Source organism: Tiliqua scincoides, chromosome 2 (assembly GCF_035046505.1).
Source record: "Tiliqua scincoides isolate rTilSci1 chromosome 2, rTilSci1.hap2, whole genome shotgun sequence".
Lineage (NCBI taxonomy): Eukaryota > Metazoa > Chordata > Lepidosauria > Squamata > Scincidae > Tiliqua > Tiliqua scincoides.
Genome location: NC_089822.1, coordinates 72,894,893 through 73,039,071, shown reverse-complemented (window position 1 = coordinate 73,039,071; position 144,179 = coordinate 72,894,893). Strand labels below are relative to the sequence as shown.

Below are 144,179 nucleotides of genomic sequence, written 5' to 3'. Positions count from 1 at the left end.
TTTTAGTTCATGTGGTGTGTGATGAGGGTGCTGGGTTCTGCATCCATGATGGTTCTGATTTGAATGAGTCTTGATTGAGTAAAATCAGCCATTTCTGTGATCAAAAACACTTGCACGCACACACACTTGAAGAAAGGAGAATGCCAACATGTTTGATATAGTATTTGGAAACCAATGCAGACAATTTTATGAACTCTTCCTGGTTTTTTGTTTATGAAACATTCAGCAATGCATGAAAGGATAGGTAGAACTAGTGCCTTCCCTCCATAGCAACAGAACTGATTAGTAACTAGGGGTGGAGCAACAGAAACCATGGAATAGTTCCGAGTCAGCCATGGTCCTCTGTATTGCTGTACTTCATATATTTAAGAAAAAAGCAAACTTCTCCATGGTTCCTACGTGGTAAGTTGGTTGTCTGTATTCATCTTATAACTATTGTCAACCAGATATAATTCTGTCTCATTTGAGAACTGAGTTAAAGAAGAGTCAAAGTGTGTGTATTCGTGTACACACCTGGGTTGGTGAAGGCCACTTGTAATACTTGAATAAGGAGGGGTATTTGTGAATGAGATGGAAGGGGGCAGCTGTGTATGATCCTGTAACTCAATCACGGGCAGCCCAATCCTGAGCTGTCTCGGGCGCCCAGGCTTGGCAGCACCAAGAATGGCTGCTGCTGGATCCTGCGCGACCTGGGCTACCGCGGAGCCATGCCGCCGAGCACAGGATTGGGCTGTAAGTGTTGTTAAAGATATGCAGTGTTTACTATGAACTGATCTTTAATTATCCTATTTGTCAGCAGAGTTAAATACCTTAATTTAATACCTTAAGAGTTAATGCCTTTAAAATTTTGTTATTTTTATATATTTATTATATATTTATAACAAAATATATCAAGAGAAAGAGGGGAGGGCAAAATCAACCTCCTCATACTAAACAAGTACAATATTTTGACAGTAAGTTCTAGTAAAATCTTGGTTATTTTCAAGTAGCTAGGATCAAAATGTTAACTGTGCAATTATTTGCAAATGACCCTTTGAGTGCCATAAAAATGAGAAATCTAACCTTTCAACAGTATCATAAGTGAGTTTGCTTTTCATGATGGTCATACTTTAATGATTTCACCTTATCTAGTGACATCTGATTATAATACACCTGTAAGTTCTTTTTTTTATACAGAGACTGCCATATTTTTAGTTGGATAACAAGGACTTATAAATGATGAAGTTTTGATGGCATCACAGTCTGAACTGGGGAAGCTTAGATCAATTTGATTTTAGTGTTGATTTTTTGGGGGGGATTGACAAGAGTAATAGGATGAAGGAATTTGTACTCTATAAGACTAGAGCGAATTCATTTTATGCACTAAAAATAATCTCAGTGCACTCTGGATTGCAGTGTCACTTAACAGTGTGTATTGGGGCAGGAGGAGGATATGATTGCATCTTCTTGAACATTTAGTAGTGCCTGCTTAAAGTAATGTTTGCATATTCATAACAAGTGTTGAAGTCTGTGGTTTATTGGTTCCATTAAACCACTTTCAAAGACAAAACATCTAGAGATGGACTAGTGAAAAATTATATCTGAGAAGACTGTGTGTGATCTGAAAACATGACATCATAGTTTAAGGCTATAACAATTTATTTTGACTTCTTATTTTGATTGGAATCCAGTAGGCAGAAACTTGTCTTCAAACATCTGATGTCCACAATGAAATAACTGAACTTAGAATGAATAGATTTTCAGTTGTGCATAACATCAGTTGTAATAAATTGTGTTTTAATAATTGAGATGGCATTAAGAGTTAATCTCTTTATTCAAAAGCAGATGTTTCTTTGTTGGTTAAATCTAATTAAATGATCAAGGTCTGAATTGGTAAATACATTATACAGAGTCATCATTTCAGCTACATTCAAAACTGTCAAAATTGCTTCTGAGAAATTCAAAGGGTTCAGTAGAAGGACCCATGTGACTTCTAAGGTACTTTGTAATATTGCCTTTTGCGTAGTAGTGTAAGCTACCATGCTGCATAGCTTAAATGTACAGTGAAATGCCTCAGCTGATCCACTTCTCATACTGCACTTTACTGGAAATGCTTTTCTCTCTTCCTAGCTTTGAAATATCTAAATCAAGTCATTGTTAACATATAAGAAATAAAAATATTATGCAATTCCCCCCTCCCCAAATGGAGCATAACTTAAAATTGAACTCTTTATCCCCAGAAATGTGTATGGAAACTGAATTCAATGTAAGGAAATAATATGCTGTTTAACATGGCCATATTGAACTAATTCAAAATACTAACCATTTGTAACAGTCATAAGAAACACTGAAGCACTTCAAATGATGTCAATTAACATGGCTTCCTTGTTGAAAGAAAGTATGAAAAATATTCTAGGCTACCTTTTTAGTAGGAAAGGCATGATATAAATGTTTTATAGTAAAATAAAAGAAGGCTCTCTGACATGGAAATAAGTTGTATTAAAGTCAGGGAGTACTAGTTTTGTGGTTTCTTTTAAAAAATATATATATAAATACGGTTTCTGGAAAGAGCCTATAGGTCTCAATGTGTACTTGCTTTTCTAGGGAGGAGGGGAAATATAATCACATAGAAAGCTTCTGGCTGAAGGTACATATAACGGAAAGAAATGGAAATAATTGTTCTGAGAGGTTGTACTTTTTTCATCCACAATAAAGCTTTGGCACCTTGCAGTGAACAGGACAAGCTGAGGCTTGCATATGTCGATTACCTTTTAAGGTGTTACAGACGATTAAATGCACCCTTTATAGTGCAGTCAGGAAAGACAAATCAGTGATGATTTTTTTTTAAATTGGATTAAAAAACCTTAAAGCCATTTTTTGCATTAAAATGTGACTTAGCATACTTGTATGAGTCATCTGGAGCTCTTACTCTGTCAGTATTCCTTCTAGAGCATCTGTTTTCTGCTTATGACATAATTATCTTGGTTTGATTGCTCTGGGAGAGCTGGTGGGTCTTGATTTAGCTTGGATGTTGGCTTTTTGATCCCTTTTACTTCTGTGAAAAAAGGATACCGTTTACAATTGTTAACTATTTTCACAGTCATTTTGTTTAAATAAATTCAAGCTAGTTTTGAAATCATGTTGATTCTATTTTGGTTCAATTTGAATAAAGACAGTTTCTGTTCAAAAGACTTGATTAGAAGATACATTATCTTCTAACATGAGGATATGAATAATATTAAAAGTACACCCTTATATAAATGCTACAGAGGGGCCATATGGTGTATGTTGATGGACATGAAAAGTTCCTTACTCTGAAGTGCTAACCATACTTTTGAGTATACATAGCTAACTTGCTCATAGCAAGGTTATTTCCTTAGGGATTTGCCTGCATTGTTAAACTGATCCCTTTGGATCTGTCTTTACTTTGAAATTTAAAAAAAACAGTATGATAAACAATGGCATGATGAAATGTTAGTTAGGTATTGCATCTTAGTAAAGAGCACATTCTCTTAGGTTAAGTATCTGTCTTTTCAACACTGATAATTTTTAAAATATTGCTGCGTATTTTGTTTAGTTTATCTTGAGTGAATTTGGGCTAACTGTAACTGCCTTAGAAAACATAAACATTTACTTTCAGATACTATTCACTGCTCTGTAATGAGCTATATAAAGTTCATTATATTGAAAGTACAATCTTAATTCATGGTTAAAGTTGGAATGTGTTAAGTCAGACATGTCACTAGTGGTAAGTAGCATGCTTGAATGGATTCATCTGGATTATCAAATTCTAAATTGGAAACCAGCATGGAAACTCTTGACAGTTACTTGGAGCAATATTCTTGTGGACCACTGTAACTTATAGTGAGAGACATTGTTCTCAATTATTGATATTATTTGGCCAGTTAATGCTTTTTATCTCTGGGGACTCTAGTGGGCAATAAGAATACTACGTATATATGTATTTATACAGGGTAATAGTCTCACTTTTACTTCCTCTGTCAGGAGCTCCCTCTGTGAATGGAGGAAGCTCCTGGTGGCAGAAGCACTAGCCCAAATTCCATTCATAATACTGGTGCCCCCCCATATCCAGTGGTGATCTGTTTGAGGGCTCCCTATGTATATGGGGAACCCTATACCTGCACCCTCCCCATGCCTATTAACATTGTTTAGATGTTTACCACGGTGAAAATGTTTCTTCTTTTTGCAGGGCTATAAAAGCATGCAAGCTTATAGTGATGTGCTTGCAGCCTGTCTGCAGGTTGCACTATAAGCTTACACACTTATAGCATCCTGAACTGTGCATATGGAGGATGCCTGTACTCACAACAAAGTACTGTCAAAGCAGTTGAAAAAGGTAGAGTCTGTTGGCTGCCTCACAATGTAAGACAGGTAAAACAAGAAAGGAGAAGATGCAAGAAGGGACAGACTGGAGGAGAGAGAAACTAAAATGGAAAATGTGGGAAAAAAATACATTCTAAAGTATTATTTAAATACCAGAAGTAAAGAGGCAACCCAGATGTTGAAAGACAGGGAGCTCAAAATTAAAGGAACTGAAAGAGAAAGCTGCAAATGTAGGAAATAGATGAAGAAGCAGTAGCAAAGAATGGGGAATGAAGGAGGGAAGGATTCTAAAGAAGTGGAAATGAAAGATAAGATGGAGCAATATACTATAATTACATGCAGGACGAAAAGAATTTTAAAGTGAAGCCAATGGAAAATGAAGAAGTGATCAAAACTGGGAAGAATAAGCAAATAGAGGTGTAAACTATGGAAGAAAGTGGTTGGAGATGGAGAAGAGGAAGAAGGCATTACAATAGAAAGATGTGAAATAAATAAAACATTAATCCATTTTCATGGAAGAGTGTGAAAGAAAAATGTACAGTTTAGAGAGGAAAAGAAATTGAAAATCCCTAAAGTTAGCAGTTAACTGAATGAAAGAGTAAAAAGGATGATATAATCTCTAATAACACCTTATTTAGGCACTTGACAATAATAGGGTAAGTAAGAACCAAATAACATGGAAAAAAAGAGAGGTCATAAAGAGAAGCTCAGTTTTAGAAACATTTAAGAAAATAGGTAAAGAATGAATTTACGTACCTGCCATTGTTGTTAGCGTCGATGTTAATGCACGCATTCTTCCTTCCTCCAGACTGCCTTTCTGCTTCTGGAGGAGAATGGCAGCATTACATTCTTTCACACTGGTAACTTAAACCAGTTTTTGGTTCTTTAACAGCCCAAGTTCAAGCCTCATGAATAACTGCTCTAAAAACATGGAAGTTTCAAAATCGGTTTGTTACTTTTATATGAGAGCCTACAATTCTGAATTTTAAAAAAAGGGGAAAAAAATATTCCACCCTGAGTGTGCAGAAACTTTTTGAATAAGCCTATGTTTGCTTTTTGGATCTTGGCTATCATTTATTATCCCTAGAAAGGCAAATGTAGAGGTCAGGAACATACAGGATGCATGAAAAGAGCGTTCTCATTACTTTTTTCTGTTTTCAAGTTTGGAAGATTTTGTTATAAATTGGGGGAAGCTGTAAATTAATGATGAATTGCTATGGTGTGTCTTCAGTTAATATATGCAAAGATTTTAGAAGATACAAATGAGTACTGCCTTCTTTGTGACATCACAATCTAAATCAGGAGTGTCAGTATAAGGCCAGTGGGTTTGACCAGACCCATGGAAGTTCCTTATCCAGCCTGCTCTGTCAGGTCATTATCTGCTCTCAGATAATTGGGTTCTATCTGGTCATTATCTGCTCTCAGCTGATGAGCTACAAAGTTGTAATAGGAATGCTGAAAGAAGTTGGAGGCTCTTATTCTATTTTCTCTCTCTCTATTTTCTTATTCTATTATATAAGAAATATAAGAAATTATATATATAATTATAAATATAATTTATATATAATATATATAATTATAAATTATATATATAATATTTCTTATTTTCTTATTCTATTTAGGCTCTCTTTCTATTTTCTAACACAGCAGAGAATCCAGGCAATGTGTGCAGATTTTCAGTAGAAGTGAGGCAGGCATGTATTCTATGCAGATAGAAGTGCCCCTCTGTTTGCCCCATCTCCAAAAGAATATGCTGGGAAAGGTACAAAGAACCCTGTACCTTGTACAGTAGTGCAGAGAAGGGCTAACAAAATGATCAGGGGCTTTTTAGCGTGGGCAAAAAAGGGGCAGGGAAAAGGTGTATGTTTATGAAATTAGACATGATTCAAAAAGCAGAGAAGAGAGAACCTGAAAAAGTTACAATATAGCAATATCTTAGTACCAACCCGAAAGATACAACATCTTAAGGAAGATCTTAAGGAAGTTTAATAAGGTCCCTCTCCCAGACGCAATCTTTGGCATGCCCAAATAAGGCTGGAATTTCTGGTAACAGACCCTGATTTAGAGTCTAAGCCTAAGGTCACAATTCTATGGACCAGGGGTGCCCAAACCCCGGCCCTGGGGCCACTTGCGGTCCTCAAGGACTCCCAATCTGGCCCTCAGGGAGCCCCCAGTCTCCAATGAGCCTCTGGCCCTCTGGAGACTTGCTGGAGCCCACACTGGCCCAACACAACTGCTCTCAGTGTGATGGCCAACTGTTTGACATCTTGTGTGAGCTGTGGGACCAGGGCCTTCCTCCACTGCTTACTGTTTCACGTCTGTGATGCAGCAGCGGCAGCGAGGGAAAGGCCGGCCTTGCTTTGTGCAAGGCCTTTTATAGGCCCTGAGCTATTGCAAGACCTTCATTCATTCATATGAGTTCCATCTCTAGTACATTCGTTTATGTAAATTTATTCAAATTTGAAATGTAAATTAATTCTTTTTTTTTCCTGGCCCCTGACACAGTGTCAGAGAGATGATGTGGCCCCCCTGCCAAAAAGTTTGGACACCCCTGCTATGGACACTGGAGTACTGTATGTCGCACTGAACACAGTAGAACTTACTTTTGAGTAGACATGCATAGGCTTGTGTTATAAATCTGTGTTTTGGAGATGTTACCATTTTAGCAGAATATCTATCATTCAGTAGATGGAAGATATTTTTTATCAGTTTGAAACAGTAGAACCAAATGGTCATAAAATTTTATATCTTGTGTGATAATTCTATGTAAACGTATTGCCTGATTGCTGTAGTTGTGATGCATGAACAATAGTTCACATTGCCTAGAAATCAGACTGGCCATTGCCCATTTTAAGATGATATTGGTTAAGTATTGCCATTAACTGCTCTGCATGGTAGGAAAAAAATTAGAGGGAGCACTGCTTGAGAGAATCAGTATTGCTGAAATGATGGCCCATGTGATAAGTGGACTTGAAAATGTGATCAAGATTTGAATATTTTCTCTTCTGTCATTTTGCAGCTAATAAGTTCCAAGGTGAGAACAAAGCTTATTTCTGGTCATTGTCTGCTTAATGACATCACTTCCTGTGTAATGATATAACTTCCAGCCCTCAGCAGGCTCCATGAATGCTAATTTCAGCTATCTGTATAAAATGAATTTAACACCCCTGGTCTAATGCTTCCACACCAGGCATGACAGACCCCAGAGATTGGTACTGTGACAGCTTGTAACATTGAAATTGTTTAAATGTATCCTTGAAACATGTTGCAAAGTCTTTAATATTCCTTTCCTATCAGATAGTTGGGAGTGAACATTCACTTAAACAGAATTGTTTACCTGTGTAAATTTATATATGCAAAAAAACATGTTTTTCCACTTACACTCAGTAGTGCTACTTTTCAGAGTCCTTATATTACATCCCAGTGCATTTCATATCTTAGTCTGATGGTGTCCAATATAATTAAAGGTAAATTATGGTTTTATTTTTAATTTTGTTCTTAAATAGTTATGTTTTTTAACTGTTTCTGTTATTTCCATATTATATTAGAAATGTAATTTCTAATATTTTTGCCATCTCATTGTTATATAAGATCAGTATTAATATCTATGCAATCTGAAAATTTAAATCTATAATAGTTAAAATCTTCTCATATCTGGTAAACTTTTTGTCACTGATATCACTGATCAAAGTATAGAGAAATGATGGATTTTTGACTTTCTAATTTTTCATCTCTTAAAAAGCTTGTCCTATAATTTTACGCATTCCTTTATTAACAATGATATATATTCTGTTTTGGTATGATAGCAAAATAGTCTTTTGTGAACTTTGTGTTTGAAAAGGCTCACTGATCATTCTGGGTATTTGATTGTGTGAATGAATAAGAACAGCTTCTGATTTGGCAGAAGGTTGTTCGATAAAAGATTTGATCCAGTGCTCAAAACACTTTGATCTAGTGTTACAATTTTGTTGTTGTTTTTGTTACAATACAATACAAAATACCATCATCAAACAACATTAAATAAAAAAGACTAAAAATGATACTGATGCAGTTAAAAGATATAAAAACATTTTTTCTGTTTTCAGATAGAGTGCGCTGTGTTGTGCAATGTGCTCTGAGCTTCCAGTTGACTGGGAAGAAGAGACAGGGCAGCGTGATTCCATGATGCCCCTGTCTGATTCTGCAGCTCCCCATGGAGCCTTATTGCAGTTTGGAAACTGTTGCACCTAGGGCATTGACCACCGTAGCCAGATCAGACTGACACAAATACAATCTCGGCTGCTGCACTAGCCAAAGCAGGGCAAAAGCACCCCCTGGCCACAGATACTACCGGGCCATTCGGGAACAGCTGTGGATCCAGGAGGACTCCTAGGCTGCGATCCTGCTTTTTCTGAGGGAGTGCTACCTCATCTAGAGTAAGTCATAGATCTACTGCCTGCATCGTCTTCCAGACCTGGAAGATTTCTGTCTTGTTCAGAATTAATTTCAGTTTATTAGCCCTCATTCAGCTCCCAACCACCTTTGTGCAGCACCCCAGGATTTTGATAGCCCCCTTGAAGGATGCTGGAAGAGACTGAGAGAGAGCTGGATATCATCTGCATATTGGTGAGACCTAACCACACATAGATGTTAAATTGCATGAGAGACGGAATAGATCCCTATGGCACCCCACAAGTCAGCGACCAGGGTGCAGAACAACCTCACCATGTGGGTCCAATCTGCCAGGAAGGAGTGGAACCACTGCAAAACAGTGGACAGAAGGACACCATGGTCAATGTTGTTGAAGGCTGCTGAAAGGTCCAGCAGTAACAGCAGGGATGCACTCCCCTTGTCTAATCATTGGTGCAAGTCATCAGTCAAGGCTACCAAAGCCATCTCTGTCCCATAGCCTGGCCTGAAACAGGATTGAAGGGTATTCAGGTAATTCGCTTCTTCCAGAATTCCCTGAAGCTGAGATGCCACCACTCATTTGATCACCTTGCCAAGAAATGGGAGGTTGGACACTGGTCAGAAGTTATTTAAGACCACTAGGTCTAGGGAGGGTTTCTTCAGGAGAGGGTGAATCACCACCACCTTTAAGGCTTTTGGCAGTACCCTCTCTGTAAGGTATGAATTTACTATCCCCTCCCCCCATTACACCAATATCTGGCAGATCAAAATAATCATGTTGGACAAGGATCAAGGCCCTTATTGCTTGTTTGCCTTGTTTAAAATATTTATATCCTGCCTTTTCTTTCTAAAAAGAGGTGTTCAAGGTGTCTTGCAATTAGCCTGTATGTTAAGCATTTCAAATACCTTGATTATTCACTTGCTTTCCTCTCTGTGGTATCCAGTTTGCCTCTTGATTTAAAGCCATAATCTGTCTGTTTCCATGCAGAACATGTAGTCTGTGTTTGGGTATGCACGCTTGTGTGATGGCACTGTAGGTGGAAATACTCCTTCTCATTGTAGTGCTTTAAGGAATCTTTACTTGTACATTGTACTTTAAGGAATACTTTAAGGAATCTTAAAGTACAAAATGGGGCTAAATTAGATTCATTGCCCCACATTTAGATGCATATTTGCATCTGATTGGTATATATGGTTCTCTGTCTAGTAAGGAGTTGGCATTCAGAAACTGATTCTTTTTGTGGACTTCTTTTAGATCTGGGTGGATGACTAAAATCAGACAGTTCTTCAACCAATACCTAACTACCAGTGGATAGAGCAGTGATATTACTTGTGAAATGATGTGTGCATATCAGACTCCTGTTAATGCATCCTAAACAAACAGTTTTGCAGCTGCATCACAGTACTGACTCTTTTAGATTGCTATCCACTATTGCCCCCAAACCTTTTCAGCAGTAGTAGAACACTATCAGTTTTTTCTTCATTTTGTATGTATGCACTTGCATTTCATTTCCAGTGTGAAATATTTAGCATGTGTTACTAATTTTTGTTTTGTGGCTTATAGCCCAGTGCTCCAATGTATCAAAACTGTGTTTGAATTATAATAATATCCTTACAATGTTTACAATTCTTCCCATTTCGAAGTCTTCTGAAAATTTAATGAGTGTTCTCCAAACCTTTATCTGAGTAATTAATGAAGATGTTGAACAGTACTGGACCTAGGACAGATCCCTGTGAACTGAAGCATTACTTTTTACTTCCTCCCAGCTTGACACTGATCCATTAATTACTCCTCTTGGGCACTGCAGCCTTTCAGCCAGCTGTGCCCGTCTTATGATAGCACTTTATAATTACTTTTTCTCCAGTTTACTTTTGCAGCTATCGTGTAAAACTGTCAGAAGCACTGTTGAAATCAACTAGTTTTAGATCATCTATCAAGTCAGCTATTTTGTCAGAGAAGGGAAATTGGATTGATTAAGTGTGCTCCTTTACAAATCCATGTAGAATGTTGAATAATCACCGGGATGCTTTTTTTGGTTTCTATATGCATACAAATGTAATAGTTTGTTGTAATGAAGCTGCAATTACCTGAATTCTTATTTCTCTTTGCATTAAAAATAGGCACCATCTGTGAAACCTCCTCTCTAAAAAATGTTTAAAGGTGACTGCTAGAGTTTGGAGGTAGCCACAGTTCCTCTTTTCAGCACTCAGATATGTAGTTTATTGGCATCTGCTGATTTGCTTTTATTTGGACTTGTCAAAAGTCAGTTGGCTATCCTGACTTTTCTCTTACTCTTTGTGTATGCTATTTTGATCATTATCTGACCAGAGCTTACTCTTTGCTACTCCTTTCTCAAAAAAGAAGTATTGAATAATTCAACTTTTAAAATTCTGTATTAAAGGCTCAACTTTTTTAAAGAGTAGCACACCTGCATTCTAGATCATTTCAGACACCTTGTTAGATTATGGTTAAGGAAGAATAACATTGGTTTAGCATGCTGTCTGAATTGACAGACCAGAATTATAAACCATTGTTGGAAGTTGTTTTGTAAAGTTTGGTTTGTGGAACATGGTTTTGCATGATGTCTGATTAGAAACCACTTTACAATATCATGCCATTTCTTTTTGAGTTTGTGCTGACTTGTTTTCTGATTCATATATGGTTGTTTTTTGGTGTTCTGGACCTATAAAACTTCTAGCTTATCCAACTCAGTCTCATTTGATTATGGAAGTCCTTGTTAAGATTTGATTATTGCTGGATGATTGATTTGAATTGATCCTTAATAATTATTTAGGATAATGAAAGTGTTGCTGCTTATTATTTATACTGCACCATCAGCATACAACAAGATTTATAGAATTTTCTAAGCAATAAGTAGACAAATCTCTGGCCCCAAGGAACTTGTGATCTAAAATTGACAATGGCAAAGACAACAGGGAGGAGAGGGGGAAATACAAGTATTTCAAGGGATGAATGTTAGCAAATGCACTTATTTTATCTAAACTTGGTTGCTAGTGGAAACTGAACACTCTGCTTTCACCTTATGTACAAATATATATAGTAGCAATTGTTACATAGAAATACCTAGCTGTTAGAAACTTATCAGTATAGGCTTCCTTAATGGTTGAGGAAAAGATTGAATAACAATTGAGGCCTGATTGTGGGCTTTTTGCCTTGTGTGTATTCTTAGTATCTAAATACAATTGAATTGTAGTAAAAAAAAAATGACTAACAGCCCAATTCTATTCAGTGGTGGACCCACACTCTATCCAGTGGTGAAACTGAGTAGGCCTGAGGTCTCCTTGGGATAAGAGAACCCTGCTCAATGGGACTACTTTGATCTTCTCCAGCTAAATTGCTGGTGTGGGTCGCCTCATGTAGGACTTCCAGGCCCAGGATGGGTTAGGATAGAATGGAGGCCTCATTTGCTGTCTTATTTGCCTCCTGGACCTGAACCACCCTCTTCCTGCCCAAAACCCCATCCCTGCCTCTGTTCTGCCCTTCCTCTGCCATCCTGTGCAGTATTTACCTGCCCCAGCAGCAATTCGGCAGGATGGGGCAGGCCTTCCCATTGGCACTGCTTAATCTTGAGGTGTCAAAAAGTGCTTTCCAGCACTTTTATGACAACCAGCGGTGGCATAGTGGTGCTTGTTGTCAATAGGATTTGACTGTAAATCCCATTGAACTTAATTGGATTTACGTTGGTCATGATTAACTTGTGTGATTGATTTCAGTGAGACTTGCACATACATGTTTTCTCAGAACTTACATGTTTTTTCAGAAGTCCTTTTTTGTTCAGTGGGGCTTAGTCCCAGGGGGACTTACCTCTGAGTACCCATGTATATGATTGTGCTGTTTGAATATAACCACTTAATGCAATTGGAGCATTCTAACTTTTGTCATAACTTTTATATAATAAAGCAACCCACATTTCCAAATAACTAATTGTTTGCTGTTGATACCAACTCAAAAAAAATTATTTTTCCAAGCTCTATTTTCCAATTCTTTCATCTCATTGTTTTGAAAAACATTCCAGTGGCCTTACATCTTTTCCCCCTTCAGTAATTCGTATTTGCATTTTAATTCGTATTGATCAGTAACGAAAGAGCTAATTCTCCAGTAGGATCTCCGTGTCAGGGTCAGTTGTACATTCTGGGTAGCTCCTCCTTTCTCAGGTAGGCAGGTCAGGTGAAAGAGGAAGGGGGCTTGCCTGAATTTCCCAGAACTGACCTCGCCTTTGGCGAAGCAGCTTAGGTGCTGATCAGCTCCTGCTGATCCTCTCCAGAGCGACAAGGGGGGGCCTTCTGCCTTCCCTCCTTTGCCTCTCTTCCTGCAACACCTAGGCTGCCTTGCCTACCCTCCATCCTTTCTGGTCTGTGCTGCCCCCACTTGCCCCGTTAGTGGCAGCCACTGAATTTTTCATTTCCATGCAACCAGTGAAGGGACTAACAAATTTTCATGACCACCTTCTGATCCTTCACACCTGACTCAGAGGAGTAGGGCGGGATGTATATTGCCAGCCTGATATGAAATGAAAGGCTAAAAGTCTTGGAAGCAACAAGAGATAGTGCTGCTCAGGAAGAGTGAATGAGCTTGTTCCTTCCTTCAGAGGAGTTTCTCCTTCTGCTGTAGATTGGCACAGACTTGGAAATGATGAGAATTCACAGTTCGGTATGAGGTAATAAATAATTTCATCCTTCCAGAGGATGGGGAGGGAAAAATCAGGTTTTCCCCTTGTGACATGCGGAGAGAAAGTCCAAAAGCATGCTGTGAAATGAGATGTAAATTCTTTCCCTGAAAGGAAGAACTAGGTGGTTCACTTACATGACATCTGGGCTGGGAGGCTTTCGGAAGTGGTGAGAACTTCTCTCGGCTATTCCAGGTATTCTGGTTGTACACATTCTTCAAGTGCTTATGGTAGAGGATTTGAGGGAGGGGCTGGGTTTGTCTTTTAAAGTGGTGATAGTAGCTGTTAAAACTTAAAAGGCAATAGTATTACCTTTTCTTTTCTTCCCTTTCATATAATCTAGATCTTACATCTATGAAATAACTTATAAAACCCTCTACTGATTAAATTTGTGTAGAATTTGGAAGAGTAAAATTGGTTACTTTATCATCATCCATTTCGAGTTGCTGGAGCAGTGAGTATCCCAGAATCATCTGGTTGGTCATTTAGGGAACAGAATGCTGGACTAGAAGGGCCTTTTGTCTAATCTAGCAGGGCTATCCTTAATGTTCTTATGAATTATCTCCTATTTCATAACTGAAATGAATTCTTATGAATAATAATAATAGACCTTGAAGAATATATAAATGATAGCCAAGAGGATGCACTTAAAATGGTTAACCACACAAAATTATTAAATACCTACGAAACAAAGCAGGTTTATAAAAAAGAACAAAGAACCAAGCAGAAAAGAAAATAAGCCACTGCATGGACAATATTTGCGAGTCATTACTGGAAAACAGACATCACCAAGACCTGTCAGTGGCTCAAAAAAGGCAACCTGAAGAAAGGAACAGAGGGTCTAATAGTGGCTGCACAAGAACAGGCATTAAGAACAAATGCAATAAAAGCAAAAGTAGAAAAAAACAACAACCAGCAAGTGCTGTCTCTGTAAAGAAACAGATGAAACAGTGGACCACCTGATTAGTTGCTGTAAAAAGATTGTACAGACTACAAACAAAGGCATAAGGTAGCAACAATGATACACTGGAACATGTGTAGCAAATACAAGCTACCTGTAGCCAAAAACCACTGGGACCACAAAATTGAAAAATTCGTTGAAAATGAGGATGCCAAAATATTATGGAGTTTCTGACTACAGACAGACAAACACCTATTGCACAATACATCAGACATAACTGTAGTCAAGAAGGGAGAAAAACAAGTCAAAATCATTGCAACACCAGGGGATAGCAGAGTGGAAAAAAAGAACTGGAAAAAACAACAAAATACAAAGATTTACAAATAGAAATTGAAAGTTGTGGCAGAAGAAGACCAAAGTGCTCCCAGTGGTGATTGGTCCCCTTAATGCTAAGGGGTCCCCTTAATGCTAATGCTAGACATGCCTAGGATTGGTTATCGTCCTTTGTTGCCTGCCCTGCGTGCTGATTGGGCAGCGAGTCTGGGCGACTGCATGAGGGCCAGGGTCTGGCAAGCAGATAGGAAGCCAGTGAGTTTGCTGAGGCCACCAGCCTAAGAATGGCCTGGCTCAGGGTCCACAGAAAGCCCCTTTTCCTTGCCACAGGTGCCTGCAGTTCCCCAAAGCGACCCTCCCTACCTTGCCTTTTGCCTTTCAAAGGAGGGGTGTTAGGCCACAATCCTATCCACACTTTCCTGGGAGTAAGCCCCATTGACTATAATGGGACTTACTTCTGAGTAGACATGCCTGGGCTGGGCTGGGCTCTTAGGATCCTCTCCTAGCCCCACTTTCCTGGGAGTAAGCTCCACTGACTATAATGGGACTTCTGAGTAGACATGCCTAGGAGTGGGCTTTTGGTCACACTTTTTTCCTGAAAAACAGGAGCAGGCAATTGGCAGTGGGGGGGGGGGGGAGAATGTGAGGCAAGTGATTCTGGACCTTTGGAAGGTGCAGACAAGTGGGAGGGACAGTAAGAGAGGTGCTAACTGCAGTTATGATATGGGGGGGAATGTGCCTGTGGGAGGGTGTGGGATGGGGTAGAGGAGGAGAGAGAAGTGCCAATTGCCTGCTCGTGTATTTGAGAAAAAAGAGTGCAACCAAAAGCCCAATCCTAGGCATGTCTACTCAGAAGTAAGTCCCACAGGCACATTCCCCTCCAATGTCTCGCCCCCCCCTTTGGCTGCAATCCCAATCACACTTTCCTGAGAGTAAGCCCATTGAACAAAATAGAACTTACTTTTGAGTAGACCTGATTAGGTTTGTGCCCTTTGTCATGTAATGATTTAATTGTATTATATTAAAAATTAATTGTAATGTAGAAATTAAATGTAAGTAAAAAACTGGGAGTGTGCCTTGACAATTTTAGTGCCTTGCCAGTGTACCGTGAGCTGGAAAAGGTTGAAAATGGCTGGGCTAGGCAGCCCCCAGAGATGCTAGGCGCTCCCCCCCCCCCCAAAGAGAGATGTTATTGTGCTGGCCTGCAAGGCAAGTCAGCAAGTAAGGGAAGCCGGATCTGCTTCTCTGGAGGCTAAGGTCAGTCTGGGGAGCAAGGGGGAGCCCCTTCACTCAGGAAGCTTTTGCCTGACCTGCTTATCCTGAGAGGAGGAGCTACCCACCTTAGGAAGACTGATCCCACCAAGGAGTCCACCGAGAAGGGGAATTCACAGGTAAGCTCAAATCTCCCCTTTTCTGACCACACTGTTTTCAAAATCATTCTGAACCCTTGTGAAGATTTAAGACTGCAGGCCTGCATGCTTACCTGGGAGTAAGTCCCACTAAATTCAATAGTCCTTCCATATGAGTAGACAAGTATAGGGTTAATAAGTCTGCATGGAGTTAGATACTATCTTACTATCTTAAGATACTGCTTACTTTCAATGGCAAGTCTCTCAGCTTTATACAAATAGGTATAAGTAGAAAGCAGTTCCACTGATGTTAGTGTCCTTTAAAAAAACACACACACACCTTTTTCACCAGTTACAGTCAGGATTTATGGATGGCTGAGACCAGGCCTTTTCAAGGATGACTGTAGGGATCCTGATCTGGAGAGAGTGCACATTCCAGGTCTGCATTTGGATACAGTTTCATATGGCTCTGACTTGACCTGAATGCTTTGAACTCTGACCAAGGCTGTACTGCACCTTTAAGGAGATAGTGTTGTGCATGTCAAATATTTGTGGTGTTTTGGGTTATTTTTGTGTTTAGGCTGGGAAAAAGAGAGACCAGTATAATAGCCACTTCACTTGTGTAAGCCTTCATTTAGAGACAAAAAGTTTTCCGAACAGTGATCACTCTGAATTGACTGCTGCTTGTGCACTTCAAGCCTTAGAAATAGATCTGTATATGGGTATCTGCTCCCCACCTAATGCACAGTAAGGAGCTTTGTATTTAGTTAGCTTAAAAGAGGTTCCTGTGCATTTATGATCATTGTTAGCAGTGAGGACATCATGCACCTATGTTCTGTTCCTCTCAAATGACTTCCAGTTGTTTTTTATATAAATGAAATATAATGTAAAAAAAGTTGCCTTCTCTTGGTTATTTTGAAAGCATAGTTTCTTCTGAATAACTTCTCTCTGAGAATCCATAAGAAAAGAAGGCAACTTGATATCCTGCTTCCAAACCAACTTTACAGGAAAGCGCATGAGAACATCTAAAATGGCAGAAATTGGAAGAAAATACATTGCACTTTTTAAAGTTGCTCTTTAGAGCATGGCATGCCTTAACAGTTAGCGATGCTGTAAGAGTGATGTTAATTTTCATTTATGTATGTGTAGTTCTCTGGTTTTCCCCTGTTTGTTTCTATCTTAACATAGTTCCTTTTAAAAAAATTCAGTGAATGTACAGGTGTAGATTCTACAACTTGATAACTATTAAATTCTTATCAAGTAATAATTGACAAGAGCAGTTCCTTTTTATTTTTATTTAAGATTGTAACTTTATTAAGATAAATTTAGAAGGTTTACTTAGAAATTATGGAACTTTGAATATATTTCCTCTGGTTTTAATTTTGTTAAGTCTTCCTTTTTCAGACTGACTATGCAAAAAACAGTTTAAGGTCTGAACATACTGTTTAGAGCTGTAGACAGAGGCCTACAGGTTTATTAATGCTCCTTAGCCTGAACGCACAACATACCCTTTTAGGTTGCACAGCAACTGATGCCTAGCAACGATAATAGATTGAATTTCCAAGAGTGACCATGCCAGATGTAATAATAAAGCAAGAGTGCAAATAGTTGTCATGGTTTTCTTTTCACAGTAAACTTGACTGAATTTGGAGATCTTTTGTCATTTCCCCAAAACTTGATATCCTGGTAAATGTACTTAAAATAATTTGGATACCAAAATGTTAAAAGACTTAGTTAAAAAGAAAGGTACTCATTTTTGTTTTAAAGTACAGGAGTAGCTATTGCGGCAGAAAATGAAGGTTAAATGGATTATTAGGTTAAAAAATGCAATATTTGTGAGGAATCTTGTTCACTGTTTGTGTCACACTTGAATTTTACAAAAATCAGAGCGAGATTGAGCAAAAATTAATCTAAACCATTAAGCTATAGAATAGAAACCAACTGTTAACAGATTTGGAGAAAAGCTTCCTTCAGTCAGGTGCTATGAGGGACCTGATACTGATGCATTCATGCATGGTGAGGTGTTCTTGTTTTTGTTTTAATCCGTGCACTGTTTTTATCTTATTCGCTGTTTTTGTTCAGTTCTTTTTTTGTTTAGTGACATTTGCAGCGGTTCATTTTTATTTTATTTTGGGGGGGAAGTGATTGGAAACTCAGAGTCTTAAAAAAAATCAATATTAAGAAGCACAAAAAGAGAATAATTGAAATTCCCAGCATCACATAATGAGGAGAGAGTTTGATAGCTATTAATTGCACATTCATCTGGAGACAGTGGCTATGAATAAGTTGCCAGCGGCGGCTAGACAAATTTAGTTCAGTGTCATAAGTCTGTCATACTGTTCTCCTGTCAAGTCTGCTGTGTGAAAAGTGCATGTGTGTGGGTAGGCTGCTGGTGAGGAAGGCGACTGGGAATGGCAAGAAGTATTGAAACATGGATATACCTGTCCATAGTTACAGTTTCTGACATGGCTAGTTACACTGGGGATTGAATCATAGCTTTTGACAACCATCGGCTGTAACTACATACATACACACAATTTGCTCATTTTCTGTGCCATCATTTTGGGAAAAACTGTAAAGTAGTAGCTGTAAAGACTAACTGTTAGAATAAAGAGCAAGTGTTTGTGTCCAATCGCCTTGCATTTAAAGAACTTTACTAAAATGGCACTTTTCTTAGTTGACAACTCCTCTTGCCTTATAAACATAGAAAGTTATAATAATAGTATAAATTGCAAATACTGTCATATCAGATGAGAATGAAGCCATGCAAACTATTTGTCAGCAGTTTTATTGGTGGAGGGTTTTGACGGACTTCCCATATTACATTTTCCCATAACATTTTTGGACATGAAGCATAGAAGGTTCAAGAACAAAAATATTATAGAAACTTAGCAAAATGGGTATTTATTATGAGGACTTGAATTTTATAATCCGTTTGCTGAGGTTATCGAAATCTGGTGAGATGAATTTCTGCTACATCCACTTTTTCTTCTCAGACTGATAACAATGGTTGAGAAGGGGAACTTCTGAAAAAGGCTGCTCTTTCAACTGTTGTGGGAAGTTCATGCTGTACAAACTTTGTAGTGGGCAAGTTTCCATTTAACTGGAAAAGTTACATATTTCTGCTTTGTTCCTTGATTATGTGTATTAAAAATGCGTGAAAATACAACAGTACTGTATATTTTTTTAAAAATATGGATAGATGAGCCTAATGACTTTATCATGAACTTTTGGGGGTGAACCTGACTTGGATTCACAGATATTGTCCAATTATTTTCTGATATGCTTTTGGTGTCCTGACACTTGCCACCTTCCCTTTCCATCAATGCTCCTTATCTCATTATTTTCTTTGCATTGTCTACTGGCATTGTTTTTCCAGAACTGAGCACTGAATGCAATGTCTCCTTTGTTTCCTACTTTCCATACCTATAGGGTATGTGTATGGTGAATATACATATGCATGTTCCTGACATGTTTGTCAGTTGTAGAAGTTGTGTTTCTTTGATTTCCTGATTTGGCCTACAGTAAATCAACAAATGGCTTAATGCTGATGCTAAATACATTGGTAGTAAAACCAGTGTACTTACATTTTGTTTATCTGTTCAACCTTCCACTTCCTTTAAAACATTGTTTCAGTTTCCAGAAGACTTTACTGCAGTGGTACCTGACTGTTTCTGAAATTGTCTGCATCATTATTTTAAGGAGAAATAACCTGTAAACTCCTAATGGTTTCCCCTGTCTCTTTTTCTGCCCCACTTCTTGTTTGTGATACATTAATGCTAATGCTGGCTTACCTTAGGGCTTTTATGAGGGTTACTGAGATAATAAATTCTGTTCTGAGCTTTTATCTGTTTTTATCTTTTATTTAGATTTTAAATTGTTGTGTAGTGCCTTAAAGCTCAATCTTGAGCTCTTTAGCACTGGCTGTACATGCGTACGGCTGGTGCTGGGTGTTGTAAATGTGCATGTTCATGGCACCCTCAGTGAACTCCGGATGGCAGTAAGATTTGTCAGTTTGGGGAAGGGAGATGTTCTGGAATGGAGAGGGGGTGGGATGGGGAAGGAGCCAGGACAGGAGGGGTTAAATTAAATGCTCCATGTTGGACTGAAAAGCCCAGCACAGAGCTCCTCCAGTCTGTGCCAGCAAAATAGCTGGTGCAGACTGGAGGAGACCTCTTGTAGAGTTTGTGCCCTTTCCCAAGAAGACTCCGACTGCTGCCACAGTGCCCATAGGAAGCAGCAGTAGCCATTTTGGCACCGCTGCTCCTCTGGGCACCGAGCAATTTAGGATTGGGCTGTTAGGCACCTTAGTGGAAGGGCACGTCATAATGTTTAAATAAATAAAGTATCTAAAGTGAAAGGAATGTAAAACACTGGCAGTAGTAGTTGTGGCTGACCTCACCACTATAACATAGAACAGTTGATGGATACTTTTGCTTCCTGTGATTATTGGAATACTTCCCCTTTCAAGACTGTTGGTGCATTTCCTCAATGTGCATTTCCTCAATCACCTTTTGGATTTCAAGTGATCAGCAGAGTTGCTCCTTTCAGTTAAGATGGCTACTATCAGAACTCCCACTTTTGCCAGCCTTCTTTTCTCTATGAGTTTCAGTGTTTTCACTCTTTGCTTACTATCTCCCAGCCTCCTCCTGACATCCTTGTCCTGATGACTTGCTATTTACATCACTGTTGCTGAGAGTTCTAGTCACTTTGGTTTTGATTTGAACTTCAGCCATTGTGCCCTCCAACACCCCTTATTATCTGTTTCAGAGCTACTGACCTTGACTCTTTTGGAGTTCCAGCAGTAAGTTGTAGCTGTAGGTCTTACAGTCCTATAATTTGTTTGAGATGTTCTTTGAATACTGTTTTGGTTCCTCAAGTTTGTCATTAAAATTCTCCTTTGTCACAATCTTTGGACTCTTTTTTCTCTGTTCTCTCTGCTTCTTAGTCTTGGGCCTTGAGAGTCAACAGCTGAAACCCACAGTCACCAACTTGGTGTGTGTAGGGTTGTACAGTTGGATGCAACTGCACCCATCATCTTGCCCGTGTTCCAGTGCAGTGGTTCCCAAAGTCCTACTTGGACTTTGGGAATCTAGTCAGTATTTGCAGGAGAGTGAGCAGGAAAGGGGAGGGGGCAGTAGCATGATCAGGATGATCATGCTACTGCTGGGAGGGAAGGGTTTTTTGCACTTACTTGGGGTTTGCTATAACTCTTCAGAGGGTCTGGGAGCCTGCAGAGCCTACGACCCCCTCTGCCGTCCTCCCAGCAGCTCCAAACTGCTGGGAAAAGGGGAAAAAGCCACTTCCTGTTTTGTGGCATGTATGTATATTCTGTGCGTGCACGCGATAGATATATACCGCAGACACCTGCCTATAAGTCGATCTCACAGATAAGTCGAGGGCACGTTTTAAGGCAAGAATCATAAAATTTTCTATGACCCTCGGAAAAGTCAGGGTCATAAACTTGGGGGGGGGGGTCGGGTCTGATTATAGTTTTGTCTGATTTTACCCTAGGACAGATCCTGAAAAATAACCTACCAGTAATTGTTACCTAAGAACTGACAGTCTCTAATTTATTAAAAATACAGTAAAAGATCATAAGATTCATTTTTATTCATAAACTTTTAAATTCTGGTCTTCACCATCTTTTTGTAAACACAATCAAAGAGTAACTGCACTGTAAACATACTAATATGGGCAGGAGGTCTGGTCTAGAGAGTAGAGCCTCCATTTGCCTGAAGATAACATCCACAAGGTTACCAGTTCGAGGCCACCGGCACCGTGCAACCTTGAAGCAGCTGACTAGCTGAGCTGAGTTATTCCATCTGCTCTGAGCATGGGAGGATGGAGGCCAGAATGTGAAACCAGATCAGAAAGAAACATCTGAATGTTGTGGTTCTTGAAAGATAGAACCTTCTTTCAATTGTGAAAATCCCTACAGGGATTTAAAAAGCCTGCTTCTGTAAACCGCCTTGAATAAAGTCTTGAATAAAGACCAAGAAAGGCAGTATATAAATACCTTTACTACTACTACTACTACTACTACTACTACTACTACTACTACTACTACTACTACTACTAGAACAGTGGTTCCCAACCTGGGGTTCATGTATCCCCAGGGGCACTCAACAGGACCTTTAGGGGTACTTGAAAGAGAATGGAATAATGGCAGTGCTCCAGAATGCCTTGCAGGGCCAGCAAGGCAGGAAGGGAGGTAGCTAGTTGATTGTGAAAGCCCCACCAATAGCTAATTTTTGGTGATCAATTCATGTATGAACCAGTGATTGAAGACCAGCACAGGAAAAAAACAAAAACATAAAAAGTGATCTATCACTCAGAATTTGTCAGGACACTTCTGATGCAAAACAGTACAAAGGCAGAGTCTTCTGCTCTTAAGCCAGAAGCTCTACATATAACATACAACTTAGAACACAACTGGGAGTGTGCAGTTCAATTCACAGCAGAGACAAGCAACAGCAAATGGCTGTGACCAGGTGCAGCTGCACATAGCTGAAACCCTGTTTACTCAGAAGCAGACCCATTGCTTTCCCTGGGAGTTATTCCTAAGTAATGGTGCTCTGAATTGTACTTTGAGACATTTGATGGGAGTGTTTCCACTTCCAGGGAAGGTGCATCCTGCAGCTGGAACAAGCCCACCCTCACCTGATCTGAGCACTGTTTCCTCCTCTTGATTTACAGCAGGATCAAGGCTGTCAGGGGGTTTCCTGGTCAGTTTCCCTGATTGCATGGCTTGTAAATAGGGGGGCAGAGAAAGAGGGGCAGTGGGGAAGGGAGAAGAGAAGGGGGAGAAAACAGAGTGAAGGCTGGTGGAGGGAAGAGAGGGGCTGGGGCTGAAGGGCAGAGAGAAGCAGGCAGTGCAGGAGTGGGGGCGGGAGGGAGGGAGGCTGTGTGGGGGGCTCCCCTCCTCACTCTTGCTCAGAAGAAGCAGATGTAGAGCTGTAGACTCTGCATGAAGAAGCGGCCCTCCCGTTTCTCTCCCCATCTTTAAGCTACAATCTTTTCCTGGGAGTAAGCCCCATTGACAATAATGGAATTTACTTCTGAGTAGTTATGCACTGGCTTGGGCTCAAAGGCTGCAATCCTATGCGCACCTTCCTGGGAGCAAGCCCCACTGACGAAATGCATGGTACGCGCTCCAGACTCCTGCTCCTCTTTCCTGTCCTTGCGAAGATGAGCAGGGGCGGAGGAGGAGGAAGTCAGAGCCAAGGAGACCAGGCTCAGGGAGCCTGAGCAGGTGGGACTGCAATGCCCAGCAGCAGCAAAGAGGAGGGAGGCAGGTGAGGAGGCAGGGAGGCAGGCAAACCGAGCAGCTCTGTCAGGCTCCCCCCGTGCGGTGGGGGAGCAGGTGGCGCGTCACCCTCCCCAGCAGCATGACAGCTGCTCCGCAGTGTGCCTGAAACAGCCCTGACCCCGAGTGGCCCCGCAGATAAGGCAAAGGGTAGATTCAGGAGCTATCAGTTGGGACAAATTTATCGCCCTATAGGCAAGTATCTATGGTGTATCCATCCCATTGGTACTAAATACCAAGAAAAAAGTAAACATTAAATAAAATATCTTGTTAGAAATGAGAAAAATGCTAGAGGAAATTTTAAATAAAATTTGGTAAAAGTTACTGAAATAAGAACTGATGTTGGAAAGAATCACTATTCCCCTGGGTTTCTGCTGAAATACTGAGATTTCGTTAGTCCCTTAAATAAGGAAGATTTATTGAGAGAAATAAGTATAAACTAATTTGACAAATGCTGAAGGATGAGGTCATTTTCAAGTATTTTGTAAGACACAGTGCTCAAAATCATGTTAGACAGCCGTACAAGTGTATCAGATGTTGGATAACAGAAAAAGTAGATAACTGTAGATAATTACTCTTTATATTAATAACATGGGAATTGAAGAGCATGACAGTGCTTCTTGCCTTCTGTTCAGTTCAAGCCCACTGAAGCTCACCTTGGCCAGAATGCTCATCAACCACTGCCTAACCCATTTCTTCTTGAGTTGAGAAAGAAATATGGAAGAGTAAGAGAGCAGGAAGGTTTTCCTTTCTCTGCTGCTTCTGTCCCAATCTCGCATGTTTGTTTGGTAGACCACCCAATCCTCCAGATTCTAATCCATAACCCAGTTTCTTCTGCCTCTAAACTGCAGGCACCCCTCCAACCTATTGTGATCTCAAACCTGCTCTTTAATAATAATAAACTTTATTTATATCCCGCCCTTCTCCCTAAAAGGGACCCGCTCTTTCTCCCTCTCAACCCAAGTTTCTGTTCTTCCTCCTGCTCTTTCCTTAAACCAGAGGTTCCCAGACTGGGACATTGAGATGCTTCAGCCAGGGAAACCCTGTCTCTGCCCCTTTAAGGGCTGGGCAGTGGTAAAGGCTACGATGCAATTGCTATGCTGCTGGGGCAAAAGGCTTTTTTTACTTACCTGAAGCAGCGTCAGCCTCCTGGTGGGTGCGGGGAACCTGCAGAACCCTCTGCAGGACTTCCCAAGCCTCCAAACTGCCAAAAATAGAAAAAAATAAAATAAAAATGCCACTTCTGGTTTGTGAAATACTGCATAGAAATGAAAAAGCAAATGCAATGAACCACAAAGTGATTCTTTGATTCTACTTTTTCTGTTTTGTTAAAAAGTATGTATGGGTCAAATTAAAAAAACAAAAAACCATAGATGAAGATATGAGGCAAGGAGCATAGCAGTATGTTGTTCACCATTTCAGTACAGTTTAACAACTTGGCATGTACCAAGATGCCTGAGATCTATTAATGTTGATCACCTATGTGCGTTTCAGCTGTGGTAGCTGTGTTATAAGGATCATTTCATGCTACATTTTACTCATGAAGTAAAACTTCAGTTTACTTATGATTCTTCATGTAGGCTGTATTTAATTGTTTCTACTGGTAACACTGATGCCAGTTGTGTATGTGTTTTTTTTTAAAAAAAAACTACAACTTTCATCCCCTCCAACTTTTCATAATTTATCACATTTTTATGCTGCCCTTCCACCAAGAGCTCAGAGTGGTGCATAGTTCCTTCCCTGCTTTTGCCTTTACAACATACTCTTGAGATAGACTGAGAGATAGTGCTGGCCCATTGTCACCCAGGAAGCTTCATGGCTGAGTGGGGGTTTGGAGCTGAATCTTCCAGCTCTAGCACCAGAACCACTGCACCATCCTGTCTCTCAATAAATAGTGCACTCTTTGAAAGAAACACCATGATTTTGAAAAATTATATTCATATTATTTTGTTTCCTGAAGGACATGTTGTTGTATCCGTCCTTGTCTGGTTTATATTGTACAAATAGAACTATCTTAATTTAATGTGATAACCTTGCTATTTTTTTTCTGCTGTCTCTTCTCTGCCACCTGGTGGACAGATCTGTGTTTGTACTTCTGTCACCTCTGTCAGAATCTCACTACTGTTGTAGGGTTTGCACTTCCTTTGCTTTTCTGGTGTGTATAGTATTATGGGTAAAGTTCTGCTCTTCTAACCAACTTCGTTTTTCTGCATAAAATTTGAAGAGATAACATTTTGTTATAGAACTGATTGAATCTGGGAGATTTATGTCATCACAAGGTGACTGTAAGCCATCTGTAAATACTTGCAAATTGCCCTGCAGTAGTTCTGGGAAGTTCTTTTTATTTCACTCAAGCTGTTAACAATGGTCATGTTGACTAACTGCCAGCCAAATCCTAACCTGTACTGGAACAGGGAGGCTGGCTGGTCTGCCCCATATCCAGTGTGGGATTGGGGCCAAATGCGGCTCAGCCTGGGGCAAGGGGAATTCCTTCCCCTTACCTCTGGTAACACTGCAGCAGCCCCAGTGGGGTTCAGAGGTGGCGCACAGAGCTGCTCTGGGCTGCCTGGGATCGGGGTTAGGATCCAGCACAAGTGGATCCACAAGTGCTGGATCCTAGCCCCACCCTCCCCTATTCCAAAACGCCTCCTTACCACTCTTCCAACAGCCCCCAGATCGCCAAGCCAGCCTAACAGCCAGTGTGGGCTTACCATTTCCACCGGACCCATGGGGCTTGGGCTGACTGGCCTCCCTCCTCAGATGGTGGTACAAAAGTGCTTTATGGAACTTTTGTGACACCATTGGGCCTGTGCAAGGGACTTGTGCTGGCTCACCTGAGGGCCAGGACTGTGCCTTGCTTCTGTTGTGTACTGTTTTACAGATCTGAATTTGCCTATTAGAAACTGTATATGTTGTTGAAATTATTTCTGTGTAGAACCAAAGAAGCAGTCTTTGAACAAGATAATAAACAAAATTTAAAATATATGCACAAGGTAGAAAACAAAGCAGCAGTGAAAACTATAAAAGCAGCCATAGCAGAACACAATAAAAGGAGTAGCATTCATAATAATCTTAAAGTGCATCTGTTGCAGGAAGGAAATATCTCAGCAATCCTAAGTTTCATTCAAAGTATACTCAGAAACCACATTTTCAACTGTAACCATAAAAGAACATGCTGTATAGACAGGGGAGGATATTCTACCCAGCAAAGCACCACAACCAAAAAGCCTCTACCTTTTGTTTCAGTGCAGCTCATTTTCAAAAGTGGTGGGGCACTCTGAACAGGGTTTCCAATAAAGAGCTTAATAATTGGACAGGTTTGTATGGCAGTGAAATTGCCATATAATTTTGTTCTAATTTCTTGAAGAACCATTGTAAGGAAAACTTCTTCATGCTAAGCCTAGCCTTTGGTAACTGCCTTATTATAAGCAGGGTATCTATGAAGTAGATATCTGGAAGTATTGGTAAAATCTTTTGAATACTTCAAGAAATAATCAGGAGGCTAAGCTTATATTTGTTGTTTTTGACAACACTGATTATGTGAAAATAGGAATGTACTGGCAAACCTTGCTGATGTTCTAACTTTGAGTTATCAACAATGGTGTAGATTGGAATGTTGTATAAGAGCTGTTTGAGATCACCGTAGGATGAAGTACACACACTGTGACTTTGTCTATGTAGTACTGATACTATACAGGTTGACCATTGGTGTCCACAGGGAATCTGTTCCTGGACCACCACCCCATGTGGATACCAAACCCATGGATATTGAGATCTATGGGGGACCCACAGGTGACCTCCAGACACTATTGGAAGTGCATTCCGGTCATGTCTAGAGGTGTTCTGAGGCACAGGGAGGCAATGCACAGCCTCTGTACCCCTCATAAGGCACTTTGAGGCACTTTGGAGTTTTCATCAAACTTGGAAGTGCCTCTCAGAAACCTGGGAGTGCCTCTCTGGGAGGCCTTCTGAGGTGCAGGGTGGTCGCCCAGTTTCATTCCCTCTCTGCTCTTTAAATGAAAATAAACAGATTTTACAACTTTTTATTTTATTAGGAAGACCACTAAAATAAAATTAGCACAGTAAAGAAAGCTATATATTTAGAATCACAGGACAATAATATGGTATAATTTAATTAAAGGACACTGATATAAATGAAACTAAATTGAACTATATTAATTATTGCATTCCTGGACAGGGTAATGTCTACTGCCTTTATTTTCTTAGAAGTTAGGGTGATAGTAGAAATGACGTTTCTTTAAAATATTTTAAAATGATTTATCTAAACTGTAAAAACAGTGTTATTCCTCTTTAATTTACATAGCAAAAAATAAATTTACATTTCAGATATATTAAGTCTATAACATGGGCTGTAAATCTTATTATTAATTATAAACTTGAAGAAAATGTGGTAATAGAAAATTTAAAAACAATAGGTTATAGTTTACTGTCCTTTCCTCCTGTAGAAGAAGCTTTTTTCCTACAGAAGGGAAGACACCTGCTATAGAAAAAGGAAACCTTAGGATGCAACCCAGTATTTTTTATACTGTTTCAATAACATGCAGTTGCCATGGTATTTACTGGGGGAATTGCAAGGCTGAAAATTGGGGTTGTGTTCTTTCTGGAAAATTGGGGTTGTGTTCCTCCTGAAGACTCAAGTACGTAGCTTGGAGTTGCTTCTTGTCTCGGAACTTCTACTGGATGTTCTGGTGATGCCCGGGGCTAGATGCTTTTTACAAGCCTTGATTGGTTTGTCACCTATGATTTATCTTCTAGAGTGGGGTGTCAGGCATAAGGCTTGTGGGCCAGGTAGGCCCCCCAGAAGTTCACATGATAATTGAACTCTCTCTGTGCTGCTCTTTCAGCAGTGCCACTTCTGCCAAGGCTGTGGGAGGGAGCAACGGAAGGAGGTCTCAGATGGCAAGGAACACTATGGGGAAAGGGGCAGACCAAGAGGGGTGAGAGAGGGAGACTCTCCCAAGGAGATGCTGGGAGAGCCCAATTATCACATGGGCCACCTTTTCAGTGGTGTCACTTCTTAGAACACCTCTCACCTGCTGAGCTGCAAACTGACACCTCTGCAGAAGCAACGCTGCTGAAAGGGTGGTTCATGTGATAACTGGGATCTCCCAGCATGATACTTGGAGTCTCCCATATCTTGAAAATATGAACAAAATTTGTATATTTTCTCTTTTGTCATTTACAAAGCTGAGCTCCTACATGTCACTTCTGGCCCTCAGAGGTGCCACAAATGTTGTCTGGTCCACTGTATGAAATGAGTTTGACACCCCTGTTTTAGAGAATGATTCTGCATTTATTCATGCATTAGTTAAATATCGATTGGATTACTTCAATGTTTTTATATGGGACTACTTCTTAGGACTATCTGGAAGCTCCAGTTGGTCCAGAACAGGGCTGCCCAGACCCCAGCCCAGGGGCCACTTGCGGCCCTCGGGGACTCCCAATCCGGCCTGCAGGGAGACCCCAGTCTCCAATGAGCCTCTGGCCCTCCGGAGGCTTGCTGGAGTCCGTGCTGGTCCTACACAACTGCTTTCAGCATGAGGGCGACTGTTCAACCTCTTGCATGAGCTGAGGGATGAGGGCTCCCTCCACTGCTTGCTGTTTCACATCTCTGATGTGGCTGTGGCAGTGGTGGAAAGGCCAACCTTGCTTTGTGCAAGGCCTTTTATAGGCCTTGAACTATTGCAAGACCTTCATGCATTCATATAAATTCCATCTCTAATATATTTATTTATGTAAATTTATTCAAATTTGAAATGTAAATTAACTCTTTTTTCCCGCCAACACAGTGTCAGAGAGATGATGTGGCCCTCCTTCCAAAAAGTTTGGACACCCCTGGTCCAGAATGTGGCAACCAGGTTACTCTCTTGGTTTAATCTCATGGTGCATATCTCACCCACTCTGTACCAGCATCATTTGTGTTCAGTATGCTTCCAAGCCTAATTTGCAGTGCTGTTCTTGGCCTTTAAAGTCCTTAACAATTAAGACAGAGTTGCCTTAGGGAGCACCTACTCCTGTTTGAGCCTGGCAGTTCCTTGGGGGGGAGGGGCATGGAAATGGCCCTTCTCTCTGGGCCACGTCTCACAGAAATATGATGAGGCTTATCCAAAGAGAGGACTTTCTCAATGGCAGTCTCCACCTGTGAAATGTCCCCCAAGGAATATTGGACTGACTTTGTCTCCAACAACCTTCAGGCACAGAATAAACACTCTCCTGTTTAAAATAGCTTTTTAAACTTGCGTCTATCTTGATTTACTTTTTATAATTGTTTTGTATAACATTGCTTATTTCTAATTTCTTGATTCATAAGAAAGTATGTAAACAAGTGTTTGAGACTTTTTAGTTTACAAAAAACAAAATTCTTTGGGAAGAGAATAATGTTGATGTTTATAAAAATTATAAATGATGTGATGGGAATGGATTGAGATTTTTTCTTTTCTCATAATACTCAGACTTGAAGTTGCCCAATCAAATTGATTGGTAATTTATTCAAGATAGATAAAAGAAAGTGCTACTTCACACAATGCATAACTGAGCAAGCATGATGTATGTTGTATGATGTAGCATGATGTATGTTGTTGAACTAGACGTGGCAAGTTCCAGCTTCAAATCCCACTGAACCATAAAGCTCTGGATGACATCGGGCAAGTCACTCTCAGCCTAACCTCCATCACAGGGTTGCTAGTTAGATAAATGAGTTTGGGAGAACCATGGACACCATCCTGAGCACTTTAGAAGAAGGGCAGGGTAAAAAAATGTAATAAGTACATAATGTGAAACTTGCCTTTACAACACATGGAGTTAGTTGGATATTAAGTTGTTTTTTAGAAGGATTAAGTACAGTTATGGAGGATAGATCTATCAGTGACTGTTGTACACAATAGCTAAATGGAACTTCTATGTACAGAGGCAATACACTTCTGAGTGCCTAATGCTGAGAACAGGAGCGAGAGAGGGCTGTTACCTTTTAACATAACCATACTCATCTCTGCTGACAGATCTGTCCACCATGTGTAACATCAAGTTGACCTAGAGGTGTGCAGTATTAATCACCCAGGGTGGGTGGGTCCTATTTTGCAGTTTACCTGAATCACTCTTCTGTTCCAGTCTCCATTGCTGTGTATGAAGATATTTTGATTGAGGTTCTTACCTGTCTGCATTGAATAAGTTCTGATTAAAGAAGAATTGCAATTTCTGTTTTAAAAACCAACTTGTTTATAATGTCTCACCTTTTTTGTCTCAAAATAACAGGTTTGTTTGCCAAGTATGTTTCATTACTGCACCTTATGTCAAGCTTTTCACAATAGAATTCTGTTTTGGAGCAAGAAATGAATAAAAACTATCTCCAAAGAAAACAGTTGGGGCAAAATAGTAACATGTTTTACTTTGAGCAAAGTTAATATTGACTTAAGTACATGTAGGTCTCCATAATTGATGTATGTAGGTAATTAACCCCCTTGCTGTTTTCAGAGAAGCAAATTGAATCCTAAGACATTCATTGAATTTTCTGTAAAAGTGTTTTACTTTTGCGGGTACTGAAACTGATGTTACCAGCTGCTTATAGTGCAGGTAATGGGAGTGACAAGTGAATGCCGCAAAAGCATTTTTGTGCTGCAAGAGAGAGTATGATTGATAACCAAGCTCATTTTTATAAGAAACAGAAGTATTGGTGAACTTAAAAATTATGGCCTAGATGTATAAATCTTAAAACTACCGTTTCCAAGTAATATCTAAATAATGGTTGCCACCTGAACTTTTCTTAAGGGTAAGAACAAATGTCATTTTTCCTGTCAGAAAATTCCTCAGGGTGCAGTACCCATGTAAATACACTTGTCAGACAGAACATTAGTCAGATACCTTTAGGTGAGTGGCTCTGACTTTTAAATAACTGATGCCATGCCTTCCCTCTTGCTGTCTTTCACTAATCATACATCCGTGTATATTGTCACATTCCTGCAAACAAGTGAGCAAAAATGTTGAAGAATGTAACAACCTTGGCCGCATTAAACTGAAGCATAAAATTGCAAAAAAGTGCTATGGCACTTCAAAAATGAATGAGATTTCTTGTATTTAAATCAATAGTTTCACATTTAGATCACCAGTCAATTCTGCGAATGAGATACTTTGTGGCAATACCTTACTAAATCAATTGCTAAGCTTTGGAAAATAGTTGCTTTGTAGAATGTGTTAATGAGTGGCTACATGGAGAAAACTGAGATTTGGTTAGCACAGTGCAGGAGTGATATGGCCACTTCATTTATGTGACCAGAGTAGGAAAAATTCAAACTAAACTCAAGCTGTATCTCATTCCCTAAAAGTGGCTTTGTGACTCAGCTGAAATAAGTTTTGCCTCACAGGTGACCCTCTGTCAAAAAGGTGCCATACTTGGAAAACTTCCAAAGATTTGCATTGCCTCTTTAGAGTCTGTTGTTATCTAGCATATGCCTCTAAACTAGACATGCAGTTGAATTCTTTTTATTAAGAATAAGTACATGCAGTATTTTCAAATGCTTGTCCAACAATAGGAATGGAGGTTCTATAACCTCTTTGCATAAATGTAGAGGAACTCTGGCAGTGCAAAATTAATTCCTGCTTCTGACTTTTATTAGAGAATCACCTTATGTTGGTAGCTTCTACTATCAATGTACAGTAAGTAGAAATGTACTGAGTCCTTATTGTACAGCCAGCCACCTTGTTTCCCAGTATTTCTCTTCCAGGGCTTTAGCTCTTGCTCTTGAAAACAGGTTTCTCAGTGCAAATGCCCATATTACACAGAAGCAGAGAAGAAAGATGTACAAATTAGTTTCACTTCCTAGTTTTTATACGACTTGTGTAATGCCAGCAATTGGGATAGAATGAGCATAAGAAGAGCCCTACTGGATCAGACCAAAGGCCCATCTAATCCAGCTTCCTGTAGCTCACAGTGGACCACCAGATGCTCAGAGAGCACACAAGACAAAGATTTCCGTATCCTGTACCAGTGTGCGCCAGTATCCACGGGGGTTCCATTCTGGAACCTCCCCCCTGTGGTTAAGTGAAACCATAGATACCAGAGAATGCTCCCTACCCTCCAGAGAAGAGCTCTGCTTTTCTCACCTCCGGAGGGTTTTCTGAGCCCAGCAGAGGCCTCTGCCAGGCTCAGACGCAGTTTTACAGCAAAAAACCACCCCACAACTTCTGGTTTTTTGTAAAGGAAGAAGTGACTTTTTAATGCCTTGTAAGGCATTAGGAGGCCCGGAAAAGCCCTCAGTGACACCTTTAAACCCTTCAAAGGGTTTAAACCCTCTGAAACAGTGTTTCTCAAACTGTGGGTTGGGACCCACCAGGTGGGTCGCGAGCCAATCACAGGTGGGTCCCCATTCATTTCAATATTTTATTTTTAATGTATTAGACTTGATGTCATGGTATGTGACTGCATTTGGATAAATGTTAGAGTTGTACTTTGAACAGGCTACTGTGTTTATGCTTTTAACAATGATAGTGAATGGGACTTACTCCTGGGAAAGTGTGGGTAGGATTACAACCTAGGATTGTTAAAAATTTCTCTGCTTGATGATGTCACTTCCCATCATGAAATCACTTCTGGTGGGTCCCGACAGATTCTCATTCTAAAAAATGGGTCCTGGTTCTAAAAGTGTGAGAACCACTGCTCTGAAGGGTTTCAGCACCTTTAAACCCTCTGAAGGCAATCTGATCCTCTGAACCCTCTGCAGGCTTCAGAATGGCCTCAGTGTGCAAAAAAGTGACCTCTGGTTTCCCTCGGGAAACCAGAGGTTACTTTTTTGCTCTTATAAGGCATTCTGAAACCTGGAGAAGCTCCTGGAACATGATTTTTTGCACTCCAGGTTCATTCTGAAGCCTGCAGAGGCCACAACTGTTACCCTGCACATGCCCGATCTTGTCTAATCTCGGAAGCTAAGCAGGGTCAGGCCTGGTTAGTACTTGGATGGGAGACCGCCTGGGAATACCGGATGCTGTAGGCTTATACCATAGTCTTTCAAGACTGAAGGTTGCCAACCATATAGAGGCCACAGGCAGACACATGCGGCCTCTGTGGACTTCAAAAAATGCTCTGGAGGTGACCAGAGCATAGCTTTGGTTGCCTTCAGAGAGTTTAAAGGTGCCAAAATCATGGGTTTAATTATCTGTGGTTTTCGGTGTCCGCAGGGGGTTTGAGAATGGATCCCTCATGGATACAGAGATACCACCTGTAGGTTACCAACCCTTTTTTTATTTATCCTTTTCAGTATTTAACAACTGCTTAATACAAAGAAAGTAAGTAGGCAAAGCTTACCTGCAGGTAGTGATCGCAAAACTTTCACCTGTAACTTTGTGTCAGGATGCTGTTTAAAGGCACAGGAGCAGGGACAGGATATGTGGCAAACCTACAGGCAAAGAAGCAATTCTTTGGGAAGACAGAGGACAAGAGACAAGAGGACATAGGTTTTTAGGGTTCAAAGCTACCTTTTAAAAGAAGAATAGAAGCAAGCAAACAAAAAAGACCTATGCCACTACAATATTATGGAAAAAGAAATAGCTCCTGAAATTTTCAGTCCTGTGCAACTCTTACAAAATGCTGTACAAAATCTTTTATTGTCTGGATGTGGTAACTCTAAGGAGTCAATTAAGGAACTCATAGTCATTGCAAGAGAAGAATAATCTCACAAACTATTTTGCATGAACCAACCAACTCTGTTAGAGGAACAAAGAAAAACCTGGGCCAGGCTGGAGTAGGGTGCGCTAGGACAAGGCATAAGAGAGCAGCATTGGGTGGGGGGAGGCAGTCAGCATGCTTTGGTTTGCCTTCCTCCCTCAGTGGCTCTTCCTTCTGAATGGATGTCCTGCTGAGGAACTTTGGCAAGAAGGTTAACAGACCAGAACCACTGCAGACAGTGCTGTACCTCACTTCATGTCCTGCTCTGGACTAAATCCAATTTACAGGTCACTAGTATGTTTTTACTGTTACTCTGTGCACCATCATTTAACTGAAACTGTATATAGTTATACATAAACTATAGACCAATGCTAGAAAAATATGTCAAAGAATTGTAAATAGTCCTTTTATTTTTATAACAAATCAATTTTATTAATACTTCTAAAACTGTTTAAAGAAGGGGGTGTGAAATTGGAAATCTGTATTGTTGCAATACGCACATTTATTTTTATGACTTATGTAACAGTCCTTAGCTATTTTGGAATCCACATCTGCTGATCTTGTTATTTCCTGACAAAGTCAATACTGGAGGAACCTGTACTTCCTTCTCATAGATGTGCAGCAGTAAACTAGACAGTCTATTGGCAGCATGACTTGTGGGGAGAGCCCTTATTCTAGGACTACTTTTAACATTACAGAACCTCTCCAATTACTAGAGGATTAGAACAGGCAGGATTATAGATTGATTTAAAATGGTCAATCATGGTCAATGACTATTTTATGGCTGACAGAATAATTTTTAAAATTTATTTTTATGGGGTAACACTCAACAATTTTTTGCTACAGTCTTTATTATGGTAAAGAATCAAATTCAAGCAATCCAGTTAACACTGTCTTGTGCAATCTAACACTTCCTCAGCAGATACCAAACTGGTGTTTTGATGCCCAACCAACTTGCAGTAAGTGGGCTTGGCTCGGTTTGTGTGTGTGGGGGGGCTTACTGTTGACAGTGTTTGCTCCATTACTGTAACAATAAACACCATAACTAACAGCTTGGGTCTTGGGCTTGTGCTCTCTTACACATGTTCGGTTTGCCGTGGCTGTGGCACATTTGGTACTGTACACATACCTGCCCTGCAAGCGGGAAACAGCTTAGGATTGGGCTGCCCATCTCAGCACCTAAACATGAATTAAGATACTGCAGAGTAAGTCTCTGCCGATCCCCTCCCCTCCCAGGCCTGTTCCGTCCTCCCCTGCCCCCAAACACCCCCATCCCACTTCCAACATGCCTTCTCCCAACCTCCATGGCACTCAGCGCAACCTTACTTTTCCAGCCGGCAGCTGGAATGTGGTGCTGTCGGGCCAGTTGCAGGCTTTCATGCCAGCCCAGGTGGCTCACTAGTAATCGCGGATGTGCCTTACAGCACATTTGCAACACTCTGAGATGGCACTGTAGCTCTGTCATAGTTCTTGGATTTTTCATTCATGGTAAAGTTCAGGTTGTTAAACCAACCAGAGAGTTGCTGTGCTAGCCCATGTGTTCCTTGAGTTGGGCATGATCTCTCCTCCATGGGGGAGTTGTTTCTGTTACCATGTGAGGATGCCCTGTTTTGGAGGGGCATGTACCTAGAGCTATGCTATCATGATGTCACAAATAATGACATTATTTCCAGAATGTATAGTACTGTGTTAAAATGCCTTCGTTCCTATTCTGAAGGCAGTTAGAATACCATTACTTGAAAATACTCGAGCTTCTCTTACTAGGTACTCTAGTTATATTTCTATCACTTCTTTATTGGGATAGTGAGATATTATCATATCTTTCATTCTCAGGAAGTTTGAAATAAGCTTGTTTGGGTGTAGCTATTTTTTCTTTGTAGTTCTTGTACAGTTGCATAGAATGGAGTTCTGCACCTGTGCTGAGCCAACCTTGGAAGCTTGCAGAGTTTTGTCAAGCATTGAGGTGAGGGAAATCTTGTGCACAGCCATATGCCTCAATTGCAGGAGGAACACCCAATCTCTTGGTTTCTTCTTGATTACTGCTAAAATAGTGCAATGAATACTTGATACCAAATGCTGTTTGAGACCCATCTTATGAGGTCTTGGGAAGGGATATCTTACATGTGTCACCATTATCCGAAGTTCAGTTGGTAGCAACAAGGGGAAATGTGCTCTCTGTAGTGGGAACACATTTATGGAATTATCTACCTGTTGAATTAAGAACCAAACCTTACCTATTGGCTTTCCAGCAGGGGCTCAAGATGTTTCTCTTTAGTCTTGTTCTTTTTGCTTATATGGTTTTTGTGCTGGTGCTGCTGTTTGTTTCTGTTTTCCTTTTTTATTTGGTTGAGTTGTATCTTTAATATTTACAGTGTAAGCCACTTTGGGCCTTTTGTTACAAAAGGGAAAAGCAGGATCTAAATGTTTTAGAATAAATACGTGCCACAGGTTTTGCAGTTGAATCAGACGTGATCTCCTCCAAGGGGGACATGTTTCTAATACCATGTGAGGATGCACTGTTGTTTTTTTTCTCTCTCTCCATTGTAATCTCCAAGATCTTCAACAGAATACACAACAGTTCAACACTGACTGCATTCTGATAGCACTGTGGTGGGCAAGGTAGATCTGACTTGCACCTGTGGTTAGAATAGTGAAGGACAAGTATATTCCTTTCCTCCAATGCCAACCTCCTATCCCAGAGTCTAGGTTAAATTGGTCTTGAAATGCTGAAGCTGATGGTGTGAAGGATTCAACCTTAGCTGGCATAAGGGAAAAGTGAAATAACATTTTAACCCACTTGAGAAAACCCTTGATCTGCAAGAACTATTCTGTGAAGTGTAAATGCTTCAGTAGCTACATGGGATCTAATTGTTTTCAACTAGCAGTTCTTGAAAGGTCTATCTAACGTGTATCCACCAATCAGGCCTCCGGTTCTTTCATGGACTTCATCCTTGGTCCCATCCCAATTTATGAGCAAACCATTTAACTGGTGGCTACAAGGGATTTTCCAGTGGACTCATTCACAATGGTTTTTCTGGTAGCTGTTACTTTGACCACAGAGGGCCAGTGAACTTTGTGTTCTATGCTGTGACCCTCCATTCATCAGCTTTCAGTGAGACAAAATGGTGGTGGTGAAACCAGATGTTCCCTTTTTACCTAAGGTTGTCTCAGCATTCCACATTAATCAGTATTTGATGTTACCTGTTTTCTTTCAGAATCTGGCTTCAGAGGAGGAAAACATTCAACACACATTCAGTGTTAAGCAAACCCTTCTTGGTTAACAGAATGATGTCGTTCTCGGCAGAAAGCAGGCTATTAATCTTTTACCAGATGGATAAAAAGGTTTCTACCTGATATCTAACTTGTGGGGTGACTATCTAGCATACTAGCTTACAAGTTAGCTAAAAAAGAATCACCAGCCTTCCTGAGAGCACAGTCTTCCAAAGCAGTGTTATCCTCTGCTGTAAACCTCAGAGGTATACAGCTTCCTGAGTTCTGCAGAGCAGCAACCACCATCTGTAGTCATCAAGCACTAAGACCTGGAATGAGGTTGAGAGCCAATAACTCATCTGGGCATGTTGATCTGCAGAATGTCCTTTCCTGACCAATCTGCACCCACCTCCTGATAAGGGGAAATCAAGCTAGTTTCTCTATGTGTGCTTGCACAGAGACCACAAAGGAGGTGGAAGGTTGCTGACCTGTAGCTCTTCAATTGGTCATCTTTTTGGATATGGAGTTCTTCTCAAATGCACCAATTTTAAACCCACGGAATGGTCCTCAAAGGAATTGAGGGATTTGGCTTTCTTCCCATGATTTGACGCACATGACTGTATAGAGTTTCCTCACTCGGGCATAGAGGCAGAATACTCGACAAAGGTTGACAGTCCGGAATTCTTGATGTCTTTGGTAGCAGCATTAAAGAAGGAGATAAGCCCTGCACATCTTTGCTCTCTTCTTATGCACCATCCAAGAAGACAGTGCAAGAAGATGATGGGGCAGCAGCTGGGCAGGCAACAAGCCAGGAAATGTGGCTGGTGGCAGCTTGCCACATCCCCCAGCATAGTGCTTGAAGTAGCTGTTTCAGCTGGTTGCATTGCTGGCCATTGTTGCCCCCAGTGTGTCTCTTATAGTATAGTATAGGGCAGGAGGCCTGGTCTAGAGGGTAGAGCCTCCGTTTGCCTGAAGATAACATCAGAAGGTCGCCAGTTGAAGGACACTGGCAGCTCCCTGGACGGCTGAGAATGGCAAGACCTTGAAGCAGCTGATAAAGCCGAGCTGAATGATTCCACCTGCTCTTGGTGTGAGCAAGAAGCGTCTTGGCTGCCCTCCATGTGAGAGATGGAGCTGCTTGTCAGCCTGTGTGGGAGAACTGGAGGCCAGAAGTGAGACCAAACCAGGAAGATCCATTCTGAAATGTTGGTTCTTGAAAGAGAGAACCTTTATGATTGTAAAAATCCCCTTGAGGGATTTAGAAATGCCTGCCTATATAAACGGCCTTGAATAAAGTCAAAAGAGTAATCCGATGACCAGAAAGAAAGAACTATTTTGATCGCTTCTCTTGGGAAATTTAAACTGGACCTAGATAGATAAAATTATATATATATATATATATATATATATATATATATATATATATATATATATATATATATATATATATATATATATATATATATATATATATAATTACATTTAGAAATACTTGCAGGAAAAAATAAGGAAAACCCAAAGCTGTTCTGTGTTGAAATTTTAGTATATGTTTTTATACTAAATTATGTAATTTGTGTGTTAGCAGTTGCACCATAAATGATCATTTCTGACAGTTAACATCCAATTTAAACTTCAATTTTAAAGAAATGCAGCTTTTTGAACTAACAATAAGACAAGTGACTTCAAAATACCCTTTTTGTTATAAAGAGTAATCTAGGCAGCCTCTCTTTACCCGTACATATCCAAATTAGTAATTGCCAGTATTAATTAGTGCTTTCTCTTTTGGAGAAGGATTACTATGGGAAGTCTACACAATTACTGTTCTTTCCTTCCCCCCTCTACAGTTAACTTCATCCCAAAAGCATATTGTAAATCTTGTTGCTGTTTAAAAGTATCAATTTTTCGTGCAATATTTTTTTAAGCATGTTCATGGATTTAACTTTATTTCTTCAGTGGTTTTTGTTTTGTTTCCTTGTTCTTTCAAAAAGAAATCATTTGGGCCGTTTCATTTTTTGTTTTAAAGGAGGTAGTAATGCCATGTTTGTGCATCAGAATTCTACTCTACTGCTGCAAACCATTTTCCTTCTGTTTTTTTTAATGAATTGCACTAGAAGCATGCTAGAGGCATGCTAGTGACTTCATTTCTTGCTATTTTCTAGTCGAAAAATGAATGCAGCCACTATGAAAAATCTCCTTTGTGATTCTTTTTTTTTAAAACAGGGAAGTGCAGAAATAACTGTAGTGGCTGGATTGGAAGCAAACATGAAACAATGATTGGAAACATACATGGAAAGTGTGTGAACGCGTAGAAGGTTGGGTTTTGACAGAACCTTTGGGAACGCCTTTAAATGACAACTTTTGCACTGAAAATGAGACTCAGCAAATGTTTGATGCAGCAGTAGACATATCACCAGTAGTGGTGTGCCAGTTTTTGTGCCTTCAGTTGGTTTTCTAAATGTAAGCATTAGTTGCAAAGTCAAAAAGTCATGTAGCGTGTTCTGCTCATTTCATATTTATAATACAGTTTCTTGATGCTCATAAAGACTTTTTATTGTCAGTTTTCAGTATTCATTAGTTCTCATTTGTTTTATAAAATAGAAACTTAATACTATGTACTGAATCATTTATAGATAAAAATCAGGAATTCAACTTTTCTGGAATTTTTTTTAATTGCAGTGTGCAATTTTGGACATTCAGTACTTATATAGATAATATAGTTAAGATACTTTGTAGTATGATTAATCATGTTTGTTCACTTTTTATGCATAAATGTTTAATCTTTCTAGAGAAACAAAAAATGTTGATATACTTGAAAGTAAATCACAGGCTTTTATTTTCTGTACTGAATTAAGAACCTGTAGCATTGTTTAGTGTAGACATTAAAGTGGATGTAGTATAACAAGACTTTGCAAACTCCTAGTGTTTAGAATAGCAAATTAGTTGCTGATGAAAGGGCTTGCTAAAAATAGTTACTACTAAGATGACATATTTGCACTGCGTGATTTGCTAGGTAGTTGATGGATCAAATTGTTAAACCATTCATTCTGACACAGAAGCCAGAAGGATCCTTACTGTGCATCTTGAGTATATTAAATAATCCTGAACAAGTTTTGGAAAGAACATTGAGGAAGATAAATTTTGTAATAAAACATGTTCAACATGTTGCTTAAATTGAAGAAATGCTAGGCTTGTCACAATCAGCAGCTGCAATATCCTTTTCTTCTCCTCGGGGTTAATTAGTCTTCTTTCAAATGTGTCCTATTTATCTGTAGATTCACATGATTCAGCTAGTACTGGTTGTTCAGAGCAGACCCCTTAACAGGCGGGTGTGTCCAACTGCTTAATTAGCCAGAATAAAAAGGTCCTTTGTCAAATATGCATCTGTTGCTAGTGACACACCTGACAGTCACATTAGGAAAAGATGGCTAGACTGAAGTTGGGCAAGTCTGTCCTACAGTCATGTACAGTTAGTTTACATATGGGCAGCATTGTTATAAAACCGAAGGAGTTTGTTAAGCTTTTCAGAATAGATTAAGGTGGCTGCCATCATTTTGTGATAAGCAAATATTACTTGAAAAAACCCTGTAAAAAGCTATACTAACAATTACTTTAAAGCATAGCATCGACGACAGTTGTTGCATGAAACAAGCACATGACAAAAGCTGAATGTCCCCCAATGTTTTGATTGCCACAATCCTTCTCGTGTGCAAAGTGTCTTACAATCATTCTCAAACCATCTGTGAGGTAGGTCTTAAATATTGCCATTTCACAGATTGGAAACTCGGAACAGTGGTGACAGAAAATGAACAGAGGTAGCTGTTCTTCTACCTAGAGGTTCTAGAGGTTCTTCTAGAGGTACAGTCATTCTAGCTGACTGTAAGTCTCATTATTGTTGAGGGTTCCATTCCCAGGACTCACATGAATCGCAAAAAACGCACTATAGCAAATAAATTTAAAAAACAAAGTTCCTTTGCTCTGGTGATTTAAAAACAGCATTGCTGACCTTTGTGATGTAAGAAAAGTCATTAAGTAGACAATCCTTCAATCAGTCTCTCTGTGTTCTTAGAAAGGCTTCGCTCCAACCCCTCCCTTCACCAATGCAAAGTACAGGTAGAGCCTATTTATCTGTTTAGTTTATTATCCATTTAGCCTATTTATCCTATTTAGTTCCGTGACTCTGCGAAATTAACAAAAAATGCGTTGTGCTGAGTCCATAGAGTTAGAGTCCATAGAGCAATCAGGCTGCAGCCTGACACTTCCAGATGGAAGGAAACTAAGGCAGCTGTTCTCAGTTCCCTCCCCTTGATGCTCAGCCCTCCTGTTGCCAGCTGTCCTGCTTCTTTCGAAGTTGGAATGGTGAGCTTGCTTGGGAAGTCTCTGTGTCCCAGGTGGTCTCCCAACAGCGCTGCAGGTTCTTCTCCTCGCTGCTGCCGCTCCTTCAACCCTCCCAACCACCATCATGGAAACTCCTCTGCCCCAGATCATTCTGGGACTTGTAGTCTGACTCTCTGCTCACCATCACCTGTCTCTCCAAGGCTCCCCAAGAGCCTGCATCATCTGAGGGGAGGGGGAATTTGGCAAACACTCCCTGGGTTTTTTAAAGCAATTCCCTCTCCTCCCCCTCCTGAGCCCTCCCCGTTGCCAGCTGTCCCACTTCTTTCACTGGTGGGATGCTGATCTTTTAAGAGTCCAGCCCTATGCGATTCTACTCGGAAGTAAGCCCCATTCCAGTCAATGGGGCTTACTCCCAGGAAAGTGTGGAAAGGATTGGGCTGTAAATAGCATGCTTTGCTTGGTGGGAAGGCTTTGTGATAGCCTGGACCATCTTGGGGGGGAGGGGAATTGAGCAAACACTTCCTGGGTTTTTTAAAGCAATCCCCTCTTCTCTTTTAAAGCAATTCCCACTGTTGCTACGGCACCTGTGTGTGTGTGTGTGTGTGTGTGTGTGTGAGAGAGAGAGAGAGAGAGAGAGAGAGAGAGAGAGTGAGCGAGCGAGCGAGCGAGCGCAAGTGCTCCACCTCCACCTGCCTGCACGTGTTCTGGCTACAGAGGTTCTTGCCCCCCCATTCCCCTCTTCAGCATCAGCTAGCTCAGGGGCTCCAGGAATGTTATGGTTCCTTTGCAAGGGGAACCTCTTCCAGGGCTCCAGGGCTATTCCCTGCCTGGGCAAGGCAGAGCCTTTTTGCAGTGTTTTGGGCTGCCTGGAAATGGATCGAGATGCCAGCGCAGGGCAAAGATGTGTGTGACATTCAGTACTCCCATTCACGTTGAGACAAATCATTGTTTATGCAGATAAAAAATCCATGGATAAATAGGCTGCATCTGTATCTTTCTTTCACTTGCTCAGGGAGAAAGGAGGGGTCTTGGGCTGAAGCTGCCTGAAGAGAGAATGATAGATGGAGCTCACGCTCGCCCCCCCCCCCAGTTAAATGTTTTCCTTTAATTTAAAGGGCATTTCTCATTGCATTGAGAGAGAAAAATCTATGGATGATTAGGTTATAGCTGTAATGGCTTGCATGACTGTCTGTATCTACAACAGTAAGAAAAGCGGTTTTTTAAAACTAATTTTAAAGGGATGCATTTTTCCCCTTCTTCAGGGATCAGCACATTCTTTGTCATTTGCAGTGGCCATTTGTGTTGAGTCAAATCTGTGTATAAAAAATCCTTGTATAACAAGGCTGGACCTGTAGTTGTTCCCTAAGTAGCCAAGTTAAAACAATCTTCATATGTGATTTAGGCTGCAATCCTAACCACACTTTCCTGAGAGTAAGCCCCACTGAACAAAACAGGACTTACTTCTGAGTAGACCTGGTTAGGATTGTGCCCTTAGGCTGCAATCCTATTCCACGCTTACCTGGGATAAGCCCAATTGACTAAATGGGACTTACTTTGGAGTAGACATGCATAGGATTCCACTGTTAGCTTTTTAGACCAATTTGTCATCCAGTCTTTTCTGTCCTGGTTCCCTTTTCCAAATAGCAACAGCTCTTCCTTGGCCCAGTCTTTCCAAAATGGCATGCAATAGCTTAACCCAGTGATTTTCAACCTTTTTCATCCCGTGTCACACTGGCAAGGCACTAAAATGGTCAAGGCATACCAAGGCTTTTTGAAAATTGACAAAGCACACTGTGCTGTCAATGGGGGCTCACATCCCCAATGGTCCTATTGATAAATGACCTTCTCCCAAATTCCCATGGCACACCTGTGGACCATTCATGGCACACCAGTGTGCCACGGCACAGTGGTTGAAAATGGCTGGCTTAACCCCACATATATAAGGAAACGCTGACCCTTCTTCCCAGATTTTATCCAGTCACGTGGTCTATTCTAATCACAGTTACTCATTCTGCAAAACATTCCCCCCTCCCTCACTTTTCCAACCAATACTTTTGGTTTTTGTTTCCTGTGCTGACCTGTTAACATTTCTGCTTCAATATGAATTTCAGCTTATAAATTAAGGTAGCCATTTTGCAACAATGGTTATGTACATAATGGTTATGTACAAATGTAAATGGAGGAAACAGATATATTCCTTCATCACAAGCACCCAGGCAGCATAATTCATCCTAGCAATAGGAAAACAAATTATGACTACAGAGAGAGAGAGAGAAGTTAGCAGAGAAAATAATAAACAAATCTTTATCCATTTTATATGAACAAGCGTAATGTATCAGTGGAACATTCAAGCAGAAAGTGCAAGACACAAAGCTGATGGAAAACACGAAGGGGCAGAAAAATGGTGTTGAAGTTTGTTTGTTTAGATGCAGTGTTTGAAGCAGGTGTTAAAGTAAATGGGATAAATTGTATGCTGGGTATGGAATCTGTTGTTTAGTAGCAGATGTAAAGAGATCACACATACTCTTATGATGGAAGAACTTCATAATTTGACACACTACTTGCCCAGCAACTTAACTTGCATACTTTTAAATTTTATGTAGAAACGACAATGCAGACGTCGGAGACTGGGTCGGACACAGGTTCCACAGTGACTTTACAGACTTCTGTAGCTGGCCAGGCAGCTGTGCCCACTCAGGTGGTACAGCAGTTACCAGTGCAACAACAGGTAAGACATTAGTTTTGGCCTAAAACATGACAAGTCATTTTTGTGCAATTCTTTCTACACAGGGGTGACAAAAATAGTTCTGTCTTTTAAATTTTGCTCATGTGCTTACCTTCTTGCTGAAACACACACAGAAATTCTTTGGGAGTGGGGGGAGGAGGCAGCGGCAGCTACCTGGGGCATGTTTTATGCAGCAGCAGCCATTTTCAGTGCCACTGCAGCCCCTCATGCCAGGCAACTCAGGATCGGGCTGTAAGACCTTAAAGAACTACATAGAATCATAGAATGTTAGTGCTGGAAGAGACCTTGGAGGTCATATTGTACAGAATTTGGATCACTGCAGGCAAAAGTAGCCTTTTAAATTACTTATGGAATTTTTGCCCACCTCTCCTCTATTCAGTCATGCTGCTCATTGCTTGTGCACTCAACCATCCAATCTCACTGTTGTGCTTCTGTCACCTACTTGTGAGATGCCAGTAAATTTCGTAGCTCTGAAAGGCACTATTCCCATTAAGCTGCATGGCCACATAGCTTAAAGCAGAGCTTGTCAAAGCTCAGCAACCCAGAAGTTCAGTGATGATGTGTGACACCATTGACGGTGTCCAGAGATGGCATCATGCCACACAGCAACACAAGTCTGTGCAGTGGTGCAGACCCATTACAGGGAACATTGCTAACTGGTCTAATATCTGGGTTAGAACAACTTACATAGCCTCTATAACACTGGACTACATTGCTCTATTGGCCAAATCAGACATGGCATGAGAGATGTGTGATAAGCGTGCTGTTCCTTTTCCCCGCTCTAAAGCTATTAGCAACTTCAGGAGTATGATAGTTTACACTGGGGAAAGGTCATGGGAGTTGAACACACTTGAGCACCACATCTCTGATCATCAGAGCAGCCCTATGAGGCTGCTAAGTAGCAAAACAAAACCCACAAAGATTTGTGTCCAAACATATGAAACAGCCTTATATTGAGAATGTCCAGTTTATTTGTATAAGTATAACCTGGCAATAGCTCTCCAGTATTTCAGACAGAACTATTTCCTGCTACCTGAAATTCTGAAGATGCCAGGAATAGATGCTGGGGCTCTGTGTGTGCAAATATGTTCTCTCGACACTGAGCTATGCCTCTCCATCTTGTCCTAAGTCTAGAAAGAGAAATGTGCTTTTGCACATTGTTTCCCCTAAGTTATGCAGCTCAAAGCTGAACCCCATGCAGTTCAGAGCTCGACTATCCAGAAGTCAGCAATGGCATGTGCCATCATCACCAAGAGTCTGGGGGCCCACCTTGTTGCACAGCCATGGAAGGGCTCTGCACAGCGGCAGGAATTACTACAGGGAACACACATGCATAGCTTAGGACTGTATGAAGTGTTAAGCAAGACAGTTCTAAATGGGCTGTGTGTGGAGCTGTGAGTTGACCACCTAATTTAATAGCACGAATACTAGTTAAGGATAGTAGAGAAAATGAGAGACATGTGAAATGAAAGTAAAACAAGACTCTGTGTCTCCTTCTAGTCAGCTTTCAGTCAGTTTAATGTATATTGTTTAATGTGAGGGTTATTCAAACTAAAATAATTGTGTACTGTTTTGAGAGATGTAGTTGCTAAAATTTGAATATAATAAACTTAGATCAAAGTCCTAGCAGTTATTTTGAAGAAGTGACGGGAGAGTTTAAAGTCATTGTTTGACCAAAAGCTAGTTTGGGCATATATAAATTTAACATTCTTACCTCAGCATGTGCTAAGAGTAGCAATATGTACACTGTTTATTGTGGTACTTAGTGGAAACATTTCAGATGGATATGTTCTCTGCATATTTTTGTTCTTTGGCGTCTTTATTCAGAAGTGCTGTAATTAAAATAAGTTTTCAAACTGGGCTTATGAACCTGAATGAGGGCACAATCCAGACTGGCCCTTGGGTCAACACAAGTCCCTTGCGCTGGCCCAGGAGGGTCGCAAACATACCATAAAGCACGTTTGCGCTTCCTCAAGAGTTGGCTAGGCCGGCGCACAGAGGTGTGCCAGTCTGCAAAGGCTGAATTCAGCCTCCACACTGATGGAGGAAGCGAACCTTGTGTCGGCTGATGCAAAGCTCTGTGGAGGGCGGAGGGGGGGAAGAGGCAGGAGGGAGACTTCCAGGGCAGGGTAGAGGTGGGAGGGAGACGTTCCAGGGCGGGGGAAGGGTGAACAGAGGGTGGTCCTGGGGTGCGCAGAGAACAGGAGGCAGAGCTGGGATATGGCTGTTATGCTGGATCCTAGCACCCATACCCAAGCAGCGTGGTCCTTGGACTTGTGTCACCTCAGGAGGTGGTGCAAGTCCAAGGAGACCCATGGGGCTGTGGTGGCTGTGGTGGCTTTGGCTGAGCCACTTTGCAACCCTCTCTCGTGCTGGATACAGCACAAGCCTCCTGGCTTGCCTGTTCCAGCGCAAGATAGGATTATGCTGTGAATTTTACAGCACAACTATACACTCCTACTCAGAAGTAACTTCCATTGAATTCAGTAGCTTGCTGTGAGGTAAGTGTGTACAGGATTGCAGATTTAAACTAGCTTGGCTTTTGCCTTGTTTTCATAGTACATTTTGTCTGAAGTTGTGTTTCATCTTGTAAAAGGCTTCATTTTTATTCAATATGACTTCTATTTTCGTACTGAATGTTTTTATTCACTTTTGTTTTTGTTGACAAACATTTTATATCAGCATCTGTATAAATTAGTGCTCCATTTGTTCCTTTGAGGAAGCAGATTTTACAGAAGCACGTAATTTGTTTTGGTTTTTTCTTCTGCAAATAACAGTGAAAATAATGACTAATAAAAAAGAGTGCTTAGAAGGCCCTACATCAGATTTTGCTTTACAGTACATTTGGCATCTTTCTCTTCCCTTGAAAACATGTTCAGGAAGAGGAGTAGTTTTCATACTTCAGACGGTGAATTATGTCAAGAACGTAGGAACCAAATGTCAGTTTATCTTAATATTCAAAGGAGAATATCAGTGCATGTGACATCTTTTGTGTCTCCCTTGGAAATGGGCAGTGAAGTCTTGAGCTTAGAATCACAGCTGAAATGTAGATTGGTGTGCTGATTTTGCACGCACGGCATAATGTGCTATCTCAGTCTTCAAGGCTGATACTGTACTTAGATTTGTTTTACATTATTTCTAACCCTTTTGGCAGTTGAGCTGGTGTTAAATTGTGGGAATGTTTTCAGAATGTGCTCACTAACTTTCATTCTTATATTTCCATTTTCAAGAGAATGTGTTGTTGGGGAGAGGGATCTTTTTCTGGCCTTCCTGAAAATGCATTCAACATTTCAGCTAGAGTCTGAACTTGAAACAGGAATGATGTCATGAAATTTTATTTTAATTTTAAAAACGTTTTTTAGGCATTGGCAGACAAACAAAACAGTCAGACCAACAAAGCAAAATACAAACAGACTCTCTGCCTAAGAAACAGAATTTCTGATCAGTCTGAGACAGATCAGGAGAGAGATCTTGGGGGGGGGGGTGGACAGGTCGATGAAAGTGTCGACCCAATGTGTGGCGGCAGTGAAGAAGGCCAATTCTATGCTTGGGATCATTAGGAAGGGTATTGAGAACAAAACGGCTAGTATTATAATGCCGTTGTACAAATCGATGGTAAGGCCACACCTGGAGTATTGTGTCCAGTTCTGGTCGCCGCATCTCAAAAAAGACATAGTGGAAATGGAAAAGGTGCAAAAGAGAGCGACTAAGATGATTACGGGGCTGGGGCACCTTCCTTATGAGGAAAGGCTACGGCGTTTTGGCCTCTTCAGCCTAGAAAAGAGACGCCTGAGGGGGGACGTGATTGAGACATACAAAATTATGCAGGGGATGGACAGAGTGGATAGGGAGATGCTCTTTACACTCTTACATAATACCAGAACCAGGGGACACCCACTAAAATTGAGTGTTGGGCGGGTTAGGACAGACAAAAGAAAATATTTCTTTACTCAGCGTGTGGTCGGTCTGTGGAACTCCTTGCCACAGGATGTGGTGCTGGCGTCTAGCCTAGACGCCTTTAAAAGGGGATTGGACAAGTTTCTGGAGGAAAAATCCATTATGGGGTACAAGCCATGATGTGTATGCGCAACCTCCTGATTTTAGAAATGGGTTATGTCAGAATGCCAGATGCAAGGGAGGGCACCAGGATGAGGTCTCTTGTTATCTGGTGTGCTCCCTGGGGCATTTGGTGGGCCGCTGTGAGATACAGGAAGTTGGACTAGATGGGCCTATGGCCTGATCCAGTGGGGCTGTTCTTATGTTCTTAATTGTTAGGGTGGGTGGGGAATATGGTTCTATGTCTAGTTAGAATATCATGCAAAAATTTAGCCAGTAGGTTTATGACCAGCGTGTCAATAGAAGCTAGAAGCAAATGTAGGATTTCATCATCCCGTGCCCATAAAGGGCCATCTGAAAATAAATTTGGAAATATACTTCTAATATCCCTATAATAAGGGCAGTGCAGTACTATATGAGCTAAGGGTTCAGTAACCCCCAGATTATAATTTGGTTGAAATCTGAGAATGCCAAAAAATCTAACTTCTAACTCATGAGGTAGAAACACATTACATTGAGCAAGTGTAAATGCTTTGCCTGACTTGACCAGCAACCAAGGCATGTTTGCTTACTTGAGAGTAAACGCGACCGTGTGGCTTACCTTCACTTTCCATAGGGTTCAATACATTCATCTGCTTGGAGGGAGGGACTTCCTTCTTGGCTGTTTTTTGGGGACTGCTTTCATAGGAACCATTCTGGTGTCCTTGGATTCCTCTCAGCCTGCCCTTTCCGATGGACTATGGCACGTTCGCCTGCTTGTTGGTAAACATGTGATATGGCTCGGTTTCACTTTCTATAGGGCTCCATGCTTTTTTTTGTTTCTGGTTATTTTGGCCATAACTTTTGAAGGAAAGGAGATATTTTACCCTGGTTTCTTGCATTGCATTCTGCAGGGAATTCCGCATCCAATGGTACATAGCATGATGGGGTTAGTCATAACCTCTGCGATGTTAGCAATGTTGGCTCTTTTGGGGTGTCATCCCCCCAAGGCTAGTACCTGGGGTGGACCACCCCTTGCTAGCTATGCCACTGCTCCAGACATAAGGCTGCATATGGAATGCAGTGGGCTGAGCCAAAGATATAAAAAGGTTGAGACAACTCTCTCGACTTCCTGATTGAAGGCCGGCAGCCAAATTTGAATCTCATAAAGGAGTTGGGCCAAAGTTTTGGCATAAAGTATATGCAGAGCAGCTGGAACGAATGAATTGCCTTGAGTAAAAGAAGTGTAACAGCCTATGATGAAAGTTTAGCAGAAATAATTGCTGAAATGCGTTGAGGGACCCATGACAATTTGTAATGGAAATTCAAACCCAAATACCTAAATGTCTTAACTTGTTGCATTGCCTAGCTCTTGAAAACCCAGGAACGATACTTCCAAGATTTCTCAAACACAAGATTTTTAGATTTAGTGTAATTAAGTTGAAGATCATTGGCAGAAAGATATTGAATCCCTCCTGCTATCAGGCGTTTCAGCCCAACATGTTTCCGAGAAATCAGGACCATGTCATCTGCATACAATAATAAGGGTACAGGCGATTAGTATTATTGGGGCAGTGCAAATCAGTGGAGGCCAAGTGTGATAAATTGTTAAAATATAGATTGAATAAAATAGGAACAAGGACACAACCTTGCTTCACTCCTTTATTAGTACAAAAAGTATCGGAGAGATTGCCTTGTCTGTCCACAAACTGATCTCTGACTCATTTCTCTCATCTTGAGACTGCTTTGTACTGTTATTACTTTCTCAACGTGGAGACACACAAAGGTGCATGTTATATGGTTGGTGCCGCCTCTGGGGAAGTATAGAGTGATGCCTCCTCTTCATATTATTTACATTGAATTATGTTTTAAATGTAACACAAATGAACCAGTTCCAGCAACAATTTATGAATCAGATCTAAAAAGCAAATAGCATGTGTTGATAAGCTTATCCCTTCTTAGTCATTCCTAACACTCAGTTTGTTATAGTGTTAAAGTTGTAACACTTAACACTTATTTACTGCTGTTGGTGTTGTGAAAGAGCTATCCAACATTATCTAATAGTTGTAGCAAATGACACTTTTCAGAGTTAAGTAGACACTTGTGGGGCACACAATATTCAGTAGGAACCAGCACAAAGGGATAAATATCCCATACCTCTACTCCACGGTCCCAGTCTAAACTGTGGCTCCATGTGGCTGTTACACAAAGATAAGCCTCTAACCACACTATTTTAACATGTGGTTTGACTCTTAAGCTATACCCCTGGGACTGGATACTGTTAATGTTATGTTGTCGTTATGACAGGTTCTCATTCCAATAACTAGGGACTAACATTGAATTTTAAGTCAGTTGACACCCACCACCTGTGTTCTAAAATATACTTTGCCCACATTCTAGGTTAGATGAAATGTTTTCTGCTGTGTGGTTATACTTCAGTATGTTAGAATTGATGAAGGGTAGACTTTGAACAATATATTCATGGCAGTCATGGCAGTTTTTGGTGTTTCCTCCTCAAATATGTAGAATTGGCTCTTTCAAATTTCATATTTAATTTGTTTTCTCACAAAATATAATTAGTAGTTATGAATAACTTTATTTACAGTGTTTTCTACCACATTAAAGAACATTCTGTGTTCATGTGAATGCTCAAAAATATAATAAAATAGTAGCAGAACAGCTGAATATAATTTCTGTGTTTGAAGAGAATTCTAACATGGCCAGTTCTCTTAAATTGGGTTTCGTAGCAATATATGTTTAGGGGGGACATTTTGGATTGTGTTTTTTAAAATCTCTTAATATTATCACTGTCATTCCAGTTTACATCTTTTGCACAATCTGTTAAAGACTCGTTCTTAATCCCATTTACTCATTACAGGTTGAAAACCTGTTTACTTCATTCACGCAATGTGGCAAATGCTTTCACAGATTTTTATACTGAAAGTGCCCATACTGTCTGCCATTTATGGTGACATAAACAGAACACACACCTGTTCATCTACTTCTGTTGCATATCTATAGCAAGGTATTGGCAAGATGAAAATTAAAAACATGTATATCTTAAAATCTGAGCTACTTAACTGAAAGTTCTGAAAGGAATCATTGTGTAATGTGTTCTTAATTGAAACCAACAGTGATCAATGCTTTAGTTATGATGTGTGAGTAAAAAAGGTAGGAAATACAGCTATATGGAGAAAGATGTTAACTTTAGGAGCTTTATGTGGACTTCATGTGATTCCCTTGAGCTGTTATGGTCAAGCTTGCACCACTATATCTCAAGTGGCAAACTACTAGGCAAATGATAGATTCACATAGTTCTGTCTACTTGCATATACCACTTGGGCTGCAATCCTAACCACACTTTCCTGAGAGTAAGCCCCAGTGCTTTTTTTGTGTAAAAAAAAGAAAAAAAGTGCAGGAACTCACAACTTGCTAATCTTTTATTTATTTATTTATTTTTAAACCATTTTTTATTGGAGAAATAAAATATTTTTTATGTGCTTCCCCCCTAAAGATGAACTTACTTCTGAGTAGACATGCATAGGATTGGGCTGACAATCTCCACATCCCCTTCTTCTAGCTACTTTTTCTACACATGGGGAAAAATACTGTACAGGTGCACTAGTAGTGTGTAGTATGTAGTGTGGCACTACTTCAAGGAGAGGAAGCAGTGAATGGATTCCAAAAAATGGCTTACAAGTTCCATGCAGTAAAATTACTCTAAGCAACTGTGGGAGTAAGAACAAAAAAGGAATTCTTACACGAGAGGGGTCCTTGGGTGCACATAGAAACAGCTACGTTTGCAGACAAGCGATTAATTATGGTTTCATTCAGGTATCAGAATACTCTGTGTCTTTGGGAAGGTGCTTGACATGCAACTGTATGTTCTCTGCTGCCCTGAGCAGCTGCTTTGCATTGCTGGAGAGGAGCTGCAAACGCTGGAGGGCATGCTTGTGGGGGAAGGATGAGGAGGATCTCTGGCAAGGCTGGACAGCATGTTGTACACACGTAAAATCCCTTTTCACCTGCCCTTAGCATGTGAAAATCGGTGCAGATATATATCTCTGCCAGGATTAAGAGCCCAATCCTAGGTATGTCTACTCTGAAGTAAGTCTCGTTCTAGTCAATGGAGCTTACTCCCAGGAAAGTGCCTAGGATTGCAGCCTAAGAGCCCAATCCTATGCATGTCTGCTCAGAAGTCCACTTTAGTGAATGGGGCTTACTGTGGATAGGATGGCAGCCTTAGAGTCCAATCCTGTGCCTGTCTACTCAGAAGTAAGTTCCATTATAGTGAATGGGGCTTACTGTGGATAGGGTGGCACCTTTCCTGCAAAAAGGTGCCGGAACTCCGTTCCCCCGCGTTGCATTAGAAAAAAAGCCCTGGTAAGCCCCATTGAACAAAATAGGACTTACTTCTGAGTAGACCTGGTTAGGATTGTGCCTTTATATTGTTCCAAAATCTTTCTAGATCCCAGCTGCTATAAATGATCATTGCTGAAAAGGCAGCCATGGACTTAGTTGATGGTCCAAGGTCTATTGTTTATTTTCACATGTTTATACTGTCTTTCTTCCAAAGAGATCAAGGTGGTGGACATGATTCCTTCCCTTCTTCTGTCCTCACAACAACTCTGAGGTAGCGATAGTGACTGGCCCAAGCTCACCTACAAAGCTTCATGGCTGAATGGGATTTTAATCTGGGTCTTCCAGATCTAAGTCCAACTCCTGAACCATTACACCCTGGGTCTATGTATTTAACATACATGTGCTCTGAGGAAAAGGTAGAAGAAGAGGTGCCTAGGCCACAATAAAATAATAAAATCAGATACTATAGAGACCTGAGAGGAATGTTGGGACAACTTGAGGAGCAAGGAAGAGAGACCATACTAGAGGAACTCATACTGTCAACACCTGAAGGGATCAGGACTAACTTGGGACACCTCTGTTTACTCTCATGTAAATTTGTTTTTGTTTAATATTTTTAAACTGAATGCCAAGGCATAGACAGGAAGGGGACTCCCAAGATAAGGCCAACAGACCCAGAGGAGTATCATCTAGTGGTTACCACACAGACACACACCCCTTCCTGCCTCTCACTTTCCCTTTACTGAACAAGCAGCTGAATGGCTGAACACTTTGGTAGATTGTATCCACTGCCACCATCCCAGGCTATGAAGACTAAGCAGAGGAAAGCTGTCTGGGGGGAAATGCCCTTCCCAGAAGAATGCTGAACCCCAGGGATTCCTATTAAAAATCAATCCCACAGTAGCATGTGCAGAGCAAAGAGACATGACAATTCACTGACATGGACCAGGAGTTTATCCAAAATATAGAAAAACAGGCAAAAATGCAGGGGATTCATCCCAGGCAGTATATAAATGTAATGAATAGAAGAAACCATAAGTTTGGCTTTTATATCAAGTAAATTTGGAATATTTGTAAGAGTTAACGTTTAGTTTACTCATAAGTAATTATTTTGGCTTTTGTGAAAATAGAATTGGACTAAGATGGCAGATTTTTCAAATGTAAGTAAGTGCAAATTTTCTTATTCTTAATTTCCTTAATGAATAATATTTTGGACTTCTAATGTTGTGTGTCCTTTTTTATTAGTAGGTGATTAGTGGACTATAAGTGAAGACAAAAAAGATGCACCACCCAAATAGCAGCAGAAGAAATAGGGGAGGCAGCCTCCAACAAGATAGGCTAGTTAATTCTACATAATAGAATACAGGTGTGTTTCGCTTAACAACCTTCCGCTTATATGGACAGCTTATATGACAGTGGTCAAAACACAACAAAGAGGCTCTTAGAGAAGCAGTCAAGTCTCCCATAGCATGCAGCAGGGTGTCTGTTCACACAACAAAGAGGCTCTTAATGCAAATAAAATGCAATCTAGCTTTATTAGCCTGTGTAGTCAGCTAGGGTTTGTCAGGGAGTGTCTGTTTACACAACAAAGGCACTAGAGTGGGCTGAATGTTCGCTGAATGACCTAATCTCATGAATGTATCCGCGTTGTTAAGTGATGTACACCTGTACAAGCAAATTTGTTATAGTTGTCAAAAAAACCAAAAATACAAGAAAAGCTGGTGTATTAAAAAGTACACTGTGGCAATTTCAGTTCAAATGAAACAGGAATAAGCAGATTTACAATAGAAATATTTTCAAAATTCTTGGCAATAATGAAAACAGATTGTTCAGATTCTGCAGAAGTTGTATCACATAACATTTGGGCTTAACTGGATGACCAGACCTCTTATTTTTTTCTCATAGTATGAGATTTGCTTTAAAAATCAAGTTATTTGGGTGGAAACACAAGCTTGTATTAATCTGCTGTTGTAGGCTTTTAAAAGATAGAAGTCAGTTGTTAAAAAAGAGGAATTGAAATACGCTCATGACAGTTTTACACAGTCCAATTAGAGTGGCAAAAACATGTAATTGAAAAGCACTTAAGGAGCACTAGAATATCCTCCCTGCCTGTCTCCAAAGTGGTATGAGTAATAGACTGTTGGCAGTCCTGCTACATATTTACTAGTTCTGTTATCTTTAACTCTAACATCTGAACAGTAATAATCTTTGAAGATAATATTCAATTTATAAATCTCCTGTATGTAGTAAATGTAGCTATGAATTCCAGAGAAACTTTGTTTGCTGTGACATTGGAAACAAGTACCATGCAGCAGAATGGCTAGGACAAATGATAGTATTCTGAAGTTAGCACAAAAGAACTTGCATTTTTCAAGAAAGCCATTCCTTTTCAGAAGAGAGCTGACTATTGCATGACAATAATAGTCTGAATTGACCAGCCATAATTACAGCCGTTGCTTGCCTCTAGAGACCACTGCATCTAGAGACCAGATGTTTTCCAGAGACAAGCAGGTATATACCATCATTTGCCTGATTGTTAGGAAGCTCAAACTGTGGTTTGCATTTTAACTAATATTTTAGCCTAAAAGACAATTTGGCGAAATACGTGTTCTGAGTCTTTGTTTACCGCAATAGTCTTTTTTTCTCTTTATCTGTAGAATCCCTTTACTGCATTGTAATATGCTGCAGTGAAACCAAAATGTGTTGTTTTCACCTCTTGTTAAAGTGCATTTGTCTGACAAGACTGAATCTGTATTAGTATTCATTTTAGGAACTGGAAGACTGAACTAATGATGATGTATGCACCATTGGGCTTGGTATAAGTATTTTTGCAGCTCATTATGTAGTACAGTTTTCATTAAAATTTGTATCAATGAAAATTATAGATGGTCAAATTATTGAATTATTATTAAATTCAGTTTTTGTTGCTGTAAGGCTAGATGTTTGACTTTTGTCATTACATTTTACAACATTATAACTTTTAATTCAGAAGTGTGTCCCACTGAGACTGTGTATTGAGGAATATTTCCATAATACTGATTAATACGTGCATGTGCGTATTTGCATTTTTGTACTCTTGAAAACTACCTGCAAAATGTGTGAACTTACTCCCACCAGAAGTAGCTGACTTGTTGCCATTACAGGACCACTTAAAAGCTTTCCATCTGTTAGCAAATATCATTATCTTAGATTTAGCATAATTGATCTGCAATTTGTTGGACAAAAAATACTCTGTGGCATGGCTGAGCAGACTTCAGGCCAATCCAGTTCAGGCCAAAATGGAACAGGTTCAGGCCAATCCAAAATTGTTTTGGATTTTTGTTCTTTCTCTGTATTTTATGCCAATAAAGGTATAAAAAAAAAATAGCTGACTTGTGGACCTTGGGGCAAAGCTCTATATTAGGTCCTCCTCATGGAACCCCTCCCTCCAATGGCACATCACTGCCACTGGAACTGAGGATGCAGAATCAGCCTGGCCAAGTGAGCCCATTTATGGGTATCAGCTCTTGGACAGTAGCCCACCTGGTAGGCTTCTGATAACTCCCCTGAATGGAAGACATTCTTAGGTTACAATTCATTGTGTCCAAGGTGATACAAGTTCTCTTTGTGATACTGTTGTGCCATTGTGGGATCCCGTCTCCCCCCAGGGGGTCTACAGGTGGTCCGGGGTCAACTCGCAACACTTTCCACTTACCCCACTTCAGAAGTAACCACAGAGACCGATGTCCGTCTTGATCAAGCCTGTTTATTCAGTTCAAGCACTTCAACATTCATTAGGTCTCTGTTCCCTCACAGAGACCTGTGTCTTGCTGACAGGCAAGGTACAAACCCCACAGGCAGGGAATACAAAAGTCCAATAACTATAGGTAAGTCCACAGAATCAAGGCTAGCCCCCAGAGGCCTGACCTCCGACATAAGCAGGGCCAGGTAAGATGTAGGGGCTTTAGTAAGACAGTCGGCGTTGCCACCCAGAGGTTACGGGGCGACCCTGAGGCTGCGTGGGGTTCAGCCCCTCAGCTGGCTGCCAAACTGTAGCGATGGTGTCCCAGCCCAGCTTGCCTGTCTGCTGCTGAGGTTCCTCTGGCTGTTCCCACTGCATAAGCGTCGCGAGGCCTCCCTGAGCTCCCAGGTGGTTCCACACCCCTTCAGCCCTCCCAGCAGCTCCTTCCTTGGGGATCCTCCTCTGATTGTTAGTGAGGGTCTGGGTTGACCTTCTAAACAGAGGGGCAATTCCTGCCCTTCCAAGACTAGGGTTCAGTACTGGTAAGGCAATGGGTTTGCCTGAGTGTTCCCAGGCCACCCTGGTGGAGCCTAAGCCCCAGGAAGAACCTCTCCCTCTGGCTGCTGGGCTCCTTATGAACCCATCAGCCTGCCTGTCTGGGTCCACCCCTTCCAGCCATGTGATGGTGGAGCCTACTCCCAAGGAGGTCCCCTGCCTGGGGACTGTATCCTGGTAGTACTCCCACAGCTTCCTTCCTCCTGAGGTGTCCCTTACTCCCAAGGAGCCCTTTATGCTTGAGGAGCCCCTTGTTCTTAAGTAGGCCTGCATTGCCTGGGCCCAGCCCTGGTGACATACCCCCCCCCACCGCCAAGACTGGGGCCACGGCATCGGTGGGCCACGGGTCTTGCGTGTCCTGCCGGGAGAGATAGTCGGCATTAGCATGGTCCTTTCCTTTGCGATAACACACTTGAAAGATATAAGGTTGAAGGGCCATATACCATCGGGTCAGCCTGGGGTTTGAGTCTTTCATATGACACAGCCGCACCAACAGAGCATGATCGATCATGAATGTAAAGCGTGCACCCAGGAGGTAATAGCATAGTGCCTGTAAGGCCCATTTGGTAGCCAGCGCTTCCTGCTCGATGACCGAATAGGCTCTCGCCGCCTTATTTAGCTTCCTACTTAGGCACATCACTGAAATGTTCTGTCAGGTAATCCCCTTGGGCCATGACTGCACCAATACCCACCACTGAGTCGTCCGTTTGTACCACAAAGGGTTTAGTGAAGTCCGGGATGTAGTACTGGCTCTGCACACAGTGCTGCCTTAATCCTCTCAAAAGCTTGCTCACACTGGGGCATCCAAGTGATTGCCTTACCCCGCCTTCCCTTGGTAAGGTCTGTGAGGGGTGCGGCTATGGTGGCATAGTTGGGGATAAACTGTTGATAATAACCTGAGAATCACAGAAACCTTTGGACATTCCAGCAAGTTTGTGGATGTACCTGTCCTTGCAGTGCCCTTACTTTATCCATCATTGGCCTTACTTCCCCTCTGCCCACCACATGTCCCAGGTACTGGGTTTGTTGAAACACAATCACACATTTAGTTGGGTTGGCTGTGAGCCCAGCCTGTCGAAGAGCTTCCAGGACCGCCACCAGGTCTTTCATATGCTGTTCCCATGATGGACTATAAATAATAATATTGTCAATATACGCTGCTGCGTAAGCCTGGTAGGGTTGCAATACTCTGTCCATCAGTCGCTGCGGCTCCTGCCAGTCCAAATGGCACTCTCGTGAAATGGAAGAGGCCTTGGGGGGGGCAGCAAAAGCTGTCTTTTCTCGGGAGGACTGGGTCAGGGGAATCTGCCAGAATCCTTTCGTTAAATCTAATTTGGTCAGATATTTGGCCCCTCCCAGTTGTTCTAAGAGGCCAGGAACTGCTGGCATTGGATAGGTGTCAAATTGCAAGATGTTATTCACCCCCCGGAAGTCAATACATACTCGCACTGATCTGTCAGGTTTAGGAACCGTCACTGGATGGCTTCTCCAGGGGCTCTGGGAGGGCTCAGTGACCCCTAAGTTATGCGTTACCTCAACCTCCTCCCTTAGTATGTGCGCTAGGTGATTGGGCCATCGATGAGCAGGTAGCCGGACGACCTGCCTGTCAGGAGTAGGTATATGATGTTCAGCCCACTCCGTCTGCCCTGGGATTGCTGAAAAAACATCCCTGAAGGTCCCTTCGAGTTCCCTTACCTGAAGTACTTGTGCCTGTTCTCCCACCTCCACCGGCCCGACCTGTTTGATTTCCACCCCAGAGGGTCCAAGTTCCTCCTCCTCAGCTAGGAGGCAGTCCTGCGCCTGCCAGGCCTTTAACAGATTTACATGGTAGGTCTGTAACTCAGGTTGATGGTCAGGCCTACAGATATCATAATCCACAGGTCCCGTTTGTTGGACCATCTCATAAGATCCCTGCTACTTGGCCAGTAATTTCATGTCTGACGTTGGCAGCAAGAGGAGTACTCAATCCCTGGGTTGGAATGTCCGGGGCCATATCCTGTGGTCATATTGTCTCTTTTGGGCCTGCTGTGCTTCCTCAAGGCAGAGACCCACCCAGTCCACCAGTTGGGTAAGTTGTTCCCTCAATTCAGTTACATTCTGTATGGAAGACCGAGGGGCACCCCAGGGTCTAACCCATTCCTCCCGCAGTACATCGAGGGGCCCTTTGGGTTTTTGCCCGAAGAGAAGTTCAAAAGGGGAGAACCCTGTTGAAGCCCGAGGGATCTCCCATACTGCAAACAGTGGATCTATTAGTTTAGCCCATTGGCCTGGTCGTTCCCCCACAAACCGCCGCAGCATAGTCTTTAAGGTCCCCATCCTTGGGGACTGGGTTAGCAGCCTGCAGTAGTGCCACCCCTAGAGTGGGGTCATCCCGTTGCTGTACCCTAATGTCATCTGGGGGGGCAAAAGGTCACTTCTGGTTCCTCCTCAGCTTCCTCTTCTGTCTCGCCCAGGGCAGCCTCTTGTTCGTCCGCCTGTTACAGCAATTGTGTAAATTGGGGCCAATCTTTTCCTATCACTGCTCCGTACTGGAGATGGGGTACTACCCCTACCTGAAGGAACTGACAGTTTTCCCTGACCTGGATTTTAGCCCAGTGTAGGTGGTATGGGCTTACATACCCATGGATGCATTGCACCATCAGCGTTGCATCCAGGGGTGTCCCCCGGGCACGTTGGACCAAGATCCAGGTGCATCCAAGTCCAACAGGGCCCACACAGGCCACCCGTCCACCAAAGCCCTAACCAACGGGCGTGTATCCTCCCAGGTCCCCCGTACCTGTGTGGCCGTCGAGGCCTCAGTGTGGGCGCAGTCCAATACTGGGCTGTTGTGGTAGTTACGTCCAGGTTGGCCACAATCTAAGTCTGCCAGAGGCGGGTTCCGGGAGGTAGTCCCCAGCTGAGGTTTTTCTGTAGCTGTGCTGTCCCTTCCAGGTTCCGTCGTCTCTGTCCTGGTCATGGAGTGTGCTTGTGGAAGTCCCAGCTGATGAGCTGGTCACTCCTCTCATCCCCTGCTTTGTGCAGGAGGACCATCCTGGGGTCCTGGGCCATTTTGGGCATTCCAGTGAGGGGTAGGTGCTGCCCGATACTGGAGGCCGTAGATGAAGCTGTTGGCTGTGATGGCTCTAGGGTTAAGAGTGCCATTTCTTGCAATAGTATAGCCTGTAGGTCTGCTAGAATGCTCAGCAGGCGTTGCTGTTCCTCTGCTAGGGCTTGCTGCTGGTTAAGCACCAGGTCATCCACTCTGGGGGGGGGCAGCTTCTGCGGGCACCGCAGAGCCGTTGCCTGCATTCTCCACCATTTGTGCCATTGCGGGATCCCGTCTCCCCCAGGGGGTCTACAGCTCGTCCGGGGTCAACTCGCAACACTTTCCACTTACCCCACTTCGGAAGTAACCACAGAGACCGATGTCCATCTTGATCAAGCCTGTTTATTCGGGTCAAGCACTTCACGTTCATTAGGTCTCTGTTCCCTCACAGAGACCTGTGTCTTGCTGACAGGCAAGGTACAAACCCCACAGGCAGGGAATACAAAAGTCCAATAACTATAGGTAAGTCCACAGAATCAAGGCTAGCCCCCAGAGGCCTGACCTCCGGCGTAAGCAGGGCCAGGTAAGATGTAGGGGCTTTAGTAAGACAGTCGGCGTTGCCGCCCAGAGGTTACGGGGCGACCCTGAGGCTGCGTGGGGTTCAGCCCCTCAGCTGGCTGCCAAACTGTAGTGATGGTGTCCCTGTTACCAAAAAGGGCTGTTATGTTTTAAGGGGAATTATTATATTACCCTTTTGGAAACTTCAGGATCGAAGGCTAGATAACAAGACAGCGTAATGCAAAGAAATTCCTTTTTAGCTTGAAAAGAGACTGGGAGAAAGATAACTTTCAGTACAAGATTATAGTTTTATTACAAAAGCACAAAGGTAAACATAATGCACATTTCTTGGTTCTAGTTCTTGAATATATATTGTACCTAGCTTTCATGGTGGTTGCATGTGAGCAGTATTTGGTGCATCCGAGGAGATCAGGAAAAGGGAAATTTGTAGGGGAGGATTTTAGGGGTCCCTGGTCTGCATAACCCAGTTGCTGACTAAAGATGGGTAGAGAAGGGGAGAAAAAAGGGGGGGAGAAGGGAAAAGGTTCCAGGCGCAAGATATAGTTACCTTTCCTGAGGAGCAGATGGATGGGGGGGGGGGAAGTCCTGGAAGGAGGACCTCTGCCTTGGAGGGACAGTCAGAGAGAGAGAGCTAGCATGTGCCAGCCTTCTCTTAAAAGGGTTTTTGCTGACCTGAATGACCCGGATGTGGCCTAGAGCTGTCCTGGATGCGCATGCTCACTACACACAGTGGGACACGTGGAGCACGCAAGAAAAACAGGATGACCAGGTTTCAGCTATCAGCCAAGGCTGACCTCCTTGGGGGGGGGGGGTAGCTTGCTTTCTGTCGCAATGGGTCTAATGACTGGCTTTCCCAACTGGGAGGAAATCCAGGAAGGCCAATCAAATCTGCATACGGTACTTAAGCAGTGTGATTAGTTAAGACAATACAAAGAATAGGCAGTACTTAAACAATGATTTAAGATGCTAGACTTCTTACTCCAGAGGTACATGCTGACCATTGTATACATACTGTGCAATGTATACATTGAATACAATGTATGTATTCAGTCATACACAATGATTGAATCAGGAGACACTTACAATGCATACATTGACCTACAGGGAAATGGGGGTTGTTTAATCCATGTGCTTGTGGTTTTGACCAGGGTTTTGGAAAAGTGTGCTGGGAGAAGTGTGTCCTGTGTTTTGAGGTTTGGCCTGCATGGGTTTTAGTCCATAATACATAACCCGATATAAAAATCACAACTTAAAAGAAAAAGGGATTTTCACGTCACATCCCAGCCCAGCTTGTCTGTCTGCTGCTGGGGTTCCTCTGGCTGTTCCCACTGCATAGGCCTCCCCAAGCTCCCAGGTGGTACCACACCCCTTCAGCCCTCCCAGCAGCTCCTTCCTTGGGGATCCTCCTCTGATTGTTAGTGAGGGTCTGGGTTGACCTTCTAAACAGAGGGGCGATTCCTGCCCTTCCAAGACTAGGGTTCAGTACTGGTAAGGCAATGGGTTTGCCTGAGTGTTCCCAGGCCACCCTGGTGGAGCCTAAGCCCCAGGAAGAACCTCTCCCTCTGGCTGCTGGGCTCCTTATGAACCCATCAGCCTGCCTGTCTGGGTCCACCCCTTCCAGCCATGTGATGGTGGAGCCTACTCCCAAGGAGGTCCCCTGCCTGGGGGCTGTATCCTGGTAGTACTCCCACAGCTTCCTTCCTCCTGAGGTGTCCCTTACTCCCAAGGAGCCCTTTATGCCTGAGGAGCCCCTTGTTCTTAAGTAGGCCTGCATTGCCTGGGCCCAGCCCTGGTGACAGATACGGAATCTGCAGTTGTCCAGTCATACATGCAATCGTGTTGAAGTCGCAAATTATTAGACAACCATTTGCAAACAAACTTTTATATTGGAGTCATTTTGTCAACCTGTATTAATATGCTTCACAATTTTGTTTGTTGCTTGCTAAGCAGCAGCTGCATAATACAAAGTAGAAAATGCATTTCATAAAGTGCCTGTCCTTTTTTGTATTTACAGGTTCAGCAGGTGCAAACTGTGCAACAGGTGCAGCATGTATACCCAGCCCAGGTGCAGTATGTGGAGGGAAGTGACACAGTCTATACAAATGGAGCTATGTAAGTTAATAGTTGTTCACATCATATATGGCCAAACATACTTTCTTAAAATAATGTTATCTATTCTTAAATGTTTATGAAACAAGTTGTATGTAAAATGAAAGCTTTTCTCTATAGCAATGATACTGAAACTGTGTAAGTTTGGTTTTAGTGAAGCACTAAACTGAAAATTTTAGTTCTTCCAGCATCAATTAAAATCATTCTTAAGGTAAATAGGAGCAAAACTAATTTATTGGAAGTATAACACCAAGTGTTTTACAAACGGTAAATCTGGGCTATCAGTTTTGAGGTTTCCAATGCTTATATAGTCAGTTCTTTTTATCCAGGGCACCCCGTACCCACAGATCCTGTATCCTGAGGGCTTCCCAGGACCTCTTAATGCCTTTTAAGGCATTAAAAAGTCACTTCCAGTTTCTCTGTGAAACTGGAAGTTGCTTTTTTTTTAACTTTGAAACTCAGTCTGCATATGTCTGTGGCCTCTGCAGGGCTCAGAGGACCCACTGGAGGCGAGGGGAACAGAGCTCCCCTTGGCTGCAGAGGGTCAGGGAGGGGTTCACCAGTATTCATGGTTTTGCTTAATCGTGGTGGGTTCCAGAACGGAACCCCCACGTATAGGGGTGCACACCTGTATACAAATCCTCTATCTGCAAATTTGCTTATCTGAGAGGGGCAGAATCACCATCTACCTTTTGTTATCTGCAAATACTGTGCCAGTGCACTTGGGATGGGGGGGAAGCTTGGCTACTTGAGGACTACTATCTAAGGCAGCCATTTTCAACCCTTTTCAGCACGCAGCACACTGACACAGCACTAAAATTGTCAAGGCACACTGCCAGTTTTTTACTTACATTAAATTACTACATTACAATTAATTTTAGTACAATTAATACAATTAGATCATTACATGACAAAGGGCACAATCCTAACCAGGTCTACTCAGAAGTAAGTCCTATTTTGTTCAATGTGGCTTACTCTCAGGAAAGTGTAGTTAGGATTGCAGCCAAAGACTCACAAGAAGTTTGGAGAGGAAAGTATATGTGATTCTGGAAAGGATCTGGAAAATGTTGTTATTAAAGTGTTATGCCAGAAAGTGTTGGCAAAGAGAGGTCAGATTGAGCACATAGTGGAGAGGTGTGAGGTGAAGGGCAATGAAGACACATGATTAAAAGAAGTGCAACTGGAGTGGGGGCGGGGGAGAATGTGAGGAAAGTGATTCTGGACCTTTGAAAGGTGCACAGGAGTGAAGGGAAGGCCAGTAGGAGAGGCGCTAACTGCGATTATGAGATTTGGGGGGGATGTGCCTGTGGGAGGGAGTAGGGTGGGGAGAAGTGCCAATTGCCTGCTCCTGTATTTAAGAAAAAAGAGTGGACCAAAAGCCCAATCCTAGGCAATAGGTCTACTCAGAAGTAAGCCTCACTAGAGTCAATGGGGCTTACTCCCAGGTAAGTGTGGATAGGATTGTGGCCCAAAGTCCTTCCTCTAAAATGCGAAAGGCAAGGCAGGGAGGGTCACTGGGCAGTTACAGGCAGGAAAAGGGGTTTCATGGACCCTTCGCCAGGCCAGCCAGTTCTTGTGCTGGTGGCCTCAGCAGGCTCGCTCCCTTCCGACCTGCTTGCCTGCCTCCCTCGTTCTCACTCACTCACTCCGCAGTCCTCCTCTGGGCGTCTCTGGCTGCCCAGTCAGCTCACGGGGAGGACTTTACCCAATCCTAGGTGTGTCTACTCAGAAGTAAGCTCCATAATAGTCAGTGGGGCTTACTCCCAGGTAAATGAGGATCGGGTTGCAGCCTTCCTCTCGCTCAGCAGCAGGAGATGCAAAGCAGCTGAGGCTGCTCCTTTTTTCACGGCTGTCGCCTGAGGGTCAAAGCAGCCGCTTCTCCCCCTTGCGTGACTGCTGCCTGCCTCTTCTGGCCCCGTGGCACACCTGAGACAGCCTCGCGGCACACCAGTGTGCCACGGCACAGCGGTTGGACCGCTGATCTAAGGGCTTCTCTGTGGCTGGGACAAGCCCAGAGAAGGAACCAAATGATAGGTGCAGGAGGAGGTCAAGTGAAACAATCCCCTCCCCACTGCTGAAACCTTGTTGTTGGGATAGCAACCCTCAACAAGTTGAGGGATAGCCAGCACAGAGAAACTGCCATTGCTATAACCTTCAATGCATGAAGGGATATCCAGCACAGCGAAGATAGCATCAGATGGTGAAGAAATTGATGAGCCCTTGCTATCACCCAGCTCTATAGACTTCCAGTATCCGTGGTAATGACCATTTTATTAATTCACACTTTTCAGTGATAATGTGGTGTTCTGGGCAATTTGAGATAATAAAAATTGCTCCAGCCTAAAGCTCATCGCATGTAAGAAATAACATTGATTTATATGTAAAACAAAAACTTTTAACAAAAAGTTAAAAAGTGAAAACGAACAAAACTACATAAAATTTGTTTTTAAAAAACCCCTCAAAATTTGTACACCTCTACTATATTGTGCATGTTGTATTAGAGTAATGAGTCTTATCAATTGTTTTCTCTTCTTTGTATTAGATCTCCCATGAGATCTCAAGCTAAATTGAGTTACAAAGTAGCAGTCATACTATATAGTTAGCCTATATACCAGGGGTGCCCAAACCCTGGCCTGGGAGCCATTTGTGGTCCTCAGGGACTCCCAATCCAGCCCACGGGGAACTCCCACTCTCTAATGAGCCACTGGGCCTCTGGAGACTTGCTGGAGTCCGTGCTGGCCCAACGCAACTGCTCTCAGCGTGAGGGCAACTGTTCAGCCTCTCGCATGAGCTGTGGGATGAGGGCTCCCTCCATTGCTTTCTGTTTCACATCTGTGATACTGCAGTAGCAGCAAAGGAAAGGCCAGTCTTTTATAGGCTTTGAGCTATTGCAAGACCTTAATTCATTCATATACATTCCATCTCTAATGTATTCATTTATGTAAATTTATTCAAATTTGAAATGTAAATTCTTTTTTTCCTGGCCCCCAACACAGTGTTAGAGAGATGATGTGGCCCTCCTGACAAAACGTTTGGACACCCCTGGCCTATACCTTATGCTCACTTTACTTTCCTAAATTCAACTACATGCACTTGACAAGTTAAAAAAGAAAAAAAAAACATCGCAGGCAATTCCACCTGCCATTCCACTTACTATATGCATGCCTGAGAGTGAGCATGAGAGCAGATAATGAAACTGCTGTTTCCTCAGTCAGTCTGAGTTCCTGCATGCCTCTCAATTTTTAAAGAGGCAGTGTGTACTTTTCAGCTGTAAGGGATTTTCAAGGCAGTTCTGAATATATGTGATTTTAGCTTTATGTTCTCACTCTGGAAAATAACTCTTGAATAAAATGCAGTAGACTGTATTGTGTTTTAATATTTCTGTTCTTGATGCTTCATTCATATTTCTTTTCTACAATTGTCTCGTATGTTCAAGTGTCCTCCTAGTCATCTAATTCTCTCTAGTGTGTCATTATTGGAGGGGGGGTTGAGTAATACTTCCAAATATAACTGCTGTAATAAAATATGAGAGTTTTCCCAGAACATAGGTGTGATACAACTTTACTGTACTGCCACCCACCCATGATCAGTCTTTCTTCTTCTTGATATATATTTGCTGCTCTGGTTGTAATCTGGTCCCAGATTAGATTTGTGTTCATTCTGTGGTTGACTTGCATCTTTCGGAGCAATGTTCATTTTTTTATGTCATAGGTGAGGATCATGGTGACATGTTGACACAGGATAGTATTCTAATTAGCACTTCCCCTATCAGAAGCTCTCTCCATGAACAGGTGTGTTGCGTTTGAGCAATTAAGAGGTAGCAAGACATTTCAGCTCATTCTATACAGATCTATGACTTTTCAAAATGTTGGCCTGTGAGATCGCATCTCAGACACAAAGATTGTGGATGAATCTTTTGTCTGTGTTGTCTGTTTTGTGGCTCTAATTTATGCCATCTGCACAGCGGATCTTGTCAGTTGCCTTTTCGCATCTCCTAAACCTGCTACAGAAGCTGTTTTCTAGGGATGAAACTCAGTGGCGTACCTAGAGGGGGAAAAGCAGGACAAATGCGGGTGCTGTGATGGGGGAGTGCCACTGCGACCCACCCCCTCCCTGGTACACCAGGAACCATGTCAACAGTGGCTGCAAGAGTGCAGCCACTGTCAGCATGGTTCTGTTCTGCCCTGAGGGCCACCTTAGAGAAGAAGAGGGGGCGGTGCTCAGCCCAGCAGGAAACTGTGCAGAGTGGCTGCACTCCTGCAGTCATTCTCGGTAAAGTTCCTGCCCATGTCTGAGGCCACCTTCTCTCCTCCCCTTTAATGAAAGGGGAGGGGAAGAGGCAACCCTCAGGACAGCTGGAAGTGGCGTGTGCTTCCTCCAATTTTGGATGGAACATGCGCCACTTCTCTGGCTCCAATGGTGCGTTTCATGCCATGAAAACTCCATCGGAACACGTTGGGGCTGATGGAAGTGGCCCCCAGGAACCAAGCACTTCCTGCTTGCTTGTCCTGGGCACCACTTCCAGTGGCCCTAAAACACTCTGATGTGCACAGCTTAGAAGCAGTGTGAAACGCTCCATCAGAACTGGAGAAGCGGTGTGCATCTCCTCCGAAATCAGAGGAGGCACACACCACTTCCTGCAGCCCTGAGGGCTACTCCCTTCCCCCTCCCCCCAGCGGAGGCTAGGTGACTCCTTCATTCCCCTTTTCTTTCAAAGGGGGAATGGAGGAGGCAGCTGCGCGGAAGTAATTGTGGTGACGATGACATCACTGCAATAACTGGGTCGGGGCGGCAAAGGCAGAGGTGGCCCAAAGCGCAGGAAAGCCCAGGACCAGCTCTGGTGAAACTAGATGTTATGAGAGTCATGGGGCTGCTGCCAAACATTGGAGCCTCATACCAAATTCTGCCCTTCCTCTTCCAAAACAAGTACAGGTCCAGCCTACTTATACATGGATTTTTTATACGCGATTTATACATGATTTATACACGATTTGAGGATTTGACTCAACACGAATGGCCCTTGAAATGAGAAGGAATGTGAAGGAATGTGCTGATCCCTGGAGAAGGGGAAAAACGCATCCCTTTAAAATCAGTTAAAAAAACTGAACAGTCCTTTAACAATAGCCTCCTTAATGAGAGGGGGGCGGCCTGAGTGTAAGCTCTCAGCTTTTTGTAAGCTCTTGGAGGACAACTGATTGATGGATTGTCGTCTTAATGACTCTATCTTAACATCACAAAGGTCAGCAAGGCTGTTTTTAAATCACGGGAGCTAAGAAACTTTTGTTTTTTAAATTGATTTGCTATAGTTTTTTGCCATCCATTATGAGTGTTTGGAATGGAACCCACACGAATAATTAGTCTCAACCTGTAATACAGCTTACTATTTTTTTCAACTGCAATGTAGCCCCAAGATAAGAGAACAAATGTTCCCTTACCTTGGGGGTGCCTCTGTGACTGCCCTCCTTCCACGCCCCCCCAGAATGCAGTGTATGCCTTGTTGGTATAGCTGCATCAGCACTGGAAAATTGGATTGGTGGAAATGAACCTTTTGAGTCAGGGCCTCTGAGAGGAAATTTATCAGGGAGTACAAAGTTTCTTTTGGGCCCCTTTGCAAAGGGGGAGGGGTGAAAGTTGGGGATGGTGGTGATGGGTGAGCAGAAAAGTCTTTGGAAAAAGGGGGACAGCTGGAAAAGATTTTGGAGCCCAGGGCTACCCAGCCATGTGACATTGGCAGTTAGATACTGTACAGTAATACGAAAAAGCAAATATTTATTTATTATTATTCATTAGTAGGATTATATCCCAGCTTTCCACTCCAGAAAGGAGCAAATACTTAAGTCTCCCTAAAAACTTTTAGATATAGATCATGTTGAAAATTAGCATCATCATATTTAGGGTCACATTAGAATGGGAAGTGTCCTGTGCATACCAAAACATGCTTCTGCAGCAACTGTAGCCCCACAGCTGTGTCCCTGAGCTCCTATACACTCCTTCATGGCAAGCAGATCCACAAACCAAAGAGCTACTATAGCAGGCCAGTTTCCTCCCAGGTTTGACACTCTGTTAAGGAGTGTTATATATGCATTCCTCGGCCCAGCATATATGGCTTGCCAGTAGCTGCAGCAGGACGCTCATGGTAGTGTCCCTAGCGTCCTGTACAGGCAACAAGTTTGAGTAGATAGGAAGATGTTAGGTCTAAGGAAATTTCTGGGGCCCCCTCCTTTGGCTACTGGACCCTCTTTTTGACCCTGGGTCAAATTACCCCCTTTACCCCCCTCTCCTAGGCCCTGCTTTGAGTATTTCCTTGCCCTTTTCTCTGTCATCAGCTGACACTATGGGGACAGGGGAAAGCACTGAATAAGTTTAGTACCATATGGTGTTGCTGTTCTTCCATGTCTCCAAACCTTTTCCTATTTAGATTAACATTGCCCTATTTAGAGGGAATAAATCTGAAACATATTGATTTGGATCCTTAGTTGCTCTTGCACATATGTAATGTACTTTTATTTGTACCCTCTCCTTCCCACAGCACCCACCTGCACACATTTCCCCTCTCTTCCTCAAGCCTTAAGGCACTCTGGGATGTGACAGTAGATCAGCAGCAGCAAGCGGAGAGTGGGAAATCAGTGAAAATTACCCTTCCTTTTACTCAAGAGCTGGTTAGGCTCAAAACCGTTCTGCTTGGAAAAAAATCAGTTTTAAAGTAGAGGAACTGAATTAAGAGTGCCTTACTTACTTTCTCAAAAATCCTGATCAACAATTTTCTTAATTTTAAAATAAGCAAATATATGCTTTTCCACAGTAATCTGAAAAAACAGTAAATGTTATCCAAAATTTCAGATGTTTGTTTACATGTGAGAAAATGAACAAATTGAAATTAAACAATATTTTTCAAATTGTGTCTTGAGCAAATAAATTGTGACGTTAAAAACAAAGATAGCATGAAATACCCATATCAGCTGAGGTTTTTTTTATCTTTCGTTAGATTTTTATAGCAATTAAAATGCCTGTAAGGGGGAAAAATAAGCTGAAATACTCCAAGAAAATTAATTTTAAGAAAAATCTTTCCTTGGTGGAGTGAAATGCATAAAATTGTTTTAAATGTAAGCAGCAACTTTTTGGATAGGTAGATCAGTATGCTGCAGGTCAGTACATCCTATTGAATGAGTGAATGCAAGAAAATTCAGGGTCTCATTCAGGTACACGCTGAAGTAAAATGAGATTGCTGGGCCTGGAGTAGTAATTTATGAAAGTCAACAGATCATTGTCTTGACATTTTCATAGAACCTAATAAAGTCAGTTGGGAATAAACCAATGTGTGGGTGCGTGCCATGTGCATAGCACCTTGAAACTTCAGCAGACATGAAAGATTTACCCTTTCAGTGCCATACTGTTTAGTTGGTTGTAATGTTAACTGCACTTTTTCCAGGGAGAAATGTCAGATTGCTGTGAAAGATTAAACAAATAAATGTTAATAATGCCTTATATATTTCTGTATCACTGGGCACAGACACACATACTCTGCACAGTTCTTGCAACCATCTTTTCCTTTCCATGGGTTGTTATGATCTACATAATCCCAGTTTGATATGTGTGTGGGGGTTTTTTTGGGAGGAGGAGTATCTCATACTTTCACACAATGCATGTTAGCAAACATTTCCAGTTCTTGAACAAGTCACCAATCCTTGAACTAAACTATCTTTTCTACTATTACATATATCAACTATCTACGATATGACGTTGCAGAATGAGTGTTTTTGCACCCCACTGAGAAAACATGTCTGAGGGGTTAGAGAACTCCCTGAAATGACACAGGATGTGGCATGGGGGAATTGCAAGGCAAAGAAAGCAGAGCTTGACTCATGTGATGTACGTCTGCTCAATTTTGGCCAGTGTCCCATACAGTGCCCTAAACCATGTTTTTTCCAGAGAGGTTTCCAACCCTCAGGAACAATTGGGGAGGACATAATGAAGAGGAAGGGTGTACAAGTCCCTTTGTACAAGCATCCTTCTGCTAGAACTCCTCAGAGTCAGCCCACTGAGTATAATTGCCTGCTTTTGCTCTATTTTCAGGAAAAGGTAAGTTAATCATACATGTTGAGATAAGAATTTTAAAGCACTTTGTGCACTGAAAACGCTTTAAGAAATTATCATTTAATTTGGTTGCAGCTGTTGTATGCTCAATTCCACATTGAAAATGTCAATGTAAACCTCTCTAGTAAAGGTTTATATGTAAACAATTTTTCCCTTTCCTTTTTTTTCTTAAGACGAACAACAACGTATCCTTACACAGAAACTCAGATGTACAGCCAAAACACTGGGGGAAATTACTTTGATACTCAAGGAAGTTCTGCACAGGTGACCACAGTGGTCTCTTCTCATAGTATGGTGGGCACTGGAGGCATTCAGATGGGTGTCACTGGAGGACAGCTCATCAGCAGCACTGGAGGAACCTACTTGATTGGCAATTCAATGGAAAACTCTGGCCATTCAGTGACTCACACAACAAGAGCCTCTCCAGCTACAGTAAGTAGTGTAGATATAAATATAAAGATATATGTATCTTTATAGCTAAATGCATAATGTCTTCATGTTTATTTTCAGTAACAGAACATGAGTTTGGTTAATAGGTTGAAGGCACAGTCAACCTAGCACTCTTGCTTCACATCTTGTATTCATTTCAGTAAGGCTTGCATGAGGGCCTGGAAATGAATTTTAAAAAGTGCACAGCAGACCGATTCAATGGATTTTGCACCAAATGTATGGCCACAGTTCAAAACAATATAAGCAGTCCCATCACTGTCTTGAGTATTACTCAGATTAATAAAAAAAAGACCATGCTTAGAGATTGTTTCTTTCTGCTGGGTTTTTTGTTAATGTATTTCCTCTCAAAATAAATGCAGAGGGTATAATTGTGAAATGCAGTTAAATAAAATGCCAGTATTGCTGTTTGTCAGTGTGTTCCTTTCACTTCTAAATTTCATATATGGTGTATATGTGTCAGGAATGGCTGCTGTTAGTTCTGGGTAGCCTTATTCTACTCATGATTCTCTTTCCTGTTTTAGTTTTCTTGTTGTTGATACTAGCAACAAGACTAGTATCTTAAACTAGTGTGTGTACTCTTGATAGCACTTGCAGCCTAAATATGAACAGGCCTTTGTTGTGTTAGATGTTCTTCTGAGCAGGTGGGGAAGGGGGTCATTGCAGAAATTAGTAACCATATAAGTTGCTGCTTGGCAAATAGCTGCATATGAACCCTTATTTTTGAGAACTCATGACAAGGCTTTCTTGGTCCTGGTCTTAGTATTTGATACGTTTAACATTAATTCCCTAATGTACTTTATTCTGTCTTTTTGTCTTCCTCAAATTGCTATGCATTTTAACATGCCTACTACAAGTATTTTTGTTTTTTTCTGTTCAACTTTTTGTATGTTCTATTGAATTTTATTTCCCAAACTCTAGAATCACAATAGACTAACTGCTTGCAATAGTAAAAATGTAAACAGTGGGCCCCTACTTTTACAATGGTAATCTCTTCCAGAGACACCATTGTACTGTAAAAATACCATAACATGAACCCAGTAACATGGTGGTGGTGGTCTTTTTGGGGGGTATTTTTCTGGTAATTTGTTCCAAGCATCAGAAGTTCCTGCCACAGAACTATGTGATTGCCCTCTCTAAAAGGTGCAGACTGTGTTCTTGGGTCCATGGTTACCCATTCACACAATGTTATAATTATAAACAGAAATTATAAGGCTGTATCCTTCCTTCCATGCACACAACCACAGTTAATTATGCTACTGTTGGCTGCTGCCAATGCTTGCATTCACATAACTGATTGACTTATCTATCATCCAGGAGGTCCTGCTGGCTGCAATCATGAAGCCATGCTGAAGTGAATAATTTATTGTATAGTGAACCTTGTTTTACTATGGAGAGTCTATGGTGCAGCTAATTGATCATAAAGTCAACCCATTGTAAAGTGGGGATCCATTATATTAAATCTATCCAGTAAAGAGGTGTATGGTAGAAAAACAGGGTGTACTTCAAAAAAATAATGATAGGTGATTCCAAATTACTTTTGTTTAAGTTACCCAGAGTTCAAGAAGCTCCATTTCTACCACAGTTCCTCTGCATTGCCTCCAAGTCATTCCTTAATCAGAAGATCCTCCTGGAATAGCATCCACTAGGATAAAGGGGACGAGTTAAAGAGGGAGTCACTGAAGGCATGGTGTGCTGCATAAAAGCTTGAGTGCATGCCTGGGGATTTTGTAGCATGGCCTAGGTCCTAGGAGAGGCAAGTTTGGAGATAGGAAGGTGAACACATTCCATATGTTTGGCCGTTAATCAGACGGAATGCCACACTCAGATATTTAAAATTGGATTGGTGTCCTCCCAAATGGAAAGTATGAGTTTCAGTTCCTCTTTACAGCTAGAAGAAATAGAGTGATGGAGGTTTTTTTTTTTCTCCTTCAAAAAAGACGAACATTTCTTCCTTTGGACTTTTAAGCGGGTTTTAAAACTGCAGGGCTTAGCAAATACTCATCAGTTTCTCTACGTGGCAGTATTCAAACTGCTTCATGTACCATCTGTTTTGACAAATTAAAAAGAGTTTAAAACATTGCAGGGTTTGCAAGAGGTAGAAACTTTCCAACAGCTTGTGTGCTTTCTAATATGTCTAATTGTTGTGAAAATAATGAATAGTGGTTGGTAAATGAAAATTGTAGATTTGTTTCCACAGCGTGAATTATTGTCATTATTTTGAATGGTATAAGTTGCTGTATCGTTTTGCGTATTTTTGCATCAACAAAATCAGACTCCCCTCTCCCCCCAATGGTACATGACAAGTTATGATGTACTGAAAAATAAAGGAAACCCTCTGAAGGCTTCAGCAGAAGTTCAAGTATTTTCCTATAGCGATATTATATCTTAATTTCTATTATCTGGCTGTGTAACTAAATGCTGTAAGACATTTACAAGGTAGATAAGTAAAAAGTTAGATAACTTTAGGGCTCAATCCTATCCAATTTTCCAGTGCCAGTGCAGCTGTGCTGGTGGGGCGTGCACTGCATCTTTTGGTGGGGAGTCAGTCGCAGAGGCCTCCTCAAGGTAAGGGAACATTTGTTCCCTTACATCGGGGTTGCATTTCAGCTGCACCAGTGCTGGAAAGTTGGATAGGATTGGGCCCTCTGGGCGCAATCCTGAGGCGCCCATGGGCTGGTGCAAATCGCTTGTGCAGACCCAGGAGGGTTGCAAACGTGCCATAAGGCACATTTGTGCCTGCTTGGGAGGAAACCGGGCTGGTGCTTAGAGGCGCGCCGGCCTGTAGAGTCTGACACAAACCTCCGTGCTGGCTTCCTCGGCAAGCTTTGCATCAGCCCGGCTGGGCTGATGCAAAGCTTTGGAGTGGGCGAGGAAGAGGGGGAGGGAGGCATTCCTGGGCAGGGGCAGGGCAGGTAGTGGGCGGCCCCGGGGCAGGTGGGGGCAGGGCTGGAATCCAGCACTTACGTTGGATCCCAGCCCTCATTTCTGGGGAGTTTAGAGTGGTGTGAAGCCACTTCGCTCTCCTCGAACTTGTACCACCTCAGGAGATGGCGCAAATCCAAGGAGACCTGTAGGGGCAAAAGCGCCTTACCCAGAGTTAAGGGGAAAAGTTTCCCCTTTCCTCTGACTGAGCCGCCTTGGGCCCCTATCCTGCGCTGAATACAGTGCAAGCCTCTTGGCTTGCCTGTTCCAGCACAGGGTAGGATTGTGCCCTCAGGTAAGTAAAATGTCACAAGTTCAGCATTTGAAAATCCCAGCATCAAATAGTTACAGAATGGGAAAAACTGGTCTTTTGTATTGGGATAAAAAAGATTGGCACTCAACATTAAAGACAAGATTTATGTTGAATTTGTTGCTATTATGATAGTCTGTTGTTTTATGTCACTGATAATCCAGTGATAACAGCATTAGGAATGATGGTACTGTTAAAGCTTTTTTTATCATTGCATTTTTTCACTGTTAAAGGGTGATCAAGGGAGAATACTTCCAACAGTGTTCAGTGGGGGTATATAAGGATTTTCATTGGTTACTGATTTAAGGATACTGAACTGAATAAAAAGACCTGGTATTTACATTGGAAGGGAATTTATATTCCTGAGGTTCCTATGTTCACTTGCGTCACTTTCAGAATTGCTTGCAGTGAATTCTCAACTTTATTTGCATACTTAAGGTAGTGACAGGATCAATAATCTGAAACAGAGATCAGGCAAAGGGGCCCTTTTCTATTCAGAGATTCTTGATCATATCAGTTTACTTCCCTTGTGATTAAGCCCTTGATCACAAAAACTTCAAGTCATTGCTACATCAGGAATAGTGACTGTTTTAGAACGACCTGTTACTATTTCAAAAACTGTACCTCTTGACAATTGCATGCATTTGTGGACATTTTACTAGTATTCTGTAAAGTGCTTTGTTCTAAAATCTGTAAAATCATATCAAAACAGTTTTTTTCACTGCTTTTAGCAAATAAGTTCAACTTCTAGTGGCTAAATTAAAACACCAATTCAGACTAGTAATCAATGCCAATCTTTTGTTTTAAGTCATCACCTAGTAGTAAACTAGCATATTTCCCCTGGAGAGAGATGGCTGTAGCAGGATAACTAGTGCTCATTTCACTTGTTACCTTCATTCTAAGTACATTATCATAATATTTTGCTGTTATGAGAGCTTGATTATTCTTTCCAAACCTGTTTATTTTGTAATAGATCATCGTTTCCACCCTCATCTTGATTTGGTGTGTGGGATTCACAAAGTTTTCACATGAAGACAAAATTGGTGTGAGGGGACTTCACTTTCTTGACTCATGTATATATCTGCACTCTAATTTCTAATATATTATGCCATTATCTAATTAAGAATTTCATTAATCTTATTTATGTTTTATCTGTTTTACTAGAGTTCTATATAGTCAGAAACCAATATCTATAAATAGTTTAGTGTCTTCTGCTTACTAAATATTGTTAAATGAGCAAAAATGAAGCAAATGGCTAGCTAAAACAAAGTTCCAGTCCTTTGGTCTGCAATTTTCTCTGTTAAGCTTTCTATAAGTCATGTGGCAACATACTTTGAAATTGATGTATTTAAGCTACATTAACCCTTTTCTGGCCGACCCACAGGTGTACAGATTTAGTCCCTGTTGCGTATATGCAACGTTGGGCTGAAATGGCTTAAACTGTAAAAATACAGTACATATTGTATCTTCTAGCAGTATTTTAAAAAGGTTGAACTTGAGCCCAGTTTGTGGAGTACTGTGTGTTTCACGTGTACACATTCAGTAATGACAAAAGTTGAGAATGGGGCTCCGGGTTTGCTCATTTCAAACATAGTTCATTGCCATAATTTAACAGTGTATTTGATCTTTCCATTAAGTGTATATGAGAGAGGCAATCACTTGTTATACCCTGCCATATGGCCCAATCCTAAATTGTGCTGGTATAGTTGGGGCCACTGACCCACACTGTATCCAGTGCTGGGAAGGAGCAGGCCGGAAGTTTCCTTGAGGTAAGAGGACATTCATCCCCTTACCCCGGGTAAAGCCCCTGCTGGTGCAATGGGGTTATTTGAATCTGCACCAGCAAAATTGCTGGCGCAAGTCTGAGCAGATTGGGCTTCCAAACCCAGGAGGGGGAATAGGATTCATCATGCAACAGTGCTACTGATCTCATCCCCTCCACCCTGTGCCACCTGGAAGGAGCTTACATGCTCCGTCAGGCACTCCTCGTGGATCTAGTTTGTGGGATGGCACAGCCTTCTCAGTTGCGCTGCTTACTGCTTTATGACACATTAGCGACACCCTAGGCCAGTGCGGTCATCACTGCACTGGTATAATATAATAAAAATAGGATTGTGCCAACACACTTCCACTTCTTACCCGTTAATGGTTAGGGGTCTGGCATTCTTCATATATGTTGGTGTCCAGGATAGCAGAGATGGTAAGATCTTGCCTTCTGCTGCGGTCACTGCCCATTTACTGTGCAGTTTTTCATTCTGACTTCCAAGTGCGGGTTCCTTTCTCTGACAAAAGAAAGGAACAAAATAGAAAAAATAGGGAGCAAAGCTTTAGTTGAAGCAAATGTTGAAGATCTTTTTTTCTCTTGTGTCCAGCCATTGAGATCCAGATAGCATAGCTTTGCTGATGGTGGTAGAACAGTCTATGTGTCTTGCTGGCTGCTGCAGCAAGAACTCTGCTTTGAGGATTTTCTAATTACCTTAAATTAAGATGCTACTTTTTTAGTATCTGTAGTATTTTGGGGGCTGGGTTTCTGCAGAGTTCATAAGACAACTGCCTCCGAAAATAGAAAACAAAATATGAGTTTTTTCCCTATTCTCCTATTACTAGGCTGGTGAAATGTAATTTTAAAGAGCTTTGGGGGACATCAAAAATAGAAATATTTGCTTCACAGTGAATACTGAGGTCTTCATAGATGCTTGCCTATAATAGCAATGAATTATCTTCATTGATTTCAAAATTTGTCCCTTAGTGCATTCAAGATTTTGGCTAAAGTTTTTAGAATTTTTGAATATTCATTGTGTGTATTGCCAGAAGGACAAGGTTCTTTTTGGATACAGAGACCAGGAACAGACAAGTGAGAGAGAGAGAGAGAGAGAGAGAGAGAGAGAGATCAGGATTTATTTAGCTTTGCACACACAACAATCCTCCCAGACAAAAAGAAAAAAATTCAGATCTTTTACATCTCTCAACATAGAAGTGACACCTCCTATTAACACATTTCTCCTGTGGGCAAGTTTGTGTGTAGTATGTCTTCAGTACATACTACACACAGTACGCTATGCTAGTACCAAATGTATAACTAATGGCATTTCTGAGCCTCTTTTATACAACTTCATGAGGAAATATGTCTCTGATGCAACCCCTGAATTGTGGCCTCATTCAGGCAATTTACCTTGGCTTGGTGCCCAGAATGTCTCAAAATATAAGGCAAGAGAGACATCATTGCTAAAAGACGTGAAAGCTAACTAAGCATTACTTAGCACTTTTAGAAATATTAATCCAACGATGATAGAATGACCATCAAGACATACTTGTGCAGACCACTAACTCCTTGAGACACGTAGGTCTTCGGCAGTCTGCTAATACAATGTGAAGAAGTTATGAAACCCTTCTAATCTTATAGAGGCAGTCCTCCTTTCCTGCAAATTTAGGACCCATGGATTTGACGATATGCAGGTTCCAAATCCACTGGTGGGTCCAATCTCTGGAGGTGTTGGGATCTGTGTTCCAGAGGGTGATCTGAGGTCGAAAACAGAAAGTTGCGATTTTATGCCTTCCGGTGCCATCCCCCAGCCCTCAGAAGTTCCTCTGGATGCAATCGGAGCATAACTGCAGTCACTTTTGGAGGATTTCAGGTGCTCAAACCCATGGATTCCATTATCCGCAGGCTTCAGCATCTGTGAGGGTTCTGGAAATGGAATCCCCATGGATAACTAGGGCCTATCAGTATTGCGTTACTTTCTGTAAGCAATATTGTTGCTTGTTTTGTGTGAAGGAGAAGAAGAAATATGTTGCCCAAACTGAACTGAATACAGTGGACTCTCCTTATTCATGGGCTTGGCATCTGCGGATTTGAATATCCGCAGTTGCTGAATCTGTGTCTGGAAGGCCTCAGAGCACCTCCCAGACACAACTGGAAGTGCCTTCCGGTTGAGTCTTGGAGGTGTTCTGAGGCACAGGGAGGCTGCACATGACTTCCAGAGGGCCAAGTGTAGCCTCCAAGGTAAGTCAGTGCAGCCCCGTATTAGCCCCCCCATGGATTTCATTATCTGCAGAATTCAGTTCCATGGGGGGGGGGGCGGTCCTGAGCCAGCTCCTTCACTTTGCCCTTCTGCCTTCATGCAGCCACTGTTAGGCTTGTCCTGCTGCCCTCATGACTCTGTGGAGGACACCAGGTACAGCCTATCTCCACTTAGCCCATCCAGGGCCCTGCTGCCTTATTGCCTTACCCAGAGGATACCTCTGCAACTGCCCCCACCATAGGATATAGCGGTAGTCATTTTTACGCTGCTGCATCATTGGGAGAAGGATAGGGTCGGGCCATAACTCATTGATAGAAATCTTGCATACTATCCCAATATATTCTAAATACTTACTACTTAACCGATAACATAGTACAATATTTTCTCTAAATAAAAGATTCTTTAAATAGGTGGTATTTTCTTCCTCCATTCAAGGCATAAATAGACAAGATTGGGGGCTAAAGTATCCCTATTGCTATTCTTTTTGCCTAATAATTGTTCTCTAAAATAATTTTGTTGTAATATAAGATCACTTGAGAGATTCAATAATTTCAAAGGATTAGTAAATAACTTCAGCAGCAGCTGCATAAATATAGTCAAGGTGCAAGTGCTTTTTTCTGTATGTATGTAGAAAAAGATTTTTACCCTAAGATTTGGCCCTAAGGCCATCACATGTTTTTCAAACCCAAGGACCACTGAGGTCATAGAAGGCGGATACTAATATTAACAAAAATATTTCGTAAGCTTTCAATAGAAAATGTCAGATATATTTTTGGATGCTGAAGTGACATAATGAAAGTGAGTTATTGCTATTTCGCTCTGGAGAAGTGATACTCCCTTACTCGGCTGCAGGAAAAAAAACTCGCAAAGAGTCTTATAACACCAGCTTATTTCCACATAAACTGTTGTGGAAATAAAGCCTGAACCAAAGCTGCACAGAGTTTTCAGCTGTATCATGGCATGACTCTTTAGAGGGGACCTACAGCTAAAAACACCAAGCAAAGCTTCGGCATTGGTCACGATCCTCTCCTGCTCACATACAGTCTTCTTTGAATTTTGACCAGGTGGTTGTTCCAATGAATAAATTATGAGTTTTTAAAATGAGGTTAGTGAAAGTAATTTTTTAAGAGTGGCCAGACAAGAGTTATCAGCCTTCACATAAAGTTGTTAGCCTTCACATTCTATTTTCCTTTTTCCTAGGGTACTTATCTGTTTTGTATGGACTTAAAATATTCAGTGCTCAAGAGACTTAAATTTTATATTGTGGCTTAGCAATAAACCTTATCTTTATTTCTTTTTTCCTGGATGGGAGGGGGGAGGAAATGGGCTTTCTGGAAGCTCCATCTTTCAGTTTTTTTAGAAGCAAAATAACTTCTGGAATTTGATACAAAGTTTTACTGATATAAAGATTTAAGATCATGTCCTCGAACTGTATTTAATATCTGTCTTTTGAACTAAAGTTTCCTTTTGAACCTTGGGCAATCTATCAAAATTTCTATGGTCAATCTTTTATTACTATCTTGTCTTGAGTCCTTTTTTTTTAATGACATCTATTATCAGATTGAAATGGCGATTGAGACACTGCAAAAGTCTGATGGTCTGTCCACTCACAGAAGCTCTCTTCTCAACAGCCATGTAAGTTGCCTCTTCTTCATGTAAAGTAGTCCTTTGCTTGTTCTGCATGCTTAGCTTGCCTTCTGAATGCTTGTTTTGTTTTGCTGCTTTTTTTGCTCTTGAATCTATCTTTCCATTTTTAAACTCATTTGACACCTCACTGTTGTATCTTTTTTTCAGGCAAAATGTCAGTGCAGCAACTTGCTGTGTACATTGACTTATTAGTTCTTTCAATGTTGTTAGTGTTAAAATATGTACATTTTTCAAAATACCATAAACAGTTTAAAAGTATCAGTTAAAATAAATCTTATAATATGGACTTTATAATGTTAAATAAAATGTGTATTTGTCACTTGATATTGAGACATCACAATTATGTCTTTAAAAAACAGGATTTTAAAAATTAAATGAATAATTTTATTCCTTCACGTATGTATCTACGTTTATACAAAACCCAATTTCAAACATTCTTTCATACTGTATTGTCTCCAAAAAACAGACCTTGAGTTGAGACTATCAAGGTGAAGAGGTGGAACTATTTAATAAAGGCTGGATGTTTAAAGGGTGAGGGAGCAGAGTTAGCCCTCCTAGTCATGTTACTAAATGTACATCTTTATTCTAATGCATGTGAGGAGTTGCCATTTATATCTACGTAGACTATTAAAGCAGGGATTCTTGTCTAATGTGAACAAAACCTTTCCTTCCATCTTGAGGGCCCTTCTGGCAGGGATTCAAATGTAGGATACAAATGTATCCTCTCTGCATAGAGCCCATGTAATATACAGACAACTGATTTACACTCACACTACCTATTTGAATGGCAAGTTTTTACTAGTTCTCAGGAAAAACCATTTTATAAAAAGTCAAAAGAAAACAGTATATTCATAAAGACTATTTGTATTTTAATTACTGCATATAGCAGTGCAGTCAAAAAGCAAGCAGAACGATCCATATGAAAGAAGACTACAGAAACTGCGTATCCAATGTTCCATGCATGCATTATCCTCAGAATATGGAAATTCATGGCATTGGGCAAGCTCAGGTGTTAATGTCGTGCTGCGTTTAATTCCCTGTTTCTGTGGTTTGTTTGTTTCTCCTAATGAAGACCTTAAGTTAACTGTGGTTTATTTCAGACAAACCAAGATTAAATCTTAATCTGAACCCATGGTTTGAAGTTAGCCTGTTGTGCTTTAGTTAAGCTTCTGCATTATACATGAACTGTGAATTCTGGAATAATGCTGATTTATCTCAGTGGCTCTGCGATCTTGCAGCACTGGTGTCCACAGAGATGCCAGCTTCAATAAACTTGAAAAGAGAAACAATCTAGGCTGAAAGCTGCTCTCACTGGTGCACTTGCTGGACAGTGCCTGCTCTTTTTGCCTAGTAACAGCTTTGCTCATATATCTCCCTCCCCTGCACTGAAATGCATAGGGAGGCAGCTTTGCTGCTGAGCTATCTCCCTCTCCGAAGAAATAAATGAAAGCAATCATAAAGAGATCAAAGGCATCTCATTTCAAATCCAAACAGTTCAAAAGTGATAAACTGATTTGTAAATAAACAATTTAGAAATAACGGGCGCAATCCTAACCCCTTATGTCAGTACTTTCCAGCACTGGCATAGCAGTGCCAATGGGATGTGTGCTGCATCCTTCAGTTGGGTGTCACTCACGGAGGCCTCCTCAAGGTAAGGGAATGTTTGTTCCCTTACCTCAGAGCTGCATTGCTAGGATTGCGCCCAAAGTTGGTTAAAGAACTCCAGAAAGTTTTCCTTTCAACAAAGTTTTTCATTAACATTGGAGTGTATTTAATGTGTTCATTGAAGGGAATAGGCAAGATATGTTTACTTACTTTTATTGGAAAGGAGAGGGAAGGGTCATGCTTTGTACACACAATCATTAAAAGATTTACCTGTTTGTCTATAAGTAAACTGTGTATAGGTTCTGAAAAGAATTGGTAAATCTTTTGAAAATTATTTGTCTTTTATCAAAGAATAAGCCTGCGTAAAAATAGACTTACGCTATTTTCTGCATCATAAAAAGCTAAAAAAACCTAGCGATTTTCGATTATGTAATTTGTAATTTTCAATATTATTGTAACATGGCCCAACAAAATTAGCTATCTTATAGAATCTAGTGCTCCAAGGCTAAAACTTGATAGCTTATTTAAATCAGAACATTTAAATCAAAAATTTTAGTCAATCACCTGAAGAAAGAAAAAGTTCCTTTATATTTCTTCTGATACCACTTGGATATTACTATATTCTGGTTTTATTCATATACTTCTTGTCAGAAAAATGAACCATTAGGTTGTAAGATGGAACACTTTTATTTGTTAATAAAATGGTGATTTTTGCTTGTTATGGAATTAGAACATTTAAGAAGAATACTTCCTTGTCTTCCCTAACCCAGCAGTTCTCAAACCCCAAGGGATTTTGAGTCCCGCAGTAAGTCCTTGTGGAGAGGAAGAGGCAGTGACCTGATCGCCAAGATCACGTCGCTGTGAAGGGGCATAGGGGCTTGGATGGACTTACCAGAGCCTCCTGCAGCCTCCCAGGGGTGCAGGGAGCCCCATGCCAGCCTTTGCAGGGCCCCCCGAAGCACACTGACTTTGAAAATACCAATTGTTTGTTGTTGTTGACAATTGCAACTCACTTCCAGTTTGCGATTGAGAAACTGGCAGTGGATCACGATCAATATTTTCAAAGACAGCACGCTTCAGGGGGCCTTGCAGAGGCTGGTGCGGGGCCCCCTGCACCTCCAGGAGGCTCTGGTAAGTTGCATTGCTACCTTCCCCTTCCCACACCTTAAGGCAGTGGTTTTCAAACTGGGGTGTCACGATGCCCCAGCCTGAAGGCCCTGGCCTCTGCCCCCTTACAGGGCAGGGGCAGGGAGGAGGCAGCAACACAATCCCCAGGATTGTGTCACTAACGGGGCTGCATCACTAATGGGGTTGCAGGGACTGCGATGCACTCACCAGTTCCTGCAGCAGTGTCCTGGGGGTGTGGGGAGCTCTGCGCGAATGTCTGCAGGGCTCCCCAGCCTTCTGAAAGTGAAAGTGGAGCAATCGGGCTCCACTTCCAGGCTTGCGGAACTCCTGGAGAGTTTGAAAACTGCAGCCTTAAGGGGAAAGAGGCCAGGGCTCTCTGGTTGGGGCATCGCGATGCCCAGTTTGAGAACCTCTGCCCTAACCCAATAAGTCTCATTTCTTATTTTTGTGTCTAGAAGTTATGTGGTAATTGTTAGGTTTGTTGAAGGTTGGGGGAGAGGATGTGGGATTAAACTGGATAATAGATGTAAACATTATTGGTTGATACATTTTCATTTATGATTTGCTAAAATGTAATTTAAAGGTGCTTTGGAACATGTGACCATATCGGTGACCTTGAGGTACTGTTGTTTTCCATTGTTTGATGTTAGAAAAAACTTACAATTAACAATTAAGAACAGTAAACCTGTATAGATTTACTCAGATGTAAATGTCACTATGTTCAGTGGGGCTTACTCTCAAGTAAAGCATGTATAGGATTGCAACCTTCTAATCATGCAGAAATATACGGCTGTGCCCCGGTATCTGTGGGAGTTAAGTCCCTGTGGAACCTCCTGTGGATACCTGAAACCGTTAATATCAAGGATGCCCTGTCATGCAGAGGCTCTTCTGAGCCCCACAGAGGCTGCATGCATCCATCCGCAGCTTTTGCAGAGCTTGGAATGGCTTAGGCCAGAAAAAAACACAATTTACGGTTTTACGGAAAAACCGGCATTTTAATGCCTTTAAAAGCTATTGAGGGCTTCCCTGGCCCTTCTAATGCCTTTAAAGGTATAAAACCGTCACTTCCATTTTATCCGTAAAACCAGAGGTTGCATTTTTTTTTTTTTACATAAACAGCCATTGTGAGGCTTACATAGGCCATGGGTGGATGCGCGCAGCCTCTGCTGGGCTCAGAAGAGTCTCTGTAGGAGAGGGGAGCTGTGGATAAGTGAACCATGGATACAGGATCTGCAGATACGGAGGGCCCCCTATACGTGCTTTAGCAGAGGCGGGGGCGCGGTCACTCCGCTTTTACTTTCACTGCTGCAGGGAGCCCTGCCAAAGGTCGCACCAGGCTCCTCACAACCCGGGGAGGCTGCAGGAGGCTTGGGTAACAGCACCATAACTAAGCGGCATGATCCTGGGGATCACCTGCGTTCCACCCGCCCCTGCTGCCTCCCCCCCCGCCCCCGCAAGCGCTTACAGTGGCTCAAACTCTCCACTTTGAGTTTGAAAACCACTGGTATAACCCAATGTCTTAATGTTATTAACTTGCATTTTCTTAAAATGATTTATGTATTGGATAGAGTATTAATGCCTCCTCATTTTTATGATTTTTTATTACTTTGATGTTAATCATTTTTCTTCTCAGCACCTGTTATTCAAGAGATGATATGCATTGAAGTTCCATTTAGTTATAGTACTAATGCTCATTGATAGACCTATCCTTTGTGCCAAAGTCTGTTTAGCCTTTTCAGCGAGATATTGCCTCCTAGTACCTTAAAGGCAGGGGACGTTTCTGTGTTGTCCATGCACTACTAGTATACAATACTGTACAAGAGAACTATTGGTTATCCCTCTGTGATGTTTCGTGCCCCCAAACATGCCGATCAGTGTTTCCCAAACTGTTATTTGGGACCCATCAATGAGACCTGACATGATTATTGGTGGGTCGTGAAAATGGGTCGTGAAAACAAGCTGATCGCTGACAAGAAAAATGTATTGAGCCCTATGAAAAGTGAAACTGAGCTGCACGTGTGTGTTTACTCATGAGTAGACAATTGTGCCTTGTCTCTTATTGAAGTCCAGGCGAAGGGGAACACAAAGCCACCAGAATGGTCCTGATTGGATATCTGTGGAGCTCAACAAATGCTCCAGAACGTGTGTGTGTCCCCCCAATATTAAAAAGGATAAAAACAGAGGCTTGAACAGCTGATAGAGTGAAATTTTTTTGAGAGGTTTTATAAAACTAGGTGGGTCTTGATAGAGAAAGTGTCATTTTTAAAAGTGGGTCCTGTTGCTAAAAAGTTTGGGAACCATTAATGTAGAACAATGGTTCTCAAACGTTTTAGAAGTCCTAGAGGCTGCTGCCTTATTTTTAAATGCCAAGAGATGTGGTTATAACAGTGATTGGACAGCAGTGCTCCCTGCAAGTAGTGGTTCGTTTAACCCTTGATTCACATAACCTAATCTACCCTATCAGTTTTGGAACCCCAGAACAATTGGCTCATGACCCACTGGTGGGTCCCAGACCCACAGTTTGGGTACCACTGAGAGCATATGTTGATTTCTTTTTCTTAAAATTATGTATGGCATAGGATGATATTCTTTTCATTTTATAATCCAAAATAAAGGATTTTTTTGCCATTGAAATATGTATGACCTAAAACAGAGGTCCTTGTTGTGTTCTAAATACTGGATTGTGCTCTGCCAACAATGGCTACTGCAAGTGAAAGTTAACTTTTGTCAATAGTAACCATTATTAGGAAAATGTATTTAAAATCAATCTAAGTAGGTTATAATCCCTCTGGGTGAAAAATCCCAAATGTTACATGTCAGATTTAATTGGGTAACGTGTATGGTTGTTGTAATTGGTAGATAGTATTATCCTTTGGGTTAAATGGCAATAGCATATCTACTTGAATCGAGCTTGATTAATTATGAAGAGTTAAGTGCAAAGTTTGAAAGCTATAATATTCTTACTTGCTATCCTCAGGTATGCTTATGTCAGTTAATTAGTGAAGCACATAAGTGTTTTTAATACACCAAGGTAAAGGTTACAATTTCCCATGGTGTCTTAGTCATAGTTTGTGTGCTCATAATGGTAAATAACTAATTGGAAGGACATTTGTGAATAAGAGCTGTCTGAAAATGATTTTGTGTCAGTAAACTAAAATAAGATAATACATTGTTTAATTTGTGCTTTAATGAAACAGCAAAAAGCAGCTTGATTTGAAGTTCTCTGGCATAGCTTTATCTGTGATAGCAGTACAATTGATATGGCACTTTAGAATGTTCATATACATTATGTCATTAATCTTTACAAAACCATGTAAGCCAGATCGGTATTATCCCCAGTTGCTGATGAGGGGCTGACGTTGAGAGTGGGTGGTTTGTCTTGAAGGCCACTTAATGGGTTTTTTTGCTGAGGTGAGATCTGAACCATAATGTAATTCCTTACTAAACTTTACAGAAAGATTACTTCCACCTTTGATCAGAGTTCTAATTATGCTTGATATGTGTGTGTGTGTTGGGGGGGGGGTTAAGAAAGCCAGAGGGTGTCCAGTCCCGCAGAACCTCATTCATGTTAAGCAGGGATGATGACTACCCCCATCATCACTCTTCATAGTATCTCTCCTACCTTGTTTGTAATTCAGTTCTGTGCTATCTTGTGAGGCAGTTTAACTCATGTCAGACCAAATGGAAGACTGCTTTAAAAAGATTATTTCTTAAAGCAGACTTCCTGGGTGCCTTTTCATTCACATAACCTGTAATTTATTGATTTCTTCATGAAAGTCTCACTGTGGAATAATTGGCTGCTGGTTGACAGAGATGGTAGGGAATTTTTTATTATGCTTCCTGATTAGTTTTGGTGGCCTGGATCTTTGCCTTCCCAGCAATATCCCAGCATTGGGATATTTTAACCTTTGAATAGTTGTTACAACATATGCTTTTGCATCCAGCAGGAACTCTGGGCACAAGGGGATCTCCTTAAGAGACCTTGGAGTTTGCAGCTCTCAAACAAATCCAATTACTGGAAAGAATTAGCAGCCTCACCCTCAGGGATGGCTATGAGGAGCGACATCTTACTACTTACTTGTTGTCCTCTGCTTTATGCCACTCATTGTCCTGAGATTCCCCAGGAGGCTGGGGATAAGAATAGGCCCTCAGTTTGGCTGTACTTGTCCTAAGAGGCGACTAAACAGCCACCAGGTAGATGGGACTCGTTAGCCTGGGAAGGTAGCTCATCTGAGAGAAGGAAAACTCTGATCCCAAACCTCCACTGCCTTGTGGCTACATCCAGTTATGGAAAAGGCTTCAGGAGTCAACTTCGAGGCAAAATCCAGAGCCGGAGTCCCTGAGGCAGTTCATGGCTGAACACAGTCACGTTCTGGCAACTCCTGCGACGCTGCTGGAACCAACCGTATTGGCCTCTGCCTTTCCATTGGACCATTTCAAGTGACGTGGAGAGGGGGGATTTGCTGCATGGGAAACAGTCTATTCTTCATATCTACTTTACCCGGGCTTCGCGCACTGGAGAGGACACTCTGTTCCAGAACCACCATTCAGAGTGTGATACCATAGTCTTCTGAGACTGAAGGATGCCAACATGTCCTGAGAGATGTCCAACAAGTGTGGAGGTTGCTGCAGCCTTAAATTCCTGCTGTAATGCATTAGACTGTTCAGAAATTTGATAAATAATAACTTTGTGACGTATTTTCACTTAACTCAGCTTACTCCTTCTACAGCCATTGTGGTTATGAATACATGCTTGATCCACTCAAGGAAAATATAAAGTATCATAATACTGCCAGTGTCAAAAGCCTAAAGAGGAGAGAACATATTTCTTTTCCTCCAGTGATACAGCAGGTGGAAAACTTAACCTAGTGATTCCCAAGCTGCGCTGCAAAAAAGTTGCAAGTGTGCAGTGCAAAGCAAACTGAGAAGCCTACCACCAAAAAAGCTGCCCACTATGGCTTTGCACCAGTGTTGCCTCCTTCAAATCCACCTCTACTGGAGATGGATAATTTGGCTCTGTCTCTGCAGTAGGTGTGGTTAGATCATTCAGTCACTTCCAATACAGGCATACAGCAGAAGTTACTACCTGCAGTGGATGCTGTTGCTTCCTACATGAATTACTGTTTGGGGCATGCTTCCTTTAAAAAAAAAAAAAAAGTGGGGCAGATTCATATAAAAGTATGTAATTCTTACTTCGCTCTAAAAGTGTAAAAGAAAGGTGTGGCTCCAATTATGAGAAGTTTGGGAATCACCGAACAAGTGTTACTCCTCTTAGTCAAGACATTTTCCAGTGTATGGAAGAGGAGTGGGGAGCTGGGACTCTCAAAAGATGAGAAATTGCCAGGAGTTTACCAAACTCCAAAGGTTTATTCCTGGGCAGACATGACAGCAACCCAGAATCAGGGTACCATCAAGAATTTCTTAAGACACTCACTGCCTTTATCCAGAAGAAATTACTAGCTACCAATTCAAGATGAATTTAGCCCTTTATTCAAGATTTTCTTTCCATGTTTTACCCATATTGCGGATGCTAGGAGGGACTAAACTAAAAGGTAGGGTCTAGCCTAAGTCCATGCAGTGAGTTTAAAGCAAAGGACGGGTCTGAAATAGTCTTCTGCTTCATAGCTCAGTCACTATGCTAAAACTCTTCATTTTCTCATTATCACTGTTAGTAAATTTATAAACTGAAATAGCAACTTTTAATATCATGACCCCTTAAATTAAAAGTGTGGCATGAAATTGATCTCCTTAGAAGCCACAGATCTTGTTGGTGCCTAATTGTGACTTTTACATTTTAGCTTTTTAATATGTAGTTATGTGTTACATAATTAATTGTATTCACACCTTTTCTGTCTTATTGTACAAAGTGCTTATGACTCTTTTTCAGTAGATATATTTTCTAATCTTTAATACAATTGCAATAGGCATTCTTATATAACTATTTGTGTATTTTGTGTATGTTCTTCTGAAGTTTGATGACATCTGAAATTGTATTATATTTATCTAGGATTTATATTTTATTGGATAGTCTAATTTAATAAGGATTTTCAGTAGGATTTATTTAAAAGCTGATAATAGAGGTCATTAATAAAGCCATATGTTAACCTTTATATTGGGATAGGCTTTTTTCTTTGATTTCCTCATATTAAAGTACTTAATAGCTTGTCAGTCTGTATATATGGGCATCCTTCAGAGGTGTTTGTTTCTTCCAAGATGTAACCCCTGCAGTCCATATAAATGCTTTTCTGTTTTGAAATTTAAACTCAATATGCTAAAGAAAAAATAGTTCCACAGAGTCCAACATTTGTATCACTGTTTTCATATCACTGGTAGAGTCAAGATTTGAGTAGTGATTTTCAACTGTTTTATAAGAAACAATAAAAATTAGTGAAGTAAATGCTGCAAATAAAGTTTGGAAATCAATAATATTGAAGCATTTAACAATTCTCATCACTTCATAAGAAGATTTAGGGCGCAATCCTAACCTTGTGTTAGGCCAGCGCAAGTCCCTTGTGCTGATCCAGAAAGGTCACAAACGTGCTGTAAAGCACGTTTGCACCTCCTTGTGTGTCGGTTGAGCTGGCACAGGGACACGCACTGGCTCACGGAGGCTGCATCCAGCCTCCATGCCGACCTGGGTACGGAAGGTTGCATTGGCTGAGGTCAGCCGACACAGGGGGCTGGGGAGGGAGGGGAGGAGGCAGGAGGGAGGTATTCTGGGGGGAAGGGCGGGTGGAGAGCATTCCAGGGGGTGGGTGGGGGTGGGGAGCGGGAGGTTGGACTGGGACCCAGCAGTTATGCCAAATCCCAACCCCATTCCCCAAGCAGCATGGAGTAGCTCCAAGCCACTCCATTCTCCTCAGAATTGTGCCACCTCCTGAGGCAGGTCCAAGGAGACCCATTGGGGCTGGGTTGGCTTATCCGGGGGTAAGGGGAAGAGTTTCCCCTTGCTTTCAGCTGAGCCTATTCTGGCTCCAATCTTATGCTGGATACAGTGCAGGCTTCCTGGCCTGCCTGTTCCAGCACAAGACAGGATTGTGCTGTTAATTGTTTATGCAAATTACTTTTAATATTACTTAAATTCTCTCAAATGTGTACAAAATATACAAATTCTCTCAAGTGTATACACTTTACAAAGTGTACATCAGTATACATAAATAACTGTGCTGTCACACTCTTAAGGTAATTGATGTATGAGGTCGCAAGTGGTATGAGTTCTGGCATTTATTGTTTTAAGAAGATGTGTTGCATATGGCTTTTCTGTGGAGAATAATCTGGAGATGAAGAAAGCTATAGCTAGTGAAACCTTAAGACCTAGTTCAGTAATTATTTTTTTATTTATTATGGCTGCAATCCTAACCACACTTTCCTGAGAGTAAGCCCCATTGAACAAAATAGGACTTACTTATTAGGACTGATTAGGATTGTGCCCTATATCACTAATAAAGTTATAACTGTTCTGAAAGTTATGCTGAGTTCATTTTTCTTCTTTGTTTCCTGTTTGAAATAGCTCCAATGGCTATTAGACAACTATGAAACAGCAGAAGGAGTGAGTCTGCCTAGAAGTACCCTCTACAACCATTACTTGAGACACTGTCAGGAACATAAATTGGACCCAGTAAATGCTGCCTCTTTTGGAAAACTGATACGGTCAATTTTCATGGGTCTACGGACCAGGAGATTGGGAACCAGGTTAGTGTAAAGATGCTAAGTTCTGAGTAACAGGACATTTGTGGTTTTCTCAAGTGAATTGCTGCAAAAACAAAGTTTTACCTTAAAATGTGCTAAACAGCTTTTTCTCTAATATTGGTGTATAAAATATTGGTAAAGTGTCATGTAGCTTTTTAATTCAAACATGAATTAAGGTGTGTGCATTGGTTATTGTGAATGACTGCTATTGATATTAGTTGTGCCTCCCAACAAAACCAAAGATACATCATGTAAGAACTACACATTATATGAAGTAGGGCAAGATTCTCATACACATTTTTCTGCTTGTTTTTAATGTCTTTTTTCCCAACTAGCCTTCTTTTCTTCACATTAAGTTCTCCTTGAAACTTCAGAGCAAGATTTGCAGACTCCTCGCCCAATGATCAACCCAATCCAGATGACAAATGTATCAAATACAAAGGAACTCTGCATATTAGTCATAGCATGTTGCTTAGCTAATATAATGCAGTAAAAGTCCCAAGCACTACTCTATGGGTAAAACCAAATAGAATTTTTCAAACATAAACAAACATTCCTAGACTAATGTTCAAGGGGAAAGGCTGCTCAATCTTCTGGCAAATATTTTGCTCAGCATGACTTCCTTTTGATCTTATGTTATTGTCAGAAAAGGAGCTGTATAAAATGTGTTCTTAAAGGCATAAGAATTGCAATTTTTCCTTTTTTTTCTTTGCAAGCAAAGTCCCATGAATAAATTAGAGGTATTGGTTGCAATTCTACACACACCTTAAGGTTGCTATCCTACACATATCTTAAGGTTGCTTAAATCCAACTGACATTAATGGGATTTAAACAGTTTAACTGATTATGAGCTCTTAGGGAGCATTGAGCTTCTTAATCATTACAACAGTCTACAATTCCCTGCTGTTCAGGACATTTTCTATTTAAATGCTAAAGGCCACGTGAACAGGCGAGCATGTGAAATGATTATAAAATATTTGCATTTGTATTGAGCTATAGTCTATAAATATTTGAGATTCAGATGGTTTTCCATTCTGTCAGAAGGAAAGTTCTGTAAAACTCAGAAGTTTGTGCAGTAAAAGTATCACATAACGATATCTTTTGTTCTGGAACTGGTATTGTATTACCTTATATATGTATACAGACACCAGAGTAGCCAGTGTCAATGTGGAACAAGGTTCAGATCCTAAATTTGCAAGACTTAGGTTGCAATCCTAACGCGCACTTGGGGTGGCACAAGTCCCTTGTGCTGGCCTGGGAGGGTTGTAAATGTTCTATAAAGCACGTTTGTGCCTCCATTCAAATCAGGGAGATTGGTGCGAGAATGTGTGCTGGCCTCCCCGCCGCGCCACCACGGGCCCCAAGACGGGTGAGTTTGCACCAGTCTTTCCAGGGCGGCATGGTGATCGGGGGGGGGGGCATGGAAAGGGTGGATGAAGGGCAGGAAGTAGGAAGCGGGACATAAATCCGGCACCTGTGTTGGATTGTAGCTCTGTTCCCAGGCAGCCATGTGCAGCTCCGGGCTGCTCTGATTTGCGCCACCTCTATAGATAGCATGGATCCAAATGGCCCCATTGGGGCTACTGTAGTGTTACCTGGGGCAAGGGGAATTATTTCCCCTTGGTACAGGCTGGCCTGCAGTCAGCCCCAAACTTGTGTTGAATGTAGCACAGGCCCGCCGGCGTGCTTGTTCCAGCGCAAGTTAGGATTGAACTGCCTGAGAGTAATCAAAGAGGACATAATAACTGTCAGACTATGTACATTCCTCTTTTAAATTTTTGTTTATTTCCCCACAGAGGAAACTCCAAATATCATTATTATGGGATTCGTGTCAAGCCAGACTCTCCTCTTAATCGGCTACAAGAGGACATGCAATATATGGCAATGAGACAGCAACCCATGCAGCAGAAACAAAGGTAGAATATTGTGAAATGGCAATTAATGTTCAGTGTGTTTCTCAACTTTCTGCTTAGTAATTTGAGAGAACAGGTGAATGGAAGCATCTTCTTAGTTCACAAGAAGTTGTCACCAATGCTAGGGCCTGCAAATGTGCATTTATGGCATGTTTGTGACAGTGCGCGCTGGCGGTAAGCCAGCATGCACTCTTTAGAATTGGGTCCTTAGACTGCAATCCAGTCCACTTTACCTGAAAGTAACTTTCATTGACTATAATGGGACTTGCTTCTGAGAAGACATGGATAGGATTGAGCTCTTGGAGAGTTTTCAGTTAGGTCAGCCATTTTCGACTAGGGTGCCATGGCGCACTGGTGTGCCATGGATGGTCTGCAGGTGTGCCATGGGAGTTGGGGGAGAGTCATTTATTAGTAGTAGGGCCATTGGGGGATGCGAGCCTCCCACCACCAGCATGGTGTTCTCCAGTGGAGGAAGGGTGCATTCCTTAGTATTGGTTTTTCCCTTGTGTTGCTAGGCAGGGTCTAATCAAGTCACATGACCTCCTCCGCACAGAGGGCTCTTATTTCCCCGTTCGGCCTTGCCTCGATGGCGAAAGGTCGCAAGTCACTTTGCTCCCTTGTTTTGAGGGGCTGTTTCACTCTTTTGTCACTGAAGTAAACTGTTTTTCTACTTTCCTCCTCCTTCCTCCTTGAGGGGGCCAGTCCTTTAAGGCACTGGAGGGAAAATACGGTGAAGCTCCCTCAGGGGCCCGCTTTGGCTGTGGGGGGCTTAAATGTTTTCATGAGGCATTTTTGTGCCAGGAGCTTCTCAGCTCCCCCGCATTATTTTTCCCTGAGTCTATCAAGCGGCGAAGGCAGCAATGGTCCAGAGGATTCACGGTGCCCACTGCCTCATTCTCCAAATGCCACCTCGACGCAAACAGGTCCCAAAACTTCACGCCTCACAGCTGTTGTGGCAGAAGTGAAGGAGCTGACAGGCCTCCTCTGCCCATGCTTTGAGCTCTGCTCGTAGGGGGCAAGGCAGGCACCTTCTATAAATAGAGTGCCCGTCCTGCCCAGTGCTCCCAAGCTTCAGTAATTGACCTCAGGCCTCTGGAGGTGAACCTCTTGGGCACCATTTTCCTTTCGCACGTTCAGTCTTGGACTAGTAGGTGCGAAGGACGACCCCCCGTTTGACCTCAGGTAAGTGCTGATAATGGTCTCAGTTGACACTGCAGGCTCAGCCTCCGTTACCCAGGGGAGGGGAGAATTTGGCTTCTCAGGCTCAGCAGGGGAGGCACCCACCTCTAGGGAGGATCCCTGTCTCTCAGGAAGCCCAATCACATGCTGTGTTGTGGGACCAGAAACTGTAGACAAAGCTGTGGCAGAAAAATTAGGCCATGCAGCAGAACCTGTGCAGGAGCCTCGGTCGCTGGGCCCTGAGTAAGAAAGCTAAACGACCTGAGCCTTCCTCAGACTCCTCGCTCTTCTGCCCTTTGGAGGCAGAGGAATCGTCCCCCCAAGCGTTAAGTCTTCCTCGTTTATGAGGTCCACCAGGCGCAAGACTCCCCCACAGAAATATAGCTTGAAGGGGTCTGGGGGTGGATGACTTGATGAGTTAGGCTCCTCGGAGGTCTCCTCCTCGAGAGAAGGACAGACTCTCAGGAGAAGAGACACCAGTGTGTGCAACCACTTAGGCTCTTCCTGTGGACACTTTCCTTAGATTGTGTCCGGGGCAACCAGAACTCTTAGCCTTAATCCCAAGACTGAGCCTACTACCTCTTCTTCTGCCACTCTAACAGAGCTGGGGGTGAAGTTTTTTGTTTTCTCAGCGCCCTCGCAGGACAGCAGAGGTTCCCTTCCCTGATGCATTTAAATCTGTCATGCACACAGAGTGAGCAGTGCCTGTGCAAAAGAAGCACGCACAAAAATTGATTGGTAAGCTTTATTACCACAGAAAGCTTTGGACACTGCAAATTTCCAAAGTAGATGCACTGGTGGCTGCTTTATCATCCCATGCCATCATTCCTTCTGAGGGGGAACAGGGTCCTAAAGACCCATGCAATAAGAGAGTTGAAGTGACACCTAAAAGAGTGTTTGAAAACTCATTTGTGCTCAGGGCTAGTGCTGCCAACGCTAATGCCCAGGGCTACTTATTACTGGGCAGAAAAACTAGCTCGTGCCGACTCTTCTCTCCCTAAGCCTGGGACGGATACTTTAAAGAAGCTATTTCTAACCACATTCTTGGCTGATGTGTCCCTTGATGCACTTCAAATCAGTGCACATTCTGTGACCTCTTCTCTGGTTGCCATGCACAATGAGTTAGGCACTGGGACGAACATGCAGCATCCCAAGCCAGGCTTGCAGCTCTGTCCTTTATGAGCAATAAACTCTTTGGCGAAGTTCTTGATCCTTTTTCAGTCGAAAACAAGGATAATAGGAAAATACTGCCTACTAATCGCAAAAAGAACGTTAACCTTCAGCATCAGTCTTTTGAGGCGAAGGATGGTCTTTTTGCCCCAAAGGATAACCTGAATTAGAGCCCACTTGAGCAAATTCATATTGCATCACCACACAGCAAAGTCCTCCAATTTTCCATCTTCCAGCCAATCCTCTAAACAGGACAAAGGCAGAACCACCTGATGCCATGCCACTCAAAGACCTAGTGCTGGTGGGGGCAATCTCCTCAAGTTTGCACACTGGTGGCCCACTGTGTACTCCAATGTGCGTATTCCGGAGTCTACTCAGTATTCTTCCTTGTTAAAAAAAACAGCTTTTCTGAATCTCAAGTGGTTAAACTGTTTCATAGTCTACCACAAATTCCACAGGAAAAATATCAAATCCGTTCTGGCCCTGGGGAAGGCAGATTTCCTCTGTTCCATTGACCTTTCAGAGGCTTACCTCCATATTTAATCAGGAAGACCCACAAGCTTTATCTCAGATTTTGTTGCACTGGCATCAATACAGAGCACTCACACTCAGGTTGACATCATTCCCCAGGGTCTTCACCAGGATCTTGGTGACAGTTGTGGCTCATCTGCACCAATAGGGGATCTTTGTTTACCCCTGGCTGGACAATTTTCTACTCAGGACACCCTCCAGGGTTCAAGTCTTGAACAATGTCCTGACCACAATTAAATCCCTGGAATTTCTACCATATGCGATCAACCGTACAAAGAGTGCCCTTGTTCCTTCCTACACCCTGGAACACCTCAGGGTTCTCATCAATACAAGATCCTTTCATGCAACACCATTTCAGGAGCGTTGTCTAAAGCTAAAGGGACTCCTGAAATTAGTTCTCACATCCAGCTCCTTGGATGTGATGCTATTATCCAGGCTGCTAGGAATACTAGTCTCTCTCCAGGACCTAGTAACTTGGGCTCAGTTTCACACAAGGTGGCTTTAGAAAGTCCTCCATCCCTTTCAGCCACAAATAGGGAGCTGGGTTCACTTACTCATCAGAATTCCCCTGCTTCTCCCCTGCTTCCACTGATGGTTGCAGAAGGAATGACTCATAAAAGGGGTGAGTGTGGAGGTTCCACACAGAACCATCACAGCCAACGTATTAGGATGGGGTGCACACACTACAGGTCTTTTCACTCAGGGCAAGTGGACACCCCAGGAGGCTCTGTGGAGCATAAACCTAGAATTGAAAGCCATTCATCTAGCTTTCAGAGTCTTCCACAGCTCCCTACAAGATCACCATAAAATTGTCAGAACAGACATGTATCAGCCAAAGCTTTTAAATCACCAAGGAGGCACCAAGGCCCAAGGTCTAGCTCTAGAAGTCTCACTTCTTTTTCACTAGGCAGAAAAGAATTTACTCTCCCGCCAAGCAGAACACCTAGCAGGAGTTCAGTACCCTGACACACACTGGCTCACCCTCCAGAGACTCAGGGAGGCGGAGTGGAGGTTTTGAACTCCAGGCTTTCAAAGACATGACTCTTCACCTGAGCACTCCAGTCCTGGTTCTGTTCACATCAAGTGACAATGCCCAACTTTGTGATCCTTTTCAAGGTATCAGCAGTAGGGTGCAGAAGCATGGATTATCTAAACACTGAATGGCTCATTCTATATGCCTTCTCCTCCCCTTTTCTGCTTCTCCCTCTGGTTCTCAAAGTCATCTGTCTACTACATGCACAAGTCTTTTTAGTAGCGCAGAGGTGGCTGAAGGGACCCTGATTCCCAGATTTCCTCAAGTTATCCATCAGAGATCCTTGGAAATTTCCTCCCAATCAAGATCTCCTCTCCCAGGGGGCCCCTCTTTTACCCACAACCTATGCAGTCCCACCTGACTGTGTGGAGTTTGACAGAGTAGGACTAGCTCATCTTGGCTACTCTTGATTCCTGCCTTAATGGCATCTAGACACCATTCCACTTACAAAAGTTATAACATCTGGAAAATATGTAGACATTGATACCTCTATATGGCTTTTTCACCATCCAATCTCAGTGTGTCCACAGTCTTGGACTTCTTATAAAATGACTTGGACAAGGGCCTGCGGACTAACACCACAGACAGGCTGCAGCCTTTCAGTGCATCTTAGGAATGCATCTATTGAGTAGCCTATCAGGGCTCCATAGGAGCAGGTCTAGGAACTAAAATATTTCATCCCCACATGTTAACCACACGTTAAGAGATTCCTGAGAGGCAACAACTCTCCTGAATCCTCCTCCTATCAAGAGAACTCCTACTGGGACTTTAACAGGGTTTTTGCAGGCTCTCACTGCCCCATATTGCAAACCCCTGACCAAAACTCCTATAAGAGAAATCATTTTTGAAGTTTTCTGTTCAAAATCACTTCTGAACTTTCTGTTCAAAATCACTTCTGCTCTCATAGTTTCAGAATTGACTTCCCTGTCCGTGCTTCCTGACCTTTATGTGTTTCATAAAGAAAAGGTAATACTAAGTACTGACCACACTTATTCCCAAAGTAAACTCTTTTATCTCATAGAGAGCAGGAATTCAGTCTTCCCTTCTTTTGCAATAACCAAGCCATCCGCAAAGGAAAATCTGGCACAGGTTGGATGTGAGAAGCGCACTCCATTTTTATATCTAACATACCAAGCTGCTTCATAAGTCTGAAGCTCCGTTCATTGCTTTCAGGGAAGCTCCACAGGAAAGAAAATCTCCTCCTCCATTTTAGCATACTGGATAGTGGAATGCATAATAAAGTGCCATAGAGCATCAGAGGTCTCTCCTCCAGAGGGTGAACACAACCTCTCAGAGGCGTGGCTACCTACCTTTGCGAGGTGTGTTGCAAAGCAGCGACGTGGACTTCTCTCCACATCTTCACCAAACTTTATCAAATTGATACTGCTGCTTCTTCAGATGCCTCATTTGGGAGAAGGATTCTCAAAAAGGTCCTTAATCCCTAAGCGAACGTCCCTTTCTCCCACCCAGAGGGGGTATTGCTCTTGAACATCCCATACTAAGGAATGCACCCTTCCTCCACTAGAGAAAAGACGATTTCCTTACCTGGGAAGTCTTGTTCTCTGTGGAGGAAGGGTGCATTCCACCCACCTCCTAAAACTGGGGACATTCTCTCTCCTTGGGATTTTTGGGGGCCAGGAGAAAGTAAAGTCAAAAACCTTTATTGGCATAAATAATAAAACCAGGGTGTTAAACAGAAAAAATGACCATTTACATTAATTAGACGCAACTTCTTGAGTCAATTCCTGTATAAATGCAGTAAAGGTGCCATGTTAGTTGTTAAAATCTCATTCCCGTTGGTTAGTAACTGGACGGGAGATAGTAGGGTACTTTCCCTTCTATTCCCCTCTCTTATTCTATGCACCATTTAACTTGACTCGAGGCTCTTCCTAGTTTCTACTTCTGACTGTGCCTGGAGATTTATTTTCCTATCTGGAGTTACTGTGAATTGGTTCATAAGCTCGACATACCGTCTGGGAAATGAGAGCCCTCTGTGTGGAGGAGGTCATGTGACTTGTTTAGAACCTGCCTAGCAACACAAGGGCAAACCCATATTAAGGAATGCACCTTTCCTCCACAGAGAACAAGACTTCCTAGGTAAGGAATTCGTCTTTTCCTTGTCAATGGTTTAAAAACTGCTGGTGTGCCTTGACCATTTTAGTATCTCGTCAGTGTGCCATGAAATGAAAAATGTGGAAAATCGCTTAGTTAGATGTTTCCCTAGGTTCTGTCATCTGGGTAAAAATAATGTCATTTAGCAAAACTATGTCATAGTTTTATTTTTAAAAATCCATGCATTAAAATTTTTTTTTGCAAGGATCCACCTGTGGGAGGGGGGTGGGACCAGTAGAGCCCTGCTTGGCCAGATTCTATCCTCTGTGTTGAGCTGCAAGGCTGAACAGGGAGGTTCCCCGGTCTGCACTGCAAAACAACAAGTGCAGACTTCAGTAGCCCCATTGCAAGGCCTGCACCCTTACTCAAAGGAAGGGAACAAATGTCCCCTTCTCCCAAGGAGACCTCCGGCGGCCTCTGCAGGGCCCCTGGATACATCGGTTGCCATTTTGGACTGCCTGGGATAGGATTGGGCTGTAAGAATCCCTGCTATATGGAATACCATTTTTATTGCTTTATTTTAAGGTCCAAACATCTACAACATTGCTTGCAGTTATTATAGAAGTCTTGGTTTAAATTTAGACATATTTAGAGAGATGTTGTTCTGAGATGCATGTATTTAAATCTGTTTTGTGGCTACTTGTTTAGGCAAACTTGTTTATATTTTAAGTCATGAACCTTAAAGTACTATGGCAAACTTCTCATGAACAGTAGTTTTTATCAACCTAAATAGTTCAATTCGTCTGCAGACTTTGTCATCTCACTACTTACCCCCAATTCAAGATCATTTACGAACAAGGTCAAAACTGGTTCCAAAACAGATCTTTGAGAGACATGACATTGCTCCCTCCACTGTGCAAATTGTCCATTTATTCCTGTTCTATGCTTCCTGTTTTATAACCCGTTACCAATCTGTCAAAGAACCTGTCCTCCTATTTCATGATTTCTAAGTTTACTCAAGGGCCATTGGTGAGGGACTTCATCAATAATTTCTCTGCAAGTCTAGATTTGCAAATTCTGGATTGCCTGTTTGTCTATCTGTTGACACTCTCAAAGAACTTTAGAAGGATGGTAAGGCAGGATTTACCTCTGCAGAGACTCATTTTTCTATATGCTTAGTAATTTTATCTTTAGTTATGTGTTAAGGAACAGATTGACCACCCTCTAATTTCCTGGATCTCCTTTTAAATATTGGCATTTTATGGGCTACTTTCCAGTCCTCTGGCACATCCTGTGATTAAAAGGATGAGTTTCTTACAACCTTTTAGGTGGGTGCCAGATGGACCCATTCATTTGTTTGTTTTGAATGTGTCATTCTAGAACCAGGATGTCAATCTCATTTCATACAGCTGACCTAATAGCATTCATGATACCTTCTGAAGGCCAGAATTGAGCAGGTCATAAACAGAAATAAGCACTTTTTCTCACTTAGGAACACATTAGCTGCAAATGATTGAAGAGAAAATGTGCAAACCTTAATCATATTTTCAAGATATGGGAGAGCCCAGTAATCATGTGGGCTGCCCTCTCAGTAGTGACACCTTGGCACAGCTCAGCAGGTGAGAGCTGCTGCTGCTGGTGTTCAGCGAGCCTGATAAAAAGCTTCTGTGGGCTGCATCAGTGGGCCTCTGATAATCCTGCAATCTAAACCCTCATCCTTTTTCACTTCTATTTGACTTATTTCTTCAGACTCCCTCATTGAAAAGGTTCAGGGACGGGCATCTACTTTCCTACTTTTGTAGGCAAGACAGGTGCAAGTAATTCATTCAGCTTCTCTGCAGTCTCCAAATCCTCTTTTAGCTTCCCTTTTGTTCCTCTGTTATCTAATGGTTCAGTCATCTCACTTCCTGATTTTGATATAAATACATCAAAGTTGTTATTTGTTATCATTGATATTGTTATTAAGTTATAATTTTCCTTGATATTTAGAGTTACATGCTCCTCATACTCCTTTTTTTTCTGTCAGCCTACATTTCTTTTTTGCTGAGTTTGTGTACCCTTTTGCTCTCCAACATCTAGAAAATTATTGCTAGAATCTTAAAATTAGTCATGTATATATCTCATTAGTTTCATGTTATACTTTGTAGCTGTTTCAGTACTAGTATGCAGAAATAATAAATTCATATGTGCTGAGGTAACAGTTCATTCCATTCCATGTTGTTTAAAATGTTAATTTCCAAGACATCTGCCAAATGACCACAAGAATTCTCTTGTGGCCTACCAGTGAGAGATAACCATACGTAATGATTCACTTCTAACTTGTCACATAAGACTTGTATTGACAACATTGCTTTATTGATCACTATTCTTCTCACGTTTTTACCAAACAAATATGTTACTAAAATTAACTCCCTGCTTCCTACAGAAAAAACAGCTATGTTTTATATGCGAACTTTTCTAAAGTTCAGAATATTTCATAATAAGACAAAATGCAGGGGAGAGTATACTAAAGGTGCACAACGCTGCAGGAATAAATTGACTATAATGCAGCTAGTTTTTCTTAAATTTTGAAAATGCATGAATGTGTCAACAGTTCTAGTTGATGTTTGTGTTGTGCTGTCTTTAAAGTAGACTTGAAGGGAAAAATAGTACAGAAAATTGGTACTGATAGGTAGAGGTATTTGTTTCCAGTAAGATAGGCTTACAGCCTAGGGCAGAGGTGTCAAACATAAGGCCCGGGGGCCGAATGCGGCCTGCGGAAGCTTTTTATACGGCCCTCAGGCTTTTAGCTGCTGACTAGTGCTGAGGTGTTCCTGCTGAAATGGCAGCCCACATGAAAATTGGGCTCTTCGATATCTTGAAATATGATCAAGATTCATATATTTTCTTCGTTATTTGCTTATGAGTTCCTAAGTAAGAAAAAAGTGTTTATTTTTGGTTATGACTTGTTTAATGACATCACTTTTTGCCTAATGACATCACTTCTGGCCCTCAGCAGGCATCATGAATGCTATGTGGCCCTCCGTATGAAATGAGTTTGACACCCCTGGCCTAGGGGAGGTCTTACTGAAAGCAATGAACTTACTTCTGAGTAAAATAAATAACACTGTTTTCATACACCTCTAGCGATAGGGAAAACTGAAATAGTTGCCTTATACTGTATTTACTGCTAAGCTTATATATTCTTATAAGCTTAGCAGTAAGCTTACATCATTATACAGAAACAAACAAATCCGTGTTTCTGGATTTTGTTTTTATTTCATATCCAAGTGTCTAGACCAGCAATTTTCAACCTTTTTCATTTCATGGCACACTGGCAAGGCACTAAAATGGTCAAGGCACACCATCAGTTTTTTGACAATTGATAAGGCACATTGTGCTGTCAGTGGGAGACTCGCATCCTCCAATGGCCCTATTAATAAACGATCCTCTCCCAAATTCCCATAGCACAGCTGGGGACCATTCGCAGCACACCAGTGTGCCATGGCACAGTGGTTGAAAATGGCTGGTCTAGACTCTTATTGAAACCTGTTTGATATACAAGGTAACAATGGGTTGCACTGAACATCAGAGCATTGCTCTAATTCTCCTGCCTTCCCCACATCAGATCTGAGCCACAGAACTATGCTGAAAATAACTTTATAGATTAAATTGATTGTTGCAGAGAAGTCGTTCATTTAGAAAGTGTAACAGTTAAAGTGGGAAGGTTGTTCTATAATAATTCACATGGAAGAGGTGGAGAAAAAAGATAATGTTGTCCAATGTTCTATGTAATGTATTTTAGGTACAAGCCTATGCAGAAAGTGGATGGAGTCACAGATGGTTTCTCAGCAAGTGGTCAGCAGACAGGCACATCTGTTGAGCAAACTGTAATTGCCCAAAGTCAACATCACCAACAGTTTTTGGGTATGTGAAAAGTATTACAAGTGTCCAAAGAAATATTAGCAAGTATATTCATTAGTTGTGATTCACAGCAAAGTTAGTCTTGAAATACAGGTGTGCTTCGATTTATGATGGGGATGCATTCTCTGATCCCTGTTGTTAAGTGAATCCATCATTAAGTGAAGCGAGCAGCCCTGCATACTTTTCAGTTTCCTCCTGGAAAGCTGCAGCATGATCCTTCCCCTCTCTATCCCCCCCCCACACCTTGGAGAGTCTCCATATGGCCATAAGAGATTCATGAATTGACCCCTGAAGCCCCTAGCAAAGAGCAGTGGTACAAATCTCTCAGATGAGCAACTCTCGCAGTTGCTGCTTTCTCTCATTTTCTTCATCTACAGCTGGACTTCCTCCAAAGACTCTGCAATGATGCATAGGTATCTGAAGAGGCCCATTTTCAGGAAGGTGGCAGAGGCAATTGCTGCCCCTATATGTTCCTCCCTCTGCAATTTTGGGGTGCTGAAGGATCAGCATGCAGACTCAAAGTTGTCTTCCAGTACTGGCCACTACTGCTCAGTGCTACAGGTACTCTGAAAGTGGAGCAGCCAGTAACCACTCCCTTTCTGCCTTGCCAGGCAACTAAGGAAGATTAAAAAGAGCAGCTACTGTTTGCTCCCCTTTCAGTATCTCATCAGCATGAAGAAAGTGGTGATCAAACCATTCTAGGGGGAGACATGTGCACACTCACACCAGATCACTATGGGGGTTGCAGAACAGAGTCCTCAAGAACCTGGCAGTTAGTGACCAGCAGAAATGTCACAGTCAAATCATCTTAAGTCAAAAGGTCTGCCCTGTTTGGCTAGCTCATAAACTGAGAAACCAATTAAAATTCAGTGATGAAGAAAGACTTCCGATAACAGAGGTAGATGAGATGAGCAGGTGATTGGTATATTGGTTTAGGCAAGATAAGAGAGATGCAGTAGTCCTGTTGTAGGTGTCAGTCTAAACAGTGTACCTTAAAATCAAAGGACACATTAACTGAGATGTGAAATCAGAATTAGGGATCTCTGGCAATCAAAAATTCCTTTTCCAAGTGTGTGTACAATAATTTGCCTAATGGCATCTTCTATGAAAAACATAAGCACAATAGACTAATAAGAGTTTAACTTCATGAGTGTCCCACAGGTGGCTTGTACTCAATTACCTTCTGTCTACTTTAGACAATATTTTCATAGAACATTTACAGTGAGGGTTGGCTTAAATAAGTACTGTTTTCATGGATTTCCTGTTGGATTTATGGAAGCACCATGCTCTTTAAACAAAAAACAAAAAAACCACCATTGCTGCTATTGCACTGGGTGTTTATAGTACTCTTTTTAAGGTGAGGAAATATCTTTACCGAAAGCTAATACCAGAAACATGTATACTCTATACTTAGAGTTCATAATGTTTCACACAGGTGATTCAAACTGATATACCTCTTGCTGTTAGTGAGCTTGCAGCACAGTTAAATATTGAGATGATCAGACCTGGCATTTGCTCTGAAATACTAGAATTTCTAATTGTATTTTTTTTTCACTCCTATGAACAGAACAGATCGCACAAATTTGACTACTTTTGTTTAAAATATTTAATTCAGCAGTATAAAATATTGATTCATTTTTAATTGTAGTTTATTAAACATATGATAAAAACCTTAATCCTTTCTAGTTTGAGTCCAACAGTATTTATTTCTTTGTACCATTAAGCAATTCCCTAATTAAATTGTGACTGACACAATTTACAGTAGCTTTCTTCCGTTGTGTTGTCATGGAAACAGATGCATCTCGAGCACTTCCAGAGTTTGGAGAAGTTGAAATCTCTTCTCTGCCAGATGGTACTACTTTTGAGGATATCAAGTCATTGCAAAGTCTCTATCGAGAGCACTGTGAGGTAAGTGAAGAGGTATTCCATGAAAGCAGTTATTCAGAGTTTTTAAATCAGTTGCAAATCCTGATTTCAAAATTTAGTTAACAGTGATACCTGATCAGCATTAGCTGTTATTAAGGTTGACAACAGAAGGATGGGAGGAATTCACCCGGGCTTAAGAAGAGCAGGAGAGGAGAGAGCACAGTTTAGCAACCAGCTAAGGAACCTTGCACAATATGCGCATTCTACCTTAACAAACTTCAGTGAACATCCCATCCAGCAGTTCACAAAAAATAGCAAACACTTCACATTGGATTAGGATCTTGGCCTGCATTCTCAAAGATTATGGTTACTTTAAAAGATAACCTTCTTGGAACCTTCTGAGACAGGTACATGCAGTTGCTTCCCCTGAAAAAGCCATCTGGTCCACTGCCTTGAGGTAGGAAAAGTCAAATATGAAGGTGCAGGTGGTTTATTACATTGAGGTAGAACAGACCTCCTATCACAGGTTCATTGGCATTCTTTATTTAATGTTTTGTACATTTTTATCTGGATATTAGCAAGACATGACATTTGTTTTAGATCCTGTATTTTGCCACTGAAATTTTGTCTGTCGTAATGACGCTCAATCAACTCTCATTGGTAATGCCACCATATACTGTATCATCATCCTTTGCTAATGTGTAATACGTTCAATAATTTATTTGCAGCTTTATCTATTGAAAATCATGTTAAGTACGAGAATGAGCAAAATTGAAATGCATGGTCACTATGTAATTATGTCACTATTACTTAGCATTCAGTATTTGTCATGCATTGGATAGAAGAATATTTGTATCTTCTCTATTTTTAGGCAATATTGGATGTTGTAGTGAACCTTCAGTTTAGCCTAATAGAAAAATTGTGGCAGACTTTCTGGCGTTATTCTCCCACAACGACAACCGATGGCACTACTATTACTGAACCAAGGTTGGTAGTCTCCCCCCCCCCGCCCCCACAATTTGTGACTATAGATTAGTAGCAATTTTCAACTAAAATAGAAGTTTAAATTTTGTATACTAACTAGGAATATTATCTCTATAATTACTAGATTAAATTGCCATTTTATTATGATAGCTTCCGTATGTATTTGTATGCATACCATTTTATTTTATGTGAATAGGGCACAATTATTTTCCTCATAAAATAATATCCAATCCAAAGACCATTCTTATCACTGCTGCATACAATGGTGTTCTTTGGTTAAAACTCGGGATGCCATGTATCAGCCATTACAACACAAAGTGCCTCAGGGCAATTGGATGCGTTTCAGAACATCTCTAATGTTTTGTTTTAAAAAAAAAACTTTGAAGTCCATTGTTCTTTTTTATCGTCATGTAAATGCATTTTCATTTATTCGTTTAATACATTTGTTCACACCAGCAATCTGAGTGAAATAGAAAGTCGACTTCCGAAAGCAAAGCTGATAACTCTGTGCAAAAATGAGTCAATTCTGAAATGGATGTGTAACTGTGACCATGTGATGTACCAGGCTTTGGTGGAGATTCTCATTCCTGACGTCCTTAGACCTATTCCTAGTAAGTTGAATATAGATGACGTCTTGTAAGGATTTTTTGTTTTGTTTTGGTGCCCTTCTGCCTACAGTACCTCTTAAGGAACCCTTTAGGCAGGGCTTTGAAGGTTGCAGAAGTAGTGTGGATGTGATAACTTTTATTCTCAGTGTAGAAAGGTCTGCCCTACAATAATCAATGCTGCACTTAAACTAAAAATAAAACTTGACAGTTCTGTATTTTTGAAAAAGTTGATTTTAACATGTTTATGAGGTTCACATATCTGAATTGTGCTTTAGTCACCGCAACAGTACACTTTTATTTTTCATTTTCAAAAAGCCCTTTGAATGTTTGCTCTGGCTCATATGTTAAGACTCATATCTTGTTGATGTCAACTTTGTTGTTTCACCAACTTCAGAAAGCTGAGGCCTTCGCACATTGTGATGCATTTCCAGTTGCAAAACATGTCTGACATAAGGTGTCACCTTTACACATTTTGCAGTGGCATGTTGTTGCTGACATAATGCACAATAGCATGTTTGCCTCTGTGCATGCTAAGACAAAATGAAAACTGTGTCCCAGATTTGTTAAGAAATCTACCCTGATTTCAAAGGGTATCAAACCTTTGTAATCTGTAGCAACCTGTAACAAAGAAACAGATTTGTTAAGAATCTACCCTGATCACAAGAGATTTACTGGAATTAGTAGCCACCTGTACTGTCAGAAATGTATTGCAAGCATTTTCTTTATCTCATTTATTTTTCTAGTTCCTCAATCTTTAAAAAAAAGTGGGGGGGGGAGAGCCAGGATGTTTCACTGGATAGACTCCATAATTGCAAATACTGTACCCTAGCCAGCCATTATGCAGTTGTTCTACTTGAGAAATCTGTTTTATTTCCAGAGATAAAACTATTCAGACCCATGCAGTGTAGCTTGTTGTTACAAAGCTAATTTTCTGTAGATTCTAGCAAAGCTGATTTCCATTATAAAGACTTGTGTTTGTGCACCATGATAAATACCTGTGAATTTATTTCCTAATAATAGCAGTTAATCGTTTCTACAGAGGGAAAAATCCATATATAACTGCACACGCATTGCATTCTTTCTGTGAACAATTATTTTGTAGTTGAATTAGAAGTGCTCATGCCTCAAAGAAACATATAGCAAACAAAACTTTCCTCTTGAAGGCTTTATAAATGCTCCTACTGTAGTCTGTACAAAATGTTCAGAAAATATACAGATCCAACTCTGCAAGATCACACTACTGACCTTCACTTGTGAAAGAAGCAGAATTGTGAAAGAAGCAGAATAAAACCTTAATGTGGCAAAGCCAAATGTTCATCTTTGATGCATTTCTTTAAGATTCAACAAGTTTTTATTTAGGCATGTTAAGATTATATACATTTTACCAGTACAGTGAAAGCAATAGGCTTAAAACTGGATAGAGATGCTCTTTACACTCTCACATAACACCAGAACCAGGAGACATCCACTAAAATTGAGTGTTGGGAGAGTTAGGACAGACAAAAGAAAATATTTCTTTATTCAGCATGTGGTTGGTCTGTGGAACTCCTTGCCACAGGATGTGGTGACGGCATCTGGCCTGGATGCCTTTAAAAGGGGATTGAACAAGTTTCTGGAGGAAAAATCCATTATGGGTTACAAGCCATGATGTGTATGTGCAACCTCCTGATTTTAGAAATGGTCTATGTCAGAATGCCAGTGCAAGGGAGGGCACCAGGATGCAGGTCTCTTGTTATCTGGTGTGCTCCCTGGGGCATTTGGTGGGCCGCTGTGAGATACAGGAAGCTGGAGTAGATGGGCCTATGGCCTGATCCAGTGGGGCTGTTCTTATGTTCTTATGTCCTTTTAAAAAATTAGTGTATAAGCATTTTTTGTGATCAACAGACTATTATGGATGACACCAACCCTCATCCCCAGTGTATATCACACTCAGTCACTCTTGAATGAGATTGAATGAACCAGATTCACTTTGGGGTTTCATTTCTATGCGTGCCATATCCAATGCACAGGTTCACAAAGGTCTTGGGGGGTTATCCATAAATAATTGGGAGTTACGTGTCTTCTCCCTCATGTATTTCCTTTGTATTTTTAGCAAGACATAGCATATTCCACGTATTAGGCAAGGTCTTATGAGTGGCAGTGGGCTTGAATATGTTTGGAGTACAAAGGAGAAAAGATTTGACTCAAGAAAACATAAGTTCAGGAACACCTTAAAATTGCATTCTATTTTCTCTAGAATTATAAAAATAGAAAGTATTGTTTCCTCAGTCAGTATTGTAAAGAAGCAGGCCTATCCCCAAACTTGCTAATAAGTAAGATGTGTACATGAAGCCTGTTAGTCAAGATGGCAACCTTCCTGTCAGACACTTGAATAATGAAGAAATATTTTTTTTATTTTGGAATGACTTGTCAACCCCTAGGCTGGTCGTGTCAAGTATAAGTCCCAGGGACCTTATCATATCCCAGTGAACCACATTGGCACCTCCTAGCACAGGGGTTCCCAAAGTGTGTGTTGTGTTGCTTTAAGCTGTCATGGTGCACTCACAGGGGTACTGCAGGTTGACCTGGTGACTCCTCCTACCTGTTCTCCCCGGTGCTGCCATCTTGGATCTTGTGAAATCTCACGAGATTTGGACACCACCATCTTGGTTCCACCGTTCTTTACTGCAGATACCGCTTTCTGAATCAGTTTTTTCTGGAAAGAATCTAAACCAAGTCAAATAGTGATTAAAAAAGATGGAAATTATAAGACTGACAAATTACAAATGTATGCAGGTCACAAGGTCTAAATGGCATAATTTAAGAGTTTTTAATGAACACAAATGTTAAGTCAAATGTACTTGATGGCTGAGCCAGGGATTTAGTCATGGATTTTCTGCAACCAATCCCAGCATTCAATCTGCAACACCACACCTGCTCTATAAAATATCTAACACAGGTCCAACCTTGTTATACACAGATTTGACTCAACAGGAATGGCCACCACAGATGAGAAGGAATGTGCTGATCCTTGGAGATGGAGAAAAATGCACCCCTTTAAAATGCTTTTCTTACTGTTGTAGAGATTTTTATCTCAACATGATGAGAAACATGATAATTAAAGGAAAACAGTCCTTTATAATAGTTAGAGAGAGGGCAGCCAGCTAACAATCCAGCAATTATTCTCTCTCCAAGTGACCCCCTCCCTTCCTCCTGAACACATGAAAGAAAGATAATACTTTCTAAGGGCCTGGAGAGAGACTAATTGTTGGATTGTCATCTTAATGACTCTATCTTAACATCACAAAAAGTCAGCAAGGCTGTTTTTAAATCACCTGAGCAAAGGGACTTTGTTTTTAAATTGATTTGCTATAGTTCGATTTTTGCCATTCACATGAGTTCTAGGAACAGAACCCTCCGGAATAATGAGACTCAACCTGTATGCTACCATTCTTAAATGAGAAATACTTTAGATCAGGGGTCTCCAAACCCTGGCCCGGGGGCCAGATGCAGCCCACGGTGAGCCTCTATCCGGCCCGCGGCCAGCCTCTTGTCCCCTGAAAGCCCCTGGCCCACTTTGCCAAACATGATTGGAACTATGCTCTGGTTGCATCTGGAGGGTGTTCTAAGGGCCAGAGAGGTTGAATGTCTATATATGCCTCACGTACCTTATCTATATATGCCTGGCATATCTAGATATGCCTCACGAACCTTATAGAATTCTTTGAAAAGGTCAACAGGCGTGGATGCAGGAGAACCTGTAGGAATTATATATCTGGACTTTCAGAAGGCATTCCACACGGTCCCTCACCAAAGGCTACTAAAAAAAACTCCACAGTCAGGGAATTAGAGGACAGGTCCTCTCATAGATGGAGAACTGGTTGAAGACCAGGAAGCAGAGAGTGGGTGTCAATGGGCAATTTTCACAGTGGAGAGAGGTGAAAAGCGGTGTGCCCCAAGGATCTGTCCTGGGACCGGTGCTTTTCAACCTCTTCATAAATGATCTGGAGTCAGGGTTGAGCAGTGAAGTGGCTAAGTTTGCAGATGACACCAAACCTTTCCGAGTGGTGAAGACCAGAAGTGATTGTGAGGAGCTCCAGAAGGATCTCTCGAGACTGGCAGAATGGGCAGCAAAATGGCAGATGCGCTTCAATGTCAGTAAGTGTAAAGTCATGCACATTGGGGCAAAAAATCAAAACTTCACATATAGGCTAATGGGTTCTGAGCTGTCTGTGACAGATCAGGAGAGAGATCTTGGGGTGGCGGTGGACAGGTCAATGAAAGTGTCGACCCAGTGTGCGGCGGCAGTGAAGAAGGCCAATTCTATGCTTGGGATCATTAGAAAAGTATTGAGAACAAAACAGCTAATATTATAATGCCATTGTACAAATCCATGGTAAGGCCACACCTGGAGGATTGTGTCCAGTTCTGGTCGCCACATCTCAAAAAAAACATAGTGGAAATGGAAAAGGTTCAAAAGAGAGCGACCAAGATGATTAATGGGCTGGGGCACCTTCCTCATGAGGAAAGGCTATGGCGTTTGGACCTCTTCAGCCTAGAAAAGAGACGCCTGAGGGGGGACATGATTAAGACATACAAAATTATGCAGGGGATGGACAGAGTGGATAGAGAGATGCTCTTTACACTCTCACATAACACCAGAACCAGGAGACATCCACCAAAATTGAGTGTTGGGAGAGTTAGAACAAACAAAAGAAAATATTTCTTTACTCAGCGTGTGGTTGGTCTGTGGAACTCCTTGCCACAGGATGTGATGATGGCGTCTGGCCTGGACGCCTTTAAAAGGGGATTGGATGAATTTCTGGAGGAAAAATCCATTATGGGTTACAGACCATGATGTGTAAGTGCAACCTCCTGATTTTAGAAATGGGCTATATCAGAATGCCAGATGCAAGGGAGGGCACCAGGATGAGGTCTCTTGTTATCTGGTGTGCTCCCTGGGGCATTTGGTGGGCCGCTGTACTAGATGGGCCTATGGCCTGATCCAGTGGGGCTGTTCTTATGTAATGAATTAGCCCGTTCATGCATTTATTCATACATCTAAGTTCCATCTCTAATTTATTTATGTAAAATTTATATTTAATTTTTTTGGCCCTCAAAACCGTGCCAGGCATTTGATGCGGCCCTCTGGCCAAAAAGTTTGGAGACGCCTGCTTTAGATTCAGAAGTAAGGTTTTTAAGGGCACAATCCTAACCAACTTTCCAGCACCAAGAGCAATGCAACTCCAAGGTAAGGGAACAAACATTGCCTTACCTTGAGGAAGCCTCTGTGACTGCCCCCCAGTTGCAGGATGCAGCATATGCCTCACTGGCACAGCTATGCCAGTGCTGGAAAGTTGGTTAAGATTGCACCCTAAGATGTTTATGTTGCTCCAAAATCTCTGTGTGTGTGTGTGTGTGTGTGTGTGTGTGTGTGTGTGTTTGTATTTTAAAGTTAGCTGACCTTCACAAACTATTTCCTGCAGTGTGAATTTTGGAATTCCCCTTAGCTTGATACAGGATGAAGAAATTATGCTGATATGGGTCTTTAGTTATTGGATAAGTTTAGGTCCTACTCCATAAGCCATGAACAAGTAATACAGTGTGAAAATCCTGATGGCAACAGCTACAACATTGGAAAAATTTTCCTCTTTTGTTATAGGGAAGCATGTTTTATACTCAGTGTCAAATTATATGTTGCTAGTGAAACTACTACTGCAAAAGTATTTAGCTTTTAACGGCTGCAATGTGGTATATTAATTCATCAAGGCAGTTCCAGCAATTTTCTTGCTTTGTCATATCAGCTTCACTATGTTTTTCTCCAGAGCAGAGAGAGAGAGAGAGAAATAAAAGCTGATATGATATGACACATATATATATGTGATATGACACACACACATGTGTGTTACTCTAGCTTCACAAATGGATGAAAAATGCAAATTTAAGGCTTTTTCAGATCATCGATAGTCATGAATGCCAAGAAAATCAAACTTTTCATATACTTCCTGTAGAATTAATCAAAATAGTAAGGACCAAGCACAAATCTAGAAACCAATGAACGCATAGAATTTGTTTGTGATTGAGTTAAAATGCCTCTGCACTCCTTAGAAACCTGAAGTATCACCTTGTGCTTTTTAAATAATTTATTTCTGCTAATTGAGAAGTACCTTCCTGACAAGAACTAAATTTCTATTATAAATGTTCTCTGTCACCTTTGTTATCTCTTCCTACCACTACCTCTGTGGTGCTTAGTTGAAAGCAAAATCGGGCTTTTTGTCCAATATCTCATAAAAACTTTTTAAAATAAAAATGTTTTGCCATTTTTTGTGTCCTTAATCATTTTACTTGAATCAACTAAATACCATTACTTGACCATTTCTTCCTTTCACATCAGCTGTGATCTCGAAACTGTTTATTCCATTGCAGACAATGCAGCCAGCATTGTTAATCTTTCAGAAAAATCCAATTGGCAACAGTAGCATAATATTTTGTTAAAATGGCTTTTCAACTTGGCAGCTTACTCACTTTTTTGTGGCTTTTTAATTGGTCATATTTATGCTATTGTTTCTATTTATTTCATTGTAATTTCATTAAAGATTTTTGCCATGCTCCAAAGTGCCTTGTATCTGAAATGTGTATAAAATCAAGACTAAATTAATGAATTATAAAAATTCATGTGCGGTATTTTAAACAGAGATTCTACGAGTGATTATTTAATGGTTAAGTTACATTATAGTGATTGTTCACCTTTATATTTGAACTTAAAGATTATTCACACTCTTTGAAATTCATTTTTTCCATACCAACCAGTGTGATTAGTTTTGGTATTGGTTATTAAGATCTACATAGGCTTTAGTGTGTGCTTAGGTGCCCATTGGCCAGTTTTCTGTATACATCATGAAATGCCTCGCCAGAGGCCCGCTAGACCTATGGGGGAGAGAAAGATGAATGAGAGGTACAAAGTACAGGCCTTTGGATCCCAATTATAGAGTCCTGTTCCTTTTTGTTACCCTTTGACACTTAATTTCCATTCATTTTTTGTATACAGGTGGGGCCTCGGTATCCGTGATCGATTTGTTCTTGGACCTCTCCTCCCCTCATGGATATAGAAAACTGCGGATAAGCAAACCTGTGGTTTTCAACCCCTTTAACCCCTCCGAAGGGGAATGGAGTGCTGTTCTAGTCACCTCCTGAGGGCTTTCTGAAGCCCGCAGAACCCATGTGCAAATGCCTGTGGTCTCTGCAGGCTTCAGAATAGCCAAAAAGGCCAAGAAAAACTGCTACTTCCAATTTCCAGAGGGAAATCAGCAGTGACTTCTTAATACCTTATAAGGCATTGGGAGGCCTGGTGAAGCCCCGGAGGGCTTTCCCAGGCCTCAGAATTCCTTAAAAAGCATTAAAACGTCAGTTCTGGTTTCCCAAGGGTTTCCCAAGGGAAACCAGAAGTTGTTATTGCCTCCAGGCTTCATTCTGAAGCCCACAGAGGCCATATGCAGATGCACATGGCCTCTGCAGGCTTCAGAAAGTACTCTGGAGGCGACTAGAGCAGAGCTCCGGTCACCATCAGAGGGTTTAAATGCGCTGAAGCCACAGATTTGGATATCCACGGTTTTCAGTATCCGAAAACAGTTCCCTCACAGATACCAAAGTGCCACCTGTAATACTGTTCCATGATAGGAATTTACCCCCATTGCGGACTGTTAGGTTTGTGTTTATATTTTGTGTTTGAGAACTGAAGACATCATGTTGATGATGAGGTCTATAAATGTAATTGTCGCAACTTTAAGCAGTGTCTAACAGTAGGAGAGAAAGGTGCCTGAACTGCAGGTTAGAAGTATCGTGGAACTTGTATTTTGGTAACTCAGTACATAAAGCCTACTGTAGTGGTTTCTGGCCCTCTGTAGTAGTACCAACCCAGAGGGACAGCATCACTAACTTCATGCTCTCAGTAGGGATTTGGATGTGTTTCTTGAAGAGTAAGCCCCTCCATGCCCACAGCAGGTCACTTTTGAACTTCAGGGGAGTTTCTAATGCATTTTTTATGCTGTGTTTTAACAGGATAGAGAAGTTTGCTCAAAAATAATTGTGTTGACTATGCAGAAACCTTTGAATGCAGCTACAGTAACTCTCTGGGTTATGTACATAGTGTTTTGTGTATGTGTGTCCTATAGATATTTAGCACATCTGGGAATGAGTGGGATTGGTTTTGTATGCTATCTTTTAAAACTGAATACTCTCCATTGCAAAATGATGATCATCATTGAGCTATATGCATCTAAGAAAAAACAAATATAAATAAGTTATGTGGGCTAATATTCAAATGACAAACAAAATCTACCTGCTATACAGAGAGAGAAAGGTCCACTAGGTGTAAAACTACAATTATCATAGAAGTTCAAATTATGCACAACACTGATCAATATCAACATCTTTAGTAGAAATATCACATAAAATTAAATTTCATATTTTATCAATTCAGATATAGGAATCCAAAAATGACTGCTGTAGTAAGTATCAGACTGCAGTTTCAGATAAGAGTAAATTATTTTACACTGTAACTTTACAGGAGAAGCAAGTTCTACACCTTCATCGGACTATATACTATCTGGAGTTACATTGTCATGTTTCTGCTTCTGTCCTTGATTGAGCTGCCAATGCACAATGTAATAGACTCCTATCGAGGGCCTAGTTTTTACTGTGAAAGTGAACCTTTGCCTGGGCAGTACAGAATGTTGGTGGAGAGAATAGGATTGAATACTCTTCCAAACACAAACAGCCTCTACCTGTAGTCTGTAGTGATACAATCCAAACTCATGTTTACCATCTCAGTGAGAAATTAGGCCTTTGGGATTTAGATATTCACTGTTGTATGGATGGAGTACTTCCTTTAATTCTATGTAGTATATTGATTATTCCTTTAGTGATCAGTACTATGCGTGAGCAATTACACCTTCCTTTTAATGTGTAGTTGTAATATTCAAGGACATCAGTCTTTCAGCGCACAAATGCTTTGACTTCTTTTTCATTTGTTTTCTGTTCTTTCATGCATAGGTGCCTTGACCCAAGCCATTCGCAATTTTGCAAAAAGCCTTGAAGGTTGGCTTTCCAATGCCATGAACAATATTCCACAGAGAATGATTCAAACCAAGGTAAATTGCAAAATAACTCTTGCCTTCCATATTATTTGGAACAAAAATGGTATTATGAAATAAGTGAAAGGTTAAGCCCTGTGTGTCACAATTACAAATATTTTTTAAAAATATTATGCAGCATTTAATCTTCATTCTATCTGTAATAGTGTTTGTATATTAAATGGTTTTTGGCAGTCTGTGATTATGTTTGATGTTACTGCAAACTTATGATTTATCTACAGACATATGAAACTATTTATTTAAATGACTTATATCCCTTCCTTTCCCTCCAAATAAATGGAGTACTCAAGGCAGCATAATGATATTGGGGGGGGAGAGAAAAAAAGAAGAGAAATATTGAAAAATAATGCAATAAAAATATTAAAACAAAATATGGCACAACAACCACAAATCTCAAAAGCAATTGACTAAGAAGGGAAGACCAGGAAGAAAAGGAATATCAAGGGTTATTTAACTTGACATATTAACTAAATACTGCCTTAGTTATGATTAACTGTAAGCTGGGGAAAAATCTGTAAAGAGGTACTAAAATGTGGTGCTTCTTCTGTGCTTAAGGGTGAGGGGGTGTGGGGGGGGGAGAAAAGGACAAGATTATATGAATACTTGCATGATCCAAGCATCTTGGATCTCGCCAATTTCAATCCTCCTATGTAGAACATTTACCTTTGCTTACCCTATTTCATGAAGAGTTTGGATTGCATCCCCAAAGTTAATTTCCGTCTTCGAAGAGCTTCCTCTGGATAAACGGTGAACTTCATGCAATGGAAGACTCTTTCCCTCAGAGGATGGGAAACTTTGGATGCAAGTCACAGAATGGCTTACTGTGGTGGTTCCCAAACTTACCTGACGCCCCCACCGCTGCTTCTTTCTGGCTTAGTCTGGCATCACAATTTTGGATCTCGCAAAATCTTGTGAGATCAAAGATGGCAGTGCCCCAATCTTGTGAGATTTCTCAAAATCCAAGTCAGCGGCACCCATAAGAACAGGTATGAGTGGCCAGCAGGGGCATCCCATGGCACCCCTCTGAGTCTACCGTGACACCCTAAGACATTGCCACACACATTTTAGGAACCCTTGGCTTAAAGCAAAACCTGCTATATACGTGTCGGTATTTTGCTTATGTAGACACATCCAAGATGCAAAGTGGGGTTTGTCCAGTCACAAGGGAGGAAGTTTGACCAGTCAAATAATTTTTTTTTAAGCATCTTGCTTCGAATAACCCAAAAAGCACTTTAATCGGGATCAGGTTTGGTACTTAAAACAACAAATAAATGAACTGTTATTGTTAAACAATGAAATCAGCTTTTGAAATTTTTTTAGCAAAATGTTACTGTTGTTTAAATTCAAACAATTTATTGAACAATTCCTCTCTTTGGGTTTTATCTGAAATATCCAGGTTAGCCTTCAGTTATACTTTAAAGTAATTAAATAAACAAACAAACAAAACAATATAGTGACTACTTTTTAAAAGTCTGCTTTTTAAACACAGTTGTGCAAAGTAGTCAACAAGCAATTATTCAAACACCATCAGTATCATGGCTTCATGGAATATTTGACTGCAGTCAAATAAGCTTGCCAACCTTAATTCAAGACCTTGTCTATTCTCATCAGCTTTCTTTCTGCAAACATGTCAGTAAAGAAGAGTAAAAAATGTGTCAGGATGAGACTTAGTCAATTTGTTGTCTAGTTTCATCTCTGAGTGGGTCTATCAGAAATATTTCTTCTTAGGTTGCCGCTGTAAGTGCCTTTGCTCAGACTCTGCGAAGATACACATCTCTTAATCATCTGGCTCAGGCAGCCCGTGCTGTGCTGCAGAACACCTCTCAAATCAACCAGATGCTCAATGACCTCAACCGTGTTGATTTTGCCAATGTCCAGGTATGCTGGAAATTTATAAAATGCATATGGGTGCTTTGCTTTGTTTCCACTTTCATTCTAAGCTGGCAGTGGCAGTTCTATTTAGAAAGACAGTTAGTATTTATGTATATAGTAATATGAACACTATATCTTATACCTCACCCTTCTCATAGGAATAGAATAATGAAATATTTCTACAGTTTGGGATTTTGCCAGATGTTCCAAGTTCATATTTTCTGAAAATGTTTGGGTTAGGGGCAAATCACTGGGATGCTCTCCAGTATCAGTATCAATGTTTCTGTTGCTTGTAGGCAAATATCTTCTACACCAACTTTAAAATATCGAACAAGTTATTTGAAATAACCCATACATATTAAATGAGGAGCAACAATAAAATCAAATGCCCCACAATGCAATTTATCCTCTTCCTTGCTGCACTACTCACAGACCTAGTTATTTCTTCACACATCCCGAAGATCTTTCTTAAATTCTGTTCCTTCATTATATGCATTGCCACAGTAACTACTTATCCCTCACTACCACTCCTATGGCCCTCAGCCTCTGGCCTGTTTTTGCCCCCCTCGCCCAGCTGATGTGTCTAAATAATGCATATGGAACTGCTCTTCATTTGACTTGTTTTGTGCTGGGACAGGAGCAGGCTTCCTGGGTGTGCCAGTGTGATGACAACATGGTACAGAGGTTGGAAACAGATTTCAAGATGACTCTTCAGCAGCAGAGCACTCTGGAGCAGTGGGCTGCCTGGCTTGATAATGTAATGATGCAAGCACTGAAACCATATGAAGGAAGACCTAGTTTTCCTAAAGCAGCGCGACAATTTCTGTTAAAGTGGTCTTTCTACAGGTCAGTGCCGTAAAGTATTCTACACAGATTTCTTACATCACTCTACACAGTATTTTAGAGTATAAACCAAAACCCAGTACACTGCCATTTATACCTGAAAGAACTAACCCACCTCAAGATTGATTGACAAAACATAAGAAAAGAATGGTATTTGAGCCGATGCAGTTATGTGTACTTGGGCTTTGCTGTGATTGGAAATGATTTTTTGAAGGGGATTTAATCTTAATGCATAATTTAAGATGCATACATTGATCTACAAGGACTATGCCCTTGTAGGCTCTAATAAGTGAAGGTGGTTCTTGCCCAGGAGAGAGGTGGTGTTGATCTTGTAGTTGAGAAGTCAGTTTAGGTCTAGGTAATGGGATCTGTATGTATCATGACTGGGCATCATACGTCCTATGGATTTGTGGAACTTGCATCCCCTCATCCCCATCCCTTGGAGCAAGTTTAACTTCATAGGGTAAGAAAGAACTTCCCTTTCAAGGTGCAGACTGATTCCCATTGTTGGTTCAGGTCCCAGGCCCTGTGCAAGCCTTGCCTCGGGGTTCTCCTTGTCCAGGGAACTAGAGTCTGGATGGGAACTGGTTCAGGTGATGATAGCAGCTGTGCCCTGGGAACTGCCAGGAATTACTTGAGAGCTCCTAGTCCTTCCCTGGCTGCCCTGTATCTTTGGGTTCCTTTTCCCTTTTATTGCCTTCCCTCTCCACCTTCTTTCCTTTCACCTTTACTTCCTTCTCTCTGATGTCCTATCCTTCTTCCTGCTGCCTCCAGGCTTTCTTCATCCTCTTTTCCCTCAGTTTGCCTTTCTTTTTTTTTTTTGTCCTTTAGCCCCAATCCTCCTCTCTCAAGGTCTCACTGCCCAATGATTACATCAACTCGAAGCTAAACATGCAGAAGCCTTGTCTGGCCACTGCCTTCACAGCCTTCCACAGTTCACAGTCCATTGGTGCCCCTGCATGGTCACTTTTGTATTACAATAGATGGTGTTTTCAAGTTAAAATCTTCGTGGGACCAGCTACAGTTCATTAATCTTATATTGACTATTCAACTTGTTATTTTTCTGAATCAATTACACGGGCCTGCCCTATACACATTTTACTGTTTTAAAAGTTAAGCCAATACTTGGGTATATTTAGAGTGCTGAATCCAAAAATGGCATTGGTTTTACCCTATTGGCTCTAGTTTTGGGGGTATGGCATTTTTACCTTATATGCAAATTCAAGCAGCTTCCTTGTGAGGATTCCTCTGCCACGGCCTCTTCACAAGGAAGCTGCTTGAATCTGTGTATAAGGTGGCTATGCCATATCCCCAAAACTGGATCCAATCAGGCAAAACCAATTTTTTTGCTATTTTTATATTCAGCACCCCAAAAATATCCTACATTAGTTCAAACATCTTTGGTAACTAAAAAAAGTTTGTTTGTTAAAAAAAGAGCCTGTGCTCTTATTCATGTATATATTATGCTTTGGCCAGATGCATGCACAGATTGTGCTTCTGAATATATGCAACCTGCATTTCTTTCACATTGTGTAACTAAAACCACTGCCACAAAGCAGCAGCATTATACCATATATGTAGTATAAGTTATATTGACTGAGGGCCAAATTCTATCCAACTTTCCAGCCCTGGTGTACCATTCCAATGGGATGTGCGTGGCATCCTGTGGTGGGAGGGTAGTTATGGATTCCTCAAGGTAAAGGAACATTTGTTCCATCGCCTAGGAGCTGCAGTGCAGCTGCACCAGCGTTGGAAAGTTGGATAGGATTGGGTCCTAAGAAAAGGTAAAGACATTTATGTGTTAGTAGAACTTCTTTATTGAAATGTAAATAAACTTGTTATTGTATGGTTCAATTTTGGGAAATCATTTTGAATACGCTTCAGAGATTCCTGAACTTTTGAATGATTTTATTTCCCATACACATTTTCATTTTTAAACAGCTCAATGGTTATTCGAGATTTAACCTTGCGCAGTGCTGCTAGCTTTGGTTCTTTTCATCTGATCCGTCTGTTGTATGATGAATACATGTTTTACTTAGTTGAACATCGTGTTGCTCAAGCCACAGGAGAGACACCTATTGCAGTCATGGGAGAGGTAAGTTCACAATTAGAGTACTTTATCAGCTGATTTGAAGATGATCTGGAAATAAATTTCTTTAATAACTTGATGTGTCAAGTAAGGGGGAAGTGGGTTACATATGACAATGAAACCTCTTTAAGCAGGTTTTGAACAGGGCAAACATCCACACTGTGGTGTCTAAAGCTTAAATTTGAATTCATACTGCAGCATTTATAGGAACTGTTACTTTTATTTTGCCTGAATGTTCACACTGGACCTTCCTTGGTGATGAACCCTGTATCTGTTGCTCTTACCATTAGTTGCTTCAGTTTGATTATGAAGTATCTGTGCTTCCTTAGAGCTTGCAATCTTCTTAAATTTTCCATTATTCAAATTACCTGTTTTTTAGGAAATCCCCCCTTCCTATCTATATCACAGTTTTTTCTACCATATGAGCCTCCAGGCTTGGTTACAGTCTTTATGCCTATCTTCTTTGCAGCCTTTCCTTCAGATTGAGCAGGGAATCTGCTTTCCCAATCCCAGAACAGTCATTTCCTTAACAGGAAGAAGATCAGGCACAGAGCAACTATCTGGCTCTTGTGGTCCTTCCTTCCTGTTTTCCTTGACCGCCTCCCCTTTTCTTCAGCTGTCTCATTCCTCTCCCTCCTTTTCTTCTCCACTATCTCCTCCCTCCTGTCCACTCCCTCTTCAGCCATCTCCACCTACAACCCCAACTGGCTTTTAACCTGTGTGGGTTCTTTCTCTTCTCCCTGTCCACCTTTTTGGCCTTTCTCCCCCTCCTCAAAGAGGTTCCTCCTGGCCATGTTCCCTTTTTCCTTCTCCCTCCATTCTATGTCTTTCATGGCAGTCATAACACGCTCCAAGGAGAGAGCCAGGCTGGAACTTGCAGCTGTCAATCTCCCCTCTGCTCCAAGCTAACCAGTTTGCGGAGCCGCCCCTTTAATGGGAGATATCCTCTGGATGCTTTCAAAGGACCTTCTCTTCTCCTCCTCATCTGTGCCATCTCCATCCTCCATCCAGCGTGAACATGTGACTTCTTAGACTCAAGCATTCTGTTCTTGCTTTTGTGGGGATGGACGCATGGGAAGTGCTCCTTTTGACACATCTCTTGCTTTCTCTGCTTCAGCTAAGTAACCAGCTTGGTGAGCCAAGTGACAAACTTCTCTGCCATCATGATCGAAATAGTCCTTCTGAAATAGCGGCAGCAGGGGATGGGGTCCCTTGCTCTCTGCCGTACAACCTTTCCAATAGTTAATAATAATAATAACAGGTATTTATATACCGCCTTTCTTGGTCTTTATTCAAGACTTTATTCAAGGCGGTTTACATAGGCAGGCTTATTTTAAATCCCTTATTAAATAGGGATTTTTACAATTGAAAGAAGGTTCTTTCTTTCAAGAACCACTACATTCAGGTGTTTCATTCCGATTTGGCTTCACATTCTGGCCTCCATCCTCCCACGCTCAGAGCAGATGGAATAGCTCGGCTTCAGCTGCTTCAAGGTCGCATGGTGTCGGTGGCCTCGAACTGGCGACCTTGTGGATGTTATCTTCAGGCAGACGGAGGCTCTACCCTCTAGACCAGACCTCCTGCCCAGAATGTCCTGAAACATCTGGGTCATCTCTTTATGCTGCTGCCATTCTGGGTATCTGCTTTTGCTCGTCTTCATCTGCCACATGCAGATGAACTTTCCGGTGACAGCTAGTGCCAAGGACCGAAGCCTGCTGCTGTCATCATTGGAGTTGTTGGGGTTTTCTTTCAAAATTTCCACCAAGTGCATTTTAGTCTTGGTAAGCAATTCAAACGTCTTCTCCTAGCCATATTTTTTCAGGTCCTGACTCACAGGGGCAGACTTCAGGGCCATGTGGGCCACCATGTAGCCCGAGAGCCTCACCATATCATTTTCTTCAAATGAGGGGAACAGTATCCATTGATGGATCTGACCCATCAGGGCTTTCAGTTGCTCCTCCCAGGAGAGGATCCGCTGGTCCTTCTTGGGGTCAGGCATGTTGGGAAGGTCTTCCCCTCCTTGATCTAACAGGTTGGAACTCCTCAGGTTCATGGTCGCTGAAGAGATTGGAGTAGTTTCCTGAAACAAAAGCCAGCTCATCGGTCTCGTATTCTCTCACCCACTGTCCTAGTCTTCCTTTTCCCTGGTGGTCTGACTCAAGCCCTGATTCCGCTAACTCCTCCACGCTATGCCACACCTCCTTCTGTGCTTCCATCTATCAGGCAGATACTTGGGAAAGGCAAAGGATAACCTGCTCCTTCACTGTCCATTGTCTAGGTTTATGGTGTCTGCTCGTCCTGGCTTCAGCAGAGATTGGTCCTTTTCCCCTTCAAGGATTTGTTTGGGACTCCATCCAGCCCTAGTCAGGTGTTTCTTACTCGCCTTGTGACTGAAAAACTCTTCTGCAATAGGCTTGCATGGTCTGAAGTTCTCCTACCAGGTGTGGCCTGGATCTGCTGGCTTGCTTGGGACTTTCTTCCATTATCAGATGACTCCCAGATTGACTCAGAAGTTGTTCTGTGAGTCTGGTAAATTTAGAAGCCTTTCCCCAGGCGTTTTCCACACTGAGGTCTAGGAAGGCCTCCAAATCCTGGGCCTGGAGTAGTGGGTCTTCCCTAGGAGTCCCTAGCTCAGTCTGGCTCATTTCAGCCTGGTCACAGGCCTTGGCTTTTTCTATAGCCAATGATCTACTTTTCTCAAAGCTATCAGTCTCTTCTTCCATGCAGCCTAGTGAGGCTTGAAATGCTTGGGACTCGCTAAGTGAGTCCACCCCGGTGAGGTTTATCACCGCAGAAACGCCTACAGGGGGTGAAGGGACTCTTCAATTTCTTAATGAACTTGTTCCCTAGATTGTTTGGCTTCTTTTAAGGCACTTTGAGAACTCTCCCTCCACATTGGGGGGCTGATGGCAGTAATTTCTTCCTTCCCCTGCCCCCGAAAGGGCATGACTGGGCTTTGTTCAGGCTCACGGAAGATGTTGGCCTCCTCAGTAGCAGAGAGGAACTTCGTTTCTTCTTCAAAGTTTGTTGGCTCCATTTGAAGAGCTGCAGTTTCTGTTTCCTCTGGAGCCCTAGAGACTCCCCTTTGTTTTGTTCCTCTGTTTTTCAAGCATCCTCTGCATCCTCTGTTTTTCAAGATGAAAAAGGTGTTTTTCCCCCAGATCCCAGCTAGCTGAAGTAAAACACATCCTTATCCTCTGGAAGTTGGTTAGGTTAGGTTTGGTTAATTAGACTAAACATTTTAGCACTGGGAACCACTTTTTAAAATGATTCTTTATCCGGACCCACCTAGATTTACAAGACTTTTTTTTTTTAAAGTGTAAGTTTACCACCCATCAAGTCTCTGTTTTCATCCTTGTTACTATGGTGGTGGGGGGACTTTTGGAGCATTTGTTGAGTTCATCAGATTGGGACCATTCTGTGACTTTGTGTTCCCTTTGCCTGGCCTTTGATAAGAGTTGAGACATGGTCACCTACTTGTGCCAGTGCATGTGTTGCTCAATTTCACTTTCCTTAGGACTCAATACATTTTCTTGTCAGCTTGGTGAGCATGACTTCCTTCTCAAGAGTTGGTTGGGGCTTAAGTTTTTCATATCAGGAGCATTCTGGTAGCACTGCATTCCCCTTAGCCTTCCCTTCAAAGTGGACTGAGGCTTGGTCGCCTTCTCGCAAGTAAACACACTTGTCTCCATTTCAGTTTCCATAGGGCTCAATACAGTTTTCTTGTCAGCTATCTGCTTGTCATTGTAATTTTCGCAACCCACCAAAAATTAGGTTATGATCCACAGACTTCACTTAATTTGACCAAGTGTTCAAAATGCTCCCCACTGGTGCTGACATTGTTTAAGGGATCTGCAGACATCCACAACTGTATGTGCTGGAATGGTTCCACACATATCTTCAGTTGCTTTCTTAGATATTCGAGTGTTGCAGGCTTTCTACAATGAAGTATATATTAATTACAGCTCATTAAAATGTGTGTACTGTACATTTTTTTAGATACCCTATATTTCTGCTTCAGTTAATAAAGTGTCACATCAGAAAAAGTGCATTACAAGCAATAAATGCTCCTTAAATTCATTCCAAAGCATTATAAAATATTTGTTGCTGCTGTTTTAGCATATTAACTTCATTGTCAATAGTTCTGTATACCTGCGTCTGTTTCTTTCTTTTTTTTCTTCTTGATGATCTTTTAAGTACTTCTTAATAGTCAGCTGCACAGTAGATTTTGTGGTGTTTCTTAGAGTATGTTTTTTCACCATGCTTGCCATCTTATAGCGTGGGATATTCTCAAAGACCTACATGTTGGATTATCCCATTTTCCTCTTTGTTCTATAAAAAACAGCTGTTTATGTTGTTTCTGTGGAACTGTGACTATTGGCTCTTTGATAAAACATTAGGAAGTGTTAGGATAACATACTGTATATATTCATGATTTTTCTTTCTCCTGCAGTTTGGTGATTTAAACGCAGTGTCTCCTGGAAATATGGATAAAGGTTAGTATTAATGCCATCATAGATCTTGTGTGTATTAGTTGTGAAATATATTTGTAACTTGTAACATTTAAAAGGATTAAAAACAACAATGCCAGAAGGGCTGTTAAATTTTTTTTTCATGTAAACCAGACTTAACTGAGACCAGCATGACATTGCTGAATCTTTACTCTGGTTTGAAGAAGATCATGTGTTAAAGTTAGAAACCAGTTTACAGATAGGGAGCATGTTCAAGGTTGCAAGAGGAGTCTAGGTTCACAAGTAAACATAGCACAGAAACTGGAATAATGATTGTAACAGTTGATCTATCAACTGCATGTTGAATACCATTAAAGGTAGCAGAAATATACACTGCAATATTCAGGATAACTGAAAACATGTGAACCTTCATATACAAATGTGTAATAGTTATCAATTTATTTGATTAACCAACTCCTCAGAAAAAAAGCAAAGGAAAAAGTGGAGCAGAGTGAGTAGCACCTGTGCAAGAGAGTGGTATCAGTCTCAATGTATTTGGAGCAATCGACACTGCTACCTCAGAATCATTATCGGGTATTGTCAGGGACTACTGACAAAGTTAGCTTTTTCAGAGTGCAAAATTCATGATGGTTTTATTTGTGCAGATGAAGGCAGTGAAGTTGAAAGTGAAATAGATGAAGAGCTGGATGAATCTGGAGAGCCACAAGCAAAGAGAGAGAAGACTGAACTAAGCCAGGCCTTTCAGGTGGGCTGCCTGCAGCCAGTACTTGAGAGTGGAGTACAGCAGAACCTCCTGAACCCTCTTCACAATGAGCACATTGTTACAGCTACTCAAACTATCAGACAATGCAGTGCTACTGGAAATACATATACTGCAGTCTAACAAATATTAAAGATCCTTTTTTCAGATTATATTAGCCCTGTTGATGTTGGGCTTATCATGGGGGAGGGAAGGGAAGCAAAAAAAGAAGTCTGAAGGCCGACTGTTGTCAAATTTTATCTGTGCTTGAACATTACATTTATTGGAGTTGTGAAATGGAATGGGTGTGTGTATTTTGCCAGGTCTCTTTTGGAAAAAAAAAAAATATTGGTAAATACAATCATTTTACACTGGCCACTCAATATTAAGAGTTTCTTAGTTTCAAGAGTCAAGAAAAGATTTTGCGAAGCTTAATGTTAATGTTTTTGTCTTCTTTATAATTAAAGTAATTTAATTTTTTCATAGTTTTTACAAAATATTTTAATGTTAACTGTTAGTCATGGTGATTTCGTATAAATAGGGTTTTTAATTAAATGCACTCTGAAATGTCAAGAATTTTCCTCTTTGATTTACACTGGAGGCATGCTCATTTGACGGCAGCTGCATTAAAGTTGTTCTTAAAAGATGACTTTTGTTGAAGAGAACTGGAAGATGCTATTTTGATACATTTCAGAGTATTCAGGGGATGTACTAGAAAATTTATTATAATGCTTGAGAACTTCTTTCTCAGAAAAAAAGAGTTATTCTCCTGGTGGTAGGATGAGAGCTCTGAGAGCATATGGTAATGTGTACTTAATAAATGTACATATGACACCATCACAGACAATGCAAGCTTCCTTAAAAAAAAAATCAGTTTTTGTTATTCGCATACCAACTCCACTCTTTTGAGACTACTGACTTGAGGTACAGTCTGTCCAAATACTGACTAGTTGCAACCTCCATTCATTTCAATAGTGCTTGTGGAAGATTCAAACCAAGACTACCAAGCATGTTTCAATGAGTGGAGGCTGTTTTACAGTAGCACTTGATGGATTGTGCAGCTCATATACAAATGGGACCACTACCCAGATGCTTTCTGCTCTTCAGTGGGACTGCAGATGTTAGATACTGAAGCTAAAAAAGCATCTTTATTTTTATTTTTTATTGTTTTTAAGTGTATGTGCTACTTATGCTGAACTGGACATGCAGGAAACCATTCCTTTCAGATGACTTTTTTTATTCCATGTCCTTTTCCTCATGATAGTTCAATCTGCTGCTCTTGTTAAAGATAATTTATAGGATGCAAGGAATGTAGCAACCTGCATTGTAATTTTGCTCAAAATAATTCCTGGTTCTTAAGTGGATTTCATTTTATACAAAAATGTTTAAAAGGCAGTGAAACTGGCACATGTCACTTGTACTTATTTCCCAATTGCGTAGAATTTGAATAGGTGGCTAGACGGACCATTGCCATTTAAGAATGTACATCAGGGATCATTGTACCTCGGCTATTACATGGTGCCTTAAACAGAACTGAAGCTAAGATTTTCTTGTTAATAACTCTTACATTGATTCAACAAAGTGTGCCTGTCTTCTTTCTCCCCCCTCCCTTCAAATTCCCTAAAGAGTAAGGGCAGGTTACATAGTCTTCAAAAATCAAGATTTTTTTATTAGATAGTTTTCCTATCCCTTTTAGAGTAACAACCTATTTCTTTCTTATTTTAACTGAATTTCACTTTATTACTAATCAAATTTTCATGGTTGGGGTGGGGGGAGTGGGTGAAAAACAAAACTAGCTTTAACAAAAAGGTCAACAGAATAGGTTAGCCAACTCCCAAACCAGAATTTATATATATTTCTAAACCCTTATCTACTTCTAATTTTAAAAAGTAAACAAATCTTTTTAAAGCAGCATATAGTTTCAATTTGTGCGTATGGTGGGGGATCAGTCTGCTATTTTAATGGTTAAATCATACTGTATGTTTCCTTTTTCTTTTTAATTGACCTATCATTGAATAACAAATTTAAACATTTCGATTTAAAATAGTGCTTTTCAACCAGTGGTATAAGTACCAATGGTGGCACTTCAATATATGACATGGCCTCACTGCCATGGGGACCAGATAATGATGCTATGCCTGGCCTGACTCCACCAGATCACTGGGGTGGCAGTGCACTAGTGGTAAGCTGCGGCTGCATGGCAGCTCAAAGTGGCATGGTTGGGCACAGGGGGTAAAGAGCAGAGGAGAGTTCCGGTGGTGGCAGTAACAATTGGAGAAGCCTCTTCCTTGCTGCAGGAACAACTATGAAGCATATTGCCCACTTCTGTGCACAGCAGCCATTTCAGGTGGCTGTGGTTCTCAGAAAAATGGTACTTGCAAAAAAAAACTGGTTGAAAAGCCCTGATTTAAAAAGATTCCTGAATTTTCTTAGTTTGAGCAAAACAAACCAAAAATGAAAGAAAGCACAAAGAAAACTTACAGATTTCTTTTCAAGGCTTGTGTAAAATATTGGAGGCCTTGTTTGTCATTTGTCTGAAAAACTAAAAACATACAGTTGCCAAATGCTTGAACAGCATGTGGAATTATTGGTATATTTATAGCACACAGATTTGACCCTAGATTTTCGTGTCTCCAGAATTTCTAAAGTTTTATTAATTTTTTTTAGTTGAACATTTCTACTTCTAAACTAAGCTTTAAGAATTTGCTTAGGCTGCAGAATTTGAGGCCCCTTGGAAGTGTGGGCAGAGCTAGGTATTCTGCCTAGCTATTCCTGCCATTTCATTAAACGTATGCTGATATTGTATTTTCATTTTGTTCACTCTGTTGTTTAAATGTGTTCTTGCTTTTCTTTCTCAAAATCCATCACGTCTGCACCCCTCACCAAATTAAAGAAAAACTAAGCTGTGATCATTACTCCCTCTCATTGTGGATTATGAAATGTTTACACTTAAATGCAGTGAAATTTAAATGTAAAAACAAAGAAAAGAAACACTTTTCAGCATAGTTTTTTAAGGCTCTAGTAAGGATGATCTGTATTAGATGAGATTTATTTGCTGGTGTAATCCTTTAAGATGGCAAATGTTTTCTTATTTGTGTCTTTTTCGTTTTTAATGTTGGATTTTGTTCACACAGAGAAATGTTTATAAGATGTAAATTAAGTTTTCTGAGACAGGACTTTTAAACTCTCAATTATTCAGCCCTCACTCCCACCCTACCCCCAGTTGATCACTGTGTTCAATGTGCCAAAAAGGTCGATACAAAAATTGCAACCTTATGTTATACTCTGACACAAAAGTAGTGTTCTGGTCTGCAATGGAACCATGCTAATAAGAAGGATCTTGGTAGCCAAATATACCCACATGCATCCAAAGATGCTCCACTAAGTTAATAATAAAAACAAATCCATTTAGATTAATCTGAATACATATTTTCTATTTTTATTATTTGATTTCATTGCAGTTGATTTCTGATTTTATAATGAAAAAATGTCTTTAAAGCTGGTTCATTTCACAAATCATATGAGTCCACTGACCTGCACTATCCCCAGAGGTTCTTTAATATACTCTAAATTCTGGGTAGCATTCTGATACTAAGCTATGTGTGCCTATCTACTTAGACCATTCTTTATAAACATTTTGCAAAATTTGAGATTATGTATTCAGGCAAAAATCCAAGGGTTCCCACAGGGAAGTGCTCCTGTGCACTAAATCAAGATTCTCCCATTTCCTCTTCAAATGCAGCTCCTGTGTGTTGCATTGTATGCTTCTCCCCTGGTTCCTGGGAATGAATGGACTCAGAAATAGGTGTCCATATAATGCTTTGAATCCTCTATGCTCTTTCACAAAATAATGAAGAGTTAACTTTCATATGCAGCTTAGAATTTGGATTTTGTCTCCATAACAAATAGATTTTGACTTGCAGCACAATCTCATGCATGTTTACTCAGATGTAAGCCCTACTGGGTTGTGTCTGAAGCTCAATTGTCACCAAGGGAAGGCACTTCATTCTCTGTAGGGGGAATTTTTTCCAATTCCCCTCTCCTTTGACAGCCCCTCTTCCACATTGTTCTAGACTAATTTAGAGGGTCTCCTGACCCTCAGGATGGATTTTTCAGGGATCATAAAAGGCTGCTATGAGGAAGAAGGGGCTGCAAAATTCCCATGCAGGATCTTCTTTCCACACACACTAGAGCAGTGTTTCCCAACCAGGGGCTTGTGACCTTGGGCAGACATTTGAGATTCTACCCCCTAAGGGAGGGTAGCAACCAAACTGGGGACCCGTAGGGGCCATCAGTACCGCCCTTCCAGATTGTCTATGTTGCCACAGTCAAACATGGGTAAGTAAAAAAGGTTTTTTTTTAAAACTTAACTGTGTTTAGCAGCAGCAGCAAGAACCCCGAAGTGCTGTACTAACAGCATCTACTGATCCCTAGTTGGGTCGCTACCCTCCTTAAGGGGGTAGCGCCCAACCAAAGGTTGGGAACCACTGGACTAGAGTGAGGATACAGCCCAAAGTATTCAGTGAAATTTTCCCCCATGTAAGTGTGCATAAGATTGATACTTTCATTGATTCACTTTCAGGGGTTTTGCAGGAGAATGGACTTATAACATTTGTGGGCAATCTATCTCTAAAAATTGATGTAATGAATAATAATTTTTAAAAAGAAGACTTTTCGGCTCTTGAACAAGTAATGCAGTGATCAATGTAGCTGATACTGTTAAACTTCTTACTCAGATGCAGGGCCCAGTTTTCATAAACTTTTCAAGAATGCAAAATAGTTGGTGCTGTCACTTTAACAAATGTTTGTACTGTCTTGTCAAAATTCTTTGCTTTGTGCTTATTTTTGTACTGTAACTTGGAATTGCAACACTACGTAAGAAACTGGTCACCTTGTAAAAAAGTTACCAGTGTGCAATGTTACCACACTTGGTTCACCATTGGGTGATAATAGACTGATGGTACCGTCATTCAGGAATGTACAGATCTACATACAATTCTTTAATTTAAAAGCGAGGTATTTATAAGCATCTGAAACACTTTTCTCAAAATTTTTTAAATAAAAGGATTACCTTAAGGAGGGAAAAATAATTTACATATGGCACTAATTTCAGACAATGTAACACTGATTTGTGAGAGCAGTACCAGTTCCTGAAAATTGGGCCCTATTCCTGCATTACAGGTCACTCTATGTATATGGTTCAAATGAGTCAAAAGGAAGGAGAATTCTAGTCTGGTTGCTAAATTGTTTAGTGACTAAAGAAAACTGGAATAGAAGCATAAATGCAGTGCTTAGCTCTAGTTTTAGAAAATTCTTTTGATGGTAATGCCTTGCATTAACCCTTTGAGCATTGTAAGTTAATCTGGCAATTGGGACAAATCTTGTATTATAGTGGGAGCACTGACAGGATTATGATATACTGTGCCACTCCCTCCAACATCATTCAGATGTAATAAATACTATTTTGTAAAGAATAAAACCTAGGAACTTATGAGGAAAAAAAAACACAGAATTGTGCCCTACTAAAGAAGGCAAAATACCCTAACATGACCCCATTGAAGCAATTATCTTTTCTAAAAGAGATTTTGGTTTGGATCCGAAGACAGTTTTGCTCATGCAAGATACAATTTCTGATCTTTGCCAATTCCACCTACCTGTTGTAGGCCCCTATGCTCCATGAGAAGATTCTCCTGCGGGGTGGTTGATGCTCTGGAACAGCACTGAATTGGGGTATGGGGAGGATACAACAGGTAGAAGGAATCAGCAAAAATCAGCCTTCCTTGTGTAAGCCAAAGTACTTTCTGTACTCACACAATGGCACCTTTGGGTCCAAGTGTCAGATTTTAAATTGTATTACACATATTCTGCATATAAATGTACTATATTCAAGACCTGCCCATTAATGACATTCTACCCACCCAACCAAGATGTTGTAAAAGCTTTCCTTCATATTAAATACTTGAATGAGGGTAAATATTCACTGCCATCTAGTCATGCTGCCCACAGGAAACTAATATGTCAACTATTTTACAGTTTCACATAAGACATTTTACATAGAATAAGAGAATAGAATATTTTACATAGAATGGGAGGCAATTATTTGATCCAAGAGACATTGTGTAAAGTATTTTAAAATCTTTTTAAAGTTTAGATGTTTAATAAGAAAATAACTTTATTGCAAAATAGTAGGAAATCTTGCTAGGTTAGTATTAAAAAAACATTGTAAATATGTAATGTTTTCCAGAGGGATGGATTTTGGAAGCTGTTTGGAGCTAAATTTTACTCGCCGCCTCTTCTATGAACAGTCACAAAATCAATATAACCCCATCCACAATCCAACCTGTGTGGACCTGAAAGTGTGTTTGAAAGTTCACTGTGCAAGAGGCAAGCCACAATATGAAACTAAAAATGGCATGCCTCTACAACAGGGTGAGCAGCTGTAGTAGGGATCTCAAAATCTCTGATTGTGCACATAGCTTTACCTCCATGTAACTTTGTTGTATTTAATTGATCCATTACATGATCAAGGCTACAAGTTTCTGAATGTGAACTGGGTCTTTCTAAGAAATTAAAAGTTAATAAATTGTTCAAATGAAAATAGGGAACATATAATGTAGCAGTGATTATTTTTCTTCAAGATAGATGGTAAATAATAATTTTACATCAATAATAATATCATTCTCAAGATCAGGTCTCTGATCTTTTCAAGTCAAACACAGCCACCAACCATGTATAGTGGCCCATTGGATGCTCCATAAACTTCCTGTTTTCGCTGCCTGTCAGACTGCCAGACATAGTGAGGTTGTCAGCTGCCCTTAGCAGCTTGCAGGACCTGGCTAGTGAGCTGTTTGGTGAGTCACAACTTGTACAGGCCTGCTCTGGGTATTACTCTGCAAACTTCTAGTCTGTTGATTCCAGGCATATCAATGTGGATTGTGCTACAGCAGTGCTTATTCTAGAAAATATGGAATTATAAAATCCAACCTTTCTTTACTCAGACAAGCTATTCAAATTAGTGTATAATTAAAAATAAATGCAATACTCAAAGGGTTTTTGGATTTATTATTATTCATAATGATTTTACTGTAAATGCTTCTCAGTTTGCATGCCTTGATCATTGCTGCTAGTGATTTTATGTGCCAGTAGAGCTGAGTTTACGTTACCAATTTTACTTAATAAGTAAAGCCACTTACAAAGTGACTGCCTCGGGATTTTTGGTTGAAGTAGTATGCCTTGTTTTCAAAATAATTTGTTTTCAATTTTATTTGATTTTTGTTTCTCCTTTTTTTTCTGAAACATATATTATTATGTTAGAATTGGAAGCCCTGAGTAATATTTGGTAAGAATTTCTCAAATAGATTAGGTAAAATGAATTAATCCAGAGGGTATGTTTGAACACACAACACTGCATATATTAGCCTTATGCGTTGGCAGTACACCAAGCATTGCTGTCGGGCAGTTTCCCACACAACCCACATGGAAAATGAATACAGATTGCATTGCAGAAATGGTGTGTGAACTGAATCTTCTGCCTATATACTCCATTTGGAGTAAGGAAAATAGCTCTGATTTAACTTCAGTCAGAAGTAGATGGGGCAACAGGGTGTGATTCACTGTTTACTGCAAAAGAATGGTGTTCAAAACAGGAGCTTGGATGGAAAGCAGGTGAACAAATGGGGAGAAGCAATCTTCTGATGTGCCAGATAGCACTGCATATCTGTAGGATTTAATTGCCTAGGATTACTTGGAAAATCCCTAATGTAGTTTGGATCAGCAAGGATCCTATACTTACAAAAAAATTCACAGACCTTTTTCTTATGCAAGAAGTAATACAGTGTCCTAGATAGTGTGTTAACACAAACAGAAGTTCAGATTTGAAATTGTTATTACAGTCTCTGCTTAAGCAAATAATCTTCAGCATATACATAAAAAAAAATAAAGGTTTAACCAAAGCAGGTATATCTCATATAACTTAGTTTTCTCATCTGAAATTTGACTTTTTCGGTATTTGCTAATGAGGCTGTAAAAGTAAACTTTTGTGTGCCTTTTTAAAAACTTGGAAATTTGTGCCTGTGCTGGTGAACTTTAACTGGTTAAATTTTGCAGTGTGTACCTATTCATGTTTACTCAGAAGTAAGTCCTACTGCCTACATTGGGCTTCCTCCTTTGTAACTGTGTTTAGGATTGAAGCCTTAGTTCTTACCAATCACCTTACTATCACTCAGGGCTTTCTGGCATTTGATGTAACTTATTTTGTTGCATTTCTTTTACAATTTGTCATTTTTGTTAAGTGCCATCATTTAAATTTCACTTGGTAAGTGGCAGATCATGCTATTCAGTCCCACAAGCACAGAAATGCAGGAAACACTAGTAGAAGATTCTTGGATCTTTTTATTTTCCAATTGACTGAATATATAATGTAAATGAGGTAAGCAACTTTTTGTAGATTGTATGTGTAATGTAATGTTCTTTTCCAGTTTTTGGATTACAGTTGAATATACTTTTTAATTATTTAAAGAGAACATCTTTACAGAATAACGTGATGGGTTTTGTATAATGTATTTGATTTTGTAAATACGTATTTCCTGATGTGATTTTTGTGAAAATGCTAAATCTTTTAGTATATCATGTCCTCTCAAAATTGGCAGGAGCTAAATAATAGTTTGTGGGCAATTTGTATTGTGTACTGTACAATAACTGGGGAACTTTTATAATTATAAAAATATATATTAACTTTTAGTGTGTTGTTTAAACAAATGACTGGAACATACTAAAGATAGTAGGATTTTTCTGAATATTTCAGACTTGAACTCAGGCTAGCTTTCTTGTGTTTTTCAAAACAAAATTGTGTCTTGTCTTTTAAAATCAATAAATTTGTTTTCTTGTTACAAATGTATCTGAAATGTTTCAGTTTTTATGAAGAGATTCTGGAGGGGAGTATTTTTTTAAAAATGATAACTGTATGTATTGAGTTCTTGTCGCCGTCCCCCTTTGGATGGTGAAGGTTACATTGATTTCTCTACTGTATGCTGTATTATCAAAATTTAAAACCAGTACATGATCTTCATCAACATACACAGAACCAAATGGCTCATCTTTGTCTAATTGAAGATCCAGTCATATTGCCAGGATATGAGTACATTTAGGAGGCTTATTGATGCATAGGTATTTCATGTTAGATGCATTCACAATATTTGACATGCATATCCTCATTCAGTACAAAGCAGTTACCACAACCGATCACAGTTACCAGAAGTGACTACCCACTGTGAACCTGTACAATGCACGTGCCACATAACATGCTCAGCTCTGTCAGCTATGACATAGTTGATGGCCCTATTAGGCAGACAGGAAGAGGTGTGCACTCTGCCCAGGTGCCCTTTTATCTCTCCCGACTGCCTAACTGCACTGTCAGCAGATCCTATACTGTACACCACCTGCACTCTCAGAATCAAATTGGATTTGCATGCAGATGTGTTCTAAAGAGGCACATTTCCAACTGATAGTGAGTGCCACCTCTTTCAGCCAAAACAGTTACGAGACCCCAAATCCTGATCAGAAATTTTTTAGTCACTAAAAATTGCACTTCTCCCCACCCCCAAGTTCTTAAATGTGGCTATTTGAATAAAGTAACAGCCTTTGGAACAAATAGTGCTTCAAGGGAGATTTCTGGCAGGAAAATAGCATGAGAAGAATAAGTTAACCTTTCTCTCCTCACACCTTTTATCAGAATCTAATTACTGTGGCTATCTCATGTGAAAGGAGAGACAATTTTAATGGAAATATGACTCCTTAGCACACTTTTAAATACATATCTAGTAAATAAATAAAAAGTTATTGGTTCCATGCTGTATCATAATAACATCTCAGTGGCACGCAGAACAAACAGTCTCATTGGTCTGGAGTTAAGCAAATCCACTGTCTTTTTGTTCCACAAGAGAGTTGCATTTTCATTTTCTGGTTAATTGGCCATATCGTTTGATAGAATATAGATATTCCAGTGCAGTTTGTTTCATTGCGCTATGCATTAAATTACCTTTCCAATGATATATAACATGATGGTATTATTCATACATACCAAAATTTTCACAATTTTGGTCACTAGTGTCAAGCTCAGCTTGTTGCCCCCCTAAAGCTTGATGCCCAGTGCAACTGCTACCCCCTGCACCCCCTTAGCTATGTCACTGGAACTAATAACAGTAACCTGCAGCAGGGAAAAATTAAGCTAGTAAAAATTCCATAGCATGCTAGCCACTAAGAGCTTGGGGGAAAATGCCTCCCCCAAGGCCCCATAGGCATAACATCTTGGTTCCAGGTGTCACCCAATCAGAGACTGGGGTCCCAATTTTATCTGGTCCAGCGCCATTGGCCCGACTGTCACACAAAGTGCCATAAGGCACTTTTGCATCCAGAGGTACAGGCGCACCTCTGGCGCCAGACCCAGCACCATGGCATGGGGCCACAGCACTGGAAGATATGGAGCAAGGGATCCTGGAAATAAGTTTTGCCAGTGGCAGGGCATTTTGCCAGCAGCAGGAAGTGGGTCGGGTGGGGGTGGAAGTGGGTGGAGGAGGGAAGGAGTGGCCTGGGAGGGGGGCAGAGACAGTGGCAGTCTCTACCGCCATATTCTGACCCCACCTTCTGGGCCAGGAAACCCAATGCGGGTCATGCCCTGTGAAAACCTTGCAGTTCCCTACCCCCCAGAAACCTAGCAATGCTTCCCTGGCCCCATTGGATGCAGTGGTTGCCATTTTGGCACCGCTACATCCCTGGGCACAAGGGAAGCTTAGAATTGGATTGTGGGTTAACCTATCCCTGCCAACCTCAAAGGGGTCAAGGCAGCTAGTCAGCACTAACCCGCTTGCTTGCTCTTGCTTAACCAGCCAAGGGTCTCACCAGCCAGTTTCACGTATCCGGACCAGTGTTGTCAGAGCAGTCCTGGTTTACCCCCTGACCTTGCTTACCTCAGCATGTACACTGTCAGCGCCCCCATCCTAGTTACCCCAACACTGCTCGAGATATTTTTCCTAGTTTGACCCTTTTCTCATTTTTATGTAAATATTGATCAAATCTGTTTGTTATACTTTACATAAAGAATGACAGTACTATGTGTTCTCCATAGTTGACAGTCTTTTTTTTGTGTGAAACCAGGACACACTCTCTGCAAATAAAGGAAACAATCTACCAAGCACAGCAACTGTGCAACTTACATTAATTTCAGCAGGACTTGACTTAAGGAGTAGGGTGTTTCTTTTTGGACATGGGCTAGGTCTTACCTAATTGGTCTAAGCCAAAGTGTGGGTTTGAGAAACACTAGGTGGGTTGCGAGCCAATTTCAGATGGGTCGTGTAGCACCTAGCTCAGCCATCATTGAAAATACAGAGCTGAAAATACAGGGTGCAAAGCTGCTGGGTGGGGCAGGCTGCCAGGGGGAGAGTAGCTTGGTGCTTTACCCTAGATAGGTTTGAGAGGCATGGTGCTTTGCCATGAATGGAATGCTGGAAAGGCGGGAAGGTTGTGGGTTGGAGAAGGATCCAAGTCTGTGTTCTGTTCTGACTTCCAAGCTGGTATGTTTGAATTCCAAGCTATGCAAAATAACAGCACGAGCACACTGTTTAATGGAACCTTTGGCAGATCGTGACTTGGGTTTGAAGCCTAAATTGGTGATATAACTTCCGGCCCTGACATTAATTCCAGATAAATTACATCTCTTCTGGTGGACCCTGACAGAATGTTGTTCTCAAAGTGGGTCCTGGTGTGATAAGATTTGAGAACCACTGGTCTAGGCACAATCTAACTTCATTGTCTGCATAGTATCTAATTCCATTTTAATATTGGAAGAGACTGCAGACTGGAGCTTTTAATTGTGCCCAGCTACATTTTTCTTCTCTTATGAAATCAAAAGCATGCTCATTTCTTTGTTGCTTTGAGACTACTCATAAAAATGTGGTGCTACATAACAAAGTGATTATGCTGAAAGAACTCTGGATTTTTTTTCTATCTGGGAAATACAACACAGTTTTTGACTAGTATTTTTATGGAACTCTCAAATGATTAGCTGCTCAGTTGTAGTCAGTAGCTGTGAGGCCCTATGTGCACGTGTGCTCTCTCACATGCACACGTGTCCACATGCACACATAGGATTTTCATGTTTTTCAAATTTAGGGAGACTGTTCAAAAGGGGAAGCTCAAAATACAAGTTTCTCCTTTCTTGAAAAAAGTGGAACCAAAGCCCTCCTTGAATACGCCTCCAGCTGAGATCAGGTCTTGAAATCCTCCTCCACTATCTGATGCCACCCCACTTTCTCAAAGTAAAAAAAACTCTTAGCCCAGAGAAAGGGGATAACAGGCAGTGGAGCAAGAGGTCTCAAATGTATGACAGCCTGTTCCATCCAAGCCCAATTGTAGCTATAAATATGAGAGGCCATCCACTCTCCCAAAGTAAGGATTGGTTGGCTTGGAGAAGGAACCAGGAGAGGGAGAGGAAGTGGCTACTTCAGGCTATTGGCAGTGTTCCACCTAAAAGCAGTCATCAAGGTTTTTCAGGTGATCATCTGGAACACTCAGGCAGTCTGATTTATTTTCAGGATATACCCTGTAATCAGAACTGAGAGTCCTGAAGATATTTCTGCTTCTTAGGAATATACACTACACAGAGTCAGATCATTGGTCCATTTAGCTTAGTACAGTATTATCAACACTGAATGGATATGGGTCTCTGCACCTCTTTCATTAGTTCCTCAAGCCTCCCTGTTTCCCTTTCCTGAAAATTAACCTTGTAATGAAAGCTTCCATAGTCCCTGTGCATGTTCAGTAGCATTTGTAGGACTCTGCATAAGCCCTCTCCATTGCTTTTGTCACTGCTGCCATTTAAGTTAGAGTAGGAACAGTAACAGCGATAGGCACCAAACCATTATGAGCCAGGTTTGGACTTCCAAAGGTTATTGGACTTGGCTCTTAATAGACTCCTGAATTCTGAACTGGGGGACTTCATTTACAAACACCCTCCCCAGTTCTGAAATTCAGTGCTATTTCTCCTCCCTTCCCTTTATACTAATGGCATACAGCAGGCATGTCCAACTTCGAACAGGTCGTGATCTACTTTTTCTGGCCAAAAGTGCCGGTGATCTACCACCATGAAAATTAAGTTTCAAATTAGTTTCAAATTAAATTTTAACCCAATAAAGTTGGAGGATTCCCCCCCATTTTTAATGAACCTTCTGTCATTTACTTGGATGTGATCAGCTGTTAATCAAATTAAGCAAAAACAAAACAGAGAGACGAAGATCCAGTAAGAACTGCGAGGGGAAATGGAAAGTACATTTTTTCTTAGTTTTATTGAGTAATAACTTTCTTTACCTGTCTTAATAACTTTCTTTAACTTTTATTGAGTAATTTGTGTTTATTATTATTATTATTATTATTATTATTATTATTATTATTATTATTAACAGTATTATATACCGCTTTTCAACTAAAAGTTCACAAAGCGGTTTACAGAGAAAAATCAAATAACTAAATGGCTCCCTGTTCCAAAAGGGCTCACAATCTAAAAAGATGCAAAAAGAAGCAGACAGCCACTAGAACAGACAGTGCTGGGGTGAGGAGGGCCAGTTACTCTCCCCCTGCTAAAAAAAAGAGGAGCACCCACTTGAAAAAGTGCCTCTTACCCAATTAGTAGGGGTTAGGTTGAGTATTTAGGTAGAGTATTGATCCAGGCTGATCTTGCACAATCTTTAATATTTCGCTCTTGCTCATTAGTGAGATGTCTGAGCCTGCATTTCATCCACCAGCTTTTTGAAGTTGGGTGTATATTGTATGAGGGCCAGTCTCAGGGAATCCTGGAGATGTTCATCTCTCATGTTGGAACATTGTGTACTCTTTGCATTTTTAGATGGGAAAACGCAAATTCACACAAATAAGTTGAACTGAAACAGGAGTGTACAGCTTCACTTCATCTTCTCAAGTTGGGAAATTTGTCTCTAGGCACTAGTTTCCAAAACAATTCTTGCTCAGCACCGGTCTTGAGAAAAATGTCATTTTTAAGGGGTAATATTTCGTTTTCAAGAGATGGCTTGTTCAATGAGTAATTTTTACTGATAGCAGCTGCAGTTTCTTTAATGTCCACCACTACTTTGAATGGGTATGACAAGTACGCCACAACTGTGCCAATTTTTTGGAAGTCACAGAATCTATTTTTGAATTCCTGGATAACAGAACATATTTCTGTCACTTCTCATTCTGAAGAACAAAATTTGGATATTGTCCCAGATGGTCCTGCATACTAGGAAAATGATCAAAAGCGTTGTTTGCAAGGTCAGCCATCATTAGCTCAAATTTGTTCTTGTAGGATGAAACTGTACTCATCATCTTGCCAATGCATTTGTTTTTACCTTGTAGTTCAAGGTTCATATCACTTAGTTCGCCTGTAAAGTCAGCGAGAAATGCCAGATCACATAACCACTCCTCATCTTCCAACTCTGCTTGGTCATCTCCCCTCTCCTTCAAAAAACTTCTTATTTCATTCAGCAAATCACGAAATCTTTGCAGAAATTTGTGCCTACTTAACCACCTTACATCTGTGTGCAAAATGATTTCTGCTACCCCTTCATCAAGAGTAAGAATAAAAAGCCGTCTTTGAAGTGATCTTCCACGAACTGAATTTACAATTTTGAAAGTGATGTCCATGACAGTCTTTGTATTGAGTCTCCTGCTTGCCAAAACTTGCTGGTGAATGATGCAGTGGTAAGAAAGGAAATCTGGGAAGTCGTCATGCTGTCTACAGAGGGCTATGAAACCGTTAACCTCACCTGCCATTGCTCTTGCTCCATCAGTAGTGATGGAAACAAGTCTATGCAATGGAAGATTACACTTTGTCACAAAAGAATGGAAAGAACTGAATATTTCCTGACCGGTAGTTCTCCCTTTTAAAGAAATCATTCCAAGCAGTTCTTCAAGTAGATCCATCCAGTTGGAGTGAGAAAGCAACACAATTTGAAACAGCCTCCAACAATTGTTCAGTTGTGTCTCCACACATCTTTTCTATTCACCACATGACAGTGTTTCTTGACAACTGTACATCTTGAATAGCAGCTATGATCTCTTTCTTATTTTTAAATCCTTCAAAAAGATTGTCAGCTGCTTCAAGAAAACAATCTTTTACAAATTCCCCTTCAGTGAAAGCTCTGCATTTCTTTGCGATCAGGTTGCTGACCTTGAAGGATGCTATGGTTGCATTGACCAAATGTGACCTTGGCTTTGCCATCAACTGTTGCTGAGTAGCCACTTTCGATTTAAGTTCTTTGAGCTTCAGTTTACGAATTTCACTTTTGGGTGGAAAATCAGCATCAAACTTACTGCTATGCAGAGCCTTATAATGACGTTCCAGATTACCCTTTTTGGGCAAGGATACTGGGTTGTTACAAATTAGACAACAACACTTGTCTTTCACCATGATGATGAAGTAGTCCATTTCCCATTCATCATGAAAGTGGTAGGTTTTGCTCTTCTTTGGAACACTCATCTTCGTTATACTGGGGTGGCTGGATGTAAGAAGGCCAAATCTGCTAAGTTAGTATAAACACTGGCTGAATCTGTTCCAAAACTGTCACTGTCCCAAAGTATTAAAGATCAACAGGAACTGAAGACCTCTGGATGATGTGCAATACAAGGACTGGAGATGCCAAAACCACACATGCAGTTCTAAAAGTAAAAATAAGAATTCATCATACTGGCACCAATAATCAAATACCACCAAACAATCATCAAAAAAACTCAAACACCTGTTTACAAACCAGATAAAATCAAATACTGCCAAACAAGTTCAAATACCACCACACGCGATTTAATAAATTCTGCACACAGTGTAGAATCAACGCAAAGGCAAGGCGAAATAAAATTGCAGTGTAGAATCAATGCAAAGGCTAGGCAAAATAAAATGGTTTGAACCAATTTGAAGGCAAGGCATAGATAGGCAAGTTAGAACAAAATTGGAAAAGCCCGCCAAAATCACCAAATTCTTGACACTTTGTTGTTTTTGCCCGAAAATGTTTAATGAATGTGAACTATAAAGCGACCAACGGACCCGCACATGACACAACTAATACCGTAAGTATATTCAGTTAAAGCCCGTGTGAATGGATATCACCCAGTATATAACACACTTCTAAGGGGTGCTGGGGTGGGGGCAGGAATGGGTGATTCTGAGAGGCAGGAGACCAGGTATTACGCTGGGCCTGTGGCGTCTCGTTGCGGGGTGCGGGCAGCAGCCCCCTGGGGTACCCACAAACTATTGGCACAAAAACAACAAGCACCCCCAATACACCCGCAGGCAAGATTCCCACAGGCAGGGAAAAAAGACAGGCAAAGGATCGGCGGTGGTGGCAAGCCCTTGGCAGACGACTTGCCGGCACGAGCTCTCTCCTAGCGACGGGGCGAGCTGCTGGAGAGATGGAGCCAAGTGGGGCCGGTGATCTACCTCTGACCCCTCCGCGATTTACAGGTAGATCGCGATCTACCTGTTGGACATGCCTGGCATACAGCATGGGCTAATGTTAGAAATGCAGGCCAAACATGATGCAATCCCAGCAAAAGAGTAAAATAGAGCAAAAAGAAATATGTCTAATTATAAAGAGAAAAGGAAGGTAAAAAATACTTGGTTTGGGGTAGCTTTATTGTTCTGGTTGGGCTGATGTTCTTCTTGGATTTTAATTTGATCATACAGGCATGTGTTGCACATATATGAGCATGGTCAAAGCACAATAAAGAGTCTCTTAATGGGGCAGTCACATCTCCAACAGCCTGTAGCAGAGTGTCTGTTTACACAACAGTGTGTCCAGTAGCCTCTGCAGCCAGCTAGTTTCTGGCAGGGAATGTCTTTTTACACAACAAAGGCAGTAGATTGGGCTGAATGTTCACTTAATGACTAATCACATAACAACAGGGATTGGAGAACGTATCCCTGTTAAGTGATGCACACCTGTATATTTATTTGTCAGTTTCCCTGGATGAGTGTATAAATCTTCTAAATAAATAGTTATTGGGTTATATCCTACAGTGTCTGCAAAAGGAACTTCTGGTGGCAAGGGAACATTCCCTCATCCTCCTCACAGCATACCCCACTCCACCCTTCTAAAAGGCTTCTCACAAAGATTGTGGGACCTGTGGGGGCAGGCCAGGGTAGAGTATTTACTTTTAAAATAATTTATATTCTGCCTTTCTCTCAGTAAGGGCTATCAAGGCAGCTTACAGAATTAAAAACCACAAAAATAAAGCATTAAAAACAAGACAAATCCAAATGGATCACATAAAACCATTACATTTGATTAAAAGGCCCATCCATTATGAATCAGGTGCTTTCCCCACCCCCCCGGTTATTGAGGAATTCCCCCCCTGCTTCTTCAACTTGTTGCCCTATTGGCAATAGGTACTTTCAGGGTACTATGAGAAGGAGGCAAAGTTTCCTTAAGTGAAGTTTCTTACACTATCCAGGACACCATCCATTGATCATGGTGGTGGCTCACTTAATGTGTGGTACTAAAAATGCAGTGTTTCTCATCATTATGTAAAATAATCATCAACACATGGAGGCCAATATGAAAGACTAGTTATAAAATTTCAGCAAAGAAACCTAGGCCACAGATTGATGCTCACTTACTTGGCATCAGTATGACTTACATCTGAAAGGGTGTGCTTAGGATCAAGCTCTGAGTTTGGGGCATAATCTACCTCTAAACAGACTGCCGTGCACATGCTTGCACTATTTATACTTTGGATTGAGGCTTTATACTGATAATAGCTCAATATTCTTGTGTTTGTATTGTTCTTTGTTGCATTTCTCTTTGCTGCTTTCATCTGTTTATTTCAGTCATGCTGGAGAAACTGGGAGTGTGCCAGAATACCTTGTTCTTTGCTCCTACAAGCAATCTAAAATGTTTTGTGGCTCATAGCAAAAGAACTGAGCAATCATCTGTTGATCACGGATGCCTTACTCATTGTTACGATTGCCAAATCAACATTTTAAAAACTGAGCAACACTGTGGCATTGTGCTTCCTCTTCCAAAATAACACTTTTTCAGTAAAGTGATTTCTAGCATGCATATTTAGCATCTAGAACAAAGGCTGAATTTAGTCTCTTTGGGAGCATGCAGGGAAGACCTATCTGATCTATATGGACTAGAGCCAGAACTAAGCATAAGGCTATCATGCCATCCACAGTCCTGTCTTTCACCAAAATCACTATTCCCAAATCACTATTAATTGCTAAGACACTGAAATATTTGCACACATAGGACTATTGCATCAATGGATGATGTGGGGGATAAAAAATGTTTAATCCAGTTAAACCTATAGGCAGTCTATCCATTCAAATTCAGCCAGAGTGCTTGGGTTTCATATGGTTGTGTGCCACTAAAACAAAGGATCTAAACAGACTTACATTGATATACATATTTACTTGGGTGTAAGTTCAGTTGACCTCAGCAGGGGTAGTTCTGCATGAACATGCCTGGAATGAATTGCACAATCCTAATGCTCTGACTCAGCTGATCTGCAAATCTCAGGCACTCTACTGTAAAAGGTTACACAGGCCTACAAAATTGAGGCTCAGAGAAGTTTTCCCCAAACTTTACGGTGGTTTGATATGAATTTGGGGTGCCGATTCCAAAAATGGCATCCGTTTTGCCCTACCCCGTCTAGTTTTGGAGATATAGTATAGCCTCACTAGTGAATGGTTCAAGCAGCTTCCTCATGAGAAAACTATGGTGTAAGTTTCCTCATGAGGAAACTGCTTGAACCATTCACTAAAGAGGCTAGGCCGTGTCTCCGAAACTAGATGTGATAGGGCAAAACGGATGCCATTTTTGGAATCGGCACCCCAAATATACCCAGGAATTGGTGTAACGTTTAAGGAAGCAAAATGTGTGTTGGCCTGTGTTAAATACAGAGAAGTTACATACAGAACAATTATCTATGTTAGTCCATTGGAATGACATTCAAACTGGAACTGTTCATTAACGTCTTGCGTCCAGGATCTCTAAAGCACCATCTTATTCCATATGCCTACTGAGGTTAACAAGAGAAGTCCTATTGCATAGCACACCCATTCCAGGTAGTCCGCTGGTTTCCAGGCCTTTCTCACCCCCTTCCAGGGTATCCGTGGTTTCCTGCCATTCTGATCCCCTTCCAGTGGGTCCATGAGCACCTTCTGCCCTTCCCATCCTCTTCCAGAAGGTCCACAGGCTCCTTCTGCCTTTCCCACCTGTTTCCATGGAATCCACCAGCTC

At 41.2% G+C, this 144,179-nt stretch overlaps 1 protein-coding gene across 1 annotated transcript; it reads left to right on the top strand.

Annotated features, from left to right (window-relative positions):
- The first annotated feature begins 44,123 nt into the window (after positions 1 to 44,123).
- RFX3 (regulatory factor X3) lies at positions 44,124 to 125,118 on the top strand. The gene is made up of 16 exons (XM_066615069.1): positions 44,124 to 44,240; positions 62,550 to 62,647; positions 70,912 to 71,170; positions 80,003 to 80,077; positions 90,333 to 90,514; positions 92,308 to 92,427; positions 102,174 to 102,295; positions 104,088 to 104,200; positions 105,030 to 105,145; positions 105,599 to 105,753; positions 114,781 to 114,878; positions 116,610 to 116,759; positions 117,391 to 117,599; positions 119,538 to 119,691; positions 124,139 to 124,181; positions 124,802 to 125,118. The coding sequence occupies exons 1-16, from the start codon at positions 44,124 to 44,126 to the stop codon at positions 125,038 to 125,040; spliced, it is 2,250 nt and encodes a 749-aa protein (XP_066471166.1). The 3' UTR covers positions 125,041 to 125,118.
- Positions 125,119 to 144,179: the final 19,061 nt, after the last annotated feature.

What these genes read in the sequence shown, in the direction of transcription:
- RFX3 (XM_066615069.1), top strand. Translation starts at nt 44,124, where the DNA reads ATGCAGACGTCGGAGACTGGGTCGGACACAGGTTCCACAGTGACTTTA. An exon ending in CAAGAGCCTCTCCAGCTACA is followed by an intron (nt 71,171 to 80,002) that starts GTAAGTAGTGTA and finishes ATCTATTATCAG; the next exon opens with ATTGAAATGGCGATTGAGAC. An exon ending in ACCAGGAGATTGGGAACCAG is followed by an intron (nt 90,515 to 92,307) that starts GTTAGTGTAAAG and finishes ATTTCCCCACAG; the next exon opens with AGGAAACTCCAAATATCATT.